General features: G+C 39.1%; 2 protein-coding genes and 1 long non-coding RNA gene across 6 annotated transcripts; 1 reads left to right on the top strand and 2 right to left on the bottom strand.

Annotated features, from left to right (window-relative positions):
* Nucleotides 1-12,361: 12,361 nt before the first annotated feature.
* TRMT9B (tRNA methyltransferase 9B (putative)) lies at nt 12,362-39,769 on the bottom strand. 3 transcript variants are annotated; one of them, XM_068186795.1, is made up of 4 exons: nt 39,624-39,769; nt 20,525-20,679; nt 17,067-17,240; nt 12,362-14,270 (listed from the first exon to the last, which is right to left on the bottom strand). In XM_068186795.1, exons 1-4 carry the CDS (start codon nt 39,647-39,649, stop codon nt 13,231-13,233), a joined length of 1,395 nt encoding a protein of 464 aa, XP_068042896.1. In that variant the 5' UTR covers nt 39,650-39,769; the 3' UTR covers nt 12,362-13,230. The 3 variants fall into 3 exon arrangements, with proteins under 3 accessions (XP_068042896.1, XP_068042894.1, XP_068042895.1); XM_068186793.1 differs by having other exon boundaries at nt 39,637-39,749; XM_068186794.1 differs by lacking the exon at nt 39,624-39,769 and adding an exon at nt 31,445-31,612.
* An 18,916-nt stretch (nt 39,770-58,685) lies between these two features.
* On the bottom strand, nt 58,686-124,200 carry LOC137472096 (uncharacterized). Of its 2 annotated transcripts, none has more exons than XR_010998016.1 (4): nt 124,069-124,200; nt 114,798-114,926; nt 107,052-107,146; nt 58,686-58,770 (listed from the first exon to the last, which is right to left on the bottom strand). It is a non-coding gene; the product is annotated as an uncharacterized lncRNA (long non-coding RNA). The 2 variants fall into 2 exon arrangements; XR_010998015.1 differs by lacking the exon at nt 58,686-58,770 and adding an exon at nt 84,363-86,901.
* A 146-nt stretch (nt 124,201-124,346) lies between these two features.
* Nucleotides 124,347-142,632, top strand: LONRF1 (LON peptidase N-terminal domain and ring finger 1). Its single transcript, XM_068186785.1, has 12 exons — nt 124,347-125,034; nt 131,134-131,252; nt 132,929-133,051; nt 133,645-133,791; nt 134,300-134,537; nt 134,623-134,713; nt 135,558-135,672; nt 136,200-136,321; nt 137,859-138,017; nt 138,124-138,286; nt 138,641-138,790; nt 141,385-142,632. Exons 1-12 carry the CDS (start codon nt 124,437-124,439, stop codon nt 141,541-141,543), a joined length of 2,184 nt encoding a protein of 727 aa, XP_068042886.1. The 5' UTR covers nt 124,347-124,436; the 3' UTR covers nt 141,544-142,632.
* Nucleotides 142,633-144,179: the final 1,547 nt, after the last annotated feature.

Raw genomic sequence — 144,179 nt, 5'->3', positions numbered from 1 at the left:
CAACTGGCTGAAATAACCTCTTCTGTGTGTGGCTGAGTGCCATATACAGAAACCCTGATCATCACTAACTACACAGCCATATTTACATGATAAAAATATGGTGGCATTAACAACTTGTGTTGGCATGCCTTCCCAATTGTTGGGGCTTTACATAAATACAGAACTTGGCCTACAGATTTGTTTCAGAGACTTTTTATATCTGATATCTTTTCTATCTGGCTCCAGGCTGATCATTATCGGTACAGACACTGTAATTAAAGATCAGTAATTCTGCCCAGTGGCCAATAGTCCTTACAGTGAGAGGCACATGATGGATTTTCAGCTGCTCAACATTTCTGAGTTTCACTGGAAGTCACCTATTAGAAAGCTGTGCCGTACAAGGACAGAGCACCAGCCTCAAAGGAAAGCAGCCAGCGAGCATTTCCATCCCAGCACCTCAGCAGGAGAAAGCCCTGTCCTGAAGACCTCCATAGGAAACCGTTTTACTTGGGTATCTGCACAGCCACACATGGAAAGCCAGAGCTCCCACGTGTTCAACTGAGGGCAGGCACTGGGAGCCAACACTTCCCTCACGCCTCCACCTCAAACAAATACGCAGCCACACTCGTTTCTTGGGAACGAGCTGAATACACACAGAAAAACAAAGGAGGGTTCTTACATTTCTGAAGTACGTGTCATAGAAATAGAAAATAAATAAAACATCATAAATAAAAACATTTTTCTGTAGTGATTTCACAGAGGTGAGAATTTCAACAGCAAAATAAAAATTGGCTGCAGCAGAACCCAAGTTTTATTCCCACACTTCACAGCCAAGGTTTCTGCCAGCTGGGAGGAAAACACAGCTGAGCTAGAAATCATGGATGTTTGTGAATAGTAGGAAGAGAACACAGTGTAATAGCAGCACTGATTCCAGCACCAAAGACGTCAGTCTTGAATAGACATGCAATTTTAACAAAATTAGCTAATGTTGTTGGGTTTTGGTTCTTGTAGGCTTGTGATAGGCCAAGGCACACATGGCAAGGCAGTTGTGAAATCTCCCACCGGCACTCCTGGCTCATCCTGAGACCACTGGCTCCTTCCCCCAGCCCTACACTGCCATAAACCAACCCCCCTGCATACATACATTCTAAAAACCTTTTGGTTGAAAGATTTGTATGAGCTTAATTTGAAACACATCAGACTAAAGGAAATAAAGTATGAGACTTAAATTACAAGTATGCAAGAGCTAAACAACTTGGTTTAATATCTGGGGGGTGGAGGGAAAGGTAGCACTAAGCTATAGCCTCCAGCTCATCTGGAAGTGCCTTCACTAAGTCACAGGGGACATTCAGGTCCCAAACCTCCTAAATTTACCATGCCAGGAAAAAGTACCTCCTTTTGGCTTGCAGCCAAGCTATTCAGAGGCTCACAGCTTAGTGGAAGGATGGCAGAAGGCAATTCCAGTGACCTCCAAAGCATAGCCTATATTAGATATATGACTTTAAAAATGGTTAGCAAAGGTCTCCTATTAATAAGAGTATTTGAATATGTTTCTTGGCAAACACTGATACACAACTTCTAAATCACATGTTTCTAGAAAAAGTCTTTCCATGTCTGATCCAATGCAGAAACTTACCCTTTACTTCAATACCACAGGCAATATGAGAAAATTTAAACATTCTTTTTCAAGTCCCTGAAGTTACACTGTGAGGCTGCTGCTGCTGGAGCTTGGAAGCACACTGTGAAGATATGAGCTGATTTTATTTCCATCCTCCAAGCGGGGAAGCTGAGCTGAATGAGGAGGGCTGAAGAGGTTTGCTGAAGGATAGCACAGAGACGCTGGACAGCTGGTTCCCAGTTCATCGCACAAAGCCTTGCTGCTGCTTCTTCCAGGTGGTGACCCAGGTACCTCCTGGGCTCCCAGGCCATGCTGCCTGGCTGCTCTGCCAGCTCCAAACACGCACAGGAGGAACATGGACTGGTGTTGGTTTTCTTCTAATCACCTCAGGCACAGTGAGGTGCCTCACTCCATCTTTTGTTATGCAAAGTAAGATACAGCTCTGGATATTCTCTGGGAATTTCAGAGGGAAGAAAAGAAAATCAGAAAGCCTGAAGGATTTTTGTGGCTGCCATTGAGTCTGCCCATTCTGTGTGTCTTATAAAATTGCACAAACAGACCCACGAAAAGATTCAGTTCTCTCTCTGTTGTACCATAACCAATACTTACGCCACAAAGAAGAGCAATGCAATAATAAATACAATAAACTAGTTGTTAGATTTTGGGGTCTGTGTTAAAATACACCATAATTCCTCTACCAGATTATTTCAGTGACATTCCCATGACATTAATGGCTTAATGGCTGGGCAAATGTGATAACTGCATTGCAGTGAAATGAGGCGGTCCAGCAGACAAGAGCAGTAACTTGCAAAATATCACACAGATGACAGGACACTGGTGTCAGTGTAGAAAATGCAAGCTGGACAATAGAATTCCACACTGGGAATTTCTAAACTCCCAGATCACACAACCCAGCAGCCACAGACTCAAAGCAAAACCAACTGGCTCTCTGGGCAGACTGGAGAGACAGCCCTGCTCCCCTGCTGTCCCTACGGACACTGCTTACCAGTTCCTCCAGAGAGGGCTTCGTCTTACATCAGCACAGTTGGTCTTTAACTCTTTCCCTGGTGGACAAGGGATATAAATTGAATTGGTGTCAGAAAACTGCTGCTCTCTTTTAACAGGTACCTCAGACATTTGTAGTGGCCCCTCAGATCACTGTTCCCTTAGGTATCCTGCCAGTCTTTATGTGGCTGGGGTAGAGAAGGACGCTTGCAGCTCTCAGAGTAACGATTTTACAGAGCCTCAGGGATTAACAGTCCTGCTTTACACAACTACCTGGGACACAGCAGACAGCCTCAGGAGCCACAGCCCATGTGAGTGCAGCCTGTTCAGAGCACATGTGTAGGTGGAGCACTGAAAGCTGTAGCTGGGACACAGGTACACACAAGAAATGGTCTCTGTTTTTATGAAGCCGGACTGAAGACTGTTGCCTTCTTTCTTCTTGTACTGCTAGTAGCAGCATCTGGCTTGCTTTGTCTGCCTGACAAATGTCTTGCTCTGCACCATCCCTTTTCTGACCTTTCCTTTCCTGTATGTTCTTTGGGTGCTGCCTTCCCACAGCAGCTCCGGTCTGGCCAGGCCTGGCAAAAGAAGGGGTTGGTAACCTTCAATTGCCACTAGGACCAGCAACGTGGGGCCAAGGCTGCCATCAGCAGAACTATGTCTGGTTTCCCTTTTCAAATCCATATTGGCACACTCCTCTCTCTGTGTCTATCTTGTCTTCTCTTTTCCTGCACAGATGTTTCTGCACTCTTCCTCCACTCTCAAGACCTTTCCCAAGGGCCTTATCATGCCTTGCACTGGGAAAGGTGCCATTTCCTTTTAGTGCAATGGCAGTTCAAATGCTTGATGCTTTGGAGCTTTCTTGAAAGTTTTTGGATTCTGCTGTCTTGGGCACCCTCCCCTTAAAAGGTTCCAATCCTGCTGCTGCTGGCTCAGGACCGACATGAAATAAGCAAGCAGAGTCTCCATAGTTAAGGCCAGACTGCTCCTTCTCTTCCTTCCTTCTCCCCTGTTTGTCTGGAGTTTGTGGGAGTTTTCTTGACTGCTGTTAAATGGAAAGTGTAAAGCGAACAAAAAAAAAAAAAATAGAGGCACAATTAAAATTAAAAAGTCATCCATTTGGTCTTGTTCTTTCAAAATACCTCTGTTTGGTATTCACAAAAAATGTAACTATTTTTATAGCAGCTTGGCATCAGCTTTTTGCTCTCAAATTTCTTCTGCAGATCCTATTTAACAAAAAAAAAATAGATTGACTGACACCTAGTGGAAAATTGAAGATTTTCTTCATCTTATTTGGTTAAGTGAAACACTTCAGACAGTATTCAATTGACTTTATACCTATTACCATTGCTGTAGAAAACAATATTTTTACTGGATCACCTGTATTTTATCTCTATTTCATTAGTGTATTCAAATATTCAACAGAAGCACAGACAGGACAATCAACAGGAATTTATTTTAAATATATTCATGTTCTTCAGTTAATGAAGGAACCTGGTATTAAACCAGGCCAAGCACATTCCTTCCTAACATTGAGAATCAGTAACACATAGCCCTGGAAGCCCATAAAGCACTAATAAATAAACATAAATTTATTCTCAAAGCTAACAGTCTTCCAGAGTTTTTGTTTCTACCAAAACAGAATCATTGATTCCTTTATTAATAATTTATGTTCAAATATTTAGAAAGTGAAAAGTACATTTTTATTTCTAATGACCTTAGAAAAGTACATTTTTATTTCTAATGACCTTAGAAAAGTTCACTGAATGTTATCATTAATCTGACTAACAACAAAACTATGAAGACAATTTTGCTTTCTCATTAGGATTCGTAGATGTTTTAGACTCTTGTCTCAGTGGTCACCTAATGTTCAGCATCTGTGAAGGGATTTTGCAACGCCAGACAATTGCCAAACCCATCTGAGCTGACTGCAGAGCTCCCACAGACTGAGGCAGGTACTGTCCCGCAAGTGCTGTGACTGATGGATGGGACTGGGGCAATGCCCTGCTTTGCCAGCCTTGCTGAGAGATCACAAGGTCCAGCTGGTGAAGAATTAAACACAGGGGGTTCCCTTACAGGCAAAAGTCTCCAGATACAGCTTCCTGGTAGCAAGAAGCTTTTGCATTCACTTCCTTAGGACAGCACTTCTGTTTTCCCAGTGCCTCTCTCTGTACTTTTCCAAAGTATGTTATCTAAACAGCCAGATCCATATTCCATGTTCTTCTGCCTTGCTCCTCTAACTCAAATGAGTGGCATGTGGGTCCTGAAAGATAATCTGACATGCTTTGTTTTTTAATAAGAAGTTATATAATAAGTAGCTTAGAATAAAATTTGGTACTCCCAGCAGTGCCATTCACGCCCAAATCCCACAGATCTGAATTTTAGGTTTGATAATGATTACACAACTTGATCTGAAGTGACCTTAATATATGTCTTAGTCCTGAGAAGTTATTTATAAGCTGAGCCTGTTTAAGGCATTGTTACCCAAAAGCTAATTTTCCTACATAAATCCCAGACTAATGATCCCATAAAAGCTTCTGCAGTCCAATCATATGGTGATCAGGTCTTACTTTTAAATTTTTCTATTTCTCAATTGAAAAAATATGTTGAGAAACTTTCTGTGGTCCTTTGAAAGGACTATTGGCTGGTTTACATGAGAAAAACACTGCCTTATATTTCATGTTCACATTTTTTCTCCCTTTCCTTTAGTCATTTTTTCAACTTCTTCATTTAACATTTCTTTCTTAACTGTGGTATTCTCCAGCACTGTTATGAATATTCCTACCTATTGTCTCTCTCCTTCTTCCATTTCTGAATCCTTATGACTTATTTGTTCAAACATTTGCACTTGTTCTGAGGGTAAGCAGGCATACAAATGCAGGAGACCACTATGACACTGATAGCAATGATCTCAGCCTTGGCAGAAAAATGTCATTTCACGTTATTCTCTACACACAACCAGCCAATCCAGGAACAATCCAGCTTTGGCACATACAAACTGTAGGGATCAAACCAGCTGAAAAGTAGCCCCAGATAATGCCCTGGTATTTCCTTGATTATGTTACTCTCCTTGTATTTAAGAAATAGCAAGAGTCTGTCTCTACTAGAGGCTGCAGTGATGATTTCCACACTGTCAGCTCGATGTAACCATGATGGCCTTCAGTGAACTAACACCTCAGAGAAGCCACCCTGACAAATATCCTGTGAGAAAGATGCAGCTCGGATATGGACCACAATGGTGTATGAACATCACTGTCATTCAAAGTCCTCCTCAGGATGTGAGGAAGGGACTGGAAGTGTCACCCAAGAGTGACATTTCCACAGTGATGTCCAGTGAGTTAAGTGTAGAATTTTGGGAATGTGCACTTATCTCTCCCTTCTCTTGATCCACTTTCCATTCCATTGTTTCACATTGGCATCTTATAGCCTGTTACACATAGGGAACAACCCTTTTGACCCATGTACATGAAAATACAATTTTTCCTTACTTCGGTTTCATCGCCAGTGTTCCATTTTCATGTCACCATTGCCAGCATTCCATTTTCATATGCCTGAAATCTCCATATTTATCATCACCAAATGGCTGCACATGACTTTTTGTTTATTTCAAAGTTCAATGTAAGAATGTCAAAACTGTTTTGTGTAGTTGCTCTATTAAATCTCTTTTTTGTATCTATCTGCTTGAGCATGGGCTTTTTGATACTCTGTCTCCAGTTAGTTCTCCTTTACTCTCAATAAGCCAGAGCCTAATATGTTGCCACAGAGACACGATCCAGCACAGACTGAAGGGCTCCCGTGGTTAACCTGCTCGGAGACACTAATGGTTTGTTTATTTCATAGATATGTCAATTAAAAATTCAGCTCACAGTCAAAAGGCTGCTTTGCACAGCACTACATCACTTACATCTCCTGTAAGGTCTTTATGAGAACTGAAAGGCAAAGCAGCACCTGAGGACACATTGGGGTGCATACAGCAGGCATACACTCTGTGTGGCAAAATTCCCATTTAGGAGGTTGACCCAAACACTAGAAAAATCAATGGCTGTAACTCAGAGCAAATTCAGGTACAGAATCACTGGTTTTTCACAGATAAGTTTTAAAAACTTCCTTTCACTTCAGAATTTGGTCTCTCCAGACAAGCCTTAGGTATTTTTTCATAGCAAATTAAAAAAAAAAAACAAAAAAAAAAAAAAAAACCATGCAAAGTTTTGGTGCTTTGAATACCCAGCTCAAGGAGCAGATGAGAACATATCACAGCCCCAGTCTACCCTTTATGCACTTTTTTTTTTACTTTTATTTCCTTGTGAATCTCAGGTAGAGGCAGGAGAAAGAAAAAGAGTTGGGTGTGCCTGTGGCTCGCTCTTCTAGGGACTGTGGAAACACTCCTGTGAAACTGTGGCCAAACATTTGTTCCATTATTAAACTGACTGTTCTATTTTATATTTAAACATAAATTAGACCTCCCAGGGATCTTTGTTTCTTCTCCGAGCCACAGAAAGGAAAATCCCAGGGTAAACAGGCATTTCTGAGAACAGCCAATACAAAGACCAGGAAAGTCAATGGAGTACTTTGAATCAGATTTTGAGGTAATTTTTCCCTGAATGAGGTCAGATTTCACAGCCTTGAGAAACTTTTTGTCATTCTCTTTAATATGATTCTCCTAGCACCTTCCCTTTCTTTCCTACAACCTCCGTCCAAACATGCTCTGGCTGGCAGCTCAGTTGTACTCATGGCTTAGTTCTTTCTTCCTCACTGTCAAATTGTTTCCTTCCCTTTCTGAAATTGCACCAAGGGCTACTTACCATTGCATTATAATGTAACTAAAGCATTTAACATATGCAGGGGGGAAAAAAATTAAAAGTTTGCATTAAAAAATAATTATACATGTAATATATGTAAGCAGAGATATATTTGTATCTGCTCATTATTTAAACCTCAGGAGTCAGACAGATATTTTTAATGGTCCAGTGGTCAATGTTAGAATGCCAGTCTTTGTAAAGTGGAGAGGGCCAGATCCCAAGAAGCAGTGAGCACTCTTGATGGTTATTGATGTTGATAGTTGCTGCTAGTGCTCAGTACAGGCAATGACCTTCATCAGGCTACATCATGGAATAAAACACAAATTTAAACAAGCCTGGAAATGCTGTGTGCAACTTGCTCTCTATTAATTTTTTTCATTGTCTCATCTCTTGCATTCTCTTGGACACACTGGAATACAGCTTTGGACAGTGAGCCACAAAACATTCTGCTTTCCCCTTTCTAAGTAGAGAGGTTTAACCTCGTCTGGAGTATCTGTCCTTTCTCTGCACTACAGCATTTGTTCTGCCCAAATGGCCAATTCCTCCTTTCACAAGAAACACTTTGTTCAGAATTAAACATGACTATCCTGTCAGTTCTGTGGTAAGGAAGCAGAGATGTGAAGAATCAATTTATTACCAGTAATTCTGACATGTAGCATAGTGTCTTCTGCAAAGATGCAGAAGAGAGACACAGAGAAGAATATGAAGCTGCCTCTCACAAAATGACTCTCACAAATTACTTATTTTTATCCTGTGCAAGAGGAGCATCTGCTTTCAACCTGATTGTGCACATGTGTAAGAGGAGGTATCTTCAGCTATATAATTTGTCTATTTTACTTGTAACAGTTTCAAAATGACAAAAAATACTTTCTTCATTCTGAAAAAAGAATTTGAGATGCTGTACAAAAAACAACAAACTGAAAATTTTGCAGAAGTCAACCTACTTTGTCACAACTGAAGAGGGCAACCTAATACCATCTCTCTGTTCCTGTGTCCACTGTCCCATCCATAAATCCCTCACCAAAGCAGAGCAGAGCACCTTGCCAACAATGCTAAAGGGGATGGAGAATTTATATCCAGAAATCTTTTCAAAGCTAGGAGTGTCACACATAATATCTTTATTTTCTTTCTCCTTCTTTCACATTTTTATTTCTGCTCAGATATGATCATAAGTGCTGAATCAACCCTACTAGGGTTTTTTTTTTTTTTTTTTTTTTATTAGTGGTAGTGGTGGTTTTGGTGGAAGGTTGGTTGCTTGCTTTTTTAAAATATAGGACAATTTGTATTCTTTTTAAGACAACTTATCTCTGTCGAGCACTGGGGGAAGAAGCACCTGCATGGGGAAGAAGCACGTGCGGGAGAAGAAGCAGACGAATTGCCACAAGAGCAACAGAGGCATCTGCTGTCCTCAAGCACCCCAAGCTCTAGGAATATGCAGAGATAGCTTAACCAGTTCAAAGGCAGAGATTCCTTCCTCCACAGCAAATCACTGTGCTTTCCTGTTCTGCATTGTGTCCATGTGGTCTAACTTAAGGAAAAAACAGCACTAACACAGTCTTCTCAAATTTGACATTCATTAAGAGCTTTCCAAGACACAGATTTTCAGGGGCTATTATATTAATTAGCTAATGTGGAGACACACAAAGTTTGTAGAAAATTACATTTTAACCAAGTAGGATTTATTTCTGTTGAATACTAAAGAATAGATTCCATGTATGGACACAGAATTGACTCCAGAGCAGTACCTAAGTATGGTTTTCACCAGCAGACTGGAAGATAAAATCATGGCTAACTGCCAGAATTCATATAGTGGAAGAGTAAGAAATGGAGAAGTCACAAAAGAGAGAAGCACTTGCATATATTTAACACCGACACACTTCATTTTCCTAAGTACTGAAGTAGTCCTAAATCCTGTGAAAGTGCTGAGCAAGAAAATGGGTAGTGCAGCAGATTCAACACACTGTCCATACTAATACAGCCCACCAGTGATATGGACACAGTCTGATGGATATATGACACAGCAGAGAGGACGCAGGATCACAGCTCTTATTTCTACTCAGAACCTACCCAAGCACTTCACTAGCAATATTTTGCTGGTGGAACACACACAACTCTTCACTCAGCATTTTGAACCGTGCTTATAAGTAACCTGTATAAAAACAAGTACCAGAAAAGTCTGCTGGAATGTTTTTAGCTTTCACTTCTTAACTGTGATTTTAAAATTCCTACACGACGAGCTTGGAAGAAAGTAAATTAGTCACTGTTAGTACCAAAAGAATTACACGTTCACTTCTAATTGAAACATTTATCAATGATTACAACTGTATTAGTCATGGAAAAATAAGTCTGTTCAATGTTTTTTTTTATTGCTGTTGTGGTGCCAAGCACTAGTATGAGAGGCAATGGGCAGGAACTGATACACAGGAAGTTCCACCTGAATTAATTTTGTAAGAAACCAGGGCATCTTTTTCATGTCATCAAAACTTCTCCATATGCCATTTAGTGCTACATAAGCACCTTAGGAGCAATCCTAGCCCACTAAAGCCAGAAGCAAGTTTTTTATCAGCAGAATTTAGACAAGATTATTGCCCAATTATCAGACAAGCAAGCTAAAAACACATTTGCATTTTACCTTATAACAGCCAGATCATTCAGTCTTGACATTGCCAAAAGTTTAGGCATTCAGGGCAGCTGGGTTTTATTTACTTATTCATTAATTTACTATACTTTTTAATGGTATATCCACTTCTCTGACCACATTAACTTTGTCTGTAAGCTGTAAAAGTCTGAGATACATGGATTCTGCTAGAAATTACTTTTTGCTTAAGGTGTGACTCCTCAAAACAGAAACCACTTAAGAGAGACCTTCACCATGCTGTGAGTGAGGTAATCTGGCTTATGAGATGATGAAGCTGTTACTGATCCAGGCAGTAATTAATAGATGGGAGACTATCTCCATTCTCCATTAACAGATGGGAGACTGCCTGCAAGAATAAAGGTTTGCTGTGCAGACTTCACAGCCACTACCTCAGCTGACTGACCCCACTCCATAAAAATTATGTTACATGGTGATGATACATCCTCAGAGGCCAACTGAATATTTGGGGAAGAAAAAAAAAAAGCTGTTTACCAAACCTCCCCTCTCCTTCTTCCAGGAATTTACAAGAATACAATCCAAACTCAGCATCAACTCAAAACATGAGAAAATTCAATACAGAAATAAGTATTTGTGAAAACCATCCCTGGGCAAGAACCTCAAACCAAATAATGCATGGAAAGTCTACAAACACAAAAGTGGTTCAAAATACTTCAGCAGCTTTGAGGGGACAACTGTTATTCAAACAGAGCAAGAAGTACTAACTGGAGCCTGACACAGATTTGGTCTCTTGCAGGGATGATAAGTCTATATTCTAAAGAGACTGGACACCTTTCCTTTCTCAGTTTACTCCAAATTTCATCAGTCTACTTACCTACACATCAAATGCACCACAGTCAGACTGCAGAAGTTCATATAACAAAGTCGTGATGTTCTTTCTCCCAAATAATTAAACTCAGCTGTCAGTTAAAATTACTAATATTTAGTAAGCATTTTTATATGTGTGTAATAAAGTTTCTGCATGCTAGCATTTAGGGATGAAGTTTCAGAATTGGATATAGCATGATAATAATCTACCTCTTTCTTCAATGCAGCCCAAATTCCAGGAGTGCTGAATATCCACTGGTATACTTTATCTGGAAGCAATTGACTTCTCTTCTAAAATTCTCAAGCTCATCCAGAAATTCCCAACAAAAGAGGCAGGCCTCCCCTGTCTGACACAACCACATTGCAAATGAGCTGTGGAGCGCAGCACAAGCCGTGCTGGCTCTGCAATATGGATACTTTGGCACTAAGTGTTTAAATCTGGAGCCTGAAGATGCAGCAGAGGCAACCCCCTCAGCCAGGAGCAGCTGGACCCAATGAGGCAGGGAATATGGCCCATTTTCTGAAGTATGGCTCACACACAGCAACTGAAAGCCACAGCCCCGGGCTGTATTGACAGTAACATTTAGATTAGAGTGGAATGGTATTTCAGAAGTCTCAAATGTATGGTTCTTTGGCCACACTTTTATTTTCAAAGGCCTGTGTGGAGTGCAAGTGGTACAGACCCAGGAAGGATAAAGTGTAAGGATCCCAAGCTATGAGGAAGACAAAAATGATCACTTGAGGACATTGCTCCAGTAAATAAATTTATAATACATTACCATGTGGCAATTAACAGCTGGGAAGCTACATCAAAAAATACTCAGCACCATCAAGGTTTTCTACTGAACAATCCCAAATCCACCTGCTCATGCAGCACAGATTGCAAAAGCTTGGCATTTCCCTCCTATTGCCTTGTATTCAGAGCAACTTGCTCAATAATAGGGCATACATCTTAATTATGCTCTATATTAGCTCTTTAAAACTGCTGTAACAAAAGGGGTTTTGGAGTTCTTTTTTTTTTGAGGGGAGGGTAGGGAGGGGGGAAGGGGGAAATCTGTGCAGCTCCATTAAAGGTCACAAAATCACACCAGCTGAAGATGTGCCCTGCACTGCAGCCGCTAACTATGAATTAAGCCCAGGAATGGAGTAACTCTGTGCTAATGAGGCAATTAGCCTCTTCTAGCCCTGCTTCTGTTGGCAGTTCCACTGCTAATCTTTTGAAGCCAGCTGCTTTTTATCCCCAGCACTATAAAATTCTACAACCTACTACAGATGGATAGTGATGGTATGTCTTGGAGGGAATAGAAAAGTTGTGTAAACCATCTATTATCACTTAGGTCTCAAAAGGTTCATTTAAACTTCACAGGACAAGAATTTGTAATTTATATACAAACTGGGCTTATCCTCTTCCTGTCTATGTTATTTAACACACTGTTAATATATATTCTCATGTCTGTGAACAAGAAAAGTAAATACAACAGCTGACCAGATATGCACTGCATTTTTATTAATTTAATCTTAGCTTCCCAGGCTTATCAAAAAGATATATGTATTTCAAGGATTTGATATTTTAGAACTTTACATAATACTCACACTCTCACGAATCCCTCTGACTTTTATATACACAAAGCCAATGATAAACTATAGCCAATGAAATTAAAATAATGTATTTGTGAGAGCTAACACATAAAAATTCACCTGCACCTGAGAAACAAATTAAACTATTTTTAAAACAAAAGTAAAAAATATTGTCCAAAATCTGTCCTGTCATTTGCTCCCAAATACAAACATCAAATGACAGAATATGCAGAGCTTGTTTGGTACACAGTTTTTTGCCCATTAATAACTCTACTCCCAGCTAAGGAGCACTGGGACCATGCTTGCTCCCAGTTCTGCAGCATGCACTCTACCAGTGTACAGTCAAGTACAATTTTAGACATAGTGTCTAAGTCTCATTTATAGGACTTCAAGAATAGGGAGCAATGTGACAAACTTCCGGCATCTGAAGAACAAAGACTAGACTTTCTACTGAGAGGATATTTCTCATAAAAGATGCCCTGATCCTTGTTTTATAAAAAAGGTTTATTTCTCAATAGAAAAGTATGTTTTAAAACACAATTATTTGCTAATAGCAATATAAAACTCTACAGTTTTAACTTCATAAAAGTTTAACAAAACATAAATATTGTCTACCACTTACATTCCTATATACAGACCTTACATTAGCTAGTTAAATAGTTAATAACTCAAAAATGAATGGCACACAACTACAAGATTCAAATTCCATGTCACACTGCACAATCACAGTAACACAAGGAAGAGCTTAAAATCCTCAGTAACTGGATTCTGCTTTGTTCTCTTTATAGCTATGTCCATCTTCTCTCTGCAATAATGCACCAGTTTCCATGGTCGTAGCAGGACGAAAGTATCCGAAGCTCAGGCACATTCTCTTCTACCAGAGAACTCAGCTCCCCTTCCCGAAAAACATGGTAATAACGCATGAAGGCCTTGGCATCCAACATGGCATGAGTTTGGTCTCCAACAGACACTGCTGAATCCAAAGCTGAGTCAGTGGAATCAGTTGTTGAAGTTCTTTTGAAAAACTTGCAGGTATCAGACTTACCAGCACCATCTTTATTACAGCCACAGATGCTGTCCCTGTCTTCCACTGGGCCATTTATAAATGAAGCTTTGTCCCCCTTGCTCTGAGCTACACTTTGGTGTCCTCCATTTAAACTTAAATCCTTCAGTGCATCTTTGGCTGGCGACCACTGTGGTTTTTTGAGAGACAGGCTTTCCACAAACACATCATCATCATCATCTAAACTCTGTTCATTTAACAGTGCCCCATGGTGACCTAAATCCAAACTGCAGTGTCGTGAATGTTGAATGGGTATGGCACTGTTGGCCCACACCCCTTCATGTTTCAGGTGCTTCATTTTGTCACTTTGCTTTCTCAGGGCTGATTCATCAAGGGATCTGGAGAAAAACCATGAGCGGAAAGATCTTCCTAAAGCACTGTAAAATCTGTTTTCTTCCTCAGAAATTTTCATGCAGCAGGCTCTGGTTAAGCAATGGTCCATATTGCAGGGATGTTTTGGATCAGTTTCTGGCTGCAGATTGTTTTGGTAGCTGCACTCAGAGATGACAAGCTGTGCAGGCTGTATGTCTTGGCCTTTTGCAGTATGGACAAACTCACCCTTATCTCCAGATTGATTTGATTCTGAAAAATGGCGTGAGCACAAGGCCTTGTTCCATGGAACAAACACATCTTGTTTCTCAAAGCGACGATTCTTTTGTTCCATAGCCCAAACATAAATCATTATTTGGCCTCCAGGTGTCAATATCCTTGCCATTTCCTTTATTGCTTTGATTCTCCTTTGTTTAGTTGAGAAATGATGTATCACTGTGAAAAAAGAAAGGTATTATGTACTGAATATTAGTAAAGACAAAGCATTTCCATCTTCAACCTGTTCTACATGTTCAACCATTTCAATTGCCTCATTCCAAATTATCACTTGCTGCAAGTCAGCAACAGTGCTGAATTTATAGGTACCACAATGGAAGTTTACCTCAGACTGCTCTCTTTTATGATTATGTTCAATAGATAAAAATAGGAAAATCTGGAAGGAAGAAATTAATCTCATCCAAAACAGGGATTCAAGAAAAGTCAGGCATATAAGCTGAAGGTTTCTGTTTCTCTGCATAACCCATAACACATTATAACATGGCAAGCTTTCACTTAAAAGCCTAGCCTTTAGGTGAGTTAGATAGTATCAAGTTGACTTTAGCTTTTGGCACAATTTTCAGACTTATCTAACTGAAAACAGAAAATCTTTTCACCACATAACAAATACAACAAAATGTAACATCAGTAAAAAGATACTCTGAACTTTTATATCGGCACACTTGGATAAGATGTAGTGAGAAAGTTTAGACAAATATTCACCATTGCTTTAAATTTGTCAAATTAAATTTAATTTTTGTAAAAATAATGTCTACATTGCATGTCTCAGCATTTTATAATTTTTTTACATTATGTTATGCTAGTAAAAAAAAAAAGTCAAATTTAAAATAAAAATTTTGATCACAATATTTTGATTATCTTTCCAGGACAATTTCCACATTTTCAAATTTCACTCCAATGTGAAATGACACTACATTTCAAGATTTCTACATTATTTCTATCTTCCTATTCTCCTGGAGTACGAATGAGCCAATCTTAACAGTCAGAGAATATCTAAGAGAACTATTTTCTCTCTAAACTCTCAGAAGCATTAACTGTACTGAGCTTGGACACATTGGTAATGTTGTTCTATATGTCATCAGTACTAGATTTCATTCAGTGATGTGAAGAGGACTGATTCCATCATTTGTTTCAAGTGGACTTGGAGCCAGCCACTTCTACATGAAAAACATTCAATCTGCCCAGAGAACAGCAGGTAACAGAGTATGTTCTTACCTGAAGACATTTCTCTAAAAATTCAGAAAAATTTGATTATATATGTGCTGCTTGACAGTAGCCAATTCTAGGTGTAGAAACAGTGTTAGTTCAACACTGCAGTTATGAAAAGTGCATTCAACTAGCCTTGTCTTTATTCAAAACAACGATTAAATTACCAAGGGGGAAAAAATGTAGCTTTATTATCACAAGCCAAGAAAAGCATTCTTGGCAGTTAATATTAATAAGACTCTCACAAGCTGCTGAGAATACAAAATAGACAACTCTGAGAAGATTTTCCCATCTGTGTAGTCCATGTTTGTTTCCAGGTTTGTTTTGTACTCCTGACTCAAAGGAATTTTTTCTCAAACTTTGAAAAAAAAAAAATTTTTTTTTTTTTTTGCACTGAATAGGGAGAAGGGAACTGATATTTTCTTATACTGGAGTTAGGCCATATATCACCACAGAACCTCCTGCAAAATTTTATCAAAACTCACAGAGGCAGCATACACATACAAGCTTAATTTACCAGAAAGAAATGACAGTCAACCAACAGAATCTGTGAAAAATCTTTAATGGGTAAATATTCCATCTGATTAGAATCACTCTGGTGGTTCTGCAGAAAAATCAATCCTAGAAACATGATTATACCAGAAAATCCAAGAAGTGTACTTGACTAAGTACATAAATACTTGTTTGTCTTTGTAATAGGATGAAAACCACTTTATTTAGAATTAGATGGACATAGGCATACCATGTCTCTATTCAAGAGAGATTAAAATCTGTTATTGTTAAATGTACTGAAATAGCATGTGAACTTTTAAACTTGTCAGGCTTGTAATTGATATAAACACTAGACAGGTATGCTATCCTTCCCAGTCAGCTGATCTGATTAGCACTGAAATGATGCTACAAGACCGAAAATGTGAGTAGGGCTCACTGGTTAACTGGCCAACATCAAAGCAAAGTCATATCATTACTGCTTGTGTATTAGTCACCCTTTCCTTCCACCTGTTTATGTGAAAGGTACATTTTAAAATAAATTTCTATCACATTTCAAGTAGTTTGTTGATTGCTGTCAATATTAATTATCATGCTTTGTACTTTTGCTGATGAATTAAAAATCCCTGAAAGAAGCTCAATCAAGACTAGAGCTGAAAATGTAGACTGTAACTGGGTACTCTTTTTTATCTACACTTTGCCAATTATGCTTCTCAAACTACAAGTAGTATTTTCAAAAAGAGAGGTCAGAAGAGTTAAGATGCAGAGATGCTCTGGTCATTTTAGACAACAAGCGCTTTTATGAATCTGAGTTCTTATGACTAAGAGAAATCTGAATTCATAACATATAATAGTTAATGTGAGTTCCAAGTCCTGCTATAAAGTTTTCATTTCAATGTATTTGCTGATCAAAACAGATGCTATGGAGAAACCAAGAGTTTGTCTTGAGCAGCTAATCTGTTTAAGCTTTAAGCAGCCATGTTTAGATTAGTTTTCACTTGTTTACAATGCATGCTGGAAGGAAATCTTTTCTCTACCACATATAAACAAACAAGTGATATGCACATTTCCTTGGTCAACAGTGCCGCTTGGGTAATGGGAGTTTTGTTTATTCACGTTGACTATATTAATTTAAGTTGCATTTCCTGTAATTCTAAGGAACTGTTTCAAAACAATTACCTGAAACAAAGCCACATGGAAAGAAAAGAACACTCAGAAATTCTCATTTGCTAGGGCCAGAATGCAGATACGTTGCCTTACCTCCAATAGAAATGACTGCATTGAAGCACTGATCCCTAAAGGGAAGGTTAAGGTTGTCACACACCAGAACTTCATCACCTTTCTTCCTTGCAATTTCTACCAGTCCTTCACAGTAATCACAGCCCAGATTATACACTTGACTGTTGACACTGAGATACTTTCCAGTTCCACAACCTAAAGAAAAGGATACTAGGTCAGGAGTCATATATTCCAAACATTTGCTCTCCATCCCAATGCAGTGAAAACAATATGCAGGCTTTCCTAATCCTAAATTTTCCTGAAAAACAAGAAGAGGGTTTGTGCTGACTAGCCCAACTGCTGTTCATTTGGCCAGCTGAAATTGTATATTCACACTATTAGGATTGTAACAGTACCAACATCACCAACAAAAATACTCATTACACAGCCCTGTATAATAGCAGGTTATATGTACTTCTGTGGGGAACAGGGATAAGTGAGAATGGTCCTCTGTATTGTACATCTTCAAGAATAAAAACCCAACAATGCTGCTTCATACTGAGTCTGCACATAGCCTGGCATCCCGTTACCAACAAAGAGCATAAATGAGCGCCCAGGAGAGGGTAAGAAAAGAATAAGCATTAAGGCCCCTTTCCCCAGTCCCATTCCAGCTTCCAACTGCTTTCTGTTCAGGGGATTTCCTGAAGCCAGTGGGTTACGTTTCAGTGATCTGCAGCAGATCTCAGTTCTTTGCTTAACCCCACGCAGTACTTCTTCAGTGGATGCATCCTATTTCTCTCCGAGAAGTCCTAAACCATAAATGCCACTGACACAAGTCAGAGTGGAAAGTTTTTACTTTAGATACATGTGGAGACCCTGGGGGGCATCCCCCGGGTTGGGGAAACACAAGAAGCTTCTCTCAAAAAGCCAATAAAACCCCATTGGCTCCTTCCCCTGTTCCTACGTCGGCTCCTGTGTCCCCGAGCCACTCCCTCCCTATTCCCTGATGGGACCTCATCTTTGTACAGCCCCAGGACCAGGGTCACCCCAGGCCCTTTGAGAGAGAGCAACCTGGACCCTCCACGTGTGCGTATGCCTGGGACTCTGAGCATCTCGCCGCACGGCGGAATTAGACATCTGTGGATACCATGCAAAGGCCCTTTCTGCTTCTTTACCCTGGACTTTACTAGCAGCAATTCAGGCTGCAACAGATACAGGCTTGAAAACAATCGTAAATCATAAAAGTTCTTTCCATATTGCAGGCAAATCCTGTTTTTGTCCTTGTGACAATGCATTATAAGCCGTGTAAATGCAATGAAGTGTTCCAGAATGTCTTCCACCTAAAAGTCTGTCTTCTCAAGAACTGTGCTGTACTAAACTGAAATCTTTCAGAGAATCCCTCAATGCCTTATGCATAACAAGCACTTTTCAAAATTATACTGGGAGCCATTCACTGCAGCTCTGGGTCACTAGTGAGGAATAATTTCTCAAAGTTGACAGCCAAGCAACAGGGTAGCAGCTTGGCAAAGAGAATCATCTCAGTACTGGTAATTTGATTTAAAGGCCTGGAGTTATCTTTAGAAACATCACTTCTTGCAGTGCTGCTGCTCTCGGTGATGTTAATGTGCACCATTATCTAGAGAGACAGCACAGGAACTACTGCAGAACAGAACAACACTTCAGTGGTGAAAAAGAGGATATTTCTCAGCTGAAAGCAAGCACTATTCTTCGAAGTAACACTTGAGAAAAATGGAAAATACTAGTGTTGCTAATGCAGTTCAAGGAATATATGCAATAATACATTAATCTCTGCATGTTACAAAACTACAAATGTTAAAATTTTTTATGAATTATTACTCATTATTGTGTTTGCAGTGGAACACATATATTCAACTATCATTAATTTGGAAGAATCACTTGCATAGTACATGGCTTTTGGTGAGGTGCTTTTTAATCACTGTGAGTTTTTGGAAATACAGTGTCCTCTCTGGAATGAAGCTAAACAGTGTCAACAATCCCAGTATTCTAAAAATCTACATTTGCCAGAGATTCACTTTTAAATGAGTCATCAGGAAGGAGAATTCCTTGAAGCTAACAATGGCCAAGCTATTTTCATGTGTTTTGATCAATGAAAAATAGTAAGACAAATAGGCAAAATGATTATTTTAATAAAAGGTAGTATTAAACTGAAAAGAAAGTCACTAATTAAAGATCTCATTTTGAAATTTCAGTGTCACTAGGCACTAGTGCCACTTTAATGCAACTTCTCCTTAAATACATGCCAAAAGTAAACACAATAGTCAGATTCCTGTAGATCTTATTAAACCTTATAAAAGAAGATATCTTGTGTGCCTTAGTGGGAGTATTCTTATTGGCAACTGTACAGACCGATCTTCTCTTGATGAGATTGCAAGAGGGTGACCTTAAGCTTTCAGCAATCACTGCTGATAAAGCCTCAAAAAACTTCAGCTAAGATGCAAATGACTTCTACTGAGGTGACAATGATTTTGGCTGAGAAGTAGCAATCTAGCTCTCAGCTGAGGGAGTGTATGCCATAGGAATTTCCTGAGATTATCAGTGACAATGGTGCAGACATATAAAAATAGCTACATGCTCAAAATAGTATCAATCAAATATTTTTGGTATAATGCTCAACAGCAGCAGGAGAGCTACATATTATCTTCTGATTATGGCCTACAGCATATTCAAGTAATGTTTCTCTCTTATAAGATAAAGCAGATGCATAATTTATTGTGCACATTTGTTAAACCTTGCTGTGTAGAAGCATTTTAATAGCTTAAACAGTATGGAAAACACAATGGTGCAAACAAGCATTTGTTTTGCAATGTGCTGTATAGGACTGAAGTCAAAATGCAAGCAAAGGAAACATGCCAGCACCTGGAAGCCCCCGGAAAGTCTGCAAGAACAACAGAAAATCCAGGTATAAATACTACATGTCGGGAAGACAATGCCATAACAGGAAAACACCTAAATATGGTGTCCATATTTAGGATCATACAGAGATTCTCAGATCTTTTTTTTTTTTTAATATATATTTTTAACAGCAATCACATCAGAAGATTTCTCTTAATAAAAAGCCTTGCTAGGAGGAGTTTTAGAACAAATGAAAACCAATAAATTGCAGAATGGTATTACATAAACCAAGTGATCTAAAGAAACTGAAATATTAAATAATTGGGCTATTAACATAATTTTTTCAAAAGGGCTCCAGGGGAATGAAAGTCCACTAAGCCAGTGGGGAAATGGATAGATTAAGACTTAACAAAAATAAAGGAAAAAAATTATTTACTGTCTACATGATACACTGCCAAAGAATTAAAAGAAGTTTTATATGGCATCTAGCATTGAGTCTTAAAAACAATTATAAAACAGATTTAAACAACTTAAAAAAACTGTTGATCTGAAGGCTAAACATAATTAACAGGTAAACTAAGAAAGCTTAGAAACAATCTTTTATGCCACCTCAAAGAATGGCTTACCTATATCAACAACGAGACTGCCAGGCTTTTGTTCCAGCAGAAAGTTCCGAACACGAGGCCACGCTTTGGTCTGCAGGTCACTGAAGTAGGCAGCTGTGTTTTCATACACACTGTGCACGTGCTGCTTTTCTAGCTGGGTAGCCTCATGTTCCATCCTGAAAACATAATGAAGATTATGTATAACAAAAACACAAACTGTTGCAGTATAGACTTTATATTTTATAATATGGCACACATGATTCAGGACCTTCTACACTTATAAATTACATCCATCTACCAGTCCTATTTATAAAATAGTCTTTACACAAAGGATCTGATTTTATTTCATGAAAGTCAAAAGAAAATGTGAATGCATCACCTTCCCTATGAAGCATTATGCAACTGAACATGCCTATGAAATAATAGGCACATTCCCAAGTTCACCAATATAGTAAAAGCTTATCTGGTGCAAAAGAGAGCCTGTATTCAGTGAAAGTGCAGAATGGTTATAGAATCATAGAATTATTTAGCTTGGAAAGACCTTTACGATCACCAGTCCAACCAGCTGTGAACAGGATTTTAAGAACCAACTTTCCTGTTGTTGCTAATGTAAATAGGGAAACTACTAATATGTTACTTGAAATATAACCTGGTCCCTGAAACCTAAGCCCCTAAATCATGCATAAGTGATTTGTAGTTTATCAGGCCTCTAGAAGTGATTATTTTGCTAAAATTTTTCGGCAACAAAACCTCAATTTCCCTACTTGCACTCCACTATCTTCATGTCTTAGCACACTATTTTAGTTTAGTCATTCAAGAAGTGGTATCTTCTTAAACTTCAAGTATTACCCCTAAGCTCATGTAGAATACCAAGTGGATGCAGAATCCCTTCATACAGAATCTCACATCTTCCTTAACGTATCCCCTCATCCAAGGACCAACCAGGTCAGGCTTGAGTATCTGACGAAGGCTTATGACATTACATTCCAAAGTGTTAAGGCATTCTTCAAATTAATTTAAACTGCCTGTTTATATGGGAAATATTTCTTCCCATTATTAAAACAAAACTTATTCAATTGTCCAAGAACTCCACAGAGTTTAAAGCCTGCTTCCAAACATCAGGCTAAGCAATGTATTATCAAGATAAAATTATAACAGTGACTCCTTTGACTGCATTTGAAAAGGTCAGAAACAAAGACTTTAATTTACTTTCCTTGATTTTCAAATAACATACACTTAGGAACCATAATAAAAATTTCTTCTTCCTGTCACTTTTAGTATTGAAATACATTAGTATGAGAGAAAAGATGAGAGTATGTGAGAAAATATGATATCTATGAGAAAAAACATTTTTATTAGTTTTTTAAAATATATGTGTAATAAATAATGTGAGCTGGCAGCACAGCTGTTCTACAGACACAACCTGTCCAATACCTGTCCTACAAATACAGTCTTTTTCATTTAAAAATTTTTAAAAATGGGAGTTAATTCCAGTGATTGAACAAAACAACATACTTCAAGTGTGTGTCAATGTTTACAGAATAGCATGTAAGGCTTGATCCATTTCACTGGTACTGTGTAAGAGGTGGGGACAAATTGTTAATTTTCACAGTCTATTCTGACTGTAGTATCTATCAATATCTGTCTTCAAAACATTTATGTTCACTATTTTCACAATCCTTAATTTCTCTTTTTTCTACAATCCACAATTTTATTTTGCATTAGCTCACCTTTCACTAGGTGAATACACACATATACATAAAAATTAAATTCAGGAACAGTATAGTATATATATACAGGCATATTTTCAGTTTCATTGAAGAGTGAAAAGCTGTAACAGACTGAACAAAAGAAGCAACATAGGCTTGACATTATATTACATGTGACAGAAGAGTGTGAGTAATCAAACATTTCCAAGAATCCATTTCAAGTTATGTTGTCACATAGAATGGGTTAGTTTCAAGTAAGTATTCCTTAGATTCAAAAGTCCAATCCTTTGTTTTTATTTGACCCTTAAATAAAATAAATTAGGTGTTTCATGTTTCCCGCTGTCTTTTTTCTCTGCCTCAAAACATACTCTGTTTGGTTGTTCAACTGCCTAGGAGTCCTCCATTTATAAGCAGTAATTCCAAAGACTAACAATCATTTATTTTATTTTGTTGCCTGATAAGCTCCTTGCTCTAATTTATATTTCATGTTTAGTCACCATGTGGTTCAGTGAATCCAAGTGCTTTCTTTTATCTTTCTACTTGAAGCTCTTTGTTCAATCTTTGGAGCTCTTAAAAAGAACGGAAAAGGCAGAATGTTTTCAACCATTCATACTGAATTCCAAATGCTGGCTTTTTTTCTCTATTTTCCTAAAATGCCTATATTGAATTCCAATGCAGACTGAAATCTGGGTTCGTTTCCTATTGAATCCAAGACCATTAAGTTCTTCCTTTAACTTTCTCATTCACTGGAATTGGTACTGAGTCTTCAACTACACAGGACGTGCTGGAGACTTCCATGTCTTACAACACACCATTGGTGGTTATTATTTTTAGATATTCTTAATAGTGTCAAGAAAATAATTTGGTTCTAACAGAATAATGGAAGTATACTAAAAGACAAATTATTTCATGCACCATTTTGTAACAATTTCTATTCCTGCTGATTGTTTATATTTGGCAAACAAGGCACATGACAGTGACACTTCCCAATTTCACTTTCCAGTCAAGATCCATAATACTATCAGGTTTTACTTTGCAGCACGGCAGGAAATGTCCCAGCAATTAACCTTTCCATTTCAATGTTTACAAAATACAAGGAACCTGTGGAGTCTGCCCAGACCTCCAGCTGTACCATTTTCACACAAATATGCTGTCACCAAAAAACCGCAGAAACTTAGACCCATGTAACTTTACAAGCCAAACTCAATGCCCCTATTTCTCTTTCTAAACAAAAAAAAAAAAAAAAAAAAAAAAAAAACATTATGACTTCTTTGCTTTGGAAGTAACAATCAGTGCCTCTGTTGGACATGAATTGTAGAAAACGTTCAGTTCATCCAACTTCTGGATTTAACCTCCTGGATGATTGGAAAGTCTGTTTTGCAAAGGAGGTAATGAAAATCTGCCCAGAAATCCCACTGCTTCAGCATCTGCTCCAGTTCTCATTTAAGCTTCCCAGAAGCTGTCGGATAAGACCAGCGAAGAGAAGCAGAAGTTGGTAATTATGGACACTTTTCCCATGCTCAATTCTTCTCTTGTGCTTATGCTCCTGCTAAAGGGCTCATGGAGAGGCCTGGAGCAGAGATGGGAGTGTGCAGTAAACTGGCACTCTGCAGCAAGTCTTGCCAAGTCCCTGAAATATGAATGCAGCTCAACAAACATCCACCAACTGCAAACAGGCAGCTTGGATAAAAACTGAAGAGCAGCGATCTTCCCTTTCAGTGCTTCCTGGGCATCCTCCTGGGGATTCGTTCATGAGACTACAACAGGCCCTTGTTGCAGCTGATCTACTAAATGAGGAAACTGGATAAAAACTGTATTTTCAATTCTGCTGAATTTGCAGGGAAATGGATCACCAGTCCATCATATATAACTTTTGTACATTAACAAATTGTTTGGAAGTAAATAGGTTCTAGTACACTGACTTTTTCCTACATTGCTCTTTTCCCTCTATATTAAAAAAAACCCAAAACCAAACAAACAAAACGCCCCCCTAAAATATTACAACTTCCAAGAAGGTAAAAGGAATTGTACAAACACAATATATATTTTCATAGCTATGTATCTCACTAAGAGTTCACTGACTTTCAGGTAATCTAATTTCTTCCCATTCCATTAACAATCTGCAACCTTTTAGATAATTAACTTTTCAAGGATATTGCTTTAATAAAAGTCATGTTGCTTGGATATTTTTTATTGCTGCTGAAGTAAGAAATATGTTTCAGCAAGTGACCTTGAAATGAAACCAAACAAAATTAAAAACCCTCATTTCCAACATCTTTTGAAAATCAGGTCTGGGTTTTTCGGGGTTTTTTTGGGAGGGGGAGTGTGTTTGGATTTTTGTTGTTGGTTTTGAAAGCATTTCATTTACAGTGTTGACTAATGGTATTAAATACCTCATCCTCAAGTGGACAAAATACTTGCTGGCTCCCAGATGCCGGGGGTGTCCTGAAACTGAAGCACAGGAGGTAGTGTTCAGTCCAAAAACACTGCCTCTACCACGGTGCGCCAAAAGCTTTTCACACTCACCTGCAGTTCTGAATCACTTGCAGACCTCCTCATCTACCTCATCTCCTCCCAGTCACCTACAATTTTTATCTCCCACATACTTTTCATTTATTGCAACTTCCTCCATCTCCTTTAGCATGTGCTATGTCAGCAGGACTATGTAACTTGATACAATACTGTATAATACTGTGAAGTCTTGACCTGGCTCACGTACAACTCCTCCTTGCCTTTCTATCCAGGCCAAGCACAGTACCCGGGATACGTCACAAAGCTTTTGTCAATGGCCTCTTGGAACCACACTGCAATCTTCCTGCACTGCTCCGATTTGTCCTGAAATCAATTGCTCTTGATTAATTTGCACCAGAGGCCTTCCTCGTCTTCCCTCTTGCAACTGCCTATTTTCTCTAACCCTTTGATGAGCAGCATGGATTCACTCAATTCAGGGCAAGATTTCAGCCTATTAATGAGGGCCCCTCTTAGATACACTCGTTTTCACATGCTGATGGGAATTCTCAACATCATTTGAGACCTGCTTCAAAGATCTAGGAAATTCAGCACAGTTGTGTCTCTCTTTGTTGCCACAGCAACATAAATCTTGATTACACATGCCATAACCTAATTAATTGCTTAAATGGAACAGGATAAACCACAAGGGCTAGGTCTACATCCTCAATACCCTGCTCTCCAGCAATAACACATGCACTTGTAGCTGTTACTAACACCTAAGTAAAAGGTGGGGCAGGCAGTCCAATTTGTATTTCTCCATCTCTAGAATAGGGAGAATCATCTATTCAGGGACATATGTTTCCAGTTTATTTCCAAAATTTATCAGTCTTTTCATTCAAATACAGGTAGCCATGGAAAGTGAAGTGTACAGCCAAGTGGACTATAAACCACAGTATTTTTCCCATGCAAAGACAAAAATCCAATTAATCTCCAACTGCAAAATGCCATTGCAGGCCTTCTGAAAAAAAAACCCTAAGATTTCTTTATCAGAACTTTGCTCACCCTTGGATTGAATTTATAAATTCAATAGCAGCAACTTCCATTCTGACTGACAGTGATTTCTCATTTCAGTAATGCAGACAACAAACTGGTCTATGCCAACATACCAAGTGGCTTCCAGATATGCATCATTAAGCAAAGCAGCTGTATTAGTAAACAAATGATAATGAAACAAAATAATAGGAATGCTGTCATGAACAGCTAAACTAGCTGCAATGAAAGTTTAGCAAGAGGATACAATAGAAGATGATTTGCTTACATAAGGCTAACAGCTCCAGTAATTAATTTCGACCACACATGAACCATTATAATCCCATGAAAATGCACAGCCTGAAATCAGAGCAAGGGGAGCTCCATGCAGCATTACTAAAACCTTTTTCAACTGAAATCCTGGTTCAAAACCCTTCCTCCAGTAAAATTTGGCAAATTCTGAAACTAAAAATAAAGAGCTGGGACACATTTGACAAGAACAACTGTTAGCTGAAACACTAACTGTGAAATGAGCATTTTAAAGGAATAGCGTTTATTGAAATTAAGTCACTATCATTGTATTTTTTCTTACTAAAATACATAGAACTTTGTCCCATCAAAACATTAAAAGAACTGAGACTGCTCTAACAAGATCTTGGACAAAATAAGCTTAGAGTTCAAGCTCTAGTAACTCAAAATGACAGCCATTCACTGTCACATTCATTTTATTAGCTTTATTTTCCAGTTCAGACAAAACCTAGTACTATTCACTGCACATTCTTGGATCAGTTAATCATTTAATATTCCCCTTGCTGTTTCACATTTAGGGTCATAGTCTATGTACATGAAACGTTACACTGTAAACAGATTTATTTTCACTAAGTACATAAACTGCATTCTGTAGATAGGTAACATTCTGCTCAATGAAAATGCACAGACGTGGACCCTTGGCCATTAAAAAGCCCTGAGAGGAGGAGCATACTCACACAGAAGCTTCACAGTCCCTTTACATGTCTGTTCATCTTTACTATCACATCAAAACTCACAAATCACCTCCCAGCACAGAGTCCCTTCCTACTGAAGTCCCACACAGTCAAAAACCCGTGATGCTGGATGTGCGCTGATGTGGGTCTTCGGATCCTGCACGGAAACGCTCTGGACAGGCATCAGAGGAGAAGTAGGGACTAGGAAACATTTGGCCTACTAAGAAGGAAGGAAAGTCTAATAATAAGTAGTGCTGAGAAGAGCAAAGTATTTAGGTTTTTCTTCTTCACTATTCATATTAATTGCCACCAGGTGTCAATACATCAGTGACAAAGGGTTAAGAACGTAGGGAGATAATAGGTTGGGCAATGTGTACAATCCCTCGTCTCATCATATTCTAGTTAAAAAAAAAAATAGGGACAATTGTTTTAGATTTTAGAAATTACAGTAGAATGGTACAGTTGGTACCATTTTCAAGAGGATATTTAGAGTGTAGTTATCAAAATTCACTATCACACTGGAAGGATACCCTGAGAAAACCTGTCCAGAAATATGCTTTGGACACTCCGCAATAATTTTTCGTATGGTATTTGCAGACAGACCAAACCATCAGGGTCCAAATGAACTGGATAATCGTATCAGAATTCAAATGTGTAAAGACCAAAACAGAAAAAAGCAAAGCATTACTTTTCAATAAGAATAACCAACTGCACAAAGACTGAAGGAAGCAGGATGGGATGACTGGCAGCAGCTCTGCAGAAATGGATCTGGGCCATATAACATTTCATACTGCAAATTTAACACCACACATGTTATGTTGTTATGGTGGTTTTAGCAATATACTGTAGCCAAAAAATAAGAAAAAAAAACAAAAAACAGTATCAGCATACAGAAATACGGCAAGTTACGTAAGATTTTCCTTCTCCTACATTCAGCACTGCTGGCATATCAGGTTGAGCATTATGTTCAACTTCAAGCAAGAATAAAAAAGAGAACAATTATGAGATACTGTATATATCTAGGAGATCAGAAATCACATAAATCCTGGAGAAAGAAATTTGTTTCAAAGTGTTGGTCCAGAATGAGAGAGGACCATCACATAACAAGAAGGGCTGTTGCAAAGTGGAGGGAAATACCTGTTTACCAAAACTCAAGACAAAAGACAGTAGCTTAAGCTACAACAAGGAAGATGCAAATAGGGCACTTTAACCAAAAGCAGATGAACAGAAAAGCACTGGAAATGACTGTGGACTGGATAGGACGTGGAGCCTCTACTAATGGGGTTTTAAAAATCTAAGTCAGTTAAGCATCTGGCAGGAAATACTCTGTACCCTGCATCAGTATCTCAAAGCCCCTGACCATGCCCATCTACCCATAAGCTTTAAATGCAGCTATTTTTTTCTCCTTGGTCACTGTATGTCTCAAACATTTGTATACAATTGTCATGTCTCCTCATTTTTCAGCAGTTAAGTAAGCATTAAATATTTAGTACCTTATATTTTCCCTGATGAATCAGCCAAGGTGGTCTTTTACAAATACTGTTGCCATTCTAAGTATCCTCTCCATGTCTTGATTCCTTAGGCCAAGGGATATTCACAGGAATATTTTATTCCTGAATGTCATCTACAGTTCTCGAATTACAGTTTTTCTAATTTCTTCTGTTTCCTCACACTCTGGGTTTGCATTTAGAGTACTATTTTCAGTTGGATTAGCTTTAATTTATGTAGTATAATTCTCCTTTTCTTTTCAGTCATAGAGCTCATCACTGTTGGCGCTTATACGGTACTTGCTGAAATACACAAAACCTCCCCATTTAAAATTATTTACAAACTGACTTAAGACATTCGATGACTTGAAAACATATCTTCTGCTGAAATCTCAGAGACAGAAAGATAAGTAGCACATTATCAAGTAGGATCTAAAATGGAGGCTGCCAGTGGTTACCTTTGATCTCAAGATATAAAATGTTGTAGAATCAATTACAGAACTACTAAGTGGTTTCTCTTGATACATTTTATAAACTACTCTTGATTATCATGTTTATTAAAAGTGAACATATAATTTCCTATCTTAAAATATTCATATACAAATGTATTCACTACTCAGCATACTAACCAAATGCAGTTTTAAAAGGACAGATCCTGTGGTAGACAGTACTAGGTACTGTTACCACAGTAGATGACCACTTAAATGAAATCAAAGCCAGTTTGACATTTTTTTACCCTACAAAACTAGAAAATCTGACTGATACACTTTTTTTTTTTTTTGGTAAGTTTTAGTTATAGGAAATCATGTATTTATATTTATTTCTCGAAAAAGAAAAGGTGTCTCTTATGTCTTTGAGGCTAGTGCTCTAAAGTGTCTTAAGTACTCTCTAATATTAACCAGCTGTTTATGCAGCTGACAAAGGCTCCTGAAGACACACCAGTAATCCTATCAGGGTTCAGATTTAGACCTAGACACAGAAAAACTGCATTACGTTGTTATTAAAGGTTGAGACGTAACCCTCTGTGAAGGGTCTGTCACTGATGGTAACTGAGCAGTCTCAGTCTACTGAGACTGAAGGCCTAGTGGTGCTGTAGTCAAAATCCCAAGAAAAGATCCTTTGTTTTCATAAATCACCAGATCTTCACTCAAAGATTACTTCCTTTTAAATGCATTGTAGTATGAATGATACCTTTTCACATAACTTGTTATTTCTAAGCCCTCTGTTTAAAGATGAGAAAGGCCTTTGAAAAACACAATTCTTCTTCATCAGCATGGAAAGGAAAGGCTCGCTGGGAGACCTGAAATTTCACATAAACACTACTGAAGTTCTCTATTTGGAAAATATTTTAATCCCATGGCCTTTTTAGGTGTAATTTTTTTCTTAAAATCAGGAAATTATTGTATGATGGGGAAAGAAGTTGATATCTACAAACATCAATATTTGGAACATCAAAAGAAATATCAGCTTAGAAGAAATTTGGGCAGTAGGTAATTAACTTCTCTGAAATTATTACATGTCGATATGAATGTAAAGTTTTCTTCAAAAATGAATACTTTTCAACAGCAAAACATAAACCAAGTAATACAATGCCTTTTGTCCAACTGTGTTCTGCTTAAACTTTTCTGACAAAAAAAAAAATCAGCCAGGATTCTGTGTCACATGAGTTTAAGTCAGTTACATAAAGCCTGGCTTTGACACAAGTATTTATCTTATTTTTCAACAATTAGACTCTTTTTCTCCCAGTGATTCAATTGATATTCCTATGTCCATTTATGGAAGAACATACAAGTTTTTTAAGTACCAGTGTCTTTAACTCTTATCTTTTTTCATTTAAAAATTATTTCATAAGCATACAGAAGTCTGAAATAGTTTTTCAATCTCTTGTAATCTTCATAAATCTAAGAGACATGTGGCCCTCAAGCCATGGTTTTCTGTCACACAGGAGTATTCCGTCGCTATTATGACCTATGAACTGGCCCATGTAGACCCTGGTACTGCAAACACGTGGACATCTGCTTAACTTCATACCTATAAATCACCTTACTGACCTCAGGTAGCCTATTGATATTAACTAAAAGCAGGAATTTGCAAAGTATACTTTTTCAGACCGAGCCTTACACTGTTTCTACTGTCCCATATCTGATTTATCCATCCGGAATGGATGGCACAATAGCTGCAAATGTGAGTTGGCATGGGAAGTGTTTATCCCTTGATGTAGGGCTGATTTCAAACGCTGTTGAAAGACATGGTCTATAAATAGCATATATTAGTGAAATAAATATATTTACGTACTAGACTGAAAACAAATTATTAAAATGAAGCCAACCCTTTGGGGTCCATCAAGGGCCAGGAAAAAGTCTTGAAAGGACCAGTTCTGTTGCTCATGGAGAGGCTGCTGAATGTTTTTCCTATCTCTTTCTCGAGTTTCACGCACATAATCATAAACTCCAGCAGCATGCTTCACCTGAGCAACTATATCAGCAAGGAATGTTACCCTGTGCTCTACGTCAACACAGCAGGGCTGCTGAATTCGGCCAGAAATTCTTTGCAAAAGAAAAGGCACGAGTAAGCTGACTCCCTGAGCTCCGGCTGCTCCCACTGATGCTCAGCGGGAATGAAAATCCCTTTACAAACATTCATTAAGCAGCGGGCACTCTGCAATGCTGAGAGCTCTATGTGGCGGCAATACCTCAGTATTTAGAATCCCCTAGGAAAAGAAGAAAAGAATCATGAAGTGTTATGGCTCAGGATTGCTCCAGGTCATCGCTTAGGACTGTCTGCCAACACACAGCGCGTACTTAATTTTTAACTAATCAGGCGACCACGGAGAAACTTACTACTGCCGCGGTAAATCCCCCCCGCCACGTTTCCTAAAAACTCCCCTGCCCAGGCGCTACACCAAATTCAGCTCCAGCATCCACGCCAGTTCCCAGCTCTGCAGCCCGCGGCTCCGTTCAATTAAAATGAGACGCGGGGGGAGCGGGGACACCGCACGTGTGTAAAAAAAAAAAATCAGTTCAATCTCCAAATCCTTCCCTCTCGGGCTGGGCCAGCGCCAGAGGGGCGACTCCCGGCTCTGCGGGGCTTTTTTTTTTTTTTTTTTTTGGCTGGCGTGGGGTTGGGGTGGGGTTTTTGTGTTTTTTTTTTTTGTGCTTTCCCCACCGCGCTAGGCTTCTTCTCGCCCCCGAGGCCGGCCCGGGGCGGAGCGCGCTGTCCTCCCCTCATCCCCCCGCGGCGCCCACCTTCCTTCTCCTTCCGCGCTGCCCGCCGTGTGCTCACCTGCTCCCGCGGCGCGGCGGCGGCTCCATCCCCCGGCGGCGCGGGCGGCGCTCGGCCGTGCGGGCCGGGCCGGGCCGGGCCGGGCCGGGCCGGGCCGGGCCGGGCCGCGGGGCCCCCGGCGGAGCGGCGCGGAGGGGAGCCCTCCCCGCACCTCTCCGCCGGGGCCACCCCCGCTCGGCGCGTCCTGATCCCTCACTTCCCCGCAAGCGGGAGGAGGCGGGGTAAGACAAGAAAGGGGCCGGGTTATCAATTCCCTGTTAACTCTTCTCCTTGCGGTCTTGTCTAGTCCCTTGGGCGGCTTCTGCGGGAAAGGCGGTGCTGATGGAGATGATGGTGGCGGTGGGATGCTCCGTCAGGGAAGCGGGGGGTTGCTGTGGCGGGGAGCAGCAGAGTCCCCGAGCTCCTCTAAACCGAGGTTGATGGGAGCCGTGCTGTCTGCTGATGGCAAAGGCGGCTAAGGAAGATTAACCCTTGTCGTTTGAACGCAAAGCTAACCTTTGTGACTCGGTCCTGTCTGTAAGTCTTCCCATCTCGTGACTCTTGAGAGTGAATATTTCTTTCCCCTGCTCCCGCACTGATTCCTATTAAAGCAGTCTAAAAATGGCAGATTGTTTCTATACTTCTGTGTTCTTACACGTGTTTATTGCACAAGTACGAAAAAACCCAGCCATGCACCAGGACCCCAATACAATTAGCACTATAAACATGAGCTAAAGAGATAGTCCCGTCCCGAGAACTTATAAATTATGTATAAGCGATTACAGATAAAGAAAAACGCAATGAAACAATACCAGCCAGTATGACAGACAGGGAATTCAGCACAGCATTGCACAAAGTACTGAATGTACTGAACTATTTACTGTTACAGATAGTCTTTTGCTTAAATCAGTTTTAAGACCTGAAGACGGGATTATGAAGACAGGAACATGACTGTGTATTGATGGGATTTTCAAGACTGACAAAATTACTCAAGAACATGCATTCCCTTTGTTTTGACAATCCCACCTTAATGAAAAGATTAGGGGGAAGATGATAAGAACAAGACAAGAATAAGCATACTGAAAACACATAAACCTAATATCCCATTAAATGTACCAAAGTCATGGAGTAATGATGAAACTCTTGGTCTCCATTATGAAGGAATTCAACAGCTAGATAATGACTAGCCTTCTTAACACCTTCAAAGAGCTTTGACTAATTTGTAAGACATGAATGTCCTTTGCAAACATTGTGTGTTGACTTGTCCCTGTTATGCCATACTTCCATGTATGCTCTTCTAATTTAATTCTGTAATATAGTGTCAGCTAAATTGGCACAGACAAGTCAGGGTCTGCCATTCCCAGGCTCTTTCAGATACCTTTTTTTAGAAGATGATGCCATATATGCCTCATTCTTCCTTCAGGTAAAAGTCCTCAACTGTGAATACCACCTTATGTTATTTGTTGACATAATTTACTTATTTTAAAAGCTCTTCAGTTTGAAATAACTGCCTCAAATTCAACCTTCTTAGAAAAAGATTCTGATGTAGATTCATAAAACTCTACTGTGGGCAATTCACACAGCCTTTTCCCTCACCACCTAATCTTGCCTGGATGTTCCTTAAATCTAGAATTATGTACCAGTCCTATAGATTCTCTCCAGACTTCATGCTTCTGATACATTTCAAATAGATGTTAGTCATGTAGCTTAAGACATTTTAGGAAAAAAAAAAAAAACCACCCTTTTTTTAATTAAGGTTAACCCAACCCCCCCATTTATTAAGGTCTCATCATACAAATTTAGGCAGAATGAAAATAGAATACCTTTTCCTTTGGAGTACTATGCATCTACAATTACCTAATAAACTGCAGTCTGTAGCAAGCCCTCCTCCCTAAACAATTAAAAGACCTCATTAAAATATTTTTTTCTATATTAAAAAGGATTTAGGTCATTAAATTAAGTGACCAACCATTGGGAAAGCCAGAAGGCTGCTCATGAAACCTTAATTCAGACCTCTTGTGCCTGTGCATTGCAACCCTGTACTTAATTATGAGTTTCTCTGCAGAATACCAGGCTCCATTTGGAACATTTGAAACTATGTAGTGGCAATCATGTAAGATTGGCTAATTATGTTGTCTCTTGCATTCCCACTCATTTATTCCTTTACTTTCTAGCATCTCTTTTGTGCTCATCCCATATCATCTTTCATCTGGAGATTGTTCTCTCCCTGGTCTGTCTGAAACCTTTACCCTTAGATAACCTTTTGCAGTCAATCAGGTAAAGGTTTTTACCACAGAGTTACAGGAACTGCTAATTATTCCTTCAAAGGTTATTTGTGATTTTTCTCTAAAGGTGGGGGGTGGGGGGGAAAGAAAAAGGAATTAAAACAAAGCAAGGGAAAAAAGACAAGGAAACCCAAGGAAATAAAAGTTTCCAGGTTGAAGCAGCAGGGAAATAAAGAATTTAGGTCAGTCTTCATGATATCATAGAGCTTCCTTATTACAAAGGATCATCTCTCAAATTACAAACTTTACAAAGAGACAGTTGTACTTGAAAGCAAAAGGCGGCATTAAGTTGCCTGTGCCTTGGAGGGGAAGGATCCTGCTATATTTATAAATAAGGCTGCAGTGTCTCAGTAGACATTCTGGAAAAGTGATGGTTTTTTTTAAGCTTGTGACAAAAACTCTACTTCATGTCTGCTTCTGTTGGCAGAAGGTCTCATCAGTCTAAGACTTTGTTTCCTCTCTACAAGAAATAGTACAAAGAATAAACACCTTTGAGAAGCTTATTTTCTATGCAGATGCTTGAGAGGTAATCATGAGCTAATGACTTACACCTTTGGTTGGTGAATTTGGTCTTCACATAGAATTATAATGTTACTGTCAAACTGTAATGTTGTTTTAAAAAGTTTTCCACGGGAACTGACAAGAGATGGAAGCAGTGGTGTTTGTGATAGTACTACAGTGAACTAAAAGCAGTAGCTCCACTTCGTGGGAAATTTTAGACCTGAAAAGGCTAAAGAAATAATATTCTTTAGCAGCAACTATTTGATTCTTTTTTTTTTTTGGAACATGAAAATCCAAGGCAAATTTGAGCTAGAAAAACTGTGCTATTTCTCAAATGAAATGGGGTCTCTAAAGGCTTAAGTTTCCCAGTGAAATTGAGTATAAACATATTTTTGTTTGTCTAGCAATTTCAATATCACAGAAGTCAAATTTTCAAAAGAAGATGCTAAAAATGGTAGTTACTGTCCTGAGTGCTTCAGTCTTTAGGGACTTTCTTACCTTTTCCAATACATGGTCTTTATTGCCATACTGGCAATAAAAAACTTGATTTCTTAAATAAAATTAATATCCTCTGCTTCTCATTTGCTTCCAGGAGTTTTAATAATTAAAAAATCCTCAAATTTTTGATAATACTGTGTGCTGAGCCATGCTGCAGGGTGTAATGGATTTACTTTGAGTGGGATAAGAAAGCAAAACAAATATGCTGAAAGTAAGCCATATAACAGTCCAGTAAAATTAAACACTCATGACTTCAGGAGCATAACTGTACAGGTATTTTTCCCATAGGCTTACTATGCAGTCAAGCTTGTATCATGGGAGATTTTTAATGTGTGACCTTCATAGCCTACCATGCAGAGCTGCTGTGGGGATTAACTAGTTAAGATTTGTAAAGTGCTTTGAAGATTATAAGGCATTAAGTTGCACAAGTGCTAAGCACTATTACTCAATACTTAAGTACAACCAAGCTTTACAGGACAACTCATGTTCACCTCACTAGAAAGTCTTTGTTACTTCTTTGTGATTTCAGTACAGTTGATTCAAGAGGTAAAGCAAGCAGAGCTGACCATGACAGAGGGAAATTCCTTTCTTGTTTCACTATCAGAGACTAAAGTGAGGTACAACTTAGTGGTGCTGCAGAAAAATTAGTTGAAAAATAATTATTATGAAATGCACTGGTAGAAATCCACATAAAATGCAGGGCTCCTTAATGTGCCAGTACTGTCATTTTTACTCTGTCCTATCTTGCCCAAGTATATCCACAGACTATTCTCAAGAAGTAGAACTCCAAATCCCAGACCTATAGATAAACCAAATTTATCCGCTGAAAATGCTGGCAAGTGACAGTAGGGATGGGTAAAATATGTACATTGGTAAGTTGTATGTACTTCATACATATTTTAGCTTATTTAAGTAAAAATTTTGGAAGAAATATGAACACAGACTGCTGCCTTTATTAATCAGATTGGGAACACCTTGTTCTGATACAATTGCTTTGTTGGGTTTCATTTTGATATAAACCTTCCTCTTTTTCTTGTTTTGTAATGTCAGTTTTCAGCAGCAGGAAGTCATTGGGGTTTTTGTGGTAGCAAAGGGCTAAAGTATTTGCTAATAAAATAACAATGCAAAACAGGACAATATGACATAATTTTGCACTTAAATAGGTAGAGATATGCTGGAGATAGAGGAACACGTGTTTCAGGATTGCTGACAGACACAAACTGTAGAGGTTAAGGTGGCATATTGTTGGACCCTGAGCTGCATCCCAGCATCCTGAAGTCATGAAGACCTTATTTGGCATGCAGAGAAGAAGGGTTGGGTTTATTTACCTTACAAAGACTAATTATTATTCAATGGAAGTGTCTTTTCAGGACAAAGTCCTTAGTACTTGCATTTCTTGCCTCTGCAAAAGTGCTGCAGACATTTCACAAGGACAGATTTTCAAGTATATGCATGTCCTCTCTGTGGCTAAAAATAAAGATTACTTTTCTATAGTGTTTTGACATTTTGATCTCAGTTGAAGCATATAATAAAAATTCCATTCACTCACTGTCTCCAGTATGACCTGAAATTCAGCTTTAGAGATAAGTAAAGGTAAAAGAGGGAAAACAGAAAGTGAATCATGTACTTGCACAACAGAGATTCTTATCCATTCCTGGGTCAAGGAAGCTACAGGCCCCTAATGCTTCTACTTCTCTTCAGAAATCATAGACTTTGCTTCCTCTGTTAAGTTAATAACAATCATTGTGTCACAGAAGATCCAATTACTTATCCAAAACCACAAATGAAGTCCATGAATTAGCCAGAGTTCACCTTAGCTTTCTAGACACTGACCCTGTCCCAGACTGTTTTAGTTATTCAATTTAGAAACAGCCTAAAACAAACTAGAGCAGTGTAGTGCATATTGTTCAGAGAAATTATTTGTGCGTGGTGGCAAATTTGTCTCAGTGCACTCTGTTAACAGAGTCTTACCAGGCTTTTGACCAGCTGTCCCAGGAGATGTGGGAAACTGGAGGTAGTACTCTTCATTCAGATTCACCTCTTTAAGCTCAAAAGCGTTCTTGCAGAGATTCAGGGCTTCTTTGTTTCCAACACACTTTAGAGTTTTCCAAGCCTTTATCTGAGACTCCACTCGCCTCCACAGTTGCTCTCCCACCAGTGTCACAGCAAAAGCAAAAAAGCAACTCAGCAGTAACATTGTTTTCCTTTGTCTTTTTAGGAACCTTTTTCTTTGATTTTTTTAATTGAATTCTCTTTTGTTTAAGAATCTTAAATCATACAATGGCAGCTACTTGTTATTCATTTTAGATTCATTATGGGTTACTTATGGTGTTGCTCATACCAAAAATAAACTACTTGACCTGCATTATTCTTAATGCTTATTTCAGCAGAAGTGAAATTGTGTTTCTGAAAGGGCAGACATTTACCAGGTGCATTACAAATCTAGTTAGAATTTGAAAAAAGTTGGCTCTTCTGATGCCTGAGTTACTGAGCTTAAAAGATACAATGACTGCTATTAATTTCTCATTCTGTGCAGATCGCCACACACAGCTTGGAAATGGGTGAATGTGATTCAGTTCTCATGTGATTTTGGTGTATTGAACAAGAAACACTTAAACACTGTAAAAACAGAACCATCAGCAAATGTTTTCAAATGTTGCTACAGCCACTTTCTATTGTACCAGACAGAAAGAAATACAGTAAGTGATCATCCCATCAGTCCCTCCATGGAATGGGTCCCACACCATTAATAGGCACTGCCTTTGTGTCGTGCTGGCAGTGGCTGCATGGGCAGTATGGAAAGATGGCATGTCCACAGTCTCCTCATACTGACCACGATCCATCACAGCAAGACCATGTGCATCTTTCTTATCTTTTCCTTTCTTCAGCTGGAAGATGAGCTTTGAATAGGACTTTAAATATTGCCTTTTGCTGAACTAGCTACCTGAGCTACTGTGAATGTCAGCTCTCTGGTACCCAAAGCTCCGAGCAGAAACTGTTTTTCTGGGGCTGTAGAGTCCTCTTACTTTTCTCCATAGTGCCTGAGGCTCCTATTCTTCCCATGCATACCCAGTCCTGTAACTCTCAGGACCAAATAGCCCAAAGTACTCATCTTGACCCAAAGCACAGAGCTCTGTTTTCTTGTCCACCAGCCCATTTCATGGGGGAAAGGGGAGGTGACAGGGAGATCAGTCTAATTTAATTTTTCTGATCACCAAGAAGCAGAAAACATATGTGATGTGCTCCAGTAAGACCTTCTTGTCTAACCTGCATCAGAACTAGGAAAATTCTCACTTCAGCTGCATATGTGTAACAGTGAGAACTTCTATCCTAAGTAGAGAAAAATATTCAGTCTTGGCAAGAAAAGCTGTTAACATCAGTCTGAATTTGAGTTCTCAGTGTTTCTAAACTTATTTCCATGGTATTCCTCTTGCATACTCAATCCAGTGAAATGCTGAAAATGTATCTTCTATTCTTTTGTATTTAAAAATAGATTGATGGGAAAGGAATTATTTTGGAAGCACTCCTTACGGATGGCTCATAGCTCTGTTATGTTCCAGGAACTTTGCCTTTGCCCATTTTTCGCTACAGTAACAAAGTGACGTGTCTTATGCCTCATTGCAAACTGATTTTCCCTCCCTTCTCTTTTAGTTTAATTTGGTTTTATGAAAAGATATTTGGAAAAAAACCCAAAAACCAAAAGATGAAGAGAACATTACTAAAAATAAATCCAAGAAAAGAACATGTGTTGAAGGGTTGTAGAGTCCTCTCAGTCCAGAAGAACAGACTTAGTAAAAAATGTGCCTTTTTCTTAACCCCATAACAATTAACTCAATAATAAGTAGCAGCTTCTTAAGATCTGGGAAGAACTTCTGTTATAGTTATGGGTCTCCACACAGGGGGATGGGAGGAGCAAATCTCTATCCATGTTTATCATGGTCTCACCAAAAACTTCCACCTCAACCACTTCATTCCAGAATCTATCTTTCTGCACCCTCCTATGAGCAAGAGGAAACTCAGATTCAGAAAACAAGTGGAAGAGGAAGTGAGTGCTGAAGAGCAATGATGTGGCATTCTGGAGACCACACCTCAAAGATCTTTCTCAAAGGCCATCTCAAACTTCAGATAATAAGTTGTTCATCAAAGAGGGTCTCAGCCAGTGCTGTGATAGATATCTGATCAAAAGATCAGCAAGTCTTCACAATTTGGCTTTGCGGGGCTGTATGTCATGTATTACCCACAATCTACTCTCCTAAATCCCTGTGCCCCCTCCCCACGCGACAGAATGGCAGGTGTGCAGGCGTCATGAAAGCACTCCTATGCTATGCTCTGGATAGGAATTAAGTCAATTATTAGGTCCTGGGAATCTTACTCTCCATATCTAAAATTTTTTAATAACTTTTCTTTTCTTTCTCCAGAAAGGAGAAAAAATCTTGGGGAAAATCCTGACAAGGCTGCTGAACTGCTAGTTCAGTCCATTACAGTTCCTGGCACAAAAGAACACTACCTCACTTGGAAATTTCTCATCCTTGTTCCAGGCATTAGCTCCCTCAGCTTTACTTCTCAAGAAGACCCAAGCAGAGCAGGGGGATTCACTGCACTCACGGGGGCAGTAAGTACTGAGTTGCTATCCTGGTTGTATATTATGGAACTATTTCCATTTTGAAGGGAGTTGCCTGTAATTTCCAGCTGGGTCTTTAACTGAGGTTTTCACTTAGTTGAGATTTTTTCACTTTTAATAACAAATTGTCTTTCTGAATTTCACTTCTCATCTTGAAAATATACCTTCTTTAGTTCACTAAAGCTGTAGGTTCACTTTTCTTGTGCCTCTGAAGTATCCTAGTAGCAGTAAGAACACCCAATATACACAACAGAACTTTAGCAGACTTTGAAATGGTTAGCTATTTTAGACTTACCCATAGAGCTTACTTTCCAAGAACATTCAGGTTTCTCCTTTGGAAGCATATTGTTGTTGCCAGCAGGGAGAAATTAACATGTTCCTCCTTTGTTCTTACATGGAGCATTTAGGCGACAAGAGAATGACCAGTGGCTGCAAAAGCACCTGGCATCATGAGTAAAAAGATGTGGTTGAAATGCAGTACTCCCAAAATCTTTAAACAGAAAAGCTGTGTAAAATGTTCTTGAGCACGAGTTGACTTTAGGTTGGTATCTCTGTATTTTGATAGGAATTGAAACAAAGACCTGAAGGGAAATGTCTGGTAAGGGCCAGAATGCTGAATGTTATTGCATTCAGAGGGACAGGAAGGGAACATCTTTACCTTCTCTGGATGTGCTTACACAGTAAGTTGTTTGGCTTCTACCAGTTTAACTGCTACCAATCACACTTGTCACATAGCTGTGTATGAGTTCTGCATCCACAGTAAAGATTTTAGAGCTTGCTAACCACATATCTGCATTTGGAAAACATACACAATTCCCACTAAATCAGACAAATGGATGCTGCTGAGCCATCTGTTTGAAAGTATGTTTAGTTATATAACCTAAGTTACAAGTACTTCCTCACAGATGAAGATATCTCAGTTTAGATGGCTACAGAGAGGGGACTGTGCATCTGAAATATCCCCACAAGACCAGAAAATACAATGTAGGAACTGTACAAAACCTGAGCTTTTCTGCAGAAGTGTGGAAGCCTGGCAGGATTCCTTGGATCATCACAAATGGCACTGAAATCTAGACTTAGACCACTGACCTGAACCCTACTGTCTTCATTTGAGTGAATATGCACATATTCCTTAAGTCAATATGATACCTATTTAGACTGGAGTTCAGAAAGCAGATCAGATGGCAAAATATAGGGATCTTAGGATTTATGAGTCTTAACTTTAAAAAAAAGTGTTCTTTTTGGTTGATTCAGAGTAAGAATCACAATACCACACTCTGTTCCCAAATTTGTACTTGCTACTAATGTGAAGTGCCCCTTGAGATTCTTGTGCTGATTTGATAAATACCTACAATCAGATCAACTAGAAATGTAACTGGCTTTCCTTGGTACTATATAGATATGAACTTAAAATATTTTTTGAAACATTTAATATGTTGGAGTTTAATAGTATTTTGCAGACTTAGTAGTTCTTGACTTACTTGTATTACTCCACAGTTTGGTTTATATTATATGTAGATCATATTTTAATAATGGAAACAAACATTTATCAGAAATTTTCAGTGCTTTTCTCCAAGAGTCATGATATTTTCCCTAGTTTCTGTTTGATATTGTTACAAACGAAATGTTTTTGCTTTGTACACGTGTCTCATTTGTTCATTTATTTGTATTTTCCAGTTCTACACAGACTCGCAACCCATACTCATCATCTAAGCATCTGAATCACTCCTCAAGCATATGAGTAGTATGAGAGGTACAGATCAGTCAGTAGTCCCATGATTCTGCCTTGTCTCTTTAGCTCAGCTCTCACATTTCAAACTCTTATCTGAGTCTGGAGATCAGTTTAGTGGACACCCTAACCCAAAAGGCCCACTACCCTAGGATGCAGGAATTCTACATTATGGCAGAAAGCTAGGTTGTGTCACACCTTTTAAACATATCCTCAAGAGTCTGAAACCTTTCCATGAGTATTTATGACCTTATGCAGGAGTCTTGTGAGAAGGATGATGGAGGATGATCTCATGCTCTGATGGAGAATGATCATATAAACAAAGCCTGTCAGAGCTCATGCTGGTGTGAATTCAGGACATACAGCTGTTGAGATCAAAGGATCACTCAAGGTGGATGCAAACTTTACATTCTGTTCTGCACAGGCCTAACTCAAAAAGGACTGGCTGGCTGGTCCCTGTTCAGGCAGCAGGTATTTCTGAAGTGACTGTACACAGGGAAAAGGCAACCTATTTCTGTGTTATACCTCAAGCCCCACAGGTTTATTATTATTACTTTTACTACTGAGAATTTTCAGGGCTTTAAAGGAAAAAAATGTATATTTCAGAAATGGTTATCTGTTTGTCTACTCTGAGGAGGAGAGGTGGCAAGTTTTGAAAGATTTTGCCTCAGTCAGAGAAGAATTGTTGGTCTGAAACACAAACCACTTGTTGGTCAGTGGTAGGCATGTTCTTCTTGTAACATTCTCCACTCTTAGTGACCATTATCATGACAGGAGATCCCTGATCTCCAGAGAGCAGACTGCACATTGCTAGTCCATGGCTGCCACTAGGACACTGAAAGAAGAGGAGAGACAGGGACAAGATTCTCACCTACAGCGAGGCCCTTCTAGTCAACACTGTAGCCTATACGATGTCTTCATAAAGGAAGCTACATCTAGCAGGCTGATTCTTGCTGCCAGAAAGGTTGGTCAGTACGTGCCAGTGTTCTGCTGCTTCACTGATTGCCCATGATTTCCTCAAAGGAGATGTAAGTGCAGAGGCTCACAGCTGGTTACATTTCCTTTCAGAGATAACAAGGCTCCATGAAGAAGGAGATATCAAAAATCACAAGATATCAGTCAAGAGGATGAGAACTGCCAGTCCTGTGACAACCACAGTTCTCTGAGAACTAAGGTGCAGTGTCTGATACCTGCATTTACCTGTGGCTTCCTCTTACACAAGCAGCCCCTTCTTAACCTTAAATGACCATCAAGCCAAAAATTTATATTACAGAACTGGGCACATTCCTTTCTACTTAAATGCATACTTGTGATTGTCATGCTCACTTCTACTATAAGGAGCAATTCTTTACCATCTGGATTAAGATAAACAATTAGCTTAAATATCTTTGAGTATTTGATATTTTGTATGAAGTCTGGCAAAGAACATTTGAAATATAAACATTTGCATTACCCATATCAGTTACTGCTTTCTCTCTTTTATGCAAGAAAGCTTTATTTGTAAATTGCTTAATTTTCCTTTATCTCAGCTCTTTCAAAGCTATAACATCTATAACATTAGAAGACTGTATCCCTAGGATTTAAAATTTAAGTATAATTAAGACAATATAACTCTTGAGTTTCCCTGCGGCTCACACAAATTCTCAAACCAAATGCTTAAAGAGCTACTCCTTTTAGCAACACTGAAGCTTTTCAGTTTATTAGCTTTCTTATTCCAGGAATCTCAGAGAAGTTATTTTAGCAAATTAAATCCCATAAGCATGCATAAAAACTACACTTTATTTGCCATCTTGGTTAAAGTTTTAAATAGTGATTGGATCTCTCTGTTTACTTCCATTGTCAATATTAAGGGAATACTTGCAGAATCTTTCCTTAGCAGTTTCCTTGCCAATATTTTGCTATTGTACAAAAAATAGAACATCTTAGGTCCCTGTTTGGTTTCTCAATTAAAAAAAAAAAAAAAAAAAAAAAAAGAAGAAGAAGAAGAAAAAAGAAAAGAAAAAAGAAGAAAAACAAGACATCTCTGATGGATTAATCTCTGGTAACTTGGTACCTAAAACTCCCTGTCTGACCAGGTGTATTACTACCTAACAGTCCATACTCCCACATGGATAGCAGGGAGAGAGGCAGGCAGCTGCACAAGGCAGTTTGTCACACTCTTAAAAAGGTGGGATGATCTGCCTTCCAGTGGCCCCTCATACTCTGCTAATAAGCCAGTTCAACAATTTAAATTGGAGCACGTTTAGTGTGCTTCAGTAATGTGCTCAGATGACTCTGGTCAAGTAAGAGGAATACAGCCCCAACAAAGTTATGTGATTTGAATAAAGAAGAAAATTAAGTGCAAGGTAACTAGTTTATAACTATTCCTGCAAAGAGCAGATGCAGGGTCAGATTTCACTATCACCACTCACATTTAGTACTGCTTCCTAGTTAAGTTGTTACTGTCTACTAATCCAAATATGTCTAAAGAAATTTAGAAAAATCAGGATAAGAGTAATCATAAATTATTGACATATTCTGTATTTGGATGATTAAAGGGAGATACCAAGTTATTCAAGCACCAAATTTAGACCCTTCATCAATGACAGTAGACTACATCATACATCTGATGATCTGGACACAAGTCCCAAGTGTCCCCTGCTGTGTACTGTGCTATATATCTGCCCAATTACAAGCCTGAAGAAGTGCTTCAGCTAGTTCAGATAATTAAATTTTAAATCTAATGTTCATATGAATTTGTAACATGCCATGAAAACCCAGGGTTCATAAATCATTTACAGTAACACATGAAGGCATTCTTGGCCATCTCCACCGACCAATTTGTCCCTCAGATCAACAAAAATCCTTTCAGAACTCTGATAAGCTAATATACGCCTTTCTAAAATATGTCTCTTTACAGATTCTGACGAGCTGGCTCTGCTCTATAAGAAACATTTACATAGGCTTACCAGCAAAGGAAGGGGAAGTGGTACATATATACTTATTAGAAAGGACCATCTCAAAAAAGAAAATATAACATCCATAAAGGCTAGACAGAGGAAGTCATTTTCCTTGGCTATAAGAAGGATACTTCTGCCTGACCTAAAGAAGTGACTTTGCATTACAGCTGATGTGGCAAGTTTGGTCTATTCTTTTGTTGGAATAGTAATTTGTATCACTTTTGGAAGAAGGGGCAGGCAACTTGGAAGGACTTCAAGGATGTTGTGACATTATGAAGGGAAAAAAATAGAAGGGCCAAAGCTCAGCTAGAACTTTGTCTGCTGCCACAAAAGACAACAAAAAATGTTTCTATGAATCAGAAACACAAGGAGGGATAAGGAGACTCTCCAGCCTTTATTGGATGCAGAGGGAAACCTAGTGACAAAGGATGAGTAAATGGCTGATGTTCATAATGTCCTCTTTGCTTCAGTAGAACCAGGTGTCCTTTGGGGTACCCAGCCCCCAGAGCTAGAAACAGGAAGAGGAAGCACAATGAAGTCCCCATAATCCATAATCCAACCTGCTACACCACTTAGACCCACACAAGCTCATGAGGACAGATAGGATCCACCCAAAGGTATTGAGGGAGCTGGTGGAAGTGCTCATCGGGCCACTTTCCATAAGTAACCAGCAGTTCTGGCCAACTGAGAGGCCAAATTTTCTGGAATTTAGCAAATTCCTATCTACAATATGGTTCATAAGGAGGAGCCAGGGAACTACAGGCCCATCAGCCTGACCTTGGTACCAGGGAAGGCTATGAAACAGATCATCTTGATTGCCATCATGTTGCACATACAGCACAACCAGGGCCCAGACAGCATGGGATTAGGAAAGGCAGGTCCTGCTTGACAAACCTGATCTCCTTCTACGAGAGGGTGACCTGCCTGGTGGATGAGGGAAGGGCTGTGGATGTTTCTCTATCTGGACTTGAGCAAATCCTTTGATACTGTCTTCCACAGAATTCTCCTGGAGAAACTGGCTGCTCATGGCTTGGACAGATGTACACTTCACTGTGTGAAAAACTGTCTGGATGGGTGGGCCCAGAGAGTGGTGGTGAATAGAGTTACATCCAGCTGGTGGCCAGTCCCTATCGGGCGCCCCAGGGCTCAGGGCCAGTCCTGTTAACATCTTTACTGATGGACTGGACAAGGGAATCAAGTGCATCCTCATTTAGTTCACAGATGACACCAAGCTGTGCAGGAGTGCTGGTCTGCTGGAGGGCAGGAAGGCTCTGCAGAGGCATCTGGACAGGCTGGATTGACAGGCCATGTCCAGTGGTATGAGGTTCAAAAAAGGCCAAGTGCCAGGTCCTGCACTTTGGTCACAACAACCTCATGCAAAACTCCAAAATGTTTGGAGAAAAGTGGCTGAAAGCTGCCCAGCGGAAAAGAACCTCGAGGCTGACAGCAGGTGAACATGAGCCAGTGTGTGCTCAGGTGGCCAAGAAGGCCAATGGCATGCTGGCCTGTATCAGCAATAGTGTGGCCAGCAGGATCAGGGCAGTGATTGTCCCCATGTGCTCGGCACTGGTGAGGCCACATCTTGAATGCTGTGTCCAGTTCTGGGCCCTTCACTACAAGAAGGACATTGAGGGGCTGGAGCAAATCCAGAGAAGGGTAACGGAGCTAGTGAAGGGTCTGGAGCACAAGTCTTACGGTGAGTGGCTGAGGAAGCTGTGGGTATTCAGCCTGGAGCAAAGGAGGTTCAAGGGAAACCTTATCACTCTCTACAAACACTCAAGATGAGGTTGTAGCAAGGTCAGGGCTGGTCTCCTGTCCCAGGTAACAAGTGAAAAGACAAGGCCTCTAGTTGCTCCAGCAGAGGTTAAGACTGAATATTAGGAAAATTTTCCTCACTGAAAGAGTGGTCAAGCATTCAGACAGGCTGCCCAGGGAACTGATGGAATCACCGTCCCTGGAAATGTCCAAAAGATGTGTGGATGTGACACTTGGGGATATGGTTTAATCATAAACATACTCATGCTGGGTTAATGATTGAACCCAGTCATGGAGGTCTTTTCCAACCTTAGTGATTCTGTGGTTCTATTAAAGGAAAGAAGAACAGAAACATGTTGAAATATCACATTCTTTGGTCATTAGTGTTCAAAAAGTTCAGTCAGAAAGATGACCCTTTACAAAGCAATCTACAGGTACATGAGTAATTTCACTGTAAACAGCTACATTCACTAAGCATGAAGCATCAGTGACAGAAAGAAAGAAACAAAAGAATGTGAGTTTTCTTATCTTCTAGTGAGTTTTCAGCAAAAATTTTGAACAAAGAAGCAACCTGTTGTAGCTGCAAATAAAAATCCCTATTTTTAAGATCTGAGACAACAGTTCTCTTAATAGCTTCCCCTCCCGTTGGTGAGTTCATGGGGACAACCTCTTGTTCTACAGCCTCAGGCTGCTTTCTTCAACCTTGCTTTCTACCACAAATGTGTGAGGTTGCATTTTCAGAAATGGCCATTACTCTTGGGATCCAAGTCTTTTGTTTTAGTCTTGTCTGCCTGTTGCTATGTGTTTAAGTCCCTAATGTCTCCGACATCAGTATCTAAGCTTTTTGTTCACCACCTTGAGCAGAACTGCAATATAGAGGGCTTATTAATTTACTTATCAAGGAGACCAAACTCATAGGTAGCCCACGTTCAGTATTTGAACTAACTCACTTAAATTCTACTCTAGGAAGCTCTGCACTGAACCTCAGGAAGACTCTAGACCTAGGCACAAGTTCTCTGTGACAGACAAGAGATTGAAAGACAACTTTATTGAATCCCTGAATATAAGGCTAAATTTTTGAGAAAATAGCATCAGGCTTTTCCAGAAAATTCTCCGTAGATGAAGAGCCAAATACTTCAGATTTGGAAATCTAACTCCTAGGAAAAGGCAGATTTTTTTTTTTCCTAAAACCACAAACCCCATTATTCACATTTTCCAGAAGCCAGCTGAGGACAAGAGCCATGTGCTATCTTCCATGAATGCCATCCTTATATGGTTAAATTTCACCATATGGATGAGCTTTGGCAGATACCAAATTGTTAGTGCCATAAGAGAGACAAATGTCTAAAAGAGTGGAGCTTTCAATGATGAGCACTGTATCTGTCTCAAGGAAGAAAGCCATCTGCATTCCTAGCCAAGTCCCTTTATAAGGGACATTGCCTTCTGTCTTCACACTTCTCTGACAGAGTATTGGTCAAATTCCCTATCTTGCCTCCTACTTAAGCTGCTTCTTAAAGCTCACATTAGCATTTTAGTGAAAAAGTAATAATTTTATAATTGATATCCAGCAATTAGAGTTCTACACTTCAGTTTCATTTTATTATTTATGTAAAGTTATGTGAAAGAGTTAACAAGGCTTAAATATTTTAAATAAAATCAGAGCCATTAATTATCTTCCTTTTTTATAATAGAAATTATGCATCCAATTTCAATGAAAAATTATCTGGAAGTGTATCTGAGTCACTCTCCATGATGTTATCAAAGTTAGTAACAACCTTACTGGGACAGTCCAGGGAATAAAAAATACTAATTATATTGTCTGGCTCTGACTGGCTTCATAGTACTTTACAAAAATAAAAAGCTATTGTATGTAACCTCCTTAAATCTAATACAAGAGAGCCTCATGAACAGAAATTTAGAAAAATCCTAATGTGGGCTTTGTAATTTGAAAGATCTGGGAGACTAATTCAAACAAGAACAAGCTTTTAAGAATGCCTGTTTGATTGTTTTTCAAGCTCTTCTGATTGATTTGGAGTGCAGGGGAGTAATAGAATTGTAACAACTGTGATGGAGCTTTCTTAAATAGAAACTGACATTTCTGACAAATGTTTGTTTGGTTTTTTTTTCCTTCCTAATGTCCAATCGATTTGAACATAAATATGTAATTCACTGCAAAAGACATGAAAGTCCTTTTTCTGAGACTAGTCTGGAACTGATAGGCTACTGGGATTTATTTTTCCTTAAACAAAAGAAGAAATCATATCTTACACATCATCTGCTATCCAATCCAGAATTTTCTTTGCCCAGTCTCAACTAAAGTGGGCATAATTCCTAATATGGCTAATTTTCCTTGATAGCCTAGCTGCTGCACACACAGCACTTTCCACAGGAGACAATTTTTTCTTTTCCACAGTGAGGAAGTTTTAAATTTCAATATGCTATGGTTTGCATGTCAACAATGAGTGGGACAGCCTTTTTTTGATGCCCAGAAACTTCTCAGTAAGAATTGTGACAATTACTAGTTTGTGAAGCAGCTGTTTCTAAATCTGAGGAAGGGGTCTCAAGAGGTTATACTCAAAAAATCCTCTGCAATGGAGACAGAGTAAAGAGGTAAAAAAGGTTATAGAAACAGGAGATAATGAGGAAGCTGTAGCTAACTCATGGAAAAAAATGAACTTTACAGGGAAATATGTCTCAATTTCTAAACCACACCTCAGTTATGAGCTATATGTTTTTTTTCCTGGGAGATAAGGATCTGCTGGAATCCTGCTAGTGATGGGAGACTGCACAGCCACTTCTAAACACACAATAAAGGACCAAATGTACATATTATATTCAATTATTAAATGAAAATAGGAAATAGGAAATGTTTTTTCATAGGAAAAAAAGAAAGATGTCAGTAGTCTGTATCATCAAGTGGTCTAGTAGTCTGTATCATCAAGTGATCTGTATCATAAAGTTCTTGATAAAATTCCAAATGTTTTTTACAATATTTCGTCTAATCCTCTGTGAAGTATTTTAATTTTAAAAAATCCTAGGGTTCTCCCTCATTGTCTGGGAATTACTAATGGGAATTACTGTTTCCTATAGAAGTTTTTATAACATACCCTAGGGATTTATTGAAAGTCCTGATAAAGACTTTGGCAGTGCTCAAGCTAAGCAGGAAGGCAAATACATAATAGCTACACACCACAGAGCCTCACTGCTCCTCTGGTACTTTCTCCAGAATACGTAAGCAAATCAATGACAATTGTGTCTGAAGGCTGTCTAATGCCATTAAATATCAGTGGGCAAATGAAAAGGTCTCCTACACAACCTCTACACAGAAGCCAACTTGGCTTTCTCAGACAAAACACTGAGCTTAAAAAGAACAAACACATTTACTGTAAAATATTTTAGTTACAAAAAACTCTACCTTCCATCCTCATCCACAGCCACTATAACCAGAAAACCCTTACCCTCATTTGCTGTAGAATTCTTGTCTCCTTAAGAATCTTTTACTTTTTAGCTACATAGCAGGGTGTCAGGGTAGCTTCAGGAGTTCAGGACATAGGACAGATGTGCATGAGTAACACTCAAGCCCAGATATGTCACAGAGTCTCTTGGAGATCATGGGTTTTTATTTCCCAGAGCACTGACTGGGCACAGTGCTGCCTGAGAACAGTGCTGCCTCAAGCCTGTTCCAAGCATTAACACGTCACTGTTAAGCTAAAAAGCAAAGTGCCCAAAAAGAAATTGTTATCTTCTTTCCCTCAAGGAAACTTTGTTGTTGTCCCTCTTTGAGCTTCAGGTTTGTCACTACTGCTCTGTTGGGAGGTCTCCAAGTTGAAGCCTGGCTGAGCTTATTCAGACATCTGTGTCCCTGTGCTGCACCTCCCAGTATGCCTGACTTTGAGAAGGTGTTTGACCAGCAAGAAGCCAGCTAGCATCCAGCTGGGCTCACCGTTCAGGCTCTGCTCCAGCTCAGATCATCTGTCTACTCCAGATCAGCCGTCCCTCAAAGCAGAACAGCTGCACTCCCATGACTGTCATCTCAACTAAAGTGCCTGCACAGACACTGCAAGCCAAACTAGCAGTGAATAACAGAGACAACTGTAACACAGCATTTCATCTCAACTCCCTATTGTCATATGTTTCTGACATATACATCCCTAAAAAGAACTGGCCTGAGGCTACATTATGGGATTTAAGTCCCATTTCTGGTTCTGTCTATACTCACTATACAGAAATAATAGAGTCTCATGGCTTTTCTCAAATATGTGTATGTCACAAAATGTCTGTTTCCTCCCACAGATCTAAGAGCAACTTCCCAGTCAAAGTGAGGGAATACAGAAATAGAAATTAAATATTATATTGGGCTTCAGAACACCTTCACTGAAGGAGTGGGCAGGAGGCAGCAGATCCCTTCCTATTGCTTCTCCAAGATATCACACTACACTCCTGATTAATGTACTGCAGTCCTACAGTATGGGCACGAGGCCACATGTAATGATCAGAGGAAAATACGATATTTCAACATCAAAACACATCAGGAAATATTTTGCTGGTTTTTGTATTTGAAAGAATTAGGGAGCTATAGAATTAAGCTTTGAAAGCCTAGATTTATGCTTTGCTCCTCTTCAACCACCCTGAAGTCATAACTACCAACACCAGAGAAAGAACTATCAGCTTTATAGGATTCAAAATTTTCAGAGTCATGAACTTAGCTCTGTAACCATTGAATGACAGTCACTGTTCAAGTAAAGCTGCTTATGTGCATTAAGATTTTCATATGGGTACATTTTGCAGAATCCAATTTTTTGAGGCATCCTAGTGAATAAGCATCTCCTGATAAAATCCTTTTAAGCAGCTGTGTGAATGGATGCCAACATGATTGAAAGACAATTCCTCCATGACTCATCTTCAGCCTTCTGCAAAACAGAAATGCTATTACAAGAAGGTAGTGAAAATGAGTAATTTGATCTTGAGCTGCAGGTGATATGCACTGAGAAACATCTGGATATCTTTCTAGAGGATGCGTCATAATCACTGGTACCCTTCCTGGGGAAAAAGGTGATTCTTGCAAAATCATTATAACTACAACAATCTTAGAGTTACTGTTTCTTACATTATTGTGATTCTCCCACATGAGTTTTGAAAATATCCAGTATTCAACTCAGTTTTAAAAATTTCCCTTTAGATGGCAATATATAAGAGATTTCAAGGGAAGAGAGGGTTTTTGAAGTCTGTAATTACAGACATGAAACACACAGCCCTTCCTTAGTTGTGTTGCTTAATTTCAAGGCTCAATGCTGCTATTACCAACTAAATTGCATACTGTATCCATAATAAAACCAAACAGATTCTCCTGGAATGGAGACACTTAAGCACATTAAAATTATCTAATGTCTTTGATCTCATTATACCAACATGGCTCCCTTAGGGGGCCAAGTAATGAGAAGAAATAATGTCTGATATTCCTGTGAGTTAATCCTGCTTATACAGCACCTGTATCCCTACCTAGCCTGCTGTAAAACCTGAGAGAACTGCACCGAGAACAGTGGGACAAATATACGTGTGTGTGTTTGTGTGACTGACACAAACTTTGCCTTTGTCATAACACCTAATACAATGTACAATTTACAAATACATTTTGTGACGTGGACAAGTAAGTGTTGCTGTTTGTGACCTGCTTCCCAGAGTTCCATGACAAAAAAAAAAAAAAAAAAAAAAGAATTTTCAAAAGAGCTATCCACTGCTCACCAGTTTTGATATATTGCAGCTGACAGCACATTCTCTTCAGTTCCTCTACTAAACTTAGTCACTTATTCTTGTCTGTATATATAAGGATCTTCAATAATTATCATAACTCCTTGAAACCCTCATGGCTTCTCTATCTTTATTTTTTATATATTAAAATACTGGTGATACCCCTAAATACAAAAATCAAGTAGAACCCAGAGTAAAGTACAATTTTTGCTGAAAGCTTAAAGAATTAGTTCATTTTCAATAGACTTCCAAGGAGATGTCAGAGAAATTTAATGACAAAACTATATCCAAATGCTACAACCATTGGCAGAAAATTCTAAATATAAATCAAGGGATTACTCATTGCTCTTGTAGCTCCTTGGCTGTCATAAAACTAATGGTTCCATATTCAGGCTGGAATTCAGGGATCAGGAATTTTCCTACACCCTACACTTGTCAGGCTTACAAAATTTCTCTGTATCAGCTTACATTTGGATCAAAGTACTCTCAAGTTGTACAAGTCTTACACTGGGGTCAGCAATATTTCTAAATATGTCTTGAATAGCAACACTGGAAATTGTATCGAATTTAAATAAGAACTCTAATTTTTTTTTTTGCTTGGAAGCTTGGTGTTATCTGGTGAAAGCAAACTGCATCTTCAATGCACATGTCCAGCACTGCATGAGGCAAAATGAACAGCTTTCTGTGGAAGCCAAAAACAAGTTGATTTGTCTCTTAAATTTTCTACTTGCATTTGGAAGAGAATAAATTCTTTTACTTGGATACAGTATGATTAGTACAAGATTGAAGATCAGCAGGAGAGATGTCTTTAAATACATTAATATGATAAAAACATTATTTGTTACTTTTATTGTTACCTAAAACAATAGCCATCCTAATATGCTAACAGGTCATTATATATTATCTACCATCCTCTTGTTTAATATGCAATTTTTATGTTAGGCAGATATAAAAAATAAGCAATGATAATTAATATTATTTCATTCTAGCTGAGAAAGCCTCAATTCACTGTTTAAAGCATTGTAGCTAGTAATATTTATTTTCTTCTGAAAGGCCAAAATCCAACTATCGCTTTATGAATTTAAATATATTGGATAATACTTGAACAAAATTATGTCAAGTGGAAATTTAAATCCAGACAAGTCAAAGGTGTGAAATTTAGCAGATCATAATGAAATAATCCCTTCTATAAGGATGTTACTGTTCTACTGGCAACTTCATCTTATCAAAAATTACCGTTCATATTGCAAAACTACTCTCATATGCTACAGTACATGACTCAGGTTTTACTAATAAATTTCCTTCAGATATTGAAGTTTCTATAGATTTTCTAATTATTTTGTACAGCTTTTCATTAGCATTTTACGCGTTTACAGGAAAAGACCAATTTCTTCTCTTTTTTGTAAATTATCCTTCAATATTAGAGTGGAGGAGAGAATTTTCCACTTAGAGCTCCCAGCACCCACAACTTCTTTTATGTTCTGGGCTTGTTCTGTCACCTAATGTCCGTGGCAGTATTTTGGTGGGTGCTACATTCCCAGGGAATTTTAAATATTTCATTTTCAGTAATTAATTAATTATATCCTGCCTCTATTGAAGTAAAATGTAAACTTACAATTTTAAAGGCAATACAGAGCCCAACACAGCCCAACACAGAGGACATGGCAAGTAATTCCTCTCCAGTATAACTACAGAACAGAAACATAATCTCCAATAATAACTAGAGAACACTTACACTCCAGGTGAGTTTGGTCTCATTAATCTGCTTATAAATATGAATTTATCATTTTGAATATTAAACCAAAATAAATAATAGCAGTTCTGAATGTTCAAACTTTTTTTTTTTTTTTGGTTCTACAGTAGTCTGTAAGAAGTGAATGAGAAAAAGAAAGGGAAGAAGCTAAAAATTACTATGGCTAGAACACCCAAAAGGGAAAGGAAGGTCAAATAAATCCAACATGATACTTGAAAGTGACTTTAATGGGAAGATGGAATTATGCATCATTGGGTTTACTTAACATTATGAAAATGTTCTAAAATGTACTAAAAAACTCTGGGAAAATTATCTTTGGTATTACACCTACAAACATGAACCATATGGCCCATAAGAACCATAACATTTGGAAAAATAATGAAGATACAACATGGAAAGGAAGGAGGTGGAAAATGGAGTGGAGGAGGTTTCGTTAATATCCGCTTAAGATCAGAACACCATGAGTATTTTGTTACAGTACTACAGGTCCTGGGCTTGCATTCAAGTGTGAGAGTTGACGATAGCTGAGCCAGCCAAGAGACTGCACTGGCAACCTGGGATTGGACTGTTTCAGGAAGAGCACATTTTGTAGCACCACTTACCATGTGATTTCCCTTCCTCGACCAAAAAGCCCCCCCATCTAAATAAGGACAAGCTCCATTTCAAAACAAAATCCTTTGCAAGCTGCTCTGAAGTCCACCGTCAACTGCTGCTCTAATATAAGAGTTTCGTGTAAGCTTAAGCCATTTCTGTCAGCTCTCCTAAGTTTTCTCTCTTCAGGTAGAACAAGGACAATAGGTGCTTTTATATTCAATACTGATTTGTCCCTAGGTTTCACAGTGGGGAGACTCTATAGTCGAAGTTAAGGAAACCAGTTTTAGTTTGACAGGAAATGTAAAGGGTATTAGACTCTTTCTTCATCCTAAAAACCTTGTGGGCTTCCAACTCTTGTATAAGTGGTCGCACAACATGTACATTCACGACCAAAGCAGCATCCAAGCAATGCTTGTGAGCAGGCCCTGTAACATCTGACACTGCAACCCACTGGTTGGGTGCCTGAGGTAAAACAATTTATCTGTCTGGGCCCAAAACCAGTTATGCACACACCACAAAGAAGTGCTGGAGGGTACTCCATTGCATTTCCTGTAGGCTGTAGTCCACCTTCATAACTGGATCTCACACACATCCCTGGCCCCAGTTCATACAGGAGGTCATTCAGGACAGTCCTATGGCCTGTTTCATCCAGCAGAGCAAAGAGCATCACCACTGCATCACCTCGTTGCTATCTAACAAACTCCATCTCTTCAATCAAAGCTGTCACTTTAGCTTCTGTGGCAGTTTTTGTCTAGAAGTGGTAATTTCTAGGGTAAAAGCCTTATATGGAATAAGGCGTCGCAATAACAAGAACCATAAATTTATTCTTTTTCATGTAAGAATAGCCACCATGGTTACACTACTTCAAAATCAGAAGTTGAAAACTCACAAATCTATTACAAATATAAATTTAATGTTTTCTTATTTATTTTCATGTGTTTGAAACACAAGATGTACCTTAGAACAGAAGTTTAAAAAAACTACATTGTAATTAATGTTGAAAATTGCCACATTATTTGTGAAAATTTCAACAACTTTAAGAATGAAAATGTAATTACCAGATTCAGACTTCAGGACTTTGAAGTTAAAATAGGTATCTTAGACTATACATTAAAATTATGATATAGAGATACAAGTGTACTTTCCCATTTTTAATGAAAGGTATTATCTGACCATGAATTTGGCTTTCTTTAGTTTAGCATTCTGTCAGATAGTTTTCAATCTTTCTGGTTGTGTGGACCATTATAAGTTTTCAACTGAAGCTCAAACACCTTTAAAAATATTTTGTGGTACAATGTTCAGAGACCACAAGTAATCTGATGACACCCCTCTGGACACCACAGGCTAAGCCATTTTATCTACATCTCTAACCAGCTCTACTACTTCTCTAACAGGCCCTGTTACGTGTGTTTCACAAAATATCATACTTCATAAAGCACCTACTTCATTGCACAAGTTAATCACCCACACTGATAAAAATCTGATTCTACATCTGATTACAGGTTTGCTTGGTTTTTATTCCCAGATGCTGGGGTTTGTGGTGTAATTTTTTTAGACTGAAAGAGAATATTACTACCTGATGATATTTTCCTGGAACTTTTGTACCATAATCAAATCACCTCTCAGTTATCTTATAACCTTTAATTATGCCATTATAAGACATTTTCTCTAATGTTCAAATAACTGTTGCAGTTCTTCTCTGAGGCCTCACTATTCTTTTCTCTGCAAATACTGTAATTCCACTGTCAGTTTACAATCATTTTAGCAGTCAGGTAGATTATATTGACTTAACTTACTTGAACTTTCTCAGGTACTGCATGAGTCACTGACTGCAAAACTCTCCTGAACTATATCAAAACTGTTCAATGTCAGAGTTCACTATGTGCTGACCACTGCAATCCATTTGCCTATTTAACCATTCTCCCAAATAATCAAAATACTTTCAGTTCAAACCAATCCCTGCGATTATGAATCCCATCACCACCCAGAAAAGCTCAAACAATTGCACGAGTGATTCCTGTCTCAAACAGTCATCTTCCATGAATTCTCCATAACTCTGACAACCTTGAGCTTGAATATATGAAGATTCAATTTTGCAGCTAGACTGAAGAGAAATGCTTCTGTACTGCTGTAGTTGGCACCAGCATCAGAGATACAGCTTCCTGTGTCTCTTACGTTGCTCTGCTGCTATTTCCACTCCGAGGTGTCAGTAGGGTTTTGTGTACAGACTTTAACAGCATCAGTAAATGTTCAGTGTCCCAAAACCCTTTGGTTGCCATGTCCCATATGGTGAAATTAATGCCACACATTAATTGTGGACTTGTTTTGAATTTGTCCCTGTAACATTTCATTGGTCTCCCTTGTATTTTAAGATCGTGAAAAATAGTTTTGGCAGTCTGTCATTTGACATATGTACCAGCATAGTTAGCAGATGGCTTAACCTAGATGAGCTTGCTGCAGCATTATTTTTATGTTGATTACCTAACAGCACCCTAAGATTTTACTGTTCAGGATTTTGTTCTGCCAGAAACAGACAATGCAGCAGCAGTTTGCTTATTATCAGCAAGGTAGAGAGGTAAATCCTTTTAAAAGGCAATCTTCTGGCTACAGAGCATTAGCTTTTACTCTGATATAGAATGTTGGCATTACTTACCTTCCAAAATTAACTTATTGTCTCCTGGCAACCAAAGTGCTCTTGCTAGAATGCCAAAAAGCATTCTGCAGTGACCCAGCAAAGGAGGTGATACTAATTTTCTTTATTTCCATCTTGAACTAAGGCCAGTGGAAACACTTAACTACTTCTTCAATTTTTTTTTTTTTTCTTCTTGCAAAGGAAATTGCTGAAAGTGTTACACAGCTTCTACGGTATTGTAACACAGAGGAAGATTTCTTCCTCTGGCTCTGTGTCAAATGATATAATGGAATATGTCTAATTGTATATATTCCTATCTCCACTAATCTTGTCAACACCTGCTACAACACAAGATGAGCTTTGCTGTTATCCCACTTCCTTCAAACCGCCGTTCAGTGTATGTCCAAGTTTTCTCTATTCAGTACCCACAGATGTTGTCATCACCCTACCGAGCAGAATCTCCAATACATTGGTAACAAAGCATATTCAGTGTCCAGGAGACCTAGAAGGCCAGATAAAACCGATGGTGATGGCAGGCAGACAATCCCAGGAGACAAGGAGAAGGGCAGAAGGCGCAAATCATCCTCGTTGATTCTCTTGACAATGATTTGGAACGTGTCTCGATTTTTGGATGGTCATTTTTGATAACTCTCTGTGTTGTGCTCTCTGAACCAGAAACAGCTGCAGTATTAAATAGGCAAATGCTGCTGAAGCCTTTCTGCTGCTCTGTTTAGTCTTAGAGAACAAATCAAACTGATGAATATGTCAGTAGTATTTACTTATAATTTCATTTCATTGCCAAGAATAAGACTAGCGTCTTTTTAATAATCTCACAGTCCAGCACCTTGAATATTTTTCTTCTGCTGTTAAAAAGAGGAGAACTGAATTTTTTTTTCTGCAGTAGAACCTTAAAACATGGCTACACTTACACACATGCACAAAATGCACAAAACTGTAAGAAGTTAATATATGGATAAAAACCTGAACTGAGCAAGCCGTTACCCAATTTTCTGAGATCAGCCTGTTGAGCTCATACCCTAAGGCTATGCCACAGATCACAAGGTGCTACGGATCAGAATAAATTTTTCAGTATCAATATTAAACGTCTCTCTGTTTATCTCTCACGTATAAAAATAGCTGTAGCTTCCAGGTCTGACTTAATAGCTCTGTCAAAGGACCATTCACACTTTCCAACAATCCTATTAATATAGAAGACATTAAGCTCTATTGCTAAGTAACTGGATGTACATCAGCTGAAAACATAACGCCTCAGTGCTAGAGAAGATAAACATCAAAAGTGTTCAGAGTGTGATAGAACTAAGTACATGATTTAACAAGTATTTTCCATGAAGGAAAATCTACTAATAGGCATAGAAGGATATTTGTATAATTTGTCACAAGTTCACTATCAAAATCCAATCTCTGTTGCTGAACTTCCTTTTCAGTAAACAAATGAATGGACAAAACACATGTGCACATCCTGAGGACCTTCGAAAGAAAAATTCTTTTTAGGGGGTCTACATACTGACTATAAACTTTAGCATATCCAAAAATATTAGTAAGTAGGAAATTGTAGTCTTGCTAACCTTGATGAATTTCTTGGGAATCCAAGTTGGAGCACTAAAAACAGCTTCAAGGATCATTTTCAAGGATCAGTTTGCACACAGAAAATTTCCTTAACAGAGATGTCAAGAACAATCCAGGTACGGACATTGTTACTTGGTTAGTATATCATATAAGGATCACCCAAATTCCAAGTGAGACACTCCCTTCATGGTACCCAAAGACATTATTCAGATCTGAGTGAGGCTGTACATCCACAAAAGCAGGGTCAGAAACATGCACAGGTTTGTATTCTAATTGTGGGGCTATGAGCAGGAGCAGGAGGAAGCAGTCAGCTGTTAGGGTAGTGTGAAATGCCGAAATGGCCTTTCTCTATCCCTTCTGAGGGCTCACCAACCACACCATGCTGACCTAGAATAGTCCATAAAAGATTATTGAGAGAGCCACTGCTGGGTACAGTTTAAAATACTACTTACTTCTTGATGCTTTGCTCACATGACTATGCTGCAAGAGATATTTTCTGCTGCACTGCCACCTGAGGTTGCTTTCTTTCAGCAGGAGCCCCAGCCAGCATGCCAGGGAACATTGCCACCACGCAGTATGGGGGATGCAGTGGAATGCCTGAGCAGGCAGGCAGGACAGAATGTGCCCACCCAGGCCAGGAGCTCAGCAGCCGTGCCTGTGTTCCAGTGACACAACACAAGGTGCACTCAGACACAGCCTGAGGAGCTGCAAAATACAGCACAGAAACAGAAAGTGCTTTATTTCCATAACAGGCTTCCCACTAAGGCAGCCACTAAGTTAGATGACCTCATAAATAACTGCTTGTCTTTCCTATGTGTCAGGTTCCTCAAATTCAATTCTGTATGCAAAACTGCCATTCAGGAACAGATCAATCCAAATCTTTGGAAAGCCACATGAAGCCTTTAAAAAGACAAGCTATTCTAGTATTTTATTAGTAGTTCAAAGCGAATTTGGAGAGATGAACGCTACAACCATCCCTTACCTGCAGTTGTCAAGGTAACAGCTGCTTTAGGATTAATGCTCAAGAGGTAGTTTGTCTTTCATCACAAACACAACAAACATTACATATATTCATCAGCTGGCTACTCACCAGGCTTTTCTTTACTGGTGCTCATCCCAAGATACTTATTCTGTTAGCTTCTCAAGAGCAATAGTCCCAAATCAGGAGGGATTTTTTAAATTGCATGTTTATACATTATTTATTTACTTTTCAGCAGGCATATGATTATTGCCAACTCACCTCTCAATTACCTCATCCACAGTGGTTCATTTGTCTTCCAAGACAAATAATATAACCTCTCTAATTTAATTCTGTGAAAATACATTGGTTATCCTTATCTTGAGAAACGTTAATTAACTACTCCTGTATTTCCAAAACATCTACCTCTTTCTTTTTTTTTTTTTTTTCCTATATTGTACAGACCTAAAGGAGGGCATTAGTTCTTCTCTTAAAGCAGGACAGATTTCCCCCAAGAAAGAAGTTCTCTCACTAAGAAATTTTACTTGCTCTTAGCATTTTCCAAACACCTTACAGGGCATAATCCTAAAGCCTGAACAGAAATGTAGAGGAAAATGCCTTGTAAGCGATGAAACAATTTCTGTATAAATATTAAAAGGACACCTCTGGTTCACAGATTTGGTGTCCATAATAGAAAATCGTTCCTCAGACATATTGGCAGTTGGTGTGAACTCTGCTGACAAAAAAAAAAAAAAAAAAAAAAAAAAAAACCAAAAAAAACCAGCCTCTAGGAACTCCAGTTCATTTGTTATAGACATCCATAAGCTTAGTATTTTTCTTCTCTTTATTTCTCTCTTATAAGGATCCTCTGTTGATCTTGAACACCAATGTCATTTTGTGCCTTACAAATTGACAGTGCTATTGAATGATGAAATTCAGCAGCCTTGTGACCTTGCTTCTTGTTACACTGCCTCAGTACAACTCATTAGACTTGCTCTATATACAGTATCATCCAATATCAGTCCCAAAGGAAAGGAACATCATCATTTTTTTTTCTAAGAATACAGACAGGAGAAATAAATTAATTCTGTAAGCCAGAACAAAAGGTGCTAAAGGAGTATTTTTGACAAGAAAATTCCATCCATGGGAAATATCAGGTTAGGACATGTGGCATTTTCTTCCTCATCTAGGTGAGTTTCACAAAGTAATTGCTCCTTTCAACACCCAACTGAGAAAAGTAAATCAGGAGATTCTAAAATTAAGTCTTGTTGTCATTGCACTCGGACCATCCTGTATAAGCTGAAATCCTGTATGTGGCAGTTGCTGGCTCTCTGTTTCAGAGGAAAAAATTATATGGCTAATGTCAGGGTTCCAGTTTAAAAACTTCCACTGAATGTTTGAAAATATCTCATGTAAACCCATTACATAATCACAGCAAAAGATGGACTTTTACTCATATACTTTATATACAAATCAGTGCTCTCAAAAGTTTTTTCTGTTTTCCCTCTCTTTACACAAGAAAACAAAAGTTGAACCTGGAAGAATGCTTTTTTTTTTAATCTAATTGCTCAATGAGCTCTAATAGTTGAACAGAACTCATTTCACTTTCCTGCTACTCGGGCTTCACAACTGACATGACTTCATGTAAAAGAAGGCAACAGTTACAATGTTCCTAATTTATTTTATAATTTATCTTATTAATGTGATATCTGAAACATGAACTTGAAAGGATGATACTTATTTGTGAGAATACAAATGCCTTTCTTGTGCTAAGACAATATTGAGTAAGCCTTAGCGACATACTGACATTTTTGAAAATCATGCCAGATTCTTATGAATTATAGCTGAGGATATCACACCAATACTTCAAATACTTATAGCTATTTGTATAATTAATTATCTCCTCTTTTAATTTCATCTTAAAGAAGAAAAATGGAGGAAGCTGGATGAATTTCAGACTATGAGAGAAAAGGCAGAAAGCATTTTAGGGCGTTTGGGAAGCCAACTTTCATAGCCTAGTTCACCCTTCTGTGGTAACTCTTCCATGTAGACTACATTGGAGTACACTAACAGAAGGCTGCCTTTCAATGACATTTTTAATGCCTTATTCTCTGAGTTAACACTTTCAGTTATTTACTCTCAGGGTTAATATTGCTCCAGGAGGAACTCAACCTGTGAATGCAATATCCAAGCTAGCCTGATGTGCTATGTGCAAGCTTGTATTTCTGGGTACTGATTCTAGCAAGAAACAAGTAATTTGCTCTCTTGTAAATCATTGTAAGAGGACTTTCCATTTTCAAGACAGCCTTCATTGTTAAACTGATATTCAGATGCTACAGTTATGAGTTTTGCATAAACCACTAGCTAAATAATATTCCATTTCTTTTATGCTAGCTTATCATGAAGATAAAATTCTTCTTCAATTCCTTTATTAGTAATAACATCCCTATGCTCCCAGCTGTTTTATCTGGAGCACTAGGGAGAAAAAAGAAGCCAATTCCTCCTCATCAAATTTACATGACTTCTGAATAAGCCTCTGGGTGACACATTTAACAAGACAAGGACAAGATATATGGTATCATTTTTCAAAGGACATTCCTCATTAAGTAAGTTGAATATATCAAGTACCCAGATGAGCTACATTGCACAAGATAGTGCCCTTTAAAACTGGGAAATAGGTTCCAAGCCATAAATTCAGCCTTCATCGCATTAGCTTGCTGTCTGAACAGGTCTAAATCTGGAAGTTTCTTCCTATCTGCTACCACTACTACTCTAACTTCAACAGGCTACAATTATCACAGAAAAGCAGTTATGATGACAGAGGGCACGGTCACAAATTATTGAGAGCAAAATAGAGAGCAGAGGGGATGAATTCAGGGCTGCAAAATCACATATTGCCACATCACCTAAAAGCTGAGCTTTCTCATAAATCCCAGCCTGTCCGTAGTGCCAGATATTTACATTGTGTTCTTCAAGTAATTACATATTCTCCTTACAGAAAAAAAAAGGAAAAGTTTGGGGTTGGGTAAAAAAAAAGAGATTGCTTTAAAAAATAATCATGATATTAGCCACCAAAAAAGAGAGCTCAAAATGAGTTCTCCCAGTAAGGCATGATTCCTGGGTAGGTGGCACTTCAAAGGGGACTTAATAGAAGAGATGTGAGTAAAGAGTAAAACTCAGAAAGGAAGAAAGGAGGAAAACTCTTCTAAGGACCAAAGATAGCATACTAGGAGGTAAAAACCCAAGATCACTAAAAAAAGTAGATAAAATAAGCCCACTAACTATGAAGAAATTCAGTCCTATGTGATTACCCTGATTAGAGTAGGGATGATGTGTCCATCACAGAGCATCTGAATTCCAGGATCTTCCCAGCCTGGCAACAGGTTCTTCAGTTTAAGTCCCTGCACAATTGCAACCTCACTGTGTCCAATCTATGGGGACATTAAGTGAGTTAAATCAACAACACGGGAACTTACTTACCTATCTGGAAAAACTGTAAAGAAGGCTATTGGAAGATTTGCAAATTCTTAGGTAATGTAAGCATGCTTTAACCTGAGCTAACAATGTGCTTGGTGTAGCCCAGATGGAGACTTTTAAACAATACTGAGTGCATTTTCATGTAAAGAACTTACAGAAGGGACACAGCTACAGAATCAACAGCTTTTAACAGTAAGGACACAAAATGACATATGCATATACAACAGTATTTGATTAACCGTTATTTATAGACAATCATTTTACCATTACTGCTTATTATTATCATTACCTTTGAATTAATTTATATTTGCTTCCTTTTCTAATCTTTGTGTACACCGTATTGTCCATCCTAAATTGAATTTCCGTCACAGTGCCTATGATTTTAGATATTTCCTGTAACTAAAGAAACAGAGCACACGGGATGAAACTCTAACAACACTACATTTGTCTGCTCCTTTTGCAGGAAGAACACTTTGCCTTTGCCTGAATGACAGTTCCTAAACCACTAGATACAGCCTTAAAGAGCAGAGGGTGATTCCATATATCAAGAATGATGTGAATCCCCTAAAGGATTCTATGCTTGGAGTTTGCAGGTCACTGGTGATGGAAAGGATAAATAGAAGTGGCATTAGACACCCACACATTTCTACCAAGTTACTATCCAATAGATTATCAGAAGATTCAGATTCTAAACTAGTAATTTGATGCTATTAAAATCCTAGCCCACAAAAGCAAAGTGAATTTTAGAAGCTTAATAATATCTTGCTACTGCCATTTTTAACTCCATAGTAATAGCAGCCTCTCATGTGATACATGAACATTAGCAGGCATTAATGGCCTTTGAAATGTCCTTGCTGATACTGCTAACAGTATTGTGGGCTATTGTTCCCTAATAGCTTATATTACCATGGAAGCCAAAGGCCCCAATTAAGATCAAGAGCCCTTTTGTTCTAGACACTGAGCAAACATATCCTGTTCTGAGGAATGTATAAGCTGAAAAATGAGAGATGCTCAATGAAGGTTGAAACAGGAAAGGTATAATGCAATGTTTACAAATAATTACTGTTAAAAGGTTGCAAAATAATATCTGCTCCTTTAGCTGCCATCGTTCATTAAAGCAGAAACATTTGAAAACCAAACTTGTTTCTTGTCCTATGTAATACTGGTTCATTTGGTTTTCTTCAATTTGATTGAAAAATATAAACAGTTTAATCTCATTTTTGCTTTGGCATAATGCTGTCTAAAGCATGACAGCATGACAGCATGACAGAAAAATTACTTTAAGATATTTTCATAAAAATAAAGTCTTCTGGGAAGATGTTTATATACATAAAAGTGCAATGAACATGTACTGATATTTTGTGACAATGAAGAAAGGTAAAACATGTTTTGCTGAAAAAAATACTTTGCTGAATCAAGATCTTAATTGTATTATGCTAATAAATGAACTAATAGGCAATTCCTCTACAGAGGCTAGTGTAATTCCTAAACTATCTTTATTCACTGGAATAAGCCAGAAATTTCAATTTTTTTCTTGATTACCAAACCTGCAATTATTTTAAAATAATAAGATTGTTAAGATTTCATAATTGAAATAATCAACATGTTGTGCATTTATGTATGTGCGTTGTAAAAATAACTGCACAAATTAATGGTTTAATAATTAATAACATATTATTAATTGATAAATAACAAAATGTGGTGGTCTTAGTACTATATTAATTTCATCTGAGTGAAAAAAATGAGGCTCCTTTACACGGTATGGTGGTGGTCTGACTGGTGGTATTGAGCAGCTGCCCCAGCAGGGTTCTGGAGGATGCTTTGGCAGCTGGACTGTCATGTCCATTATGGTCACTGCTGGCTCCAGCCTTGCACAGGCCAAGGCCACCCACTCCCAAAGCCATGGCACAGTGGTTCAGATGTCAGATCACCAGCAGTCAGAGCAGGGTTGGAGAAGGGCAAAGAAATTATTATCCACCAGCTGAAGAATAACCACTATTGGACCATTAATATCTGAATGCAAGGTCACTGCATGGTCTGGCAGTAGTTCTTACACCAGAGAATACTCATTCTTACATATCCATCTATTCCCAGAAATAGGTCAGGTGATGCCAAGAAATCTTATTCCACCTCTCAACGCGATCCATGGCACTGGCAGCTTTGTGCCAATAAATTTGCTGCCAGTGGAGCGAACTGTGTTAAGCAGTTGACCATCAGGGTACACCCTGTGTGGGCTCTCAAACATCAGAGCTTTTGGCCAAATCATAAGCCTGAATGTACCAAGACCATGAAGAAGACACATTTCCAATCCAGTGTTCCTGCAAGGGGGCTTCAGAGAGGCTGGTGCTCCCGTTATTTCAGTTACTTCAGTTTCGAGTACATACAGTACAGGAGCTCCTTGTCCAAGCGCTTCCAAAGCAATCTTCCCAGGACACGGGTGGGCATGCCCACAGCCCAGCACCCAACACAGGAGTGCTTCCTCAGCAGCCACAGCTCCCATGGTGAAGGTGGCATCCAACACCACCCCTGTGCTTTTCCATCTTGCACTGCAGCTCTGAGTGCTATCTCAGGCTGCTGTTCTTCCACCACAGAGCAGGGGGATGTCACTATGCCAATACATTAAAGGGACCCTTGACTCTTCCCTGCCATAAAGGCCAACTGGGCTCTCTTACTTAGGTCTCTCATTCCAAAAAATGTAGAAAATGGACAAAGGAGAAAAAAGCAAAGCAGTAGAAAGAGAAAATGAGGAGAGCAGTCAATATGCTGGAAGTTATGGCTGCTTTTCAGAGGGATCATGAGAGGTTGGAGAAGGGGTCTGGCAGGACACCATGGAGCTCAACAAAGAGACATGGCAAGTTCCTCAGCTGCAGAGGAGAATCTCACAGAGTTGCACACAACAAGTGGGCATTGGGTACGTGTCAGGGAGCTGAGAATAACCAAGCTGTACCAGGCCTCTCTGAGCCAAGAAAGGTTTCAGTATAAGGCTGCAACTCATCACAGCAAAGTACAGGGAGCTGCTAAGTCAAGACTGGCCTGGATGTTTGTCCTCTGGTGACACGCTAACCCTGCACAAACATATTTGGCACTGTAGCAACATAGGGACTAACCAAACAGCTGGTCACAAATGCAAGATCTCAGTATAGGAAATGCTGAACTAAAAGAAAGTAATTTAACATTTCTGATTGAAGGCCATTAATAAAATACAGGAAAATATTGCAATAACAGTGCCATTAAGACTGCCATGGCATGAGGACAGAGAATTGGTTTCATGGAATTGTCACTGCTGGAAAACAGCTGCAGGGTGAGAACACGGTGACCAACAACGACCAGTTGTCTTTAGACTGAACTGACTCAACAGAAGCAACGAATAATCTCTCTGAGAGATTACAGAAGTATATACTGAGAAGTACAGAAGGTCACAGCACCTTGAAGGTATAAAAAGACAAAGACTACCAAGGTAGGATCAGCAGAAGAGGATCAGTGTTGAAGATCCCAGCATCTAAGAATCGATGGTTACACTGATAAACAGCCACCTAGGGCCTCTCAGCATATCAGCTGCAAGGACTGTGGGCCCAGAATGCCAAGGGAGGGGTATTGAGGACTTACTGGATTGGGACAATTCAGGAATTTGCTGCCATAACCATAACATTGTGCTGTTCATGGTTCAAAGACTAATGCTGCTAATGTCTACTACAGCTATCCACTGCCATTTTCATATTTATCCCATAAGTAGTTATGCTTATTCAATTTCACTACCAAAGTTATCTCACAGCTCTCTCATTTCTTCTCCCCTAAGTACTGTATAGTTAAATATTGCTAAGACATAAGCACATCTTCTACTGCCATGCTTGAGTTCTCATGCTGACACATTACAGTCGACATAAGCTGTTAAAAATCATCACATATATAGCACACAGTCACAGTCTCTTTCCTTGCTGGATGTCACTGTTGCATGTTCCTGCTCTTTCCCAGTATCAAAGAAGCATGCAGTAGGTGAGAGGGTCTGGGCATTGGTGCATGTAATGATGTTTTTGGCTCAGCTGTGCAGACCACTGATAGGTGCTAGAAGATTTGGCCATTTTAGACAGCCAGTTATGAGGCAGATCATCAGTACCATGCATATATGGGCCCTGAAAGGCACATTAAGGACAGATACACTTGAAGGAACACCAGGTGAGTGCTTTCATGGAAAAACTAGAGATGTTCACTAATACCTTTGAGAGCTGGGAAACTGGGCCTTAAAAGCACTGAAAAGGCTATATCTCTACAGAACAGGGTAGTTGCACATCTCATTTGCCAGAAATAAATTCTATTCCAATAAGTTTCCATCAAAGGGAACAGTCATGAAAATTATTTTGCTAAAAAGTTCTATTTTCATATTGTTATTATTTCATGAAGGCCAATCTTCCTTTGTTTTCATGGATCTCCTTGTCCAGCACTCCCATTTTAGTGTCAGTTAATTCCATTTATTACATTGCCAGTTATTTCAGACATCTGCATTTCCCCACACTGCGTGCAGTGTGTGCCAATGCTGATGAAAAGGAAGCACATGTGTGGAGGAAGAAGCAAACGAATCATTAAATGTTTGGGACTGCTAATCAGACTAACAAAAAGCAGAGTTTATGTAGGCAGCTGAGTGGAGCAGCATCTCTAAAACCATTGGCTTTAGATCCAACCTTTGCCAAGAGCAATTAGAAGTAATTGTCACCCAATAGCTCTTTTGTATTCCCGATACTGAAAGGCACAGAGTTCAGGTGAGTTATTTCTAAAGTGCAGGGATCTCAGTCGTGCAGAATGCTGCCACACTGGTCTAACTGGCTGTGGTGGTTTGACCGTGGCTGGATGCCAGGTGCTCACCAAAACTGCTCTCTTTCATCCTCAGCTGGACAGGGGAGAGAAAATACAATCAAAGGCTTGTGCCTTGACAATAAGGACAGGGAGAGATCACTCATCAGTTATCACTATGGATCAGAAACCCCCCCACTTGGGGAAATTACTTTAATTTATTACCCATCAAAATCAGAGAGGCACAATGAAGGTAAAACAAAAGCTGAAAAAAAACCCCTTCACCCGACCCCCCCACTCCTTACTGGCTTAGCTTTACTCCCAGTTCTCTACCCCCTCCCTCAGCTCCACAGGGAGATGGGGAATGGATTATGGTCAGTTCATCACAAGTTTCTGCCACTGCTTCCTCCTCAGAGAGAGGAGTCCTCCCTCTGCTCCAGTGTGTGGTCCTTCCCGGGGAGGGGGTCAGTCCTCCATGAACTTCTCCAGTGTGGGTTCTTCCCCTGGGCTTCAGTCTTCAGTTCTTCACAAACTGCTCCAGAGTGGGTCCCTTTTCACAGGGTACAATTCTTCAAGGTGGTGCGGGGCTCCTCCACAGGCTGTGGGTGAATCTCTGCACCCCTGTGGCCCTCCAAGAACTGCAGGGACACCACTGCTTCACCATGGCCTTCACCACAGGCGGCAGGGGGATCACAGCTCTGGCTCCTGGAGCAGATCCTTCTCCTCCTTCTTCTTGTGGGGTCTGTTGTTGTTGTTGTTGGGCCTCACTCCCTGGTTGGGGTGAGCCGGAAAGGTGGAAAAGTCTCTCCTCCAACCTGTGCCTCCAAAGAAAGACTCAGTAGTCTTCAGTCATCTGGTCTCAAGGTAGTTTATTGTGTGTTATCTAAAAGATTTCTCCCTGAGCTGCTGCGGTCTGTTCAGCAGTCAGACAAAGGCACACACTGACTCCCAGGGGGCTGGTGCCCTCTTTTATATCATACATTGCATGTTAAATGTTTATGGCTTTTCCCCAATGCCCATCACCTGTATTGAACAGTGACTTTCTACTCTAAACCAGTCTGTGAGTGCCAACATCACCAAGAACATGGAGGTTAGGAAGAAGAAGGAAAGAGGACAGGGCACACCCAAGTCCCTCCATCTTAGAACTTCTGACCCCCATGTACAAAACTCAGACCCCTCTGTACAAGGCCTAAAACCTCCCTGTACAGCACTCAAAAACTCTTCCTCTCACTTTGTGACTACTTCTACTATAATATCTAAACTTTTGTGATTTCTTGTTCTTCCTGCAAGGTTGGTAAATCGTTCCATGGATCAGGTTCAAAGCCACAGGGGTCTGTGGCTGCATTTCAGGGTCTCAGATGCTTCTGACCTGGGCCCGGAACATCCAAGAGTGTCCAAGGGACATTCTGGGTTCTGACATCTTCACTGATCTTGGTGTCTGCAGGACTTATCTCACATATTCTCATTCCTCTCTTCTCTGGCCACAATTACTTCTCTGCAGTAATTTTTTTATCCCTTCTTAAATGTATTATCCATGGGGCATTACTACCATCACTGCTGGGCTCAGCCTTGGCCAGTGGTGGGTCCATCCTGGAGCCCACTGGCATTGGCTCTGTCACACATGGGGAAGCTTCCAGCAGCTTCTCACAAAAGCCACCCCTGTAGACCTGCCCTGCCACCAAAACCTGGCCATGCAAACCCAATACACTGGCCCCTTTGGATCATCTCTGAAAAGAAACAGGACAAGCAGCAGAAATATGTTTTAAGGTCTAAGATGACTGACACAAGAGGGCTAAGACATGAAAAATGTGAAAATTTTAATGGGATTCTAGCTTGTGGATCTATCATTCCTTGGGTCATTTCACTGGATTTTACATGAGCCTTAATAACCATTTTGTTATTTGATTTTTCATGTGAAATACAATTTTCTCTGAAAATGACTGGTACTTCTATTTGTACTGGTGTGACAGAAACTCTATATTCTGCACTGGAAAAGACTCTGCTCATTTCTGAGAAAGTCTTATTAGACTGATAGGCAGCAACAGTTGCCAACAGCTCACACCTCCAAGCTCTCATTGCCTTAGTATTTCATGGAGTCTTGCTATTTCATAAATATGGAAGAGCTGCTTGTTTCTAGATTTGATTTAAGAATTGTACATGGGTCTCAGAAAGATGGAATGTTAATAAAAAACAACCAGGAAATTTACTTGGGAAAAATTGTCCCATATCAGCATAAGACTTGTGTCATTGCAAAGAAATTCTGCTTCAGAAATTAAAGGAATTATTCACATTTTCATTCTGGGTTAAATTTTAAAACATTTTCACTTCACAATAGCAAAATTTTGCAGTGTTTCTAACACATGTATTTATATTTTCCATAATACAGAAAATTAAATTCTTCCCAGCACCACAAATAAACTTCACTTAATTATTTTTCTCTTTTTTGGTTTTTTTTTTTTTTGTTTTGTTTTGTTTTTTGGTTTTTTGTTTTATGTTTTTATATTTTTTTGTTTGGTTTTTTTTTGGTTTTTTTTTTAAACAGTCTTAGTGGACTACCAATTACAGAAAGAGGGAATTGAGGATGAGATTTAATAACAAGCAGATTCTTTTCATCTTTTTCATTTGGATAACTCAAATAGCCACAAAGTCCTCATTTAGAGATAATTTCCAAAGACACAACTGTAGAATAAAAAAGATGGGCAGTAATGTAGCATCCAGGCAATAATATGGACTCAAGAAGCACAAATTAGGTTCCATTTCTTTTGCAGACTTTATTGTGACTGCATGCATGTTATTTGCATTTCTCAGCACCTAATGTATAACAAACACCACAAACACTGGGATGAAGAAAATATATTACTCATGGTAAGGAACTGAGGAAAAAGCCATACAGGAGCTGATGGCTGTGGGGCATATACCTATCACTAATGTCTTTAAAAGCTTCTTTTGCAGATTAAATTTATTATTTATTATTTATTGTGCTTTGAGCACAATAATAATGTGCTACCTTAACAATTGTTACTAAACCTTACTATATGAAGGAAATATACTCATTATCTGCATATAGGCAGAAATAAACTGTGGATCCTTACAAGTCTGAATAACTGATATAACATAAAAACTAACTTTGTGACATTTAAATTGTAGAATGATAAAACACAAATTGACAATGAAATGACAAAATTAGTTTCAATTCATCTAAAATTAGCGAATATTAGTCTTTCTTTTCTGACAAAATTCATTTTTCTGAACTGACATGAACAGAACTGTGCAGCTCCTGTAGCAACGAAACCTGACAAATTCAGCCCTCCTTCCTCTTTCCGTTTATGCAGTCCCTTGTTCACAGACTCCTTGAGCTCTGAAAAGGTGTGGATTGATTATGGTATCCTGTGTCTAAGGGAAAAACATCCCCAGGCCCCAAACCCTGGGTGCATTTGGGTTCTGTCATAAAAGCTACTTCTCATTTCCACAAGTTAGTATTCTGACACCAGAAATATATTACAAAAACACATATAAATTTACAAGAATTTTATTCATGATAATGACAGAGAAGTATGAAAGGGGGCTTCTGTCACTGAATGCAGATGACAACTAAGTATAAATGATTGTTTGGAAAGGTCTTGGTAAGTAGTTCTGTAGCTGTTTTAAACCTGAGGAAACTGGTCTATCCTGCAGCTGGCAGGAACACCAGTGAATACCTACCAATACAAGCATTTAGGTTCATTTAAACAGCATATATGAATAAATATGTGAAGGGACTGAGCTGAGCTGAAGAAAATAATGCATTATTCATGCAGTTAACAACACTTATTCATGCCTAGTATAAATTGAAACCTCAAAGTGCAAATCTAGGACACTGAGATTTTCAATCAATGCTGAGTTATATTTAATTCAATCTAAGCCAAAAATTCTGAGTTCATGTTTCAATTCAGCACAGAAGCATTTCACACTTTCCCTCACTGGCTACATTTTGGGAAACATAAATTATGGACGAAGCAGTTTTTGCAAGTGAACGGTAATAATTGCTAGGTGAATTTCACTTGAAATGCTGTGGACATGAAATTAAGTGAAATGCATTGCACTGGTGCTTAGTTTAATTCCATTTGACAGCTCCTGAAGAAAAATATTTATATCACAAAAAAAAACCCTGAAAAATGAGCAAATTTTACAAGTGAGAAAAAAGAAGCTAAATTTTGCAATTCTATTTTCTTCAATGAAACACTCATATAGCACCATTTCTTATATGTCCTGTTAACTCAAAACTGTGAAGACAATAATTTTTAGAATATGATACCTGTTTTTTTTTGCAATCCATGTTGTTCTAATCCCTCAGCAAGTCTTATTTTCAAAATATGGAAATCATGCTGAACTCCTACACTAAGCCACTGAAAAAGCTAATTGGCATTTGCCAAGTGGAAAAATATTCTTTTCTGTTTTGTATCATCAGGGCTCTGTAATGACACTTTTCCCAAAGACACCTAAAAACTTCATCCCCTGACTTGCTTACTCTTATTTACCTAAGGAACATATGGCAGGGGACAAAAAAAAAAAGAGACTAGACATAGCTACTGTTCTGAAAGGAGAGTTTAATTCAGTGGGAGAACCTGGATCCACAAAGTCATAGTAATTTCACCTCACTAAGCCTACTTCCTTCTAACCCTGTTAGATTTTCTTATCGGAATGCTAAGACCATTTGAAAGCAGAGGTGAGCCAATAGGAGCCTTACAACAGCACAGCTCAGTTTCAGCTGGAGCCTGCTGGCACAGCTACAGATTAATTTGCACTGCATGTGAGCAGTTCAGCCACTTCCTCTCCTCTCACAAGCCTGTGAAACAACAGCACCATGCAAATAAGAACTCTGAAACAGCAATTCTTTTTCGTACTCTAAATGCAGCACAGTTTGCAGTCAACCTCACAGGCCTTTGCTTTCCAGCATTCCTGCCAGGGTATGAGTGCACAGCACAGCAGAGCAGACACCCAGCGACTTTGAAAGCAGCACTTTAGCAAAACATTGTACCTGGACTAACTGGTTGCTGTCACACAAACTGCTGCTACTTCTGTAAGAAAAGGGAGAATATGAATCCACTGTGTGGTTTGCTTTTTCCACTGAACAAGTCAATTAAGTTTTATGTAATTGCCATTAGGAAAATGAACTTGATGATGAAAAATCTGCAGATACAAAATAACAGTTATCAGACTGGAAATTCTTTTTCTTTTGAGGTTTTCCAGTCCTTAGAGAGGAAAGCAGCTGTAGCTGAGAAGTTACTTTAATTTACTCCTACACTGTCCTTCAGAGGCCTGAACAAGAACTCTGAAAGAGAGTAAATGAGACCAGTTCTCCTTAAGCTGGAAAGGATTAAAACCCTGCTCCAGAGGACTTTGCACAGTTTGTCTCCCAGGAAGAGTGTTAGGCAAAAGGTCTTGGTCAGTTAACATATTATAGTTTCAGAAGAGTGATCTGGCAAGAGCCAGATTTAAACACCTTCTAATGGATTAGGCATTCACAGTGTGAGCGATGTAACAGGCAGCTCTGAACTTCTCTTTCACAGAAAATGACTACACCACTGAGACCCATTTCTGAGCCTATTTCAGATCTGAAAAGGATGTGGTGAAAATATCATGCCAGGTTTTGCTTTTTAAACAACAAATTCAGGCTGGCCAAAGTCTATTTGCAAGAGCAAATAGAATACTAGCTGATCCAACGTTTAAGGCTTTACAGCTTCCTCGCCTCCAAAGAGAAGCACATACTGTGGTAATATGATTACAGCATTTCCAGCAGCTAGCACAGCCTTCAGGCAGGCACATTATTGGCAGCAGCTGCTCAAACAAGTACTCCCCTCACTATGCTCACAATATCCCAGCAATTGAAGGAGTGAGAAAATATGTCAATGAAATCAGCCTCCTCTTAAATCTAGCCGAGTGTGCTTCCATAGCAATCCAACTACTTGATGAACAATTATAGTTGCTAATTTGGTAAACTCTTTTCAAGGTTATTTAAATCTATCAAGGTTATTTCATCGCTGGAAAGAAAGGTTTTAACAGTCTGGATAGAACCAAGTTAGGCCTAAACCACTAACCTTCCTAAGTACTAGGCATTTCACCAAATTACCATCCAACATAAAACTGGAGAAGATTACAACTGTAAAAGGCTAAGACAAGGCTTTTGTAACAATTAATCTGACACAATTTCACTATGCATACTCATATAAGTCCACTGTATTTAGAATCCAATAAAACAGAAGAAAACAAAGGCTACCAAAGCAGAGGCTTAGCAGCTTCTCTCATTGATTTTTCTCAAAGGCTGTATCTCTTCCTCTTGCTTGACTGGGTACGTTTCACATCTTCCTGCCTTAGAAAACATTTCTACTTGCTGGCTAGCTGTCCTAGCGTGTAAAAAATTACAATCTAAAGCATCTCATTATTATATAGAGAATTTAGACAATAAAACTTAAATGTACCTCTATGGATTGAATTTCCAGTAATAGTATCAAAACTCATTTGAGAGAGTACCAACTGGGAAAAAAAAAAAAAAAGAAAAAAAAAAAAAAGGAGAGGTCATAAAAATTAATCAAATTACCAGAAAGACCAGAGTCAAGTTATTAAGAAAACAGATGGATTGCCACAGATTTTCAAAACAAATAGCTCTATGAAAATACTCATTATGAATACACAGATTATTACATGGTAGTGAAATCTGGACACACAGCACATTCGTTTGCTATTACATCAGCTAAGTCTAATTTAAAACACTTAACTTCTAGTCTGTGCTTTATACATCCCTACACGAGAGGGAAGATATTAAATCAACATTTCTGCTTATTGTGCCATAGGTGTCTACCACAGCCATATGGTAGAAAAACAAATACATGAGAACTCTCATATTCTTGTATGTTTCCACATTCATATTTTATAATCACAATGCATGTATAATTATATAATTTCTTGGTTTCTAATTCCACCCATATAAGTATAATGACATACTCCAATATTATTTGAAATCTTGATCTCAATTTTGATCCAGCTTCCTTACTAAAATGACTTTAGAGCAGAAAAAAGCTGTTTATCTGGGATTTTAAAATACCATTATCCTCTGAGATCTATCTATGGGGCCAATACAGTGCTGATACAGTTCCAAGTAAGTTATCCTAGCTCTTCTTTAATATCATGTGAAGATCTGGACCTTACATCAGTTGTGAAAATCCAGTAGATCTAAACTTATGCTTTTTTCATTGTTCATGGCTCTTACATGTGCCAGCTGCTATGATTCCATTGGACCAGCACAAGAAGGTTTCATGCAAAACATTCACATATGCCATTCCTCAATCAGCTCACCCCTATACAGGTGCAAGAATAATGACCACAACAGAAAAAACACAGTGATTCCCTTTAGAGTTTTGATGGCCAGGAAACTTCATAGAGAGAGCTGTCAGATCGTTTGGAAAACTCAAGCCAGTCCTGAAGGTATTTTTGATGCAAAAATGAAATTTCAAACTATGATGGGATGAAATAACTGAAAGCGAAGGGGAAAAAAATTTAGAAAGCCCTCCCTCTTTTCCTCTTTTTCCAAGTGTCCCAGATAGGTAATTGGATTAGTTCAGTCAAAATTTTAAACTGAAAATTTTATCAGATCTTCTGAGTCTCCACCATTTCTAATTCTAATTAAAACAAAAATATTGTTCAAAAAGCAATATGGTAAAGAAACTGAAAATTAAACAAGTCAAGAAAATAACTCCGCTAACCCATCCTTTTTTGGAAAAAGCCTTTGGCTCTTATGAATGAATATTATCTGATGATAAGGCATTTGCCACAGAATTCTATTTGATGGGAAACTTCTATAACACTATTTTGCCATTTCACTTGAAAATCTGTAATGATGAGAATTCAAACAGAAAATCTTTTAAGATGCCATGTAAGATCCCATGGGAATCCAGTTATTACTTACTGCCAAGTGATGATATCCTAGGTGCTGGGTTTTACTTAGACATTTATATCTAAAGTCCTCTGTTTATCTAGAAGAAGAACTAGCTGTCAGTGTTTTATGCTGGCTAGATATGTTGAGTGCATTATCAACACTCTTCTACTCCAGCAAATTACTTTATTAAATTTTCCTGGCAAGAGTTTACTCTGTATGAAAAATGGATGCATTTGATGCACTTCCAAGTTGTTAAGTGACATGTTCTTTATGATTCTTTAAAAGATTTCAAAGGACAAAGATACAGTGTAGAACTTCAGGTCAAATAACTAGTAGATTTTTCACTAGGATGTCTTTGTTGAATAAAACACTTTACCATAGGTTATTTCACAGCCTGAACACATTTTGTCAGATAAAACACTTTACCATAGGTTATTTCACAGCCTGAACACAATGTGTCAGCCTGGACACATTTTGGCCTTTGTGTCCTGGAGGAAAGGAAGAGCTATGATTCCTCTGTTGGCAACATACAACAGTTAATGAATCCTCAGTACACTGGCATTTTTTCATTAAATACTGTGCAAGTATTTTCAAAGTAAAATCCCATTGGCTATATTTCACTCAGAGTCTCTTTGGGGCTCTTGTTGCTCTTTTACTGTAACAGCAATAAAAAGATCAGTGGAGACGTGCTGATCAAATAGTGTAAAAATGCCCACAAGACATTGCCTGTACTTCACGAGACTGAGGTGTGTTATTTTCTCATAATATAGGCAAAGACAAATTATAACTTGAAATTGTAGTTTCAAGTTCTGTGATTTACATTTCATTTAATCAGAATTTGAATACATGTAAACATGAATCTCCTAACTCATTCTGACATTGTCTATAATAAGGAAACTGCACAGTAACAGCTTTAACAATCTTTGTCATTGCAATTATATAAGCTGAAGCTGAAAGGCCAGCCTTGACAATTGCGTGCAGGTTTATCAGGTAAATAGGTCAGAACAAAAGATTTTAGCAACATAATTTTCAGATACTCATACAATCATAGAATCATTTAGGATGGAAAGGACCTCTAAGTTCATGGAATTAATAATGTTTACTTATGAGTTAATCATGTTTACTCTTGTACACTATATGGACATGCAAAATAACTACAGCCTAATACAGGACCCTGAGCTCTTAAAAAACATGTTTTCCCACAGTTTCTCCTGTATGGATGGTAGATGGACAAGCAATGATAAAAGCAATGTTTGGTATATCTGTTATTGTCAATTGGGGAAAAAAGGTAATTAACAAAGAGAAATTTCCAAATGCATACAGATGTTTGAGTGAAGATTAGATTGACTACAAAGATGCACAAATTGCAACACATGTACAGAACTTGGGAACTCAAAGTGACAGCTTCCTTCTCTGGATTTCTGAAAACAAGAACTAGCAATTAGTCTGACATCTAATCAGTTACAAAGTTCCTCTAGAAATAGAACTGATCAGCACTTCAAATTTCCACTTCACAAGAAACAAAGGCATTTCAAAATCTGACCTCATTTCAATTCAGAATAAATTCAAGTACTCTCAATATTTCCTTCAAAATACAATTAAAAATGCTGTGTCAAACCTGTGTTTTTCATGCTTAAAATTATTATTATTATCTTATTCTATTATAGGTACATGTTATATACATGTTATTGGGTGTTGTCAATGCACAGCATTATTTATACTATCAATGTTCTGGGTTTTGAGCCTCCCAGAAATCAAATTTATCATTTCGTGGAGATAGACAGGCTCAGCAGTAGTTTGAGCTAGATCCTCAGCATGTCTGTATGAAAATTTTACAGACTTGAGAAAAATTCATCCTTCAGCTCCTACAGTTCACAGGCCAGCAGTTCAGTAACTTTGCTATAAACTAGATTGGTTTTTATTTGTGCTGCAATGAGACAGTGTGGTACTTTGATGCAAAATGTATTGTATTCCTTTCACTCCCTAGTAGCATAATGAAGAAAACAAGCTTTTGATCTTTTTGAATATTCCCTAGACACATTTTGCTCTGAATATCCTTGTCTTCATAAAAATATTTGTTACTTTATCAAATGCTCTTTATTAATCAGTCTTTGCACTCACAGACAAAGAAAAGACTAGAGACATTTCTCACAGGTGAAATACATGCATAATGGATAAACAGAGGCAGAGGTGTACACAGACTTAATTTATGTTATCAAATGATGCAAGCTCAGCTCTTCCAAAGATTCATTCTGCTCTCCTCAGCTCTTCCCAATATTCCCAAAATTCATTCTGCACACATCTGAGTTCTGCTTATGCTCTCACTTGGAACAAAATTACTAGATCCCCTAAAACTGTTAAAGCCTGTCTGCCCATTGATGAGCCACTCTGGCAGTCTCACTTGGACAGAGGCACTTCACAACTACACACCCCACACTCACAGAGTCAGACCAAGTTTCCATAGCAGAGTCTCAGACCTCTGGACCCTTTCAGTAATTTAATCATGATGTCACAAAGAATAACAGCTGGAGCTGCTGCCTCTGGGAAGGGACCCTGAGCAAAGGAACCCCTGGGCTTTTACACCCTCACAGACAAAGTGCAGGGAAGTCTGGGGTCTTCCAGCTGAGTCCTCGGCTCCTGCCGTGTCTCTGGGTGTCCGGTGCCCTGGCTGGCACCACAGGTCCCCGTGCCCTTTGCTGTGCAAAGGTTGGTTCCAGTTCATGGCCTCTCGTCTGGGGCTCTCACCACCAGAGCTGAACCCCGAGCTGGCACTGCAGCTGCTCACCGAGCTACCAGCACTGAGGGTATTCCTCAACAAAACAAAGCTTAGGTGAAGGCCAGAGGTTTTTCTGAAGACTTCAACCTAAATTTCCTATGGACAAAGTGTCACTGGCTCCTTCTTCCTCATACAGTCCCCCAGCTCCATTTCAATAGATCCACTCTCAGTAGAAGAGTACTCTCAAACACGTTTAGAACGCCCTTGGCTGTGGTGGGTGGCCCCTCTCTGGTCGCCAGGTGCCCACCAAAGCTGCTGCGTCTCTGCTATGACAACAAGCTTGTGTGTCAAGATAAGGGCAGGGAGAGATCACTCAGCAATTGTTTTGACAGGCAAAATAGACTGAACTTGGGAAAATTAGTTTAATTTATAACCAATCAAACCAGATCAGGGTAATGAGAGGGAAAACCAAGTCTTAAAATATCTTCTCCCCCACTCCTCTCTTCTCCCTTGGCTCAGTTTCACTCCTGAATTCTCTACCTCCCAGGAGCACAAGGAGATGGGGAATTGGGGCTGCAGCCAGTTCATCATACATTGTCTCTGCCCCCATCAGGGGTAGGATTCCCCACATTCTTCCCCTGCTCCAGCGTGGGATCCCTCCCACTGCAGACAGTGCTCTGTGAACTTCAACACGTGTCCTTCCCACAGGCTGCAGGGAATCTCTGCTCCGGTGCCTGGGGCAGACACCCTGGTGCCTGCAGGGCTGTTTCTTCACATATTCTGACTCCTTTTTCCTCTGGGTGCCATTGCACAGGTGTTTTCCACCCTTTCTTAAAAGTGTTATTCCAGAGGCGCTACCACTGTCACTGACGGGCTCAGCTTTGGCCAGCAGTGGGTCCAGCCTGGAGCCTGCAGTCATTGCCTCTGTCAGACACGTGGGAAGCTTCTGGCAGCTTCTCACAGAAGGCCCCCACTACCAAAACCTTGCCACCCAAACCCAGTACACCCACATAAGCATGCTCCATGTATGCAGTACATAATCCCTTTAACATCTTGTAGAAATGTCACTAGCAGCCCTGAGACAAGCCTTACCTGACCGCAGGCATTTTCTGCACAACTTGAAATTTCTGTCCCCAGAGGGACCAGATGCATTCAGTGCATATTCAGTGCATATCCTACACAGATGTCCTAGCTCATGGAAATCACCATTAACAACACACCCCACAACTTGGAAGGCCATGGGGTTTCTTCCAGAGATATTAACCTTCACTCACCTGCCATCATGTTCTCTATTCAAAACCTGAGTTTTCCTCCTCTGATATGAAGAGTTTGATTTTACAGGTACAGCTGAAATGAGCAATGCTCTGTTCTGGAAGATCAAGAGTGAACAGTAGCTACTAGAAGGCTGTAGTCCCTGCTGGAAAACAGGGCACTGTTTACCAAGGGCAATGGCAACTCTAACATCAACAGACAGAAGTGAGTCTTGTATAGAAAGATACAGGTAGGTTGTGTAAAACATCATTAAATTAATGGGGGTTTTTATGGATACGGTTTCAATGAGAGGGAGGTAGAAAAACATGAACAAAATTCTGGAAAGGTAACATCAAAATGCAGCATTAAGACACTCATTTCAAGCTAAGAGCAAATCCTGCTTTGTTTCTGCTGCCCCCAGTCGCTCATTCCTATCTGCACCTTTGTTATATACATTGGCTTAGTTATATAACCTGGCCTCAAAAACACAATTTGAGAGGGTGAGCAATTGCACACAAGAGCAAGAAGTTTTGAAAGGACTTTCCCACCAATCATCCTGTAATACTGTGATCTCATAGGATTACCATGTGAAATTACTTTTATTTATTTTAAGTTTTGACTGGAATTCTTTAAATCCTAAGAAATTAATTTATCTTCTTGTGATTAAATAAATAATTGTGTTTTGGTTCTTTGGGGTATTTTTAATTATTTGTCAATAAATGGGGGAATCACCGTTAAGATACATTATTTCATGCTTTTTCTGACAGAGGTAACCTGCATAGACCTGGATTTTGCTTCAAAACATGACAGCAGCTGATACTGCTTTATGCATAAGCCTTTTATTTTCTTGCTTTTGCACACTGGCCTATAATACAGGAATTTTGTCTCACCGCATACCTTTATGAATTAGAACCTATACCTAAATGGACTACAAGAGTGCTCTAAGAGATGACCTTCAACATTTCACTAGTGCAAAAGCAGTTCTGTATCATCTTTAACAAATTGCTTGCTGATTACCATTTTCAGCATATTCTGTAAAACAACATCACACAGGGCATAAACGGTAAAGCTATACATTAAAAATGCAAAATCTTCTTTTATGGATAATTTCAAATAGAATATGAGGAGCAACTCTGGTTTTTTTTGGTTTTTTTTTTTTTAGTTTTTTTTTTTAGTTATGTCCAAATATATATATATATATATATATATATATATATATATATATATATATGAGCTCCTCAGTTGGTTCAGTTCTATGTTAGTGTGCAAAAAATAGAAGCATTATGCAGACATTTGAACTGAAGCTATATTTGCAATACCAGAACTGGAAAAATTATATGACTCTGTTCCAACTACAACACAGCCATTATTCACAGCCATAGCACATTCATTCACTATAAATGACTATTCACTTGGCTGTGAGCAGCCAAGTGCCTAATCAGGAGAAAGTAAATGAAATCCAAAAGGTTTTTTTTCTCTTATGGTGTCCCTTCGCACAGTTTTCTGAAAGGACTACATAAATATAATTGTATATTTATTCCCAACAATGCTAGCATTAATAGACCTTTGTATAAATACCTTAGAAAAAAACTTCGTGGAAATCAATAAAGAGGTGTATCAAGCAATGTATTCAGCAACAAAAGGAATGGCTCCTGTTATCCTCAAAAATTGATTGTAATTGAAACAGGAAATAATCAGGTACCAATAACATCAGTGTTCCTGAGACAAAAGTGTCTCTATTTTAGTGGAAGACCAATACAATCTCCAATAAACAAAGCTTTTTGCTTTATCACATTCTATTTCCTGATGGATATATTCAATTTGTTGACTATGTTAAACTCACTGTGCTCTGATGCAACATGTAATTCCAAATAACCTTCAAGATAAAGAGCTACCTACTGCCAAATTAGTTTGAGGACAATACAAATAGTGGGTAAACAAATCAACATAATGACTAATAAAAGCTCATCTTTAATATGAAATGTGCTTGCAGAAAGACAAACTGTCCTAATCTAGCAAGGAAAACCTTCTTTACTGAAAGACCTCATGACTATTCACATGAATTTTAATCAATGCTAAAAAAGTTGCTATTGATATTTCTTGTTTTTATGATTCTGAAGGAAAATGATCAGGACATTGCATATCCTTTGAATAGGCACATAAAGATGAGCCACTCACAGTAATTTTTACATCCTAAAAATGGCCTGCAGCCCTGAATTGTTTCAGACATTGAAGCTCTGAAATACTGGCTGCATCCCAAAGCAATTCAAGTGCCAAAAGACCAAGTTGAATTATTTTCAGATCATTATTAAACTCACAAAGCATTAACAATATTTATACCTTTTGATTGCTAACACAGCCTCAACCCATTGAGAGTTCTAATGTCATCTCATCATTCCTGAAAAACAGTGTAAGTGCATGAGCAATACGATGTGCTTAGAAAGGTTTTCTCCTGTCTGCAGGCACAGAAGCAATTCAAATACTTATCCCACATGGTATCCCACCAAGCTTACAAGCCATGACCAACACCACAAAGTGTCCCAATTGGATGGCAGCTTCTGAAATAAACAAATCTTTCTGACAGGGAGCAAATTCCTGTGAAGAGCTGCAAGGTTCCTTTGCCAAAATTTAGCCTTGAACTAGAACATCATATTGTTAAAAACCAAAAAAAAAAAAAAATCCCTTGTAAGGAATATATAGGAAATATACAGGGTCATATACATATAGAAATGCCCTTTTGCCCCCAGTTATAACATAATTAACCAGCCAGCTGCTGAAGTTACCATTATCTCAGTTCTGATCAATACTAGTATTTGCTTCCCCACTCTCTTAAACAGACCTGTGATATTATCATAAATTTAAAAAACAGAATAGCAGCATAAGGTACGTACATAGGGTGAAATCCCCATTAAAAAAGGGAATTTTTTATTACAAAACTTTAGCAGATACAACAATCAAGTAAACCACTATTAGAGCAGAATAAACAGTCAAGGTGACAGTGCACAGCTGAGGGCGGGGGCAAGGTCTGTACCTGGATCAGCCACCAGCAAAATAATTTGTAAAGCTACAGTCTCAGACTGAAAACCACAAAGCAAGTAAACAAAGACTGGTCACTGAAAGGAAGAAGAGAAAACAAAACCAGAAAAAACAGGATTATAAAGTGACAAAGCTATCAGAAAGACTCGAGTAAAAGTAACTCTTGTGAGTCCAGAATTACTGCCTATACTGAAGTATATTGTTAACAAGATATTGAAAGACTATCACAGGAACGGACATTGCACTGCTCTCTTGTCTGGGGGCATGGTGCCTCTGCTCTGGTGAAGCCTGCTGGAGCCCAGAACTCAAGACAGGGCAGGGTGGGCAGTCCTGGCTGCTGCCGCACTGCCGCCGCTGCCTTCAGCACCGCTCCGTGGGGGAAAGGCACCCGAGAGCACGGGGAAAAGTAATTCTTACTTCCTCGCCAAGAGCTTCTTCCACGCCTTTTTCAACAACAACACAAAGGATCGCATTTCTCCAAAATATATGGATTCCAAACGTGCTCCTTTGCAATGTCTGCCTTCCAACCACAGCCTCTGTTACGTGCACCGCGTGGAAACCACGCAAGAAGTTTCACAGCTGTCAGTAGCACAAGAATCTGAAACATTTCTTTTGGAGACTAATAAATCAACTCCCACCCCAATTCCACCTTGAACTCATATGCTAAGAAAATTTTTAACTCCCCCTGTCTATAACAGACTGAAAGGTGCCAGAGAGATCACATCAGTAGAAACAGAAAATGGTACTCCCATTAAACGACAAATTCAATTATTTGTCCAATATCTTTCACCTCTGCTTTAGTTAGCTTCCAGAAACAGCAATAAAGAAGAGTAACCTCAGTCTTCCAGTAAACTCCTTCAAGAATATACATATATATACATATATATATATAACAACTTGTGTTACAATAGCGTAATGGAGTCCTGGATGCTTGTAACATAAGCCATGTCTGGGATAGATGATACAACTGCGAGATTTGAGACAGACACTGAGACCAAGAAAGTTGAGAAAGCTAAAACATTTAATGCAATAAAGTAGAAGATAGCCTAAGGTTGCTAATCAAAACCTGGAAGTTAATCATTATGGTGTCTAATAACTCACATTTGTGTAATCTCTGTCCTAGCCCAGCAAACCTTTCCTTAAAAAAGCAGTACCTTAAAATGGGTTCAATAACAAGCAGTAGAGTCACAAAGTTCACACATATGCTGAAGTTAAATAGATGTGCATCTTTGTATTAAACCACAGAGGTCCTGAAAAACATTTTAAAAGGCAATTAAGGCCTAAAATGTTCATAAGTGACATTGTGCTGCAACGAGGCCAGTGCCCAGCAAAATCAAACTCAATCTACAAATAATGGGAGATCCTGACAGAATGCTCGATAGTGATTTTGCAATACTTTCACCGGAAAGGTTCAAAGCATGCTGACCTTCAAAACATCCTTTCAGTCTTATGTGTTTGCTCTGGAGTTCAGAGAGATTGAGCCGTGCGGGTAAGTGGAAGGGGAGAGGTCTCTGGTACAGCTGAGATAACCCTCCAGGTCTCACTGGTATTGTTTTGCTCTGGGGTGGATTTCTTGTTACTGTCTGAACAGGTACTAGCTGGGAGTCTCTTTATACAGACAAGCGTGATTTTATATTTAGATGTTACTAAAAGGGACAGTTTCCAGTAAGGAGCTTTTTGTGAATGAAGTATCACTAGCCCTAATATATACTATCCTCACAGTCATGAGAACAACAAAAGGAAAAATCATTACAAACAACAAAAGGAAAAATCATTACAAAACTAAACAGAAAATATGAACCAAAAAAACCTTTCAGATCTGTATTACTGTGGCAGTTGTCAGATAAGACCGTCAATGTTAAAGAGTCTCAGTGTTCTTCAGACAAATGATCCCTATTTCCTGCACAATTCCAGAAAATACCGCTGGGATCTCGAGCATTTGGCTTTTCCTCCAGGCCGGAGCAGGACCGTGGGCAGCCCGGCCCAGCGCCAGCGGGTGGCAGCAGCGACCCGCGCTCCTGCTGCTTGTCACTGACCAGCGCTTCCAGCGCTCAGCAAGGCTCGCCTTAAGTCTCCCTCCTTCCATTTGCTTTTCTTCATGGGTTTGCTTTTTGGGTTTTTTTGTTTTTTTTTTTTTTTTTTTTTTTTTTTTTTTTTTTTTTTTTTTTTTTTTTTTTTTCCGGGTCCAACGGGAAATGCACAATATGCGTGGGTGCGCAGCTGGATTAACTGAAAGCTTTCATAATTTTTCCCTTTGACTGAGAAAACTAACCTTGAAATGGTGTTGCACAACCATGAAGTACCAGTACTTTGGGTACCACGGAAAAGAATACCTTTTCAATTACATGGCAACATCTTCTGAGACAAGGGACACAGCTCCACAACAGAGCTTTTAGCTCACTACTCATTCTGCAAACAAAATACAGAAGCCAGGACTTCTCCACAAGAGATGGGGTGGGAGGGCAGGCTCCAGCTGAGAGGGAATCTGGACCCACATACAGATTTGTCAGGAGATTCAGCAGATTCATTAGCTATTATTTCTTAATTTAAAGCTACTAATTGAATACATAGCCTATCTCCTTTCAGTTCAGATAGATAAAACTCACAAAATTAAGCATTTTGTTATTCAAATTCCGCTCAGTACCTATATACATATATATTTACTTTTAACTTAGACTAATTTTGAAACAGGAAATGTGTGTAATCTGTACACATCTCTACATATTTGTAATCCTTTAATCGCTATCAAACTAAACTACTTTACCAGAAACTTCTTTTGCACTGCAAACCTGTCTTGACCCTTCTTATAAACACCTGAACTTCTGAATCTAAAACAGTTTAATTTTTGATACATGATTAAAGCTATTTCCTTATACATGCACTTCAGATTAATTGCAACAAACTAAAAAAATTTGTGTGATTATATAAAAAATGTAATTGTACTTATTTATTTGAAAGTATGCTGCAGTCACAGCCAAGACCCCTACTAACAAGTCTGCCAAAACAGAAAAAGCCCAAACACCAAGCTTCCTCACCCATACTTGGGTACATTTATTCCTCCTCTGCCTCAGCTATTGACCTTCTTCTCAAACACTGTTTTGACTCATTCCCCTAATTCTTAACCAAACCTTTCCAGTCAAAAGAGGCTACAGGTACTCCAGAAAGGAGTCCTCAGAACAGAAACAGGGCTCGCCCACAAGTATAAAAGCCACAATCCTCTACTATTCACTAGATCCAGGCTTTTGACTTTAAACATGGATAAGGTCCTTAATTCCAATGGTGAAACATGGTGGGACACAGGAGAACATAAAGACTAGATACATTGTTAGAAGACAGGGCAGGAATTTGAGGCCTAGGTGAATGCAGTGAGACACAACATATGTAACAACGATAGAAACGTAGATAGAATGCTCCTGGGCCTTATGGCACTCATCATTTGGAGGAACACCTGGAGAAGAAAGAGAGGCTCACCTTGTCTGGCTATCCTTAGGACACTTTGTGTTTGGAGACAAGTGAAGAAACACTCGCCCATCCACCTGACTGCTGTGTATGTCCTGTTCACCAGGAGGCCATGCTGGGATTGCACTTCTCCCCACAAATCCTGTCATCAGAGGTTGCAAAAAGCCTAGAGATTTGTGGCATAAGGAAAGTTACAGCTTGCAACAGTGGGATTTCCTGTGGGAGATCTGGTTCCCCCACCTTCTTGTCAGCTACCAGCTCTGTAGAGATGTTAAATGAGCTTCAGCCTCTAAATCTGTCTGCAGGCCTCTCCTTGCCTCCTCCATCTCTACTTCAACAAACTGTTGGAGTTACACTGTCCTGTCCCACTGCTTGGTGCTCACTGATGGCCAGCTTATCCTCCAGCACTATGAACAAGCTGAACAATAGATCAGTTACTAAAAGGAGATGATTTATTCTCTTCAAAAGGGTTCGTTTCCCACGGGGTTTCTTTCTATGATCATCTTCAGCTGAGTGAGGATGACTCACCACAATAATCATATTGTTGACCCTTGGTGCTACTCAGCAGATGAATCAAATGCTTCCTGGTTGTAGAGGTGCTCAGCCCCTCTCTGCTGCCTGCAATAAAGTTGTTTTGCTCAGCCCTAGTGGCAATGCTACCTGGCTGGCAGAAGTTCCTAGGGAGAAGGAGCCATTCCTCTGCAGAACCAGCTATGAATGAAAAACTTTCAACTGTCCTACTTTTCCCTGGGCCCTCGGCAGAGCTCAGGCTCATGCTCTCACTGTTGAGCTGGCAAGGGCTGATTGCACAGACAGCAATCAGAGGCAGCAGTTATTGAGCCAGTGGAATCTCTCAGCTTGAGGCATTGAGCTTTCTCTCCTCCAGTGGGAGGATGCATTCCGGCTGACTTGGACTCTGGCCTATTCTTATGACTTTGCTAAATAATCACAACAAGCTGGAAAACACAGAATGCCACAGGCAGTGGCTACAGAAGAGCTTTCAGGCACTAAAGTGAGACTTGTGTTTTCTCAGTGATAAGGAAAGAAAAGAAAAATAAGTCACAGAAAAGCGAATGGAAGAAGTATTTTGTTTGAGAGTGAGACCAAAACTGTGATGAAGCACCAGAGGACTTCAAGTGCTCATGACCAGCAGACAGAGCTGTAAGTTTTTTTCTCCTCCATGCCTACTCATTGAACCTGGAATTGCTGGTGGAGAACTTATCCACAGACTTCCAAAAGAACCTATGCAGAGATGGGTGCATGCAATGAGAGAGAGACCCAGGTTGTATAGAACATTTCAGTGGAGAAAAAACCTCTCTGAAAGAGGAAACTGAAGCCATGACTATTAATGACAGTAACCCCTGACACAGCTTTTCACTTTGAAAAGAAATAAAGGGCTTAAAGTTTCATCAGGTTCACTAGTGCAATTCAATGAGAAACTATTTTTTTTTATTTCTCAAGATGGACCTTTGTATTTTTATGCAGTGGAAAGTGTATACACATTGTTATAATTATCATTAAAATAACTTTGAAATTGTAAATATTTAATTGTTAATTGCTATGAAAAGTATAATTATTTTCATGTTGTAACAGCTTAATCTGGCACTGATTAAATTATTTGTTTCCATTGTTTTTCAACCACAAACACAAGGACCCATTCTCTGCAATTTCACAAATTTCACCAAATCTTTTGTAGACTATTTCTCCAAATCACAAGCTTGTTTAACATCCACTGTTAATCATGCTATGGTTTCACATTGTATTTATTTCACAGACATGAGGCTGCCAAATGTTTCTGTGTCACACATTAATGGTTATGACTTGTGGACAGAGTATCAGCAGCGGAAACAAAACCTGAGATTCATTTGCCTATCACACCCTGAAAAGAAATTGTTCCATCTTCTCTGTTCTTGTTGCCATAGTTATAATCTGTTGGTAATTCTACAGATTTTTTGTTAACTAAGATAAACCATGAATATGTGTGGACCTGGAAACAATTCAACTATTTACATTAGAAATGTAATCCACTTGATTTGATCCTTTAGCTGCAGTACACCAAGTCTGCACAGGGACTTACAGGTCTACAAATATTAAACAGATAGGAAATGGATAAAACCACTAACAGCTGAAAGAAGAGGGGTAAAAGAATCAGAAATTCATAACTGATAGTTATGAGTTCCTCTAAATGTAGGTGTGATGAAAAGGATTTGGCTGAAAGTAAATCAAATCTTTCACCCTCAAGTTTTTGATACGCAAAGAAACAAAAATTCAAATGCAATGAAATGGACACTGCTGGTCCAAATATTCTGATCTTAAGGAAATCAGAGATGTTGGTGACCATTATTTCACTATTCCTCCACAAATGCCTGAAAGATGTGACAATATATTCAAAATATATCACTGAAGTTTGAATTCATTGTAATCAAAAGGAGTAAAAATTACTCCAGTTTGGGTGAAGTGCAGCCTTTTCTTTTCCTCAGCAAAGCAGAAAACTGGTAAAAAGTATTTTTGAATACTAATTTCTAGTTCTTATAGTTCTGGCTTCTAAGGATAAAAACATGACTTCAAAAATGTTAATCCACAAATCCCTGTACATGCTGGTACTGGCAGATGCATTATCAAGAACAAACTATCAAGAATGTGGGAAAAAAAGGACACAACTGTATAATTACATGATATTCAAGGATATACAGAAAATCCTCACCTTGACCTTTCCTACCTCTCTTGCCACAAGTCTAATAATGACAAGCCCTACAGCAAGTTGAGACTAGATTCTGAAACCCTCATGGGACTGGGCCAGTGCTCCTTTCCCATATTCATCCAGTCATTTTGTGCCACATTTCCTAGCATTTGCCCACCATAAGACAGGGATAGGAGGATATAGAGTAGAGGTAAATAATTAATTATTAAGCTTCCTTTTTATCGAGGCGCAATTTCAATGACTGAGTGTCAAGCAAAAATTTATTGCATTTCTTTGCTTAGTTTAATGACAGCTTGTTATAGCTACTGGGAAACCTTTCTTCAAATAAAATAGTTTTAAAGTATGCACTGTTTAAGAGGAAGAGCACCTTTTCATGAGATCTAACATTAATTAAATTTCTATTGCTTTGTATTTGTGGTGTGTAGGACCTTGCTTAGGAGTCAACAGAAAACCTCAAGCAAACCTCTGTCATAGACAAGAAATATTCTTATTCCCAAAATTAGCACTTCTGTCTTTTCTTTATAAAGGACTTTCCTACTCAGAGTCTGAAAAATTTCATGGATGCTAATCCCTTTTTTCAGGGCACAGACACTAAACAAAGGAGGGCACAGTCTCTTTATTTTGACTTCCACCCAAACAAATGTCTGTAATGACAATCAAAAATCAGAAAGCTTGTTATCCTTTCCTCTACCACAAGAGAGCACCACAGAAGTCTTTGCATCATGAACTTGCACACTTATTTTTTTTTTCTGATGATTTTTAATTATTTAAATGGAACATTTAATATAATTTAATGTATTTTAACAAATTTTCTTGTTATAACTACACCATCCATTCTTGAAAGAATATCTGCTAAACTATGATAAACAGATGATCATAACTATGACAATACAAGAGGATGTGGAACTTTCCAAAGAGGTTTGGCAGTCCAAAAAACTTTCTGTCAGTCTTGAGTAGTCTTCACAATGCTTGGCATAATATGGGCTCATTAAATCCATTTGACCTCTTCCCTATGACAAGCATTGCAAAAGATGAATGGTTTGGGATCCATCTGGTTTGTAATATATTGTCCAGTAGTATCAGATAAATCAATGTGTGACCTTAAAGCAAGAGTCATGTTTCACTTTTGCACTGCAGGAGAACATTTACCCTTTCAATACTTTTTTTACCCTTTCAATAATTGCATATAAATGACTGCATAATGGTGGGTCATTGCTAGCAAGTAGTGCTGCTGATATGTTAACCTTCAGATTCTAAAGACAGCATTGGACTAACAGTCTACAGAAAACTACATCTGTCTATCAGCAGAACTGAACTCCTAGTCACCAAGAGTTTATTTCTCTCCTATGCATTCCGCCACAGCAACAGACATTCTCTGTCATATTCAGAAAGCAGCCTGCACCAGACTTAGGAACTGGGCAAGAAATCAGTGCTGGAAACTGCTAAACAGCAATGAGGTTTGGACACTGCACAGAAAGACATCCGTCACTGGAAATGTTCTACTAGAGACACATTTATATCCCTCTGTAGGGGTTCTGGTGACCCTGGGCAGAGCCCTCCTGATGGTGCTGTGGGGACACTCCACTGGTGCTGACTTCCCTTTCTCACCCAAGCTGTCTTTCAGCTGAGCCACAACTGCTCGTGTCCCACACAAGCCATGGATTGTGCCTGTAGCTGGCCACCAGCCCCACGGACAGACCCTGACAGGCAGGCTGCCTCTCTGGCCTGCTCTCAGCCCTGCCTCATCGCTATGGACTTGCCTGGTGATTGCTGGGCACTACTTGACCCTGGGTGCCCGACCAGACCTGCCCTCCCACCGTGCCCAGACACCACAGTCCTGCCCCCTGGCTATCCAGGCACTTCCCTCTGCTGCGCTGTGCTCCCCTCCCTGCTTGCTCCCATCTGAGAATACATCCACCCTGAGCCATGGGACAGGGAGTGAGCAACAGCAATAAAGCACAGTCCAAGGAGCACTGTTAAGGTAATCACCATTTTCAGTCACCACCTCATTCTGTGGAAAATATCCTGCATTTCGAGATGGAATGGGAGCTCTCAGAGATTTTTTTTTTTTTTTTTTTTGACCAAGTCAGTACCAGGAGACTTTTCAAGAACCATAGAAGGGCTTGAGTTGGAAGGGACCTTAAAGATTATCTAGTCCCAACCCCTGCCCGTGGGCAGGGATGCCATCCACTAAATCAGGTTGTTCAGACCCCCATCCAACCTGGCATGGAACACCTCCAGGGATGGGGCATCCACAGCTTCTCTGGGCAACCTGCTTCAGTGCCTCACAGTAAATAATTTTTTCCTAACATCTAATCTAAATCTCTCATCTTGTATTTTAAAACTAGTCTCCCTTGCCCTGTCACTATGTTTCCATATAAAAAGTCACTCTCCCTCTTTTTTGTAAATCCCCTTTAAGTAGCAGAAGGCTGCAATGAGGTCTCCCAGGAGCCCTCGCTTCTCCAAGGTGTCATTCTTTTTTCCCTGAGACTCAGTGTGCTCAGGGAGAATCAACACATCCAGCTTCCTTGAGAAATGTTTCTAGGACTATAAGGGCTCAAAGAGGCTCAGAGGAAAAGGCAAACCTTAAGATATTTCATTCTTATCAAGGAACAGTCAGAACCAGGTATCCAGCCTGAGAATGCCCAGAAGGTGCAGCTCTTTCAGAGAGTTACAATGGGTATCTTGGAAATCAGTTACATAAATTGCTTGTGTGGAAGATATTGTCCAACGAACAGAGGAGGTTCACTGGCACAGAGCAAAGCTTTTGGCAGAATAAAGTGTACCTGGTCATGCTGCAACAGGAACATACATATTTTCTTTGATCAGCCCATTTTTTATAATAATACAACCTATTTTCTGAGCTATTCTCTTGAAGTTTAAAAGGAGCTAAAACCATAGGTGAAGTGAAACTATGGCCCTGATTTCCTACTTAAAGCTTTTCAATTGCAACTTCATGCGATTTTTCAAATTTGAATTATTATTAAAGGCTCAAAAGTCTTTAGGAAAATTACTTTCTCTTCAGCTTGTAGCAAGGATCTGCTTAAACCCTAGCAGGAGAATTAAGCTTTCAGTTCATATTTACTGTTTAGACTGATTCTTAAACTAAAAAGTATGTTATTGGCTATGTTCATATATTAAAATTTCTAAAAATGCATTAGCTATGAGATGAGCAAGCTAGAAGATGTACATTTGGATGAAAAATATCTATAAAACATCTCAGTATCTCAAAAGAAAACTATGCAGTTTTAAGAAGAGCTTACATTAAATAAAGCAGGAAATGAAGCAGATATTACCAAAAAATTTATTAAAAAATACAAGTTTTCCTTAGCATTGAATGCTTTGAAGCAAGAATTTCCCACAATTTATTCATCATAAGACTCTGCATGGATGAGAAGTCAGACAGGAGGCTGAAATAACAAAATATTTGCCTCACCATAGTCCTGGTTAACTCTAGAAGGAATATTTCTGCATTTTTTTTGATGCCACAAAGACAAGTAAGAAAGGCTGGAGAAGCAGCTAAAGCCTGGAAGGTACATTTCCCATCTCAGGATGATAGCTCTCATCAGACACTGTGCTTCTGCCTTGGGAGGAACAGACAATAACAAAAGCCCAGCACTGACTTGGTTCTGTCCTGACAATGTTCATAGTTAAAAGTTTTGAAGAAATTATTTGAAGGTCCACTAAATATACTATGATGAGATTGTTATATCTTTCAGTTAAAAGCCCTAAAATCCTATCTTCTATGCCATAAAATAGGCTATAAGGCATAATTTTTCAAAGACCCTGAACTAACATTGACATAGTATCTCCAAACATGCTTTCCAATCTCTTTTACCAGTTTTGTTTTATAAAATGTACAACTTCCTATTAAAAACTTATAACAGGTAACAACTAATGCCTACTTGTATCCTCTAAAAACATAAAAAAGAAAATATGTAAAAAGTTAAAATAATATATATAAAACAAATTAAATTTGAGACCTTGACAGCAGCTGTATATCTTGAAAACCAAATATTTTTTATGCATTAGGTGACTATGAACCCTTTTCTTGTCTATTAAGATTTATCTGTTGTCTCAAGTAACCAAAAAGAACGGAAGGAGTAACAAATGGTGCAGTTAATAAACAGTGGTCCAATACAGATTGAGTTTATAGATCTTTCTGTATTTTTCCCCTCTCTCACTTTATTCTCCAATTCTATTAGCAAGTCAACTCTTGCACTTGGTGTGTGGAAAAGATTATATGCATAAACCAATTACAGGATTGGAAGCGCTTTGCTCCTATAAGCTAGAAAACTAGTTTACTCCTGGTGAATGAGCTAATTGAGTACTAGCAAGCTGGTAAGCTTTTTATATAGCACCACTGACAACCAGAACAGTCAGGCAGAGAATCTAATCTATTACATAAGAATTACACAAGGACATTAACTGGCTCTTTCCTGCAGCAATGCCAAATTTAATTCTGATATGCTCTGGGTTTCATTATATCACATCCCGTGTTTGCAGTTAATACACAAGACTTAACTGGCACAGATAACTGTAAGAGCTTATGTCAAAGTAAGATTATTTCTGGAGAAACTGTCAAGGTACTAAAAGCCAACATTGTAGTTCCACTGCACTTAGCTTAAGATCAAAAAAATTACTATGAATACAGGACTTCCTCCATTAAATCTTTATCAGATTAATTATTTACCTGAACATTTCAAAAAGCAATAAATACTGTTCTAGAAATTGATGAGCCTCAAAAGATCAAGCAAACGAGTTCAGAATGGAGCTTATTGTCTGAGATCAGCTGATGTACCAAGCCCACACTTAGCTCCTGCCCGAAGTGAATCCTTCTGTGATACGTCACTAATATATTAACAAGTAGCTCTTGTACAGATGTACCCCCTTAACCTCTGCTAAATCCTGCTTATCCCTGGACCTTGTCCCTGATGGCAAGGTTGAGCAGCTGGACAAATTATTCCTCTCTCCATTTAAATGGAAAGGTTTTCAAAGAAATAATAAAGCAGTAAGGCAAACTGCACTTAGTGGGCATGTTTTTCTGAAATCTATGGGATAAAATCTAAATCTCTCAATGTCAAAGGCACGGCTCCCTTGAAAAAAAGCAATAGAAGTGGACATGGCAGATCGACAGATTCAAAGGTAGATTAAGAGGAGAGATGGGAGGAAGCAGCCTGTGAACATGGGTATGATGTCAATGGAATACATATATTTTCCATCATCTTCACTCTCGCTTTGCAAGGTCCTGGTTCCTTAGGAGTTGTATATGAACTTTAAGTGAGACAAAAATACAGGATGGGAGAGGGAATAGCAGCAGGGCTCTGCATTTGCCTTTCTTCCTTTCTGTCACATATGTTTTTAATCCAAGCTTTTTACCAATCACACTCCTAAAGAAAAATTGAATACATTAATTATGAAGAATACATTGTCCAAGGTGAACATCACAGAGCATTAAAATAGCATGGGGAAATAGTTCCTGTATTCATTCTAACTGAGCCTTTAATCTTGAACTTCTGATCTTTGTTTGTTAGAAATCAGATTAGATAAGGACCTGAGATACACAAGACTTTCAAGAAAAAGGAAATGGGAGAAAAATCAGGCAAACCAAAGCTCTAATGTAGATACAAGAGCCCTAGAATTTAAACAGCATTAGAAGCACAACAGGCCTAGAAGCACAGAAAGATCAAAGAAAGAGCACAGCAGTGAGTCCATGATGAAACAAGCACTGAACATAGACATACTCTCAAGGCTAGACTCAGCAATAGGCATCAGTCCAGTTCCTTAAAGAGTGACACCAATTTGGCCAAAGGCAGCAGCAATGAAATGGTGACATGTTAGCTACCTCTTTTTGGACAGATTATCATGCTGAATAAACATATGTGATCCTAGGGATTACATCTAGTTTAGACCAACAAGAGTCAAACGAACACCCTGATGTATTTAATGGGGCTGTGAATGACAGGACATCTACTTCAGAAGCCTTGCACCTGCTCACATAAGATTAATCAATAAAATATAAGTTCTATGCCACACCACAGTGTGATTTTTTGAGAATGCACAGTTTCACGCATCAAAATAAAAGTGCAAATAATTTTAAAACAGGCCTGTACGGTCTAATCCTGCACTGTGAATATGGGATATGAAAAAAAGCACTAACAGAAAAAATACAGCTAAGACATAAGCAATTATTAGAAAAATCCCAGATAATCTAGTACATTATGGATAGCTAGGACCATGGTTCTCAAAGTCCCTCCATAAAAAAATCTTCAGTGCATGCTCAGATGCATGAGGAAAACTATTGCAGAATGTCTAGAATCAGTATCTTCCTAAACCACTCCAAACAAAAGGACACTGTAGCATGCAATAAAGAAAATAAATAAAAGAACAAAAAACCCAACACCAACAGTATTACAAACAGTTGTCCACTGTACCAGAAATGCCTTCAAAATACAGGGCACACTGCAGTCTGCTTAGGTAAGCATCCCACATAAGCTACTTTTCAGGAAAACGTCTTAAATTGTACATTGAATTTTCTTTCAGCCATGAGGAGTGATCAGCAAGAACTAACTATGCCTCTTGGGAAAACACAAACTAGATGTCAAAGCAGAATTGATTGTCGAACAGTGAGATCAGAATCTATCCATGGGAAAATAAAATCACCAAGACAAAGCAGATAATAAAACTGCCAACTCTATCCATTAAAGTTTGAAATTACAAATCTGGATGTTCTACAGCTAGAACATGCTATCCCAAGAGATCCATATATACTGTTCTTTACCTGAATGCTGAACATTCAAAATGCTAAGCACTATTACAAGGAGAGAATCAGTGAAGATAACTCTTAAAAGGAGCATATTTCCAAAATCCCTCTTAGGTCTGCAGAGGAAGAATAAAAGAAACACTTTTTGTCTCATTATCACAAAACAATGACTCCCTCTTCTCTTCCTCTTTCCCTTTCTGCTAGAGTGAAAAATAGAAATTAGCCACACAAAACAGGTTTCTTAAGAGGTAATTTAAATTAGGGATTTGCAAGCATGGTAGTAATCACAACAGCAAATTTTAAGATTCAGGATGGGATTGAATCAAAGGTAGATAGCCTTTCAGAAACATAAAGCAATGCTTGCACATTATGCCAGCTGAGAACTTATTAAAAAATAATCCTCCAGTGCAACAGCAGAATTTCAGCTGATTCTTTACACTACAAAGTTTGTATCACAATCTCCTAGTGTGAGAGCATCCAGCAGCATTCCTAAACAGCACTCTTTGAAACGGAGCAGCTCTGAGCACAAGGAGAAAAAGGAGTTGAACCTGCCTTGCACATGTTTTAGGCACTTCCTGGTAGGCACTGACTTTCATATAAGGATTGACCTTAAACTACCAGCTACTGTTCCATATTCAAAATGTCTCACAACATGAGATAAAACATTTTCTTAACAGATGAGCCTTCATCTCCCAGCTGTTCATTATATCAAATAACTTTATCATGGTGATAAACTCCCCACCTCTGTGCCTGCAGTCACTCTGCAAAAGATGGAATCGAATTGTTCAAGAAAACATGAAAAATGTGTTATTTAAATTATTTTAGTACTACAGGAAGGGCAGATGGAATACTGAGCTAAATTGTAAACTACTGCAAAAGAAAGCAGGACAAATAATCAGAATAGGAGGGAAAAAAAATCAGAACCTGTTCTGAAAATACATGGGCCAATTCTAAACTTCAAGGAGGGACCTAAAAGCTAAAAACAGTAAGAAAGCATTTGGAGGCTTGGTAGTTTTCCTCTCACAAGAGTAAGTGAAATTAATTATTTTTTACCATTTTCATAAACAAGCCATTGTAATAATTAAAATGTTATTTTTCTCTATCTGACCAGCACAGCTAATTTTCATGATAATTTTTTAATTCCCTCAGTATTCAGGCCAATCAACACTGTTGACAATGTGGTGCTGATATGAAACTCAATTTTTCTAGCCTTCAATCACAAAAGCAAAAAGCTTCTTACAGCTGTCTTCAATTTTTCTCTTAGACCTTTGATTTTACATACACCACATCCGATCACACAACTTCTCTGAGTATATTTAGCATATTTAAATCAGGATTATTTATAAAGCCTCATAATTTCATTCTGTCTGATTGCCTTTCCACCTAGATTCTTGTCTGATTGACCCACACCTAAAAAGAGAAGAAATATTTATGTTCAAGAGAAAGACAAAAAAAGCCCGAATGTCAGAGTAGTAGGAATGACTTTGTCCTCCCTGATTAGCAAGCAAATGAAAATTAGCTATCAGAATATGCATTGTTTTGAGGCATCTTCTGACAGATTTCCAATTTCTCTGCCTCTCTGCCATGGTTAGTTTGGTAAGGTAATATCTCACTTGCCCACACAAACCCACCAGTATGTCCTACAGATACACTTCTGGTAAGGTGATATCCAACTGAACGGAATATGGGAGCTGGTCTCACATTCCTGTTGGTCTATCCACAGTCTTGAAAAGCCAAAATGGAACTAAATAAATAGCAGTAATCTATAACCATGGAAAGATGATAGAGAAAATCATTCTGGAAACCATTTCCAAACACATGAAGGGAACAGAGGAGATTGGGAGCAATCAGTATAAGTTTGCAGAAGGGAAATGAAGCTTTAACCATCTGTTAACCTTCTACAAGGTGAGCAGCTTGTTGGATGAGAGAGAGCAGCTTAAGCTGTTTACCTCAACTTGAGTTAAGGCAGAGCCTCTAACATCCTCAAAGACAAGCTGACAAATTAAGGGCTAGATAACTACACAGCTTGAAAATTAACTGAATGGCCAGGCTTGGTGGGTGGTGATCAGCAGCACAAAGTCCAGTTGGAGGCAAGTCACAAGTGGTGTAATCCAGGGATCATTAATGGGGTTAATACTGTTTAACAGCTTCACTAATGACCTGAAATGATGTGACAGAGTGCACCTCAGCAAGTTCACAGATGATGCAAAACTGGGAGAAGGAGCTGAACCACTACATAGTTGTGCTACCATGTGGGACCTAGACAAGCTGGAGAGTTGGTTCAAGAGGAACCCCGTGAATTTTAAAAAGGGGAAATGCAAAGCCCTGAAGAGAACTGTGGGAGAAGAATAAACACAGGCACCATATACACCAGGGACCATCCTGCTGGAAGGAAGCTTTGCAGAGAAAGCCATTGGGGTCCTGGTGGACAAGATGATCACAAACCAGCAGTGCGCTTTCACAGAAAAGAAGGCCAACATCATCCTGGGTAATATGAAGTGCAATGACCACAGGTCAAAGCAAGTGATCCTCCCCCTCCATTAAGCACTTGTGTGACCATAGTTTGGAGCACTGCACCACCAGGACTAGACTGTCCAGTACAAAAGAGATATGGATTTAATGGATAGCACAGAGGTGATAAAGGAACTGAAGCATCTGTTATATGAGAAGAGGCTGAGACTCTTCAGCCTGGAGAGGAGAAAGCTCAGGCACATCAATGGGTGTAATGGACTGGGGAAGGGTATAGCTCAGAGCTTCATCCATACACATCACAGGGGGAGTTGGACTAGATGACCTTTAAAGGTCTCTTCCAAGCCAAATGATTCTATCTTTCAACAAATATCTGATGCAAGGAAAGAATGAGAGAGACAGACCTTCCAGTAGTGCCCAGCAATAGGTCAAGTGGCAATGGGCACAATGAAAACACAAATCCACGTGAACACAACACTTCTTTACTGGTGAGAGTGGCCAAACACTGGCATAGGCTGCCCAGAGAGGCTCTGGAATCTCCACCTGTAGAGGTATTAAAAAGTTGACAGCCACGGTCACAGGTAACTGGTTCTAGCTGACACTGCTTGAGCGTGGGGATTAGTCTAGATGATTCCAACCTTCCTATCTGACATACAAATATGAATGAATAAGTGAAGTTGAACAGTCAAGGATATCCTAAAAGCAGAATTTGTTCCTCAGATGTATTCAGATAAACCCCAGGGTTATTGTCCCTGCTGATATTCAAAGGAGATTGGTAAGGATGTGCTTTGAAGAGTTCTATTACTGAGTGGATGATTATGTAAGTTGTATACTGTACTACTGTATTTTTAATAGGGAACAAACTGTCAACACCATCTTTTCAGGCAACAGACTATAATCCCTAGGCAAGATAAAATCTGCTGTTTCCACCAAGTTTCTGCTGGCATTGTGGAGCAAGCTGACTTGGAAACTGCTGCCTAGTGCCTAGAGGAAGATAATTCTTACAGTTTGCTTCACAGGTCTGGTAGGAAGTCAGCTGAAACTTGGGAGGAGCCAGAAGCTGATGATTTGCTGATTGGTGTTACCACGTTTCTTTATGCTTGTCAGCAAGGCAGCAGGTTTTAAAACTCATACCCAACTTCTTTTCCATGCCTTTGAAAACTATAGGTTTGATACTGTGTGTTCTGGCAAGACTAAAAAAAAAAAACAGGAAAATGCTTGATATTTTAACTCCAAAATGTTATCTCTATATAATCTAGAGTATGATTTTGAAAAAGGCCAGCTGTTTATGTTATGCAACTCTTACCCAATAGTTCACTGAATATAAGGAATTTTACACCCAGTAAGGGAATATAAACTGAGACTTACCCATACAGGCAGGCTGCAGTAGAGTAGCTGTGAATACCCTCCATTATCGTGTATAATTTAATTAAACAAATAACTGCTACCAGAATGTTGAAATACTTGTTAGATCACTCATCATCTACTGTTTTATCAGCAATGGTATAAAAATTAGCCAACAACCATCATTACTTGTGGATGTTTAGGAGGAGGTTAATTTCAATCAATCAAGAGGGATTTCATAATTAAAATATGTAAAAATGTGAAGGAATCCTGATGCTTCAAAAATTATAAAATGATGTGCATGGGAAAGGTAAGAGATTGTACATACAAATTATGAGCTACTATCTTTGTACATAAAAATTGAGCTGAAAAGCTAAAGATTATGTAAATTAATTAGGAAAGCTGTAGATTCCTCTCCCATTTGCTTTGTTTGCAGATTTATAGTGCCTTGATGTTACAGAAATAAAGCAGGATGACTGTGCTTAGTCTACTTACCTTTTTCTTGCAAGGACAAATCTTTTTTAACCATCTCTGCACAAGGCAGAACAGCACAGCAAAGTATCAACATAAGGGTTGGGTGATTTAATACAAACTGTGTCATCTGGCAGAACTTCCAGTATCTGAAGCCACACTTTTCACTTTTGACATGGCAGAGAACATACTGCCCTGTTCTCAAAAACTCTTTTAACTTCTCTATGGAATGCCAATATCAGAACAAGCTGCCAACCACAATTTTAAAACCACATAATTTACAGAGTGATGTAACATGAATTCCACCTGACTTCAGATTCACAATATACAGGAAGACTTCTTATACTGTCTGCTTTTAAGGTAATGAAGCATTTTTAGGTTACAATAGTTCTCTACATACACAACACATCCTAGAAGAAACAGTATAAAACTTATATGCACCAAGTTCCGTAACATGATACTCCATGCTCTGTAATACATTGCCTACTAAGAAATAGGCTTTAGTGGCAAAAATACCTGTTGTAAAAGGGTGACAGAGAGAGGGTGACAAGAAACATAGAGAGACAGAACTGCTTCATCATAACTTTCACTGAAAAACATGCAAAGACATCAACAAAGTAATATTGATTGCAATTTCACTAATTCAGTAATGCCACAATATATCACAGCATCACTAATTTGATAACATAATATCACTATTAATTTTCCCAGAGAAGTTGTGGATGTCCCAACAAAGTGTTCAAGACCAGACTGGATGTGGCTTTGAGCAACCTGGTCTAGTGTGTGGAGTGTCCCTGTTCATGGCAGGGAGGTTGGAAATAGAAAACATCTCAGGTCCCTTCCAGCTCAAACCATTCTGTGATTTTGTGATTATAATTCCCCCCTGATTTTTATTCCCAAGTCTATTCATGTTTTACCACCACAACCCAAAGGAAATGGTAGTAAAAAAACATATGAGGAGGAAATCAAGAGCTCCTAAGCACACATGGCTGGGTGCTAGGGAAGGGGCATAGTGGCACAAACCAAGCAATGGCAGCTTCACAAGTTTTAAAGTACTCTATTAGGAAAAATGATGTGTTGATTTTGGTTTCTGATTATTTCTTTACCCTTAGCTTTTTTTCAAACTAATTTATTTAGAGAATTATTAAGAAAGTTTGCTCAGTGGGTAATTTCACAACCATAAAACCTCTTCTATAGGTAAGATAAGATGCTGTCATTGAGTAATCCTTCACCATATGTAACTGCCACTACACTTACTGCTATCTGAAATGTGCAAAGGAACACTTATTACTTGAGTAAAAACAGTTCAGCAGAACTAGGCACCACTGAGAAGATGAGACATTTAACGATAAGCAATGTTTTGGATGAAATATAAATTCACCTGCTGGTTGCTGTACCACTAACTAAAAGGTGTGTCTACCATACAGGGAAGTGATAGGCGCTGAGGGCATTACAGCCCACACAGCCACTGTACTCTACCTGTTCTCGGATCAAGAAAGGTAAATTATTACACTCAAAGGTCTCTCTAGACATACTAAAGGTTATTTTTGCCAGGGTCAATTAAACTTCATGAGCATCTTTGCTGCCAGAGCTGAAGCACTTCAGATCATGAACTGTTTTATTTCAAGATAATTTAGCTTCCACATACTACATTGCCTTCTGGGATAAGTTATAAAGCAGATAATAATAACAGTCACACACCCTCAGCCTATGCACAGCACTTTGTGAAAATGCCAGCAGTTGGTTACTATAGATACACAAAGCAAACCATTTCCACATCTGAAAAGCACTCGAGCCACAGCCCACGGCAGTAAGTCTGTAAGGTGGCTCAGCTACAAGAGATACGATAGTGGCAGGAGTAAAATGGTGAAAATCACACTCTGCATTAGCGCAGGATAATCCAACATAAACATATTCTCACTGCAGACACACTGCACTCCATTCCTTCAGAGTCTGATGGATGTTAGTGTTGCATGGACACTAATAACTTATCACAGCTATACACATGCCCAGCATTCCTTCCCTTTCCTCTCTTGGTGACTGATACAAACTAAGGCAAACTACTGGAACTGCATGTTACATGATGACAGCACTACCTTGGATTATTTCTTTGCAAGGAAGGTCTACATCCTTGGCTGCTATACAATGGAGTGCTAGAACAGTGCCCTGTCAGGAGTTCTGTGACAGTTCTGTCCACAACGTGGTTTTAACATCATGTGCACTTTATATCAGACAAGGAAGGATTTCACAAACATTATCACAAAATACAAAGCTAATTTTACAGCTCTTTGTCATCTCTTGTAGTTTCATACTCTTATTTCTTTAAGCTATTCTTCTAATGAGGGAAGCACGCATCATAGAAACTATGCCAAGAAAATTCTCCTTAGGAAGAGCTTGAAGTAATTTACAGTGTGTGCAAACTGTGCTGAACGTTTCTTATGCCCAGGCAAGATAGCTATATTTAAAGAATGTGCTAACTGCTTAACTTTACAAGTATCAGCATAGGCCAACCTTGACTAGAAGGCAAAGACATTCTAGGTTTGTAATATTTACCTCTCTACGTATGAGCCTAGTCAGTAGACCTAGACTTGAACACTTTAAGTTTAAAAAGTGGGAGTGGGGGGACAAAATTTCACTGCTAAGAAGTCAGCAGGTACCACATTTAAACAGGATATGAAAGTAAAAGCTATTATTATTCCTTACTAATTGTTACATTTCTAAATGACTTCAGGATTTTACTGTAAAAGACATGAATAGTGAATTATCTCAGGTTGAAATATAATATAAACAGGAGTATATCAGAGTATTTCCTAATTCAAAATTCCTAAACGACACAGTAACTCCTTATTTTTCTTTAATCCTTTCCCCTCTAGAGTTTTATAAAGCCACTTCAGGAATAGTTTTGTGATTGTGTTTATTCTGTCTGTTGAAGAAACTGTCCAGTCATTAACAGCTGGGTTTGTTGAGGTAACACTGACAATATGACATTTGACACTAGAGAATAACTGCAAGTTTGAAACTCACTGTGAAAGAAAGAAATGTAGTTGCAGATACAGGAAGTATGAACAGGACAGGCAAATGATTAATAATTAAGTAGGATAATAAAATTATCCTAAGTGACCCAGACCATTTAGCAGTCAGTAAAATTCATGGTATTTATCACAGAGATATCACTCTCAATGAAATTAGCTGATCATTTTTGATTAACCAGACATAGCATCATTTAAATACCACAATAATTTGCAGATAGTTTTTAGAAATTATATTAAAAAGTTTTGCCAGTTAAAATATATAGGTGCTACACTACTAATCTGTAAATAATTCTTAAAATTTATATTAAAAAGTTAATGCTATTCACAGCATAGCCAGTGCTATGCCTGCTAGAGTGTTCTGTCTTCTGTAATAAGCAAGGAAATTCATTGTTTAATTTAATAGTGCAGCATGCCCTGAGGAGAGAAAAATTATTTTCAACGAAGAGAAAACATCTGCAAAGACACTTATTTATAGAGGCATGTGATAAACAGACTCATGTGCTCATTAAGTTCAAAAAATCCAAACATTCTTTCCTGATGAATTAACAAAGCTACCATGTATCATAACTTAATAAACCTGTTTTTCAAGATTTCTTATTTATGTATTTGTTTGGCCTTGCTTTCCTTTTATGTATCAACCTTCTCAGTGCTGCAACACAATTCACTATTCTGGACTGAAAAGCAGTCAGACATGTTCCAGATTTCCAGCCAAGTAAATTAAGCTTTGTTAACAAGTAGACTTCTTACGTATAGCACTTTTAAATCAAAGATAACAACGGTTCTTGTGATGATAATCTAGGTTGTCAGAACATGAAGGATCAACAAAGTGATTGTATTTTATTTTCTGTTTTATTTTATTTTATTTTTATTTTGTGAGTATCATGGCTGAAATCCAGTTCTCCTACTTTGAAAGCTATTCTGAGTCAACAACACAGGAGACATTTTGGAGAAGTTACAACAAACAAAAAATACGAATTCTTATTACTGCATTTTATACCTTATGGAAAGGTTCTGTTTCAAAATTTTTTTCACCAAAATTTATTTCAGAAAATTACTTGTGAAACCAGAGTAACTAACGAAACATGCTTTTTCCTCTGACTTTTTTGGACATTGAATATGCTGTCACAAGGCAACTGGCTAAGCAGCAACTATCAGGGTCATACATGTTTGCACATATAACATTTAGAGTTATAGGCAGTAAAAAATTAGAAGAATTCAATAAAAATTATGGTAGAAAATTCTTAGTCAAAAGAATAGGAAAAAATTTCTCTCATGTTTGGAGTTATGCTAAGGGACAGCTTCTCAATTGCAACTCTGAGCCTCAGCTCAAAAGCTGTAAAAAGAGCACAGCCCTGTATGGCAGAGAGGGGAACACCGGGCCCAAAGCCCCATTCTGTCTTCCACGACTGCACAGCACACCGCTCCTGGATGTGAGCTGCCGCTTGTCTCCCCGGTTTAACGAAGAACTGGAACCACACGTTACAGAACCCCTAAGTCTCCAGACACACTCCTCCTTCAGCCACACCAGATCCATGGTGAATGCAGATTGCTCAACAGGGAAGTAAGGCAAGCTTGGTGGGACAAATACTGTCTTCTACAAGACCACCTGACACAGCTGGGGGAAAAAAAGACAAGTTTAGGGTACACCATTATTTGTTCTGCTCTGAAAGGATGAATAAAGATTTGAACAAATGGATCCCAGTTTATTTTACTTATTTTTAAAAACTGCACAATTTGAAAGAAAAATGTGGTTCCCCTATGGCAAAGGAGAGCTAATGAAGTAATTAATATGGCAAAGAATGACACAGAGAAACAGAACTGCTAATGGTAATATTAGAGATTCTTGTGAAAAACAAACAAAGAAATGATGTGGAAATGATTAAAGATTTTTTAAAAAACTAAACACTTTTAAATAACCATCATGGAATTCAAATGTCGTGAGACACAAAAAATAATTACTGTTTCCAAGAAAATATCAAGAGAAATAATTTCCTTAGTTATTCCATTCCAGATGAAAGAGTGATATATTAACACTGAAGAACTGTATGATAACTGAGCCTTGAAACCACTCAGTAAATCATTTAACAGAGTTTGGCAAATAGTATCAGGAAATGCTTAAAAAAAGCCTCTCCTCTTCAAGATCCAAATCACTGCATATGAGCCTGAGGTACTAAAAAATTCTTCATGTTACCTTTATTTATTATAAAGGAGAACTATTACAAATTTGATTTACTTTCAAGTTCCTAAAACTTTTTCTTGATTTTAAATTTATCTCTTGTAATCTTGTTTTCTTATTTCTTTTTCCCAAAGTTAAACAGTTGATCACATCGCCAGCTTCAGGAGCTGGCATATAAATGCAAGGTGCAGCAGGAAGTGACATCAGTAGTTCATTAGGTAATCTGATCCTCTACTCTTTTAGGGTCAGATATTTCTACTAAAAGGGTATTTCAAAAACCAGAACTCTTAAGGTGAGATTGAGATTCTTGTCCCAACAACTTCAGTAAGTCTAATGAGTTCTTTATAGAGATGTCCACTTCAATGTCAAGAATCTCATGAAAAGGTGTGTTTTTCATCTCTCAAATCTTTGCACCGCATTATGAGCTAGGCATTGTGCTTTACTTCTTGTTGTAACAAGTTATGCTGCTGACATACAGCAGTTTGTTCAGCCACAGAGGGTGGGGGGGAACCTCAAGTGCGTCATAAATTATTTAGTAAATATATCTTGAGGTGAAAGGTACATACAGAATGCAAGATAAAGGCACATCTTAAAGGGAAAATAAAAAGAAGCATAACTTGTCAACAGCTTGCAATGTGTACTGTTAACAAGTATAATCCAGTCGTAGCTAGATCTCCAAAGACTGAGGTCATTGTCACAAGCACAATTCCAGAAACTTCTTTTGCACTACTCTTGAAAGCTGTGTAATGGAAACATTCTTCATGGTAAATCTTACTGTTATTGCTCTGTAATGGCAGCGTTTTCCAATGTTGCCCTCACCAGTGCTAACAGCATTCGATATCCTCTAGGTTTGAAAACATTTGGTACTAAACAGTGCTGTATGAGAAACACCAAATAGCACCATGACCAGGAAGGAAAACTGTCAAACATGTCACACTGCTGCCCTTATATATTCATCTTACAATGTGACTTCTGATTGTATTTATATTCTGTTGCTGTAAATTAGTTTTCTCTAATCAATATGAAAAATTGAAGTGGTTTTACTACTTTTCTCTTTCCAGAGAGCTTTGCTCAGGCAGCCATTGGTCCACTACTGACATTATTCCACTGAAAGCACATTATCGTTGAATAAACATGAGCTGCCAGAAATCGTGGATTTGCACAGAGGCTTTGGGAAATCTGTGAGTGGGCTTTATTGTATGTAAGACACACTGCACAAAGAAACACCACTCAATGAGCCAAAACTTAAGATCTTAAAAGTCTCTACATTTAAGCTAGCAAATGCTTTTTGAGAATCTAGATCTCTAGGTTTTCTGAGTATGAAAACCTTATTTGAGGGATAGTTTAGCTATGATAACTATTTCATTCTGAAAAAAAAATGTTTGTTTTTTAAAGGTTAGGCAATGATTAAAAAGAGTTCTTTCTACAAGCACAGAATACATATTCATATTATTTAAACAGACAGTAAACCAAAAAGTTTCCTTTCTGAAACCAGGTTAGATGTACTGGAAGGTTCCTGTGAAACACTAGAGAATACCACAACATCTTGTCTTTTTATTCTCTTTCAGCTCACTGAAATGCTCCTGCACACAGGTCTCCAGTTTGCCATTATTCTTTCCTTTCATATACATTTTCAGCTCGTACATCTCTGTAACTAAGTCAGCTGGTTGTAAGTACATTAGTAAGTAATGTGACAGCGACGGACTCAGCTGCATTTTAAAAGCCCCTGGAAAGCTATGGAGTTTTCATGACCTAACAACAAACCCACACCTCTTTTGTCATCACTTTTCTAACCAGAACTTGTTGGATAGGATTCCAGCTGGCAGAGTTAATTCACACTGCAAACATCACCCTGAAATTTGTGCTAGTAGTTTGCATGTAATATGTGCTGGAATAGACAGTATTTGTGTGGTGAAAACAGTTTACTCATTTGGCACAAAAAGATGTGATAATGCCATTCATCAGGAAAACATACAGATGGCACTTGGATTGTTCATATTCTATATTCTCTCTCTCTCAAGTAAAGTTGTCTTGTTTGGTTTTCATGATGATTCATCTGATGCTGCCTGGTGGGCAGCTCTAGTGCTAAAAACCCTGTGGGGACAGAGAAGACAGCCTGGCAGGCATTACAGGAGTTCTCTGATGTCCAAATTTACACTTTTAGTAAAAGCCAATATATTTGTAAATGCATTCTTGTCTATTCTAACTTCCTTTCTGAGATCTCTCTGACATCTTTCATCCTGTTGTCATATGGAAACATTTTATCCTTCTGCTGGAACACCAGTTCATAAATCTCTTTCAAAAGAAGCATAATTCTGAAGACATTTCTTGAATTCCCTGTATCTACTCTCTTGCTTTGTGTATGTTCAGTGTGTGATCAAGAAAATCTGTAAGACTGACTGACAGACTGACAAATTCTACCTAATTAGTACTCACCAGATTTAGCCAGTCATCTTCAGCCCTCCAAGCAATGTTCTGCCAGTGTAAAGTCTACCTCTTCTCCTTTCAAATACCTGAAGATTTGCCTGTGTCTGAGAGAATCACTCAATGGCATTATGTCTCTCAACAAGTCTAAAGATAAATCAAATCTGAAGTGGAAAAGTGATGTGATATAAACGGCACAAAAACTAAGCATGATATAAAAAAAAGAGTGGATATACAAGCAAAATAAGATCCAGGGGAAAAAATTGCATTCTGAATGCTATCATGGGGGATAAAAAGAGACTTTGAAAGATTATTACACGTTAAAAAATCCTACCAAACCATACAAATAAATTACTCATTTAAGACAGGTTGCCTTCAGAAGCAGGTTATTATTACCTGCACTACTAGATTAAATGGGAGCAAAATTTCTTTTAAAAACCACTTTTTTCTCCCAGTTAGTTCCAGTTAGGACCTTTTTTTTTTTATGAAACAAAAACAGTAACAAAATTATTTTAATACACTGCCATACAACAACTACATAACACACCCACCAACACACACTGTATTTTTTCAATGTCATATACACACATACATTTGCTATGGTTATGCCAGAAATCAAGCTACAAAAATGGCTTGTCCATTACAGTACAGGGACCTACAAGAAAGGCAGGAATAAAATTCAGTTCTTGGAAGTCCCTGTTTTAACAACACCATCCCCTTTAAGAATTCCATGTAGTAAAAAAGAAAAATAAATGTTTTTCTTTTCTTTTTTAAAAGAAGCTCTAACATAGGAGCAAATGCTGCTGAGTTTTGAAATGCTTTCAGACTTATGCTTGCCTAAATGTGAACAGAAGTTACCCTATAAGTTTTAGAAATACTTGGCTAGACACCAACCACTGTACTTACATAAGGCCATATAATCACCTGACACTTGTAGCTGCCTCACCGATTTTCCAAGAATTTTAATCCTCTTTTCCTGAAACTATCCCTTTAGTGAGAAAATATGTTTATTCTATTCCTCATATACTTGCTTTGCAGAAAAACATTTTCATTTATCAAATAGGACAATAATATTTTCCACTTTCAAACGTGAGAAATCAAGAGATTTCTTTGTACAGCAACGTACAAAGTGTGTCTTGTCGCATACAAGGACCCATTCCTTAACTGTGCACTCCCAAGCTGCTTCTACACATTTAAAAGCCTTCCTACAGAATAATGCAACTTCCCAGCTCCTCCCTTCTGGAGGGCTGGAGGCAGATGTAGCCTGAGCTTCCTATTACCAGAGGTTTTGGTTTTACAGACTGTTTAAATATATAACTAACCTATTCATTTTGCTTACGTTTCTATTTTCTGTTTAGGTATAAAATGTGATGAATCAAGTTCCTTGTCTCATTAAGCCAACTGAAGTTTTAACTGCAGATTTCAAAGAAGAGAAAAATCTGTCTCTTTATTGTTTAAAATGTTTCTGACTAGTAACTATAAAACTGGAGCTACTCATTAACAATGATTTTGGTGTCTAGTTTTTTTGCATGTGTAATTTACACTTACATCCTGTATAATAAGTAAAGGTTCTAAAGTGACAACTGAATGTATTCAGAAGTATGTGAACCACAAAATGCGGGAAGTCAGGACAATACTTCAGGGAATTACCTTCCCTTTAAAAAGGATTATTGCATGTTTTTCTTACAACAGAATAATAGACAGGTTGAGTTTTGACCGCTGGAGGTCTTTGGTCCACCTTCTGATCAAAGGAGACTGAACTAGAGCCAAGTTCTTCAGGCCATATCCACTCAGGTTTTTAGTATTTCCAAGGATGAAGACTCCACAAGCTCTCTGGGCAACCCATTCCAGAGCTTGACCACCACCATGGTTAAAAATATCATTCCTATTTTTTATTTCAGTTTGTTATTATTGCCTCTTGTTCTGTTAATTCTTGGCAGCGGTGTCACCTTGAATTTGTACGTATATTGACGGAATATTTGGAAATGTCCACCATTGCAAAACCACCAGCACAACTCCACTTCTGCTGTACAAAAGGTCACTCAAAACATCATTCACTGTCAACAACTAGTTTGTCAAAGCAAATTTAAATTCCCACCATACTCCTACACAAGCACTTCCTACTAATACTCCTGCAAGAGTTTTTTTTCCCTAAAAAATATCTCTCATAACACTTCTATACTGTCTGAGGTTCCAGAAACCAGAAAGGGCTTGTCATACAAAAGGGGTGGAGGGTGGGTGATGAAATAAGATGTGCCCAGAAAGTCAGAGAAAATTCTTAGAAAATAAGTCTTACTTTTGTGGCTGCATGATACATAAAGTAGGAGGAAAAGGAGGAGAGCATGAAATCAATGGCTGGAAAGAGCCACTGACAACTCTGCAAAAACTGCCATTCTGAGATTTCCCACACTCTCCTCCCTCAACATCAGCAAAGCAGCAAAAAGAAGGTGCACTGTGTTGCAGCTCTGGCACAGATAGAACAGAAAGTGACTGCTCCAGGCAGCCACTGGCATCTGCTTCCTTTGTCCACATCTAAAGACAGACCTCTGTGGAATTTTTCCAGCTCAAAATGAGCTGGTAGTTTGTGGCTCTGCCAGGCATTTACTGCCCTAGCACTTGTGCAGATACACTGGTTAAGCCAAGAGCAAAAGGCACAAAACCATGCACACGGACTTCATTGTACCTGGACCTGTTCTGCTCTGACACTGCACAACTGGAGGCCACCAAAGGATGTGTTAAGGAAACTTTCCTGTCTGACCATTCAGAAGCCACTCCGCCAGTTACTCTCACGCCGCCCATGCTGGCACTGAGGTCCCTTTGCAGCCACACATGCCACTCTCACACAGTCACACCAGGTTTCCCTACTGGCTCGACTCCAGGTTTCCCATAGCAGAGTCTCAGACGTCTGGATCCCTCAAATACTTTAATCATGGTGCAACAACAGAATAACAGCTCGAGCTGGTGTTGCCAAGAAGGAGCTCCAAACAAAGACAAACCTGGTGGTTTATACCCTTACAGTCAACGCACAGGAAGATCTGGAGATCCTCGGCTCCTGCCGTGTCTCTGGGTGTCCGGTGCCCTGGCTGGCACCACAGGTCCCCGTGCCCTTTGCTGTGCAAAGGTTGGTTCCAGTTCATGGCCTCTCGTCTGGGGCTCTCACCACCAGAGCTGAACCCCGAGCTGGCACTGCAGCTGCTCACCGAGCTACCAGCACTGTGGGTATTCCATTCCTCAAGAGCCAGAGCATGTCAGGCCAAGAGTCAGCTGCCTAAAAGCACGTACAAGTGCAGGAATATTTCTCTGTGTGAGCATAAGCAAGTCCACATTCCTGCCCAACACCTGAAACATCCACCATCTCTAATAGGATCTAAGCTTTGGTGGCCCAGAACTCAGATGCCTCCCACGAGGGTTATGCAGATCAAGAATGGGAACTGTCCTGTGGGACACATGAAATTCAAAATCTAATGACAAATCAAAATAAAGTAAATATAAAGGTGCAGTTAGTAAAATTCCTAACTGAAACAGCTATGCGTAACAGAATGAAAATAGTTTAAAAAATAATCTGTTGCTCCCTGTTACTATAAAGATTCATTATTAATTTTGCTGTGTTCAATAACTGTACTGTTCCACTGAAAACCTCAATACAAAATGCAGTCCTTAAAGCTTTATGGCCAAACTTTTCATACTAAATAATTATTTGAAAGGTTGGCAGAAATCTCTGTTTTTGTCTTTTATTTGCTCTTTCCTAAAAGTGTAGTTGTTTTGCATCCAAATGTATGTTGCTTTTGGGATGCATTACGTATGAAAGAAATTATTAAAAATTGTTTACGATGTTAGACCATTAGCTTTGTGCAAATAGAGCTGACAAGTTTCTTGCTTGAAAGATTTTTTGACAAATAATGTAGTTGTTAACTGCCAATTTTCTAGTGGGAAAACTAAAAATCATTTCAAACTATGATTTTTTCGCTATCTCATTTGAAAAATTGTTCCCAACTAGTTTATTAAACACTGAATAAATATGTCTCCCACTCAGCACATTTACCAAGTCAAGCAGGAATTTAAAAGTCCTTTCTTCTAAGGGCCAAGCCTGCAGGAAAACATCTGCCTGGAGATATGTGAATCTTCTTCTTCTTCATGAGAAACACATTCTGGCCAGAGAATTGAGCTTGTAAAGCACAACAAGCACATCAAACCCTTCTAAAATTCCCGGATGGTACCATCCTAAAACAGAAAACACTGAGAGTTGAATTTACATGAAATAAAGCATATTGTGTCTGTTGTTCCTAAAGAAATAAAAGTAATTCCAAATTTTTAATAATCTAAGATGTGTATTTGTTTGCCTGCAACTTGACCGAGTGGGCGAAAATTTAAAAAATAACTTCTGTTCTATATGGGATGAAAGAAAAACAGAAATTGGATGCTGCCTTATCAAAAGAACTTCTTAATCTCATTCAGCACTATCTAACACCTTCCATGATAACAGTGGAATTTTTAATAATGATCATGATTTTGCTTCACAATTTTAATTGCCTTTGAGCATCTTCACAGACTTTCTTTCTAAGGCCTAATCCTAACTCCAGGAGCCAAGCAGTGGAACTACAAGATGGTATCTCCACTGCAGGAGAAACAGCAGTGTCTTCTCAAAGCATTTAAAGCAGGAATACAGGTGAGCACAGGTAATACTAATGGCACTAACACAGGTTGCTTTGGAGGGAGGCTCACACACTTCATGAAAATTCAGAAGATCCTTTCCTTTTTTATAACCTTTACTATGCAGTGGTGATCCTGAGCAGAAGACCACTGTACACCAAGGGGCAGTGACCCCACCGGCAGGGAAGCAGAGCAGCTCCCCCAGGTCCATGCTGCATGTCCAGCCTGGCCTTCAAGCCCACGCTGGGCAGCACATGCCCTTGGCTGCAGGACAAACCCAACCAGCAGCTCCCACTTGGTACCAGTGACTCCACCTGCACGTCCCTCCCCTGATCTAAAAGTGCAGCAAGCAGTTTTTAAGTGAAAAACCCTTCTGGTACACAATACAAATTATGACTCAATCAATCCAGCTGTTGACTCGTATGAAATTTTTGGAATGCAGAAGAGCACACTGCACCACTTTTATAACAGAAGTCCAAACAGGGGTAAAAGTAGTAATTTTTAATTTTTTTTTTTTTTTAATATTTAAAGCACTTATTACTCTTTTCATTTAAAACTCCTTTCTTTTTCCAGATAATGCTTAAAGAAGCTAATGGAAAGGCAATTTTACAAAATATATTTAGATATTTTATATGCAAATATTTTTTTCACAGGTACATATACATATATATTTTGGTGCATATATTTTATTTTATAGAATAATAATATGATCATTATAGGAATAAGATATACAATAGAATCAATAGTGGAAGAGAACGTATAATCCACTATTCTGTAAACTAAAATTAAACAAAAAAAAAAAAAATCAAGTAACTTAAACTTCTAAGACAAAAACGTTGTACAAGTCCTTACTTCAAAACAACAATTAATCTAACTATAGGCATTATTATTTCTTATGTAATCAGCTTAAAATTGTCATTTCAAAGCAAGATTTCTTAACATAGTCATTCCAAAGAGAAACTGTTATTTGCAGAAAGAATTGATAAAGGCATTACATCTTTCTATTTGGATCTACAGAAAGGAGGCTATCGTTGCAAAATGAAGTAGCACCAAGACTGAAGCCTTGTTTCAAATTTACTGATGCATTTTATCACCCATATGCTTCTATCTGGGCCAGGAAAGGAAGGATCAGAGGTTGCTTACAGTTAACACTGTGCTCCCAAAAAGGCTGCAGACACAGGGAAATCTGAGCTATGGTACAATCTGAACACAACCTATATTTTTCTTTAAGTGATGCCAGAAAGTAGGAAAGCAGCTACATCCATGACTTGCCAGCTTTACACCACTGGCAAAGAGGTGATTTCAAGGCAAAGAGGGACATCTCAGTCCCATTAGTATAAATATACTCAGTCCCATTATGTAAATATACACGTACGATGTCTTTGAAAAATATACCTTCAGTTTTGCTTCTTCCTTCCCAATAATTACTTACTCTACCCAAACTTCCCTCTACAAATACTTGGTATTTTTCTTACAATGTAAATCTTTTACAATGAGAAAGACTTCTGGATAAAAAAAAGACTATATGCTGACGCCTTCTTTGCTTCATTCTTGACAGGCAAGCTCTGCTATGCTGTAATTTATCAGCAAATAGCTTATTGAGAAACCTTTTGTTCTGATGTATTAGTGTTTACTTTACCAGAACAGTTTACTTAGCTACTATGTCTAAGATAAGACTCAGCCCTACAATCATTATAACCTGCTTTTAAACCTGAAATCAATTACTAACTATTAATTTTGTTAATGGTGCTGCAGAACTCAAAAATTCTGGGAAACTGTTACCCCCAGGAATTAGTCCTGTAAACACCAGAGTTTTCCACTAACCATTTTTATTAAGGTGATCCAGGTACCGAGGAAAAGAACCTCTGAGAACACTTTTTTAATGAATCACAGAATCGTGCAGGTTGGAAAAGACCTCTGAGATCTCTGACTGATCACCACCTTGTCAACTATATCATGGCATTAAGTGCCACGTCCATGGATGTGAACACTTAAGTGAACACTTCCATGGATGGTGATTTCACTGCCTCCCTCAGCAGTCCATTCCAATGTTTAAAAACAGCAAAGAAAAACGCGTCACAGCTTCTATTTCTACAATTAATAATAAATACTTACATCTAGTCTACATGGTTAACTTTTGGCTTAAATGCATGGCCAGGAATTGAGATGTTAAATCAGTACCAGCAGAAAGATGAAATATTACAGGAACCATGAAACTTGAAAGAGTGAGCCATACATCAAATCTCCACAGCTGAGAGCCCCAGAACACAAACCAAGTACTTTGTAACAAGAAGGCTCCACAGTATGTCACAAAGAAAAATTATGGCAACAGCTTGTCAGGTTTGCAGCTCTCCAGTGAAAGGCAAGCATGAACTGGGAGTAAGGCAGGGCTCTCAGGTCATCTATCAATACCAGCATAGCCAAACACAAACGTAAAACAGATCCAGCACGTCAGCAAACCCATGAAAAACCCAGTAGGATAAGGTGTTCACCCAAAAAAATTGTGATTTTTGTTTTACTAGAGGTAAAAATATGAAGATAAATAAAATATATGATGTGATTTTAAAAATACTCTCATATGCATGGGCTTATCACAGTCTTTCAGGCCTTGTGAAACCCTTCCTGGGCAATCAGAAATTGAGGGATGCAAATCATTAAAAAAGATCCCTACAATGTAATGGTTATATATAGTATGACAAGGACAGAATATATCACATAGAATCCTTTTGGGATGGGCTACTCACCACAGAGCCTCCTGTGAACAAGTGTATAGCCTAGACTCAGTATGACTGCAACTTGTTACAATTGCATGGACAAATTACGTTCAATATACATTTGAGTTTTAAAAAAAAAATGTTGCATTGCATTTTCAGGAATGGAAAAAAATTAAATGAAATCTTCTTTTATCTCTAGATAGAGTATTTGTGGACAACAGCCTTGCACATGTAGAAGCATTCAGATATACTTTAGAATCTACAACCACATATTATAACATATGGGAAAAGAAAAAATACGATGAACATGAAAACAGGGAACTGAGAGACTCCATTTATTAGTGTTTCCAGGATAGTCAGTTCCACAGTTTCAAAGTATAATTACCAGACTTACCAAACCCCAGAAATGCAGCAGCATTATTGCAATTCCTTAGAAACTTAAGTCAGGCCACAACACAGATAACACAGCGTGCTTAAAATTCACAGCTTAAAGTCCTTCTAACTGTAGGATCCAATTACCATTCTGTTAAAAAAGAAAAAAAAGGAATGAGAAGCAGGGCTTGCAGTATTCTGTTAAATCACAGCCAGTTTAACAGAAGGAAATGAGAAAACAAGCACCTCCTGTACAGCAACCCATTGTTTGTGTTTCCCCATTAAACACAAAAGATGCAAATCGATACAGGGCAGAAAAGTGATCCTACCCTGCAAGAGACAGGGTTATTGAAAACAAAGATGATCCTGACCTGTTCCTGTTAAAACTCATGCCCCAATGAAGCAAAGAATTCTGTTGTCTGTCGGAACAGAAATGATGTGCAAGAATTATCCTTGTATCAATAATCTAACAGAGGGCTTGTTAAATAAAAGGTTATTCCACCTCTCCGTCTTTCATGTTAAAAGCAAGCAACTACAACAAACTAAGAATTCCAGAATGTGAATCTGTGCCTGGTGTGGCTTGGGACAGAATAGCATCCTTGAACTTTTCAGCTGAAGACTGCAAATGGCTGAATGTGAATTAAGTGCCTAAACTGCTCTAGTGGCTGCACACTGAGTGTGCACAAAAGCAAAATCCGAGACACTCTAAAGATACAGATTACAGTCCAGGAAGAGAATTGTGATTTTAGGCACTCCTGGATTAGCCAGTAGCTGCATGAGCTGCGATCTCAGTTTTTCACTTAGGAACCTGAATTCTCCATAAACCTTGCCTTAGGTATTTAAGTCCCTTATTGGATCAAGCCAATAAACTCTCTGTCTTTACCTAAGTATTTTAGATCCTATTATATTTTACCTCCCTTTTTATTTTTAATGAGATCTGTCTCTTTCTAACATGTAGTTATTTATCCTATGTGTGGTCATTTTTTTCTTATATTAGTGCATGCATAATTACCATGTAACTAAATAACATACTGTTGGGCTGGTTTCTTTCAAAAGTACTAAGAATTGATAGCTCAAATTTTCTCAAAGGGAATTAAGATCCCTTGGAAAATTCACACTGCAGTGTTGGACAGTAATGCTAGAGACAGTGGTAGCAGTCTAGCTTTGTTCAGTTCAAATTAACTTTTGAGACCAAGCTGTAAATGCAGCTTTGTGGCCACTCAAAACTAAAAATTACTCAAAGCCAACTTCTGCCTACCACTGTGTTGCACAAACAAGGGTTAGTGTTTGTTTAACTGCAGTGATGCTGAGCATTTTTCCATTTAAAAATCTCTCTGCTGGAACTATCTCACTAAAGCCCCAAAAGCCTACTAAGCAACACAGAACAAACTGAAACAAAACAAAACCAAGTTGGTTTTGAGCATTATTTCTTAGCCAGGGCTGAAGTGACTCAAACTTCAAGCATCAATTTTAATGACTTTTAACTACTTTAGGAAAAAAAGAAATACCATAAAGCTGAGGCAAAATATTTTTATTCATGGATGAAGAAGTAAAAAAAGTTTTTCTAAAGAGATCTGTTTCTAAAAGTCAGAAATTACTGTGGATTCTCAAGAAAAACTTGATTTTCTCTAATATTTATATATCATTACTAATTTTGCATATCGTGTTTTTATGTGAGGAAGGCTGGAAGCCAGAACTGCAAGGTCCTGGTTGCTGATTCAGTAGAAATTTGGAAGTTTTTTAACTGCAGCTACAGACACATGGCAGGAGGCTATTGCTATGGAGCCAGGAGCTGACCTTTGACAAGAAATGGATTTCTCAAAATCACTTTCTTGTTCCACAACAGGGACTTTACCAGATTAGAGCCATGTGGGGACTAGTCCCATGGTAGAGCTATTCTGGAAATATACAGAAACCACTAGTGCTGTCTTCATGCATATTTGGAAAATGCTTCTCATGAAAACTTACCCATGTTTTGTCAGATTATCTGAATAAATACCCTTCTACAAAGCATTGTCTTCCTGATTGATGGGTAAGGGTAACTTTTTTTTTTTCCTTTTAATTTGAGAAAATGTTTCACTGGAAAATTTCAACTAACAGTAATAGAAACTGCAAATTCATTTCACATATGCTACCTTGGTCACCGACTGGCATGGTAAATAAGCAACAATTTATAATGTGCAGCAATCTGAAGCCGTTCCCCAGCAGTTAACACACGGAAGGCATGACTACGTATGAATTGTTTGCAGGTTGTTATGTTGCACACTTTCCTTCTGAAACAATTACAAAAAATATTATTAGAGAGATGTCAAATGTCTCAGAGAAGTATTTGGCATGGCCATTTTCACAGGGCTGTTTATTCTGGGGTTTTGCTGTATGTGTATGGATTTTTAAAAAATCCATACACATGGATTTTGTGTATGGATTTTTAAAAAATAAAAAAATGGTATTCAACAAAAATTTTATCAGTAGTAATAAGCTTATTTCCCATGAGAGGATTCAACTTCAGCTCAACTGTTCTTTTCCCATTTAGAGCAATCACCAAAGGTATAAGCATGGCCTGCTCTGTCCTTCACTGGATCCACCTGAAGTGGAACGTGCCCAGTTCAGCTAAAGCAGCGAGAATGGCAGAACACTCATTTAGGAGTGGAAAGCAAAAGGTAATGGTTTAAACAGCCACAATCTCTGGGAAGTTCCCAGGGCCATGCATGGCTTGCAGAGGCAGGGCAGCACCCATGAGCACTTCTCTCTGGAGTGCTACTAAAGGAAGCTCAAGGTGGCTAAACCTGGATTCTGCTGCCTTCTCTCCCCACCCAATTTTGGCAACCATAAAAGTAGTGGCTAACATGCCTCTCTATGGCTCCATGAGGTGGGTATAGATATTTTGCTGCACTGACAGCAGTTACCTTCTCTGTCAGTCCTGCCAGTGTGTTGGGTATCCTAACCTGAGCATAGGGTTAGGATGCCTTATTCCTGCTGTCTTTCAAAGGAAGAGGTTGTTCCCTCTCCTTCTCCAAAGTCTTCTTCCCTAAGTGAGTTTGTATTTTTTCCAAGGACCTGGGGGATATTTAAATTGTGGTCCTCTTGACTTTGCAACCATTCCTTCATTGCCCCCTTGAGAAGAGACACACTGAAACATTCACTGTGTAACAATGACTGAGACTAAGGAGTGGACTCAATAGTTGAACTAAGTTTAGGTAGCAGTTTGTCAATTATTCTTCTATTTACTAACCTGTCTCCTACTGATTAACTGTTTTCTGTTCTTCAGACTGAATCCAGTCCCTTGCTATAACAGCTTAACATGTCAGATAATCCCTGTCCTGGCATTAACAAGCACTGTTTGACAGCCTGCAAATCCTCCCACTGCTTCTCAGAAACCATCCCATAATCTCACTTCAGATTCTCAGAAGTATTCTCCTAATCTAAATTTCTTTTAGTCATTTACTTCATCATTTTTCTTATGTGTCACTTGCTATCTGTTCTCATAAATCACTTACACAGGGCAATCACGTCCCCTCTCCATCTTCATTTTGGCAAGACAGTGGGGGAGCAAGCATTTCTCCAGTTCTTGTTGTATGGTAAATCTGTCCCAAATTATCTTTTTTCTTCCTTCATTTAGTTACACTTAGTCTTTTTTTTTTTTACAAATAACCTGATCAGAACTGTCTGTTGTGTGGCTCTGTTCACCAGAGTCACAGAGAGCACAGTGAGTAATTCCTTATCTCAACAGTAAAAAAAAAAGTCTAGGCTGATATAATTTTTTATAGCTTCCTGTACTTTCACATCTTCAAGCATTTCCCATTAATAAACTCTCAGGATCTAGCAATAATTTTTCTCAGTAGATGTACATGGTTTGGCACTTGCATGACTACAATTCTCCCATTTCTACTACCCCAGTAGTCACGCAGGTTGGTTTCTTCCTGTCTGACATTTTTCTCCTCAGTTTATTGTCATCACTTTCTTTCTTGCTGCCAAAACAGAAGATCAGTTTCCTGCCTTTTTGTGCCAGGGTCACTGATGAAAATATCAAGTAAAATTAGTACTAAAGCTGATCCTTAAAAAATGCATATGAAGTGTGTTTCCAGACAGGAAGTTCTTCATGATCCATTTCCATAGGCTTTTAACAGGATCTTTCAGACCTGACAACTTTTTAGCAATTCCATCTTACTCTGTTTCAGTCAAAATTCTCCATGTGGCTCATCATATCATCTGCTTTACTCGAGTCCAAAGAGATGAGAGCCTGAGCACTGCCTGTCTGCAGAACATAATTTCCATAACAAGAACAAAAGCAGACTTTAGGCTGACTTTAATCTATGTTAGGTAAATTCAAGGGTTATGGGTTATGGTATTCATGTTAGCTTCATATCTCTCATTAGTTATTCACTTGAAAATGTGAAAAACTTTAGAATCTACATCCCTAATATACTATTGAGGTAGCTTAATTGTCTATACTAGGTGAATGCCTTTTTCTTCCTTCTTGTAAGCAATACTGTGCTTGCTGATCTGCAGCCAGTGTCCCAGATTTTTTTCCCAGATCATTTGATGGTCATGGCTGTCAGTTCTGTCATATCTGGGAACTTAGTCAGCTCAGCCTCCCCTAGCTGAGATTTTATGTCTTTAGATAAAATCTGGTCTAAACTTTCATGCATTTTATACACTCTACCTTTAATCCCTGAGGTCAATCTTTGTCATTTGTATTTTTAAGACAAGTATTTCTGCCATCATCATCATCATCATCGTCAAAGTGAGAGAAATCTCATTCAGACAAATCTCAAAAGTGTCAATGGATCTACTGAAAACAAGTAGTCTCTAGTTGGAGAGAAAAAAAAATCAGTCCCTATCATTGGTACGTTAAGACTCAAAACAGTTGTTTTTGGAGATGAGATTAGACTTCTCAACACCACAGACAAACTAGGATTCTGGTAACTGGGAAAGAAGAAAAGGAACAAGCATCTCCTGGGTTCTGGGTGTCACTGCCCCAAACCCAAAATCACCCAGCAGGAGCGAGCTCCTCAGGGCTCTCTCGACAAAGTGGGCAGACACCTCCAAAACTGTAACTGACCCAAAAATGAGGACATAGAACCAGAGAATCATTTAGGTTGGAAAATACTTTTGAGATCAAGTCTAACTGTTAACCCAATACTGCCAAGACTACCACTAAACCACGCTCTTAACTGGCACACCTACATGTGGTTTAGACCCCTCCATAGATGGTGAGTCCACCACTGCTTGAGGCGGCCTGTTCCAATGCTTGACCACCCTTTCAGTGAGGAAAGTTTTTACTATAGCAAATTTATACCTCCCTTCGGGCAACTTGAGGCCACTTTCTCATTCTATTGGTTGTTTCTTGGAGAAGAGACCGACCCCTACCCCCAGAGCATTGATCAAAATATGAAACCAAATTTGTCCCAGTACTGAGCCCTGGGGAGCCCCACTAGGGACTGGCTGCCAAGTGGATGTCACTCTGTTCACCACCACTCTCTGGGCCTGGCCATGCAGACAGCTTTTCAGCCAGGAGCAGTGCACCTGTCCAAGCCATGAGCAGCCACTTTCTCCAGGGGAAGGCTGTGGGAAACAGTGTCAAAGGCTTTACTAAAGTCTAGACAGACCAGATCCACAGTTTGCTCCTTATGCACTGGCAGTTGCCATACTATTATGCTATGAAGCAGAATTCAGATTTCACGCTGAAGGGAAATCTCAATGAGCACTTGACTGTTAATTAGCAGTTTATTTACACAGCTAAAAACTGGTTTTGTGCAGCAGAAGTCACTGCATTTAACACATTTCACAAAAATGCTAGAATTCTTGCCTTTGCCAAAAGAAAAAATCTAAAATAAATCCTGCTCATTTAAAATTCTTTTCTTTTTGGAAAGATTAGTCTCTGGGATGAACTCTAGTACCCTCAGCTGCTCCCTGTAGGACTAATTTTCCAGACCCTTCACCAGCTCTGTTGCCCTACTCTGGACTTGTGCCAGCACCTCAATGTCCTTCCTGTAGTGCGGGGCCCAGAACTGGACACGGCACTTGAGGTGTGGCAGCAGTGCTGAGTACAGGGGGACAATCACGGCCCTGGTCCTCCTGGCCACACTACTGCTGACAGTCCAGCCCTGTTCAGCTCACCATAACTAACTTCTGAGACCAAGCTGCAAATGCAGCTTTTGGACTACTCCTAACCAAAAAAAAAAAAAAAAAAAAAGGAAAAAAAAAGTCAAAACCAACTTTTGCCCACCACTACATTGCACAAACAAAGGATCTATTTTACTGCAGTGATGCTGAGGATTTTTCCATTTAAAAATCTCTCTGCCAGAACTATCTCACTAAAGCCCCAAAATTCTACTTAACAACCATGAAAACCTGAAACAAAACAAATCATAGTTGGTTCTGAGCATTATTGCTTAACCAGGGCTGAAGGAACTCAAGCATTATCAGCTAAGGTCTTCAAAAGCCATTCAAGAATTTTAAATATGGCTTGATATTTCCTTTTTTTTGGAGGATTTTTTCCCCTAGAAGAAATTATATTTAAGTGTTTCTTGGTAGAACAAATAGTTTTCAGGAATATTATACTTTTCTAAGTATGTCTCTTATTTGCCTAATCTAATCTTTCTCTAATTAATTTTATTTTGCCTTTGCTACACATATCTTTGCAAAAAGTTACAATAGCTGGGTAACTAGCATTTACCTTCAAAGAAAAAGAGGAGAAACAGCCAGAAAGCCATTATTTCTCTTAGAATACAACTACATCCTTTGGGTTAACTACTTCTTCACAGCGTATATGCCTAGGGCCTGTAAAAATGGGGCTTGGCTCCAGATTTCCAGTATGTAGGTATTAATTTTTAGGTCCACTGCCTGTTCTCTAATCTGGGTTGGTCTTGCTTTACTTTGTTTATACTGCTGTTGATTTCTGAAGATCTTGAATCAGAATCATTGTGCTTAATTTACCAAAAGTGGGGTCAAATACAACTTAAACCACTGTTTTATTGTCATCTCATGTCTAATTGGGTTGCACACGCTACACATACAAGGAATTGCTTGGAAAAACATCCAACCAATACCTTAAAAAGCATAAGAAAGGAATTACTTCTACCTCACTATACTGAAGGCACACTGCTTTGCAGGTAGCTTTCTGAATGGGAACCACCAGCTTCCACAACCAGCAGTGCAATACTGCTCTACAGCAGGAAGGGAAAGGACGGTCCCTGAAGTCTTTCTTAGAATGGCCCACATGAACTGCACAATGGCAAGGCTTTGTTGTTTTAAAATATCATTTATCTGACCCTACCAGCAGGGAAAAAAAAAAAAAAAAAAGGATTTTTGTGTGTGTGCTATTTTAATGGAGGGGTGGTGGAGCTGCCTGTTATCTAATCTTGAAAGTATCTTTTTTTCCTCTCTTACATAACTATCACATCCTGATGGTAACACAGTGAAAATCTTGAAATTTGAGGGTTTTTTTCCTTGTTTAGTTAAATATGCCAAAGGTGGAATAATATACCAAAACCAAAGAATGAACTGTAGTTCAAAGACCGAGTGTTAACATTGGGTAGTATCACAGTTTAACTAGGCCCAGCATCATTTCCAACACGGATAAAAAACAATGCCTAGAGAATAAGGACCAGGTGAATATATAATCTAGCTTTCTTGTAAATAATCTCCCAGATGCCAGACATTTCTACAATTGGTGAGAGCAATAAAAAAATGTCAGGTTCCCTACCCATCTATTCATCCATCCTACTTCAAATCCCTTCTTTCACTGTTTCAGTTTTGCAGGGAAAGATGATGGGAAAAACCTCAATTCTTCTGCTCCAAGATGCTAATGCTGGCAAAGCCATGAGTATATTGTACCTTTACACTGGAAAATATGTAAAACAGCTGATTGCATTGATTGCACGAATCACTAATGTATGAGCTTTTATAGGAATCATTGGAAGAGGCAACGGTGGAAACATGTTTTCCTTTATACTGTTTTAAATTGTTTCATCAGAGGACAGCCTTACTATCTTAATTCCAATCCCACAAACCCTTGGGATTTGTCCAGTTTTATTTTTCTTCTGTATTTTCAGGAGTAATCTAATCTGAAATGCAAAATAAACTACTGTTTAACAGTACTTCTTTCAGAGTTTTACTTTTGTAAAAGTAAAACTAAGTCAAATACTTTGTGAGGGGTCAAATCACGCTTGATATGTCCACACCAGAATCCATAATCCATTAAAACCATTCATAATAATTCAAAGCAATTCTCAACATCCCATCACAACTCAAGTTCACACTACAGATATCTATCTTACTTTGATCCTTAGACTGTCATTTCTTAACTCACTCAATTTTTAAATTAATTACTGTAAGAGTCCATCTTTCCTATCCGTGTTTAAAATATACCCATGGTGCCTTCATGCTTGAATTACCATAACATCTTTTTTCTTTGACTTTAGGAACTTGAAAGCCACTGGCAAAGGATGAAGCTTAGAGAAGTTGAGCTCAGACAAAATACCTAGATGCAAATCCAGATGCGTCCGGTTATTTCCAATCATGCCATCTTTGCCTACAGCTCTCTTAACAACCTTTAGCATCATCTTCCAGCCTGCCATACATGCAATACAGCTGAAGATAAGTATAGCTTTGCTCCCTTCATACGGCCATATATATATATTAATTTTCCTTATGTGCAAGCTTTGCTCGGAAGGTTTTAAAGGTACTGCTATATTTATCCGAAACGTCTGGATTTATGACAGCCTTCTAACGTTAAAAAAAAAAAAAAGGCACTGTAACAATTATAAATGCATAACACTTATGCAATAGGCTTCAAGCTTCCATTAGAGGCTGGCGTTCACCTGGAAAGCCCAAGCATTTCCCCACTGGGGCTACTTTAGGCGAAACAGATCAGGCGCTTCCCCGCAGAGCCCGCCTCTGTGGCACAGCGGCGGGGAGCGCGGCTCGCTGCCCGCCGGGCTGCGGCGGCACCGCGGGCGCGTCCGAGCCGTCCTGCGAGGGCTGGGGACACTCGGGGAGAGAGCGGGGGAAACAAAGCCCGGGGACAAAGAGCTCTTCCTTAACCTTGTAACTTTCACCGCGCCCTCCATTAAAAGGCTAACAAAGAAGGAAGAGGGGCAAGCCCAAGCGGCCCAAGACGAGTGCGAGCAGCAGCCGCAGAGAGGGCGGCGGGCACCCGCCGGGGGATGCCTCCGGGACCACGGCAGCTACCGACCCCCGTTCCCCGCTGCAGAACCCTCTCCCCGCCCCGGCGGCTCTGTCCCTCTATCCCTGCCTCCCCCACAGCCCTGCTAGCGCCCGACCCTCACCACGGCAGCCGCTGCCCGGAGTCAACCCGTAGGGCTGTCCCTCTCCCCCTGCCAGCCACCCCCGGCCTGGCCGGGGCGCTGCCCCCCTCCCCGGTGCCGGGCGGGTTCAGGGGGGCTCCGGGCACTGGGGCGAGTGCGGGCGCTCCGGGGCGAGTGCGGGCTCTCCCGGGCGAGCGCGGGCGCTCCCGGACGGGCCCGGCCCGGCCCGGCCCCCCCACGTGACCCCGCGGCGGCGGCGGCGCGCGCGTGGAGCGGTGTTTTGTAACCTCCCCCCGCCTCCTCCCGCCCCCCGCCCGCGCCCAGCCCGGAGCCCGTCCCGGCGGCCGGAGCGGGAGCGCCACACCCCCTCCGCCGCAGCCGCGCAGCCGATGGCAGCGTCCTCTCCCGCCGGCACCGTGGGCTCGGAGCTGCCGCCGGAGCCGGGCGGCAGCGGGGGCCCTGGCGAGGGGGCGGATGAAGAGCGGGAGCTGCTGCTGGCGCGGCTGGTGCCCGCGAGCCGCCTGAAGGAAGCGGTGGGCGCGTCCCTGGCGTCGCTGTGCCTCGGCCCCCTCGGCGGAGCCCAGCGCCTCGGGACCCTCGTGGACTGCCTGGTGCTGAACTACCGCCTGCGGCAGGGGCCGGGCCGGGGCCGGGAGCGCGGGGCCGAGGGGCCGCTGCGCTGCTGCGGCTGCCGGAGGTTCCTGGGCGAGCCGGTGACCGTCCCGTGCGGGCACACCTATTGCCGCCGCTGCCTCCGCAGGGAGCTGCGGGCCCGCTGCCGCCGCTGCCGGGACTGGTTGCTGCCGACGGGGGGCACCAGCACGGCCGCGGCCCCGCTGCGCACCAGCGTCGTTCTCAACCGGCTGGCGGAGAAGTGGTTCCCGGGCGAGTGCGAGAGGGCGAGGGCCGGGACTCGGCTGGAGGAGCTGCTGATCGAGGGCCGCTTCCGAGAGGCGCTGGGCGCCGCCAACCAGGCTCTGCGAGCAGGTGAGGCTGTGGGGAGCGCTCCCTTCCTCCGCCCCTGCCGCCCGCCGGAGCCGCGCGGTCTCCGCCGGTGCCGCCCGTGTCCCGGCGGGACGGGACGGGACGGGACGGGCTAGTAGCCCCGGGCGGCAGGCTCGTGGGGCTGGGGGTGTGGTGGAGTAGGTGGATGTGCCCTCATCCCCGAGTGCGGCGGGAACGCCAGCGATCGACGCGGGCCGATAAAGAGCGTCCGAAGTTTTCTCGAGTTTGAAGGGATTCGAGGAAGCTCTCCGTTGGGAGAGCGGAATGCGGGGGACGTGCAGCTGCTCGGCCCTCGGTTGAGCGCCCAGCCTGGTAGTGGGTTACACCTGCTTTGGCTTACTGCAGAGGGGTGGGGGCCGTCCCGCATGGGCTCCGTCGTGTCCCCCCCGCACGCTTCTGTGGGACTCGTTTACAGAGGCGTCTGTGGGCTCCGCTTCGTTTTGTGTTGGGTAATCGCTGTGCGCGGGCAAGGAGAAATTCCGTTGGTGTATTTAACCTTGTTTCCTGAGAGAGAGAGAGACCTATTTTCAGTCTTAAGTGTCACCAAGACAATTCCCAGCAGGCCGGGCCGAGTTGCATAAGCAGACCGGCACGGAGGGGGACAGGTTGTGTAATGGCAGTGACATCACAGGTGGGTGTGGTTGGAGTTTTACATGGTGTTGAAGAGGGTCCAAAGAGGGGAGGTAGAGGCACGCGTTCAGGCTACCCTGTATCCCTCGCAGTATATGTCTCTGGCTGGTACCATGGACTCCTAAGATGCACTAAATTTTTCAAAGTTTACTCTTTATAGAGAGAGTCGAATTTGTGTGATTGATACACCTAGATGGATCCAGCGAGGGATTCCGTTGTTATTTCAATTTGACTATGGATTTTAACACCTGGTGACATGGGAGGTTCTGTTATGAATTATACCAGGATTTTTTTTTTTTTCTGTTCAGCAATTTAGAAATAAATATTTTTACAGATTAAGTGTGTTACATTTATACAGTTGCCTGCAGTGGAGGAAAAAAACCAAAAGCTTGCATAAGTCTAATCCTTCCAATCTGTTCTGGGGAGATACATTAGGTCTAGCTCCAGAATAAACTGTTCTCAATGTAGGTGGGATTAAGTCGAAGATCTACTTTATATGCTTTTTGGCAACCTAATTTTAAGGGGTTCAGTTTTGGTTATTGATTTTACTTTATTTTCCAGGGTGTTTCCAAAGTGTAGGATACAAGATGGATTTTAAATCTTGAAACTATAAGATGCAGACTTCTTCCTGAAGTACAGCTTTGACTCATACAGGTCACAAAGAAATCTCAGTAGTTTTCAGGGTAAAACTGATGAATCTGGTACTGATCACATATGTTTACAGGGCTCCTGTTTCGTCTTTCAGGACTGCTTTGAAAGAATAAAAGAGTGAAATAATTACACAGTTTTTGTTAATCTTTCTTTTATGGATGTAGGAATATTATTTAGATATTCCTAAATATGGGGAAAGAATTTTGATTCTTTTTTATGTGAATCTGCATCTTCTTTTGGCTTCAAAATGGGTTTGAAATTTGAGTATACTTACCAGCTGTGATGCTTATTCAAAATTTTATTATTCAAGTTCAGTACAGGTGCTAGAATTAAGTACTAGAAGCTCAGTTTAAGGTCCATTGTACAGTTCTTTCCTGTGTCTCCAGTCCTGACAATTATCAACATTCCACATATTCTAGAAAAGATACTGAAGAACTTTGGGCGTCAGAGTGTAGACGTACGTTAAATGTGAATTTAGAACTGTGGATTCACAACTACAAATTGAAGATGATTCCAGGCCAATAGATGAATTAATAGCTGCTGGTATACTTTCCATCTTCCTTCAGACCTTGAATTTTGAAGACACTTAGAGATGGAAAAGATGTAGCATAAGAAATGTATTAATGTTTAAAATCATTCATGTTCCATTTCAGTCTTTTCCTTACTGTTGCTTCATCTGTTTCTTTTTAATGCACGAAGTTAAAAAGTTGTGATAAACATAAATCTGTCCTAAATAAGGCATTGATGCTAAACCCCTGCTCAAATGGCATCTTTTCATAACTTTCTTCTCTTTCTGAAACATTTGAAAGAGTCGTATTTGTGCTGTGCAAAAGTGACTTTAAAAACCAAAAGGAATGTTAACATTCATATAGTTAGTATATTCCTTGCAGGAGCTGAAATTAAATAGCTTAGTTAAAGGAGATCTCTTGCACTAAAATACAAGTGCAGCTTGCCTTTAATCAAGTGTCCTGAAACACACCACTAGTGGGTTGAATTTGACCTGAATCTCACTCACTCCTTCTGGAGTGGACATCAGGAGATATTGTTGAGCAATCAGTCTCCTATTTAAGCAGAACAAATACTGTGATCAAAGCAGTTTGCTTAAGGTTTTGTACAGCTGGATCATGAAAACCTACAGACTGACAATTCCACAGCCTCTCTGGGCGACCTGCTCAAAGGTTAATTACCCTCATAGTGAAAAATCTTTTCCTTATTTCAAGTCTTAACTGACATTGTTTTGGTTTATAACCATTGTCTCTTTTGTTTTTTCACTGCATACTTCAGTAGAGTCTTCTAGGTAACCCACTTTTGGATTCTGAAAAGCTGTTGTGCTCTCCCAATGCTTTCAGGAATTACTTTCTGCTAAATAAGCCTAGTTCTTTTGGCTCTTAAGGGTTGTGTGTTCCAGCTCTGATTGTTAGGGTGGCCCTGTAGTACTATGTTAATGAATACTGTGCCTTAAAGTATTTCTACATAATATTTTTGATGTGCATGTCTTTTATTTTGAAAAACTTGGCATATCAAGAACCATACAAAAAAGCATGGAGAATCAGATCAGAGGTGGTCCATTTATTGGTATGTGTATACTTACAGTAAGAGCAGTTGCTTTGGAAGCAATATAAAACTCTAGAATGCATATTGAATGTGTTCTTGTGTGTACAGCTTTGTATACTTTCCTGTTAATGTAATAATAACAATTGCTACATACAGCTCTACGCTGCAAATACTTGGTGCATTTTTTGTTAAAATCATTTACCTTTGGGATGCTAGAAGTGAGTGATTTCTTTATTTACAATATATTTGGTCACTGAAATTGAAAGTTTTAGAAATAGTTATGTTTCTGCTTTGAGCCAAATATTCAAAATTAGTTTGCATCCTCTCTTATGCTGAAATACATTAAAATATATGCTGAAACATTACAAAATTGTTGTTTTCATTGTAACAAAACCTAGAAATTAAACTGTGGTTTAAAAAATTAGATCTATAAATTTAGATAAAAACAGAGAATTATTTAGGTTGGAAAATACCTCTCAGGTCATTAAGTCCAACTATTAGTCCAGCACTACTGAGTCTATCAGTAGACCATGTCCCTGAGTGCCACATCTACATATTTTTAAATCCCACCAGGGATGGTGTCTCTAACACTGCTGTGGGCAGTCTGTTCCCATGCTTGACAACCCTTTCAGTGAAAAAATATTCCCCAATACCCATGCTAAACCTCCCTTGACACCATTTCCTCTTATTATGTTGCTTGTACCTGGGGGAAGGACAGCCAAACCCCCCACAGCTGTCTACAACCTCCTTTCAGGTAGTTGTAAAGAATGATGAGGTACCACCTGAGACTTCTTTTCTCCTAGCTAAACTCAACCTTTCTTCATCAGCTTGTGCTCCAGAGCCTTCACCAGCTGCATTGCCCTTCCCTGGACTTGCTCCAGTACCTCAGTGTCCTCCTTGTAGTGAGGGGCCCAGAACTGGACGCAGGACTCAAGGCATGTCCTCACCAGTGCTGAGTACAGGGGGACAATCACTGTCCTGATCCTGCTGGCCACACTAATCATTATACAGGCCAGGATGTCTTTGGCTTCCTTGGCCACCTGGGCACACACTGGCTCATGTTCAGCTGCTGGCGAACAGCATTCCCTGGTCTTTTGCCACTGAGCAGCTTTTCAGCCACTTTTACGTCAGTCTGCAGCACTGCAGGGGCTGCTTGTGACCAAAGTGCAGGATCCAGCACTTGGCCTTGCTGAACCTCAAACCAGTAACCTTGGCTCGTTGATTGAGTCTGTCCAGATCCCCCTGCAGAGGCTTCCTGCCCTCCAGCAGATCAACACTCCCACCCAACTTGTGTCATTTGTGAACTTTTGATGCACTCTTCTGTCCCCTTGTCTGGATCGTGGATGAAGATATTAAAAGGACTGGCCCCAATACTAAGCTTTGAGGAACACTACTAGTAATCATCTACCTTGGGTCTTCTGAATATTCAGACCCAGTTTATCATATCTATTGATCATTCAATGACTGTTTGTATGTTCAGCAGCAGAGTTGGGATCTCAGCTAAAGTCTTTGTTTTGTACTAGTTCAGTTGGAATCATGCATTTCTCTTGGAAAAAAAAAAAAAGTGGGTAAAATGCCCACTGTAGACTTGAACTCATATTTTTATCTTTGAACTAGCCCTCATTTTGCCCCTAGGAAAAAAGGCTCATAGTTTCTCAGGTCATGTTCTACACTTGAAAGTCAGAAACAGATTAGCTTCCTCTGATTCTGTGCAAATAGGCAGCTTATCAGAGAACAAAGACCTGCACTTACTGCTGCCTCTGGACGAAGGAGTTCGATTTGCTACTGACTCTGTTGGACACCAAAGAGTCGAATACAACACGAAAAACTATTTGAAGAGTTTAATGTGAGCTGTCACCTTGCTAGGCTATAGCAGTTACAAAACACAGCCGCAGGAAATCAGGCTTCAGAGTTGTTCTGCTTGCAGAATTAGTGCTTTACTCAGACAAAGAGAGTTTCCCGGACTTCAGTTAAAACAACCACATTTTTACGTGGAATGAGAAAATGAAACAAACCAGCTTTGGCAGTATTTGTGTTTGAGGGGGAACCGTCAACTCAAAAGAAAGACAAATCAGGAAGGCACTCTAGTTTCAGCTAATTGAATTCTTCTCTGATTTTCTTGACCCTTTCTTTTACATTAAGATCTTTTTACATGTAGCATTGGGAATCTAAATACAAAGCAGTGTGTTACAATCTGTGGGAACATTGGCCATATGCCTTCTAACTGTAGAACAGGCTAATGTTGGAAGATTTATGAAAAGTTATACTAGACATCTAGAATAAACTAAGATTATTAAATTGAAATTATAGCCTCCAAACCTTTTTCGAAACAAACTTTAAGAACTATTTGATTTTAGTATTGTTTACAGTAGACCAACCTTTGACTGGTTTATCTCATTCAATGAAAAACAGGTCTATTTTAAAAAACAATTACGATCAAAACAGTGTTCTGGCATTTTTTCCAAGCAGCAACTGCAATTAGTTGTGTTACGAAACTGTCATTTTAGTGGCAAGGAGATGGGTGTCCTTCCCATTTAGAGGTTGCTGTACTGAAAGTGCAAAATGCTGTATGTCAGACATGGGAACTTGGTCTTACTGAACACATTCTGCTTTTTTCCCTGCTCTAGAAGCTCCACTACTGCAGCTCCTTACAACAGGGCTACCAGCTGGTGCTAAAGGCTTTCTGGAATTGGCTGTTTTTATCACATAGTGATAAGGCCTGGTTCTGGTACCTCCCAGATGGATGCCACAGTGAAAGTGGCATCTCCAGCCATAGTCAGAAGGGGTCAGGCACTATAAAAACAAATTGCAGTCTGCAGAAGAACTTGGGTATTTGAAAGCAAACTTCATAATACTTAAGGTTTTAATTCAAGTGTGGTGGATTCCCAGGTTTCTGTGGTTTTGATTGGTTATACTGTAAAGTATACTTAGTCCTCAATTTTTGTTGTCCCAGCAGTACTGAGCAGTGCTTTTTGAGCCTCTCTGTTCAGTATTTGAAAATAAATTTTCTTGTTGCTGCAAGATACATCAGGATCCAAAATTTGTTCCTTAGTTTACAAGACATAAACTGGGAATTACTGCCACTTTTGTTAGCCAAACACTAGGGAGTGAGGGAGAAGGTACTCCACTAATTTTGAAAGTATTGTACAAAAAATTGTAATTATGACATACCACAATGAAAGCAAATTTAATTAAAAATTGCAACATTCTTATTTTTAAAAGGTTTTGCCTAATTTCTGTCTGCAGATTCCAGTGACTTGATGCTAAGAATTTACAGAGCTGAGTCATATATTGGCCTCCAAGAATATAAAACAGCCATAGAAGATCTAAATTTTGTTATTTCCAAAATGCCTAATTGGCCAGAGGTAAGTTGGTATGAACTCATCATTTTTCAGTATTGTGTTTGTAAAATTAATAAATTCCAAATTATATTTTCATTGATTTAAAGACCTAAGCCAGGTTTAAAATAGTTAGCTTGTATGAGACAGGCTCCTGATGAGTATGGCAGGTTAGGGCTGGGGTACAAATACACTGAGAGTTGGAATAGTTCATGGTGATGTAACCTGTAACAGCTGGGGTTTGGGGCTTGTTTTGTTTAGTTGTTAATTTTTGTTAACAGAGAGACACTTTGCTGTTTTAGCTTGAAAAGTTTATCTTCAAAAAGCCTAAATAAACTCAGTGGCAACTGAGCTTTGCAAGTAATACAGGCAGCTGGGGAGTCTGTGGTCTTCAGAAAGCATGTTGTTGCACTGTCTAAACTCTGAACTCAGCAGGAGCAGCAAGATCTTGCCACACAAGGGAGATAACTGCAGTTGTCTTGGTTTCTCCTGTGTTCAGCAATTCCGTGGCTACTGCAAATTCATAAAGCCTCCTGCTTTTCACCTCTCAGTGTTGATAGTACTGTCTACTTTTTTCTGTATGTTTGGAAAGAAGCGTCACTTCACATAACTGAGCTTGGTTTGATGGATGGATTCCTGTAACAATCCTTACCTCTGTAGGAAAATAAACTGTCTGTAAAAGGAGGACTAGCAAACTTCCCTTCTTCAGAATTCCTCTTAAAGGAAGCTGCCCAAATCTGTCAAAGATGATGTGTGTCCTCACCTGACAGTCTAGTTGAACAGATGTTACTGTTTGTACTGTCAGTCACTCTGTAGAAACTGCATTCTGGGGTTTGGTAGAGTCTTTTTTGGTTGTTTTGTTTTGTGTTGTTGGGGGTTTTTTGTTTATTTGTTTGTTTTTAAAGTTTAGTTCTTGGTCCATTATCCATATTCCTGTAAACAAATTGATATTGTTGTTTTAACTTTTTTTTGATACCTGTTGGTTTTATCTTTTTCTATTACTGTCAGTGCAACTTTTAAAAGTTGAGATAAATCCTTAGTTAGAATGTCATCTACTTTTGAGTAGGTTCAGCAAAATCCGGTAGTCTTTCCTCCCTCTTTTTTTTCTTTCAAGGAAAACAATACACAGATTTTTTTTTTTTTCCTAGCTGGTGTCCAATGTTCAAGCATAAAATGTAGTTGGAAGAAGCAATTAATTCTGAGAGCACATTGTTTTGTTTTAAGAATATAGGTTGAGATGTATGTAAGGGGTGAGCAGTTGTGTGGGTTGTTTTATTTGTATTCACCCTTCTGAAGGCTGGAACCATAAGGCTTTTAATGAAAGAGAGGGCAAAAAAAGTATTCTGTAAGCTGTTGTGTGAGGTTATGTAATAATTTGCATTTCCGGTCCCTCTTCTTCCTCTCCAAAGGCTCACAGAAGAGGCAAATTAAGGGCTATGAATTCAGCACTAGTGAGGTTTTTAACCTTTTATATAAGACAAAACAAGTTAACTTGAAGAAGACTCACACCAGCCTACCCCATGTTAATTTTTAAACACTGTAAGGGATGTGGATCATGCACACTGTGCACAGTTCAGTTTTGTTACAGCTGCATTCTTTCTGTCATAGCAGGTTCTAGTTCTAACACTGTTGCAATGCCTGTAAGATCAATACTGCAGTTCCCCCTATTCTCTACAAATGTCTTTGTGGCATCCGTTTCTCAGGTCTACTTCCAGAAAGGAAAAGTTCTGCAAGACTCTGGCTTTGTAGGAGATGCCTTACAACTGTTTCTACAGTGCTTAGCCCTTGATGAGGACTTTCTTCCAGCCAAGCTAGAAGTAGAAAAGGTAATTTTATTTATGATAGTGAATTCCCATCTCTGACTTGACTCCTTTATGAAACTCCCATTATGATAGACTTTGAGCATCTAAAATCTTCATTACATACAGAAAATGTTCAGGTGGCAGATTCCTTTTAAGATATTTCTTAAATCATACTACATTGAAGAGTTAGTCCCAATGTACATGTTTTACATACATCTTGAAAAGTACATGTCCATTTGAAGTTACTAAGTGAATATGTAGAAAACTGGAAAGCAGACAACAAGTGAAATTTTCCAAGTTGAAACCCTCTGTGCACAGAGCACAACAGTTTTTTCTGTGATAATAAAAATTTACATTGAAAAGCTGCGTAATACTGGCTTGATAATGTCTAACTGACTTGTAGTAGAAAAGATTTCTAGATAAATTTCTTTAGCAATGTCGGTGTGTAGGTTTCTGTTAGTTTTCAACTCTGCCTTCACAGTTACTGCTTGAATAGAGATCTGTTCATGAGAATAACTTCATGTAGATTACCTTCTTAGTTTTTGATATGTAAATTTATAACAAACGTATGTCTGGATTCTTTTTCATTGTTATTAACACTGAGCTGTTTTTTCTAGATATTGTGTGATGTTTTGTCACCAGAGAAGTTAGGTGAGAGTCTGAAGGAATCTGCTTGGAATTCATCCCATATTAGAAATAAACCTTTTATACTTGGTTCTGAGGTAACTGCATCTTACTGCAACTTACAGCTTTGTCCTCCACAGGTAATAAAAACTCCTCAGTAACTTCTGTCTTTGACTGATGTGTATACATCAGATGTACTGATAGCCTGATTTATCACACTTTTCAGCGTAAATACTGATTTTATGCAATTGGCTAAATTGGAGGAAAAGAAGCGTGGTTTGGGAGTAATTTATTTTCATTTATAGTGTTAAAGCTCCTCATTCTAAACTCCTTATATAAATACAGTATTAGAAGGTACTGACGTGTGACATTAGGGACTTCAAAACAAAGAGAAATACAATTTTTCTTTTTTTTTTTGAAGCAGATGAAATACAATTTTTGTTTTGTTTGAAGCAGGTGAAGATTTTTGAATTGTTAATGTTAAGCAAATTTGAGAACCGTGTTGACTTAGAAATTTTTCTAATTGACTAATAGGTACCCACTAACTGTGAGTATCAGTTTGGCTTATATATCTTTGCACAGTCATGTCTCACATACTTAGATTTGTGTTACTCTTAGAATACAGTTTGGTTCATCTTATTGTTACAGAGTTTAGGAGGATCAGATGTACTGGAGCCTGTGAGTGGAGGCTTAAATCGTGCACAGTCTGCCCATGCTCTTAACTCAGCAAAAGACCTTGCCAAGGAAGATGGCTTAAAGAGAGTGTCTTCTGAACCCCTCCTCTCTGGCCAAGGAAAAGGTGCTTTGTTAAAAAGAAAGCTTTCCTTTTCAGAACAGGATACAGTTGTATGTGAAGATGGAAGAAACAAACACAAAAAGCAAGGAGGTAAACAGTCACTTACTGTGAAATTTGAAGTATTTACTGCCTTGTGACTTTCTCTGAAGAAGTATCTTCTCCTGCTTTTCCTTAGAAAGTACAAAAAGGGACATGACACTGGCTTTTGGAACAATCCCAGGGGATTTGATTGATGTATCAGATTTTGAATGCTCTCTGTGTATGAGGTAAGATTTTGTCCTTGATTCAGTATTAGCTACAGATGCTTGGTTGCATATCTGTCACAGGTACAAACTGAGGTACTTGCACGTTGTTATGAGTTCTGATATCAGTCAATAATTTGCAGCTTTTCACTATCCCTGCACTTAAATGTGTATTTAAGTGTCACTTGCTACAATGCTGTATACTGTAGGGCTATTTTAATCAAGTTGCCCTTTTAGTTAAACTTGGCAGTGTTAACTGGCCACCATCAAAGGACAGGATCTTTTGTGATTAAATGTCAGGGATTCTTCAATCAATAAAACTTATTTTGGGAAGGTTAATGCTTAGAAGCATAGCCTTGTATTGTGAACCTTGTATTTGTCTGGGAGACACAGATACTTCAGATTGTTAGTCCACTTAAATGTAGCTGATGTTGTATTTGAAAATCTTATTGAATAATCTCGATCTTCAGAATAAACACTGTAAAACATATGGTGTATACTAAACTATTCATAGTTATTAATATGTAATACTGCTGTTAAAACAACACAGTTTCTCTAAGAATCACGTAATTCTGTGTATTCTGAATCTCTACGTAGAAGACCAAAATCTTTGTATATTGTGGTAAATGTTTAGTTACCTAGAGTTTTGGAATGTGTCCAGCTTCATCAGAAAACAAAACAGTGAGTGTTGCAGTAAATGGAAACAAACTGCAGTATAGAGGAAAAAGTAGAATAAGGAGACTTGGGACTAATTGTTTCTTTATTTTGTTATAGGATAACTAGTCCTAAAAATTCAAGAGATTAATCACTGACATTTTTAGAAAAACACACTGGCCATGACATCTAACTTCTAATAATTTTGTTCCAGGCTGTTCTTTGAGCCAGTAACAACCCCTTGTGGACATACCTTTTGCAAAGGTTGTTTGGAACGGTGTTTAGATCATGCTCCACAGTGTCCACTCTGTAAGGAGAGCTTGAAAGAGGTACTGTTTCTCAGTAAAGCTCACAAGTACAAATACTGTATCATTTTAAAGGCTGTTTCTCTTGAACTCAACAACTTGGATTTGCTTGGGCTATGGATTACTGCTAGAATGGAAAAGGGTCTCAGGGTCTTGGAGGTTTTATGTTTCTGTGACCATTTACTTCAGTGGTGTAATTCAATCCTGCATGTTTGTAAACTTCAGTATCTATTCAGTTAAACCTCTCTGTGATTTCTATACACTTTTCCTATTGGTACTGCTGTATATCCTGGGGAAGCAGTTGTTTCTGGTAAGCATAGAGATACAAACTGAGTTAGACATTCAAATTGTCAGACACTAAGAATTTACACAGAAAATCTAATTTTCAAATATTAGAGTATCATTAGGTTTTAATTAATGAAACAAAAACTTCAGAGATTTAAGCTTTCATGAGTTTTGTCACATTTCATAGATCATACTTTTATAAAAAATCTGCATTTTCTCAAGCCTTTTGTTAAGATACATTAAAATATTTTTTTAATTGTTTACAGTACCTTGCAAGCAGAAAATACAGTATCACAGAACTTCTGGAGGAATTAATAATGAAATATTTGTCTGATGAATTATTTGAGAGAAAAAGAATTCATGCTGAAGAAACTGCAGAACACTCCAAGTAAGCTTCCTGTCTTGAAAAACTTGAGAAATTAAGATGGATATCCATTTTACAAATACTTTATTATTTTTATAGTCATTAACTGTGGTATATTATGGGTGCAAGAAGAAGTGTGAAGCTTGTCCAGGTCGCTCTGGATATCATCCCATCCTTCAGTTGTGCCATCCACACCACTCATCTTGGAGTCATCAGCAAATTCGCTGAGGATGCAGTGGATCCCTTTGTCTATGTCATTGATGGAGACATTAAACAGTGCTGGTCCCAGTATGGACCCCTGAGGGACACTGCTGGTCACTGGGACCCTTAGCCATTGGCCTCTACCCTCTGGGTGCAACCATCCAACCCTTTATTATTCATTTAACGGCCCACCCATCAAACTCATCTCTCTCCAATTTGGAGAGGACATTGAGGGGAACTCTTCACAGAATTCCAGATAAAATTATATCTGTAGCCCTTCCCTTGTAACTCCATCATAGAAGGCCACTAGGTTGGTCAGGCCAGGTTGGATGAGGCTCTCAGTAACCTATCTAGTGGAATGTGTCCCTGCCCACGGCAGAGGGGTTGGAACTAGATAATCTTAAAGGTTCCTTCCAGCCTAGGCTGTTCTATGATTCTGTGAAACATGTGTCCCCTTCCATTCCTCTTTCTGGGTGCACTGTCCAGGAGCTTTGGTTTTAGTTTCGCTGCTGTTAATGAAATTGTCTTCATTTGACTTCAGAGTCTCAGAGACTTGAATTTCTTGCAAAGTAATTAATGATGGACATTAATCTTACACAGATAGATGTAATAAAAAATTGTTGGGATTTTTTGTAAACATGTTTATCTCACAGAGAGTTCTTCAGATTCATAGAGCATCATGTATTGTAGATATGAATGCTGGAAAACTATTTAACATTATTTAACAGAATCCATCCAGTAGAATTAGGTTTTATAGTCTGAAAGGCTTTAAAATTAAAAACCCAGTAATGTTTTAATGATACCTTGATTGTATCTACTTTCAGCTATACTTGATAAAATAGGATTAAAAATACTTTGTTTTTCAGTTACATCTGCTGAGGCATATTGCAAGGTGCAAATTATACACTGGGTTACATCTTGTGATCTGGAGTCCCTCCTTGAAAATAATCTCAATGGTGACCTAGCTACTATGTAGTTACTAGTACATCTTTTTACTGACAGGAAAACTGTGTCTCGGAGGGCTTGATTGCTTTTATAGCTCAAACTAAAGCAAAAGTGGAAAAGTAGCTGACACCCCCACCCCAAAGCAGAGGCCTTCATTCACTGACTAGGTATCCACTACCTAGAGAACAGTGAGGCTTTCTGTCCAGTATGTATGCAAATCGGTACATAGGTTTGCAGCCGCTGTTACTGCTATGTGGGTTTATCATTCATGAAACTTTCTACAGCATGTTTTGACTTGGAAAAGAGTGCTTTATGGCCTCAAACATTGCAGACATACTGGAAAAAATGTATTGTCTGGGCGTAGCTCAATGTTCAGATTTTGAAGGCATGTATTTCTTTTTATGTTCTCTTGAAGCTTGACCAAGAATGTTCCAATGTTTGTTTGCACTATGGCATATCCTACTGTGCCTTGTCCTCTACATGTATTTGAGCCAAGATACCGACTCATGATTCGCAGGAGTATGGAAACTGGAACTAAACAGTTTGGGATGTGCATAAGTGATTCTCAAAATGGGTAGGTTTACATTCTCATCGAAGCTTCCATCTCTTTTGTCATTTTAATTACAAAAAGCGTCTTTTCAGAAGTGTGTGATTGCATTACTGACAAGGCCCGGTTTTAGTTTTGCAGATTATGGTTGCATGCTGCAAATTAGGAACGTTCATTTTCTACCTGATGGACGGTCTGTTGTTGATACAGTTGGTGGAAAGAGATTTAGAGTTTTACGGAGAGGGATGAAAGATGGTTATTGCACTGCAGACATTGAATATTTGGAAGATGTTAAGGTATGCAGAATGATGTCTAAATACTTACTAGTATTAATATATCAAGATTTTTGTTTGATTTGTTCTTGAAAACTCTCTTTCAAATTTTAGGTCCCTAGGAGCTAGTTTAATTTTTTTTATTACTATAAAACAAATAAGAAAACCATAGGGTTTTTTTTTCAACAATAGTTTAAAGCTGTAACTTTAAAAATATCAAAATACTTCTTTACCATTCAGTCAATAGCATTCAAGGCCACAGAGAGCACAAGAAATGTATCTAAATATAGTTGAAATTGAGTGTTTTTTTGATTTTAGCTTAAACCTCTTAATTGTTTCTTTATCACTAATTATATTTTCATAACCTTCCTCCTGCAGGTTGCTGATGAAGAACTAAAGAAATTGAGAGAGCTGCACAATTTCGTTTACAATCAGGCCTGCAGTTGGTTCCAAAACTTAAGAAACAAATTTCGCACTCAAATTCTTCAGCACTTTGGACCAATGCCTGACAGGGAGGAAAATATACAGGTGAGACATCGTTTAATATTCATTATTAGATCCTTATTTCTAAAAACAAAAGCCCTACTACCAACTGCTAAGTATTTAAAAAAAAAAAACACCACTTTTTTCTCCAGCTTCAAAGACAATAAGGCTTGCACCTTGTTTTTCTTGCAGTGAGCAACAAAAAGCAATTATGTCACTGGTCAGCAGTTTCTCCAGGAAAGGATGATATGCTGATGTGGAAATAAAACCAGTAAAGTGAAAACCACTCAAAAGTTCCAGTAACAATTAAACTGTTAGTTTTGTAAAGTTGTTAGAATTCAAAGTGAAAAAGCTCTCTATTTTCTCCCTGTGCAAGTAAAGGAACTGAATCTGCCACGTGCAGGCAGTTACCTTTGTCAAAGCGATAATGACAAATAATATATTCCTCCTTTCTGAGCTAGTGCCATAAACTGCTGCTGCTGCTAGCATTTGACAAATGTTTCTTAAGAAACTAGCTGCAGCAATCTATTTTGATAGTTATTATAAACAATGAATGAAGGTGAGATCCTGAGGGAGTGGAGGCTTTAGAAAAGTACCATTTAAAAATACATAAGATTTGGTTTTCAAAGTGGAGTTTTATGTGAATTGGGATCTGAGGGGAGCTCGTCCCTCACCCATGTGCTACATACTTCTATAAACTGCATTTACCTGTCGCGGTCGGGGGAGACAAAGCACAACATCGGAGTTCATGCGCCAGAGGGAGCTTTAATGGCGTGCACGGCTCTTACACAGGTTATTCAAAACGCTCCACGTTGGAACCTGACTGACTCGGCTTTGGTTACCGCCCAGCTCAGTGCCCATAGCCCCCTGCTTACGTTCTCATCGGGGCTTGGCTGGCACCCGCTCTCTGTAGCCAGATCCCTCCTCCTCTCAGTGCCCTCTCTAGGCTTACCAGGCTAAAGTCAGGAGTCTGTGAGGCTCACAGTCCAGCTGTTCGCCATCATGGCTCCTCCTTTCTGTTTCCAAAATATAAAAACCGTGGTTTTTATCCCTCTGCGGGGGCCTTTGCAGAAAGGACAGCAAACATGGTACAAGGAGAATGACATTCTTCACTAAACTTGACAAGCCTAATCTTTATAGCTATTGGTGTGCGTTATCAAAATTTTTATGATCATGTCTAGGAGTTATCAAAGGCACAATTTTACTGGGTGGCATGCTGCAGGCTAATTATTTATAACTTACAACTTGAACGTGACAAGCCAACCAACTTAAAAACTATCAGAGCTGACATTTAAAACTGTCAAAGGTAGCATTTCCTGTTGGTAGTGATGTCCTTAAAGTGTCCTACTCTTGAGGTCCAGGTGAAGTCACAGGTGAGTTGTCATTCCAAAGGTTTTAGACTTCGATCTAGCTGGTGCAGAGGGTTGTTCTGGTCACTGTTGTGCGGTGACTGCTTGTTGGCTGCAGTCCACAGCAGAGTGCAGAGCAGGTCCCACACACCGAGCAGGTACCCAGCTACTACTGGCATCTGTGGAAGTACGTGTGCACCCGTGCCTTCGAGTGACACGGTCTTAAGGGCTTTCTCATTTGGTAGTGATGAGGTCCTGTACATAAACCTTAGGTTTAGGTAACTGGACGTCATTAGAGGACTGTAATGATAAGAAATGATTTAAGATGACAGGGTTTTGGGAGTTTTGCAATATTGTTAGATGGTTTAAAGTGTACAGGGCTTTGGCCACCCTATTCTGTGGGGTCTCATCACATTAACCTGTCTGATGGGACTGTAGATGCTGTAGAGGCCAGTGCATGAAGTCGGAAGGGATTTTTAGAACAATTTAATAAGAATAGATTTAAAACAGCATACGAGGAAAGTGGAATATGTGTGCAAAACCAGTGTAATTAGCATGTTAGCAATACTGTGGATGTGTACCTGAGATTTATAATAGGACACAAGTGTGTCAGCTGTGTGGTAACAGCTGCAAGTGAGGAAATGTTGTCCTGGAGTGTACCACTACCAGTAACAATTTTGCAAAGCACTTGAAGTACTTAATATTCTCTGCAGTGGTAGGACCTCTACTGAGGTGTATTAAATCCAATTCAAGGCCTGACATCTAATGGTTGCTGGTGGTAATTAAAGTACAGGAAAAAGTTACAGTTCTAACTGCTTAGAAGTAACTTACTAAGTAGTCCTGCTCTGTCTAGAAGGTAATGAGAAAGGGAGTGGAATTGGGAGGTGACAGAGAAGTCCTTCAATAAAAGTAATTACAAGGAAAACTTCAGGCTTCAACAATATTCAAGCCTTAAGAACAGCATGACAGGTATTAGATTTAATTTTTATCAGAGAGGTTTGTCATTGGGTGGCTGTCCTGTACTTAGCCATCTTTTCCCAAAGAATGAATGAGCTTCCTATGTTGTCTTAAAAATTACTGCTTTAGAAGCTTAGTTTAGGTGTATTTCGTTTGACTTCTTAGTTGAAGAGATCCTTTCAGCACTCTTCTAATCTCATAGATCTGGAACTCTCTGGTTAGTATCAATCTCTAAAGTAGTCTTGGTCATTGATGACTTTGTCTTCTGATGTCTTCATGGTAGTCAACTGTACGACATTGGTTATTGGTAACCAGCTTATGTTTTATTTCTAGGCAATGCCCAATGGTCCTGCTTGGTGTTGGTGGCTTCTAGCTGTTCTCCCAGTAGACCCCAGGTACCAGCTGTCAGTTCTCTCCATGATGTCTTTAAAAGACCGACTGATAAAAATCCAACATATACTCACCTATTTTTCTAGAGACCAGTCCAAGTGACTAACCGCCTGGGTCTTCCTGAAGAGTTACTCTGTTCTGGTTGTAGTAGCAGCTGGAATTCTTGCTGCCTTTGCACATCTAGCACTGGTTTGAGAAGTGTAATGGAACTGTTTTTTCTCTCCACCCTCCTGGCTTCCTGAACCACATGGTTCATTGGATGCACACTTTCTTCAACTATGAGAGAAGACCACTGACTATTGCACAAAGTCAATCCAGCTAGATACGTTTTCCACGTTATCTACATTAAAATTTGCACTATGTAGAAAAGAACCTTTTTGAGACTTGATTATTTTAGGAATTGACTTTTCTAAGCTGTGGAAGTGCAGGACTTAAGGCTGACAGTCCAAGTTTACAACATTGAGGAGGTAATAAAGGTTTTGCAAATGTTTGCCTCAAACAACTGTTTTTTTGCTGTTTGCACAAATATTTGAAATATAGTATTGAATGTCACAGTTGGATATTACTACTCTTGTTTAACTAACTTGACCATGAATATGGCACAGATTTTTTTTAAGTTATCTTGTAAATGTATGCATCACAAAACAGGTGACATGAACTGTATGCTGAGCTGAGAGCCAACTTTAAGGAACAAATGCAGAAAAAAGAGGTACTTCTGTCTAAAAATACTTAAACTGTGAATATGGTTTACATACCTAGGCCTGTACATTTTAAAGAGGAAACTGAAATCTAAATGCTAGTACCAGTTACGTTTCTACTGGGCTTTTCAGGCTATTCTTCCAGAGCACACACTTAGTTTGTAGAGCTTAGAAGAAGAAATGTTAAGTGTGCGTGTGTCTATTGGGGACTGTGCTTCCAGGATTCAAAAGCTTAAAGTTTTATTTGAACTTCTTAAGTTGGTGCAAATGTGAGTTCTATGCCTTATTCATATAAATAGTAGAGCACACTGCAGTGGCAAGGTTAGCATCATGCTGCCAATAGGTACTTTTTGTAATTAAAGGTTTGCATATTTGTGAATATGTCTGATACTGGCTTTCTTGTATGTAAATCATTTGTAAAATATTTCTTAAATCTTGCTTTTGCTAATATATTTAATTTTCAATAAAAGCTAAACATTTGTAATATTTTTAACTTTATCAGAAACTTAAAATCACTTTCCTTTTCCATATTCTGGGATCTTAAGTAAATCCAGAAGCTGCTGTTTAACCTACATTAAGGTTGTGAGCACTTCATGACATAACTGTTATGTCCATCTGTTTCTGACCATAGTACCTTGTCTCAGACTGACTATTTGTCAGACAGGTTTTTCCTCGTGTACTGCTTTTATTTCTACTTTATTTAAATCGTGTATGAAGTTTGCATTTTGCAAAACGTAAAAGTTGTAGGAAGCTCTCCTGGCAGAGCAGTGAGGTATTTCACTGACTTGCTAGTCAGATACTCTGGCCTTGTTCTCTTCTGGAGTTCAAGGCTGGAGACATTACAGGCAACCTGAAATCTCCTGGATCATCTTCCAATATCAGTTTCTATCTAGAGTAAATTTCCCCTTTAGGGTATGACTAAAGTCCTGGGTGAATATTTGGAAAGCTTTATTTGCACAATAAAAGAAGAAAGGGAATAATCTATTTTTCCACTTCTGTGTGCTATACCCTTAGAAATGTAATTTGTATCACCATGATCTTCTTAAGAATGCAGGTGGCAGGATTTTTTTTTTCTTAGGCAAGAACATTAGTTAAAGATGTTTGCACTGAAGCCCATGAAAGATGAGGCCAGATTCAAACACTGCTATATGCTTTACAAAACCTGGTCATTTTTGTTGTTTTTTAGGTGATGTAACCCATTCCTTGGAGCTCTGCATCAGTACGTGTGGGTGGGGTAAATATCTGCCAGATAGTCAATTTGTGCTTTAGACTCACTTGCATTAATTACAAATGAGACAGTATAGTAGGGTAGAATTACCTGCACACAGTCCTGAGTCCTGGGGAGCAGCATGAGGGAGTCCCACAGCACCAGGCTCTGCTCACCGGGCATTTGGGGCAGGGACAGCTCCCGGAGAGAATGGTTGCCTTTGAGCACTGTCAGGAGCAGTAGCCAAACCACATCTGCCTGGCCTGCACCTCACCAAGGCTGAGATGTTTTTGAGTACTGGCTTTGACTGTAATGACCTGGCTATCTACAACTGGACTTATACTGGGAAGGGTTTCCACTTAGTAGATGAAATACCTTTTTGAGGAAGATAGTATTCATGGTATCATGCTGCAATCTGCCTATTATCCTTTCATTTATGAGCTTTTCCACAAATAACCCAAAAAAACCTAAAGCTGTAAAATGCTTAATCATAGGATTTAAGATATTCTAAGGCCTTTACCAAAACAAAAGAAAAGAGAGTCTATTGACCCTTGTTTTTTGTGAAGTTATGCTTTCCTGTCTGCTCATGACTCTAACTGCTTCTACTGGCAAAGACAAATAGCAGGATTTCACCATGGATTAAAAAAAAATCCACTCTTGATTGTAGAAGTGAGGTAGTTAAATTTGAGTCAGAAATGCCTAAGAGCATATGATAGGCTCTAGGACAAAGTGTTTTGAGTGTTAGAGAGAAAGTAGTTGGTAAGGAAGTCTTCACAATTCCAGTTGGAATTCGGTTGGGTTTGGTTTTGTTTGGTAAATTGGAAGGATATCCT

This window comes from Anomalospiza imberbis, chromosome 4, assembly GCF_031753505.1.
Source record: "Anomalospiza imberbis isolate Cuckoo-Finch-1a 21T00152 chromosome 4, ASM3175350v1, whole genome shotgun sequence".
NCBI lineage: Eukaryota > Metazoa > Chordata > Aves > Passeriformes > Viduidae > Anomalospiza > Anomalospiza imberbis.
Note: the sequence above shows the minus strand (reverse complement) of the source record. Positions and strands in the feature narration are given on the sequence as shown.

Excerpts from the sequence above, each read along its gene's own strand:
- TRMT9B (XM_068186793.1), bottom strand. The coding sequence starts at position 39,731 with ATGCTCCATGTAAGAACAAAGGAGGAACATGTTAATTTCTCCCTGCTG. Across the intron at positions 17,241-20,524 it reads CAGTCTCGTTGTTGATATAG|GTTGTGGAACTGGAAAGTAT; the intron begins GTAAGCCATTCT and ends CCTTTTCTTTAG. Across the intron at positions 14,271-17,066 it reads TGCAGTCATTTCTATTGGAG|TGATACATCATTTCTCAACT; the intron begins GTAAGGCAACGT and ends CTTTTTTCACAG.
- LONRF1 (XM_068186785.1), top strand. The coding sequence starts at position 124,437 with ATGGCAGCGTCCTCTCCCGCCGGCACCGTGGGCTCGGAGCTGCCGCCG. Across the intron at positions 133,792-134,299 it reads TACAGCTTTGTCCTCCACAG|AGTTTAGGAGGATCAGATGT; the intron begins GTAATAAAAACT and ends TTATTGTTACAG. Across the intron at positions 134,538-134,622 it reads CAAACACAAAAAGCAAGGAG|AAAGTACAAAAAGGGACATG; the intron begins GTAAACAGTCAC and ends GCTTTTCCTTAG.